The sequence below is a fragment of the Ornithodoros turicata genome, chromosome 3 (assembly GCF_037126465.1).
Source record: "Ornithodoros turicata isolate Travis chromosome 3, ASM3712646v1, whole genome shotgun sequence".
NCBI classification, from domain to species: domain Eukaryota; kingdom Metazoa; phylum Arthropoda; class Arachnida; order Ixodida; family Argasidae; genus Ornithodoros; species Ornithodoros turicata.
The window spans coordinates 56,674,461-56,797,616 of NC_088203.1; the positions used below are offsets into that span (position 1 = coordinate 56,674,461).

At 47.4% G+C, this 123,156-nt stretch overlaps 5 protein-coding genes, 1 long non-coding RNA gene and 56 other non-coding genes across 62 annotated transcripts; 57 read left to right on the forward strand and 5 right to left on the reverse strand.

Annotated features, from left to right (window-relative positions):
- Window positions 1-7,080: 7,080 nt before the first annotated feature.
- On the reverse strand, window positions 7,081-7,773 carry LOC135389498 (uncharacterized). The gene has a single exon (XM_064619539.1). The coding sequence runs from the start codon at window positions 7,771-7,773 to the stop codon at window positions 7,081-7,083; it is 693 nt and encodes a 230-aa protein (XP_064475609.1).
- A 258-nt stretch (window positions 7,774-8,031) lies between these two features.
- Window positions 8,032-9,195, reverse strand: LOC135389499 (uncharacterized). The gene has a single exon (XM_064619540.1). The coding sequence runs from the start codon at window positions 9,193-9,195 to the stop codon at window positions 8,032-8,034; it is 1,164 nt and encodes a 387-aa protein (XP_064475610.1).
- Window positions 9,196-9,671: 476 nt separating this feature from the next.
- On the reverse strand, window positions 9,672-10,157 carry LOC135389500 (uncharacterized). The gene has a single exon (XM_064619541.1). It carries the CDS (start codon window positions 10,155-10,157, stop codon window positions 9,672-9,674), a length of 486 nt encoding a protein of 161 aa, XP_064475611.1.
- Window positions 10,158-11,796: 1,639 nt separating this feature from the next.
- On the reverse strand, window positions 11,797-52,047 carry LOC135387124 (neprilysin-3-like). The gene is made up of 4 exons (XM_064616501.1): window positions 51,962-52,047; window positions 26,416-26,891; window positions 17,535-17,941; window positions 11,797-12,866 (listed from the first exon to the last, which is right to left on the reverse strand). The coding sequence occupies exons 1-4, from the start codon at window positions 51,995-51,997 to the stop codon at window positions 11,821-11,823; spliced, it is 1,965 nt and encodes a 654-aa protein (XP_064472571.1). The 5' UTR covers window positions 51,998-52,047; the 3' UTR covers window positions 11,797-11,820.
- Window positions 30,292-33,990, reverse strand: LOC135387123 (uncharacterized). Its single transcript, XR_010420874.1, has 4 exons — window positions 33,516-33,990; window positions 33,298-33,446; window positions 30,674-30,798; window positions 30,292-30,580 (listed from the first exon to the last, which is right to left on the reverse strand). It is a non-coding gene; the product is annotated as an uncharacterized LOC135387123 (long non-coding RNA).
- A 2,105-nt stretch (window positions 52,048-54,152) lies between the features above and the next one.
- On the forward strand, window positions 54,153-54,227 carry Trnat-agu (transfer RNA threonine (anticodon AGU)). Its single transcript has one exon. It is a non-coding gene; the product is annotated as a tRNA-Thr (tRNA).
- A 957-nt stretch (window positions 54,228-55,184) lies between these two features.
- On the forward strand, window positions 55,185-55,258 carry Trnat-agu (transfer RNA threonine (anticodon AGU)). The gene has a single exon. It is a non-coding gene; the product is annotated as a tRNA-Thr (tRNA).
- A 306-nt stretch (window positions 55,259-55,564) lies between these two features.
- Window positions 55,565-55,638, forward strand: Trnat-agu (transfer RNA threonine (anticodon AGU)). The gene has a single exon. It is a non-coding gene; the product is annotated as a tRNA-Thr (tRNA).
- Window positions 55,639-55,944: 306 nt separating this feature from the next.
- On the forward strand, window positions 55,945-56,018 carry Trnat-agu (transfer RNA threonine (anticodon AGU)). The gene has a single exon. It is a non-coding gene; the product is annotated as a tRNA-Thr (tRNA).
- Window positions 56,019-56,324: 306 nt separating this feature from the next.
- Trnat-agu (transfer RNA threonine (anticodon AGU)) lies at window positions 56,325-56,398 on the forward strand. Its single transcript has one exon. It is a non-coding gene; the product is annotated as a tRNA-Thr (tRNA).
- A 117-nt stretch (window positions 56,399-56,515) lies between these two features.
- Trnat-agu (transfer RNA threonine (anticodon AGU)) lies at window positions 56,516-56,589 on the forward strand. The gene has a single exon. It is a non-coding gene; the product is annotated as a tRNA-Thr (tRNA).
- A 3,653-nt stretch (window positions 56,590-60,242) lies between these two features.
- Window positions 60,243-60,316, forward strand: Trnat-agu (transfer RNA threonine (anticodon AGU)). The gene has a single exon. It is a non-coding gene; the product is annotated as a tRNA-Thr (tRNA).
- Window positions 60,317-63,479: 3,163 nt separating this feature from the next.
- Trnat-agu (transfer RNA threonine (anticodon AGU)) lies at window positions 63,480-63,553 on the forward strand. The gene has a single exon. It is a non-coding gene; the product is annotated as a tRNA-Thr (tRNA).
- A 109-nt stretch (window positions 63,554-63,662) lies between these two features.
- Window positions 63,663-63,736, forward strand: Trnat-agu (transfer RNA threonine (anticodon AGU)). Its single transcript has one exon. It is a non-coding gene; the product is annotated as a tRNA-Thr (tRNA).
- A 489-nt stretch (window positions 63,737-64,225) lies between these two features.
- On the forward strand, window positions 64,226-64,299 carry Trnat-agu (transfer RNA threonine (anticodon AGU)). Its single transcript has one exon. It is a non-coding gene; the product is annotated as a tRNA-Thr (tRNA).
- Window positions 64,300-64,408: 109 nt separating this feature from the next.
- Trnat-agu (transfer RNA threonine (anticodon AGU)) lies at window positions 64,409-64,482 on the forward strand. The gene has a single exon. It is a non-coding gene; the product is annotated as a tRNA-Thr (tRNA).
- A 109-nt stretch (window positions 64,483-64,591) lies between these two features.
- Window positions 64,592-64,665, forward strand: Trnat-agu (transfer RNA threonine (anticodon AGU)). The gene has a single exon. It is a non-coding gene; the product is annotated as a tRNA-Thr (tRNA).
- Window positions 64,666-64,774: 109 nt separating this feature from the next.
- Window positions 64,775-64,848, forward strand: Trnat-agu (transfer RNA threonine (anticodon AGU)). The gene has a single exon. It is a non-coding gene; the product is annotated as a tRNA-Thr (tRNA).
- A 300-nt stretch (window positions 64,849-65,148) lies between these two features.
- Trnat-ugu (transfer RNA threonine (anticodon UGU)) lies at window positions 65,149-65,222 on the forward strand. Its single transcript has one exon. It is a non-coding gene; the product is annotated as a tRNA-Thr (tRNA).
- Window positions 65,223-66,053: 831 nt separating this feature from the next.
- On the forward strand, window positions 66,054-66,127 carry Trnat-agu (transfer RNA threonine (anticodon AGU)). The gene has a single exon. It is a non-coding gene; the product is annotated as a tRNA-Thr (tRNA).
- A 109-nt stretch (window positions 66,128-66,236) lies between these two features.
- Trnat-agu (transfer RNA threonine (anticodon AGU)) lies at window positions 66,237-66,310 on the forward strand. The gene has a single exon. It is a non-coding gene; the product is annotated as a tRNA-Thr (tRNA).
- A 109-nt stretch (window positions 66,311-66,419) lies between these two features.
- On the forward strand, window positions 66,420-66,493 carry Trnat-agu (transfer RNA threonine (anticodon AGU)). Its single transcript has one exon. It is a non-coding gene; the product is annotated as a tRNA-Thr (tRNA).
- Window positions 66,494-66,602: 109 nt separating this feature from the next.
- On the forward strand, window positions 66,603-66,676 carry Trnat-agu (transfer RNA threonine (anticodon AGU)). Its single transcript has one exon. It is a non-coding gene; the product is annotated as a tRNA-Thr (tRNA).
- A 109-nt stretch (window positions 66,677-66,785) lies between these two features.
- On the forward strand, window positions 66,786-66,859 carry Trnat-agu (transfer RNA threonine (anticodon AGU)). Its single transcript has one exon. It is a non-coding gene; the product is annotated as a tRNA-Thr (tRNA).
- Window positions 66,860-66,968: 109 nt separating this feature from the next.
- Trnat-agu (transfer RNA threonine (anticodon AGU)) lies at window positions 66,969-67,042 on the forward strand. Its single transcript has one exon. It is a non-coding gene; the product is annotated as a tRNA-Thr (tRNA).
- A 109-nt stretch (window positions 67,043-67,151) lies between these two features.
- Trnat-agu (transfer RNA threonine (anticodon AGU)) lies at window positions 67,152-67,225 on the forward strand. Its single transcript has one exon. It is a non-coding gene; the product is annotated as a tRNA-Thr (tRNA).
- Window positions 67,226-67,334: 109 nt separating this feature from the next.
- Window positions 67,335-67,408, forward strand: Trnat-agu (transfer RNA threonine (anticodon AGU)). The gene has a single exon. It is a non-coding gene; the product is annotated as a tRNA-Thr (tRNA).
- Window positions 67,409-67,517: 109 nt separating this feature from the next.
- Trnat-agu (transfer RNA threonine (anticodon AGU)) lies at window positions 67,518-67,591 on the forward strand. Its single transcript has one exon. It is a non-coding gene; the product is annotated as a tRNA-Thr (tRNA).
- A 5,010-nt stretch (window positions 67,592-72,601) lies between these two features.
- Trnat-agu (transfer RNA threonine (anticodon AGU)) lies at window positions 72,602-72,675 on the forward strand. The gene has a single exon. It is a non-coding gene; the product is annotated as a tRNA-Thr (tRNA).
- A 109-nt stretch (window positions 72,676-72,784) lies between these two features.
- Window positions 72,785-72,858, forward strand: Trnat-agu (transfer RNA threonine (anticodon AGU)). Its single transcript has one exon. It is a non-coding gene; the product is annotated as a tRNA-Thr (tRNA).
- Window positions 72,859-72,967: 109 nt separating this feature from the next.
- Window positions 72,968-73,041, forward strand: Trnat-agu (transfer RNA threonine (anticodon AGU)). Its single transcript has one exon. It is a non-coding gene; the product is annotated as a tRNA-Thr (tRNA).
- Window positions 73,042-73,150: 109 nt separating this feature from the next.
- Trnat-agu (transfer RNA threonine (anticodon AGU)) lies at window positions 73,151-73,224 on the forward strand. The gene has a single exon. It is a non-coding gene; the product is annotated as a tRNA-Thr (tRNA).
- A 109-nt stretch (window positions 73,225-73,333) lies between these two features.
- On the forward strand, window positions 73,334-73,407 carry Trnat-agu (transfer RNA threonine (anticodon AGU)). Its single transcript has one exon. It is a non-coding gene; the product is annotated as a tRNA-Thr (tRNA).
- A 109-nt stretch (window positions 73,408-73,516) lies between these two features.
- Window positions 73,517-73,590, forward strand: Trnat-agu (transfer RNA threonine (anticodon AGU)). The gene has a single exon. It is a non-coding gene; the product is annotated as a tRNA-Thr (tRNA).
- A 109-nt stretch (window positions 73,591-73,699) lies between these two features.
- Trnat-agu (transfer RNA threonine (anticodon AGU)) lies at window positions 73,700-73,773 on the forward strand. Its single transcript has one exon. It is a non-coding gene; the product is annotated as a tRNA-Thr (tRNA).
- Window positions 73,774-73,882: 109 nt separating this feature from the next.
- Trnat-agu (transfer RNA threonine (anticodon AGU)) lies at window positions 73,883-73,956 on the forward strand. The gene has a single exon. It is a non-coding gene; the product is annotated as a tRNA-Thr (tRNA).
- A 109-nt stretch (window positions 73,957-74,065) lies between these two features.
- On the forward strand, window positions 74,066-74,139 carry Trnat-agu (transfer RNA threonine (anticodon AGU)). The gene has a single exon. It is a non-coding gene; the product is annotated as a tRNA-Thr (tRNA).
- Window positions 74,140-74,248: 109 nt separating this feature from the next.
- On the forward strand, window positions 74,249-74,322 carry Trnat-agu (transfer RNA threonine (anticodon AGU)). Its single transcript has one exon. It is a non-coding gene; the product is annotated as a tRNA-Thr (tRNA).
- A 109-nt stretch (window positions 74,323-74,431) lies between these two features.
- On the forward strand, window positions 74,432-74,505 carry Trnat-agu (transfer RNA threonine (anticodon AGU)). Its single transcript has one exon. It is a non-coding gene; the product is annotated as a tRNA-Thr (tRNA).
- A 109-nt stretch (window positions 74,506-74,614) lies between these two features.
- Trnat-agu (transfer RNA threonine (anticodon AGU)) lies at window positions 74,615-74,688 on the forward strand. The gene has a single exon. It is a non-coding gene; the product is annotated as a tRNA-Thr (tRNA).
- A 108-nt stretch (window positions 74,689-74,796) lies between these two features.
- On the forward strand, window positions 74,797-74,870 carry Trnat-agu (transfer RNA threonine (anticodon AGU)). The gene has a single exon. It is a non-coding gene; the product is annotated as a tRNA-Thr (tRNA).
- A 109-nt stretch (window positions 74,871-74,979) lies between these two features.
- On the forward strand, window positions 74,980-75,053 carry Trnat-agu (transfer RNA threonine (anticodon AGU)). Its single transcript has one exon. It is a non-coding gene; the product is annotated as a tRNA-Thr (tRNA).
- Window positions 75,054-75,162: 109 nt separating this feature from the next.
- On the forward strand, window positions 75,163-75,236 carry Trnat-agu (transfer RNA threonine (anticodon AGU)). The gene has a single exon. It is a non-coding gene; the product is annotated as a tRNA-Thr (tRNA).
- Window positions 75,237-75,345: 109 nt separating this feature from the next.
- On the forward strand, window positions 75,346-75,419 carry Trnat-agu (transfer RNA threonine (anticodon AGU)). Its single transcript has one exon. It is a non-coding gene; the product is annotated as a tRNA-Thr (tRNA).
- Window positions 75,420-75,528: 109 nt separating this feature from the next.
- Window positions 75,529-75,602, forward strand: Trnat-agu (transfer RNA threonine (anticodon AGU)). The gene has a single exon. It is a non-coding gene; the product is annotated as a tRNA-Thr (tRNA).
- A 109-nt stretch (window positions 75,603-75,711) lies between these two features.
- Window positions 75,712-75,785, forward strand: Trnat-agu (transfer RNA threonine (anticodon AGU)). The gene has a single exon. It is a non-coding gene; the product is annotated as a tRNA-Thr (tRNA).
- Window positions 75,786-75,894: 109 nt separating this feature from the next.
- Trnat-agu (transfer RNA threonine (anticodon AGU)) lies at window positions 75,895-75,968 on the forward strand. The gene has a single exon. It is a non-coding gene; the product is annotated as a tRNA-Thr (tRNA).
- A 109-nt stretch (window positions 75,969-76,077) lies between these two features.
- Trnat-agu (transfer RNA threonine (anticodon AGU)) lies at window positions 76,078-76,151 on the forward strand. Its single transcript has one exon. It is a non-coding gene; the product is annotated as a tRNA-Thr (tRNA).
- Window positions 76,152-76,260: 109 nt separating this feature from the next.
- On the forward strand, window positions 76,261-76,334 carry Trnat-agu (transfer RNA threonine (anticodon AGU)). The gene has a single exon. It is a non-coding gene; the product is annotated as a tRNA-Thr (tRNA).
- A 109-nt stretch (window positions 76,335-76,443) lies between these two features.
- On the forward strand, window positions 76,444-76,517 carry Trnat-agu (transfer RNA threonine (anticodon AGU)). The gene has a single exon. It is a non-coding gene; the product is annotated as a tRNA-Thr (tRNA).
- Window positions 76,518-76,626: 109 nt separating this feature from the next.
- On the forward strand, window positions 76,627-76,700 carry Trnat-agu (transfer RNA threonine (anticodon AGU)). The gene has a single exon. It is a non-coding gene; the product is annotated as a tRNA-Thr (tRNA).
- Window positions 76,701-76,809: 109 nt separating this feature from the next.
- On the forward strand, window positions 76,810-76,883 carry Trnat-agu (transfer RNA threonine (anticodon AGU)). Its single transcript has one exon. It is a non-coding gene; the product is annotated as a tRNA-Thr (tRNA).
- Window positions 76,884-76,992: 109 nt separating this feature from the next.
- On the forward strand, window positions 76,993-77,066 carry Trnat-agu (transfer RNA threonine (anticodon AGU)). The gene has a single exon. It is a non-coding gene; the product is annotated as a tRNA-Thr (tRNA).
- Window positions 77,067-82,735: 5,669 nt separating this feature from the next.
- On the forward strand, window positions 82,736-82,809 carry Trnat-agu (transfer RNA threonine (anticodon AGU)). Its single transcript has one exon. It is a non-coding gene; the product is annotated as a tRNA-Thr (tRNA).
- Window positions 82,810-104,177: 21,368 nt separating this feature from the next.
- Trnat-ugu (transfer RNA threonine (anticodon UGU)) lies at window positions 104,178-104,251 on the forward strand. The gene has a single exon. It is a non-coding gene; the product is annotated as a tRNA-Thr (tRNA).
- Window positions 104,252-105,624: 1,373 nt separating this feature from the next.
- Window positions 105,625-106,479, forward strand: LOC135389502 (uncharacterized). The gene has a single exon (XM_064619542.1). The coding sequence runs from the start codon at window positions 105,625-105,627 to the stop codon at window positions 106,477-106,479; it is 855 nt and encodes a 284-aa protein (XP_064475612.1).
- A 516-nt stretch (window positions 106,480-106,995) lies between these two features.
- Trnat-agu (transfer RNA threonine (anticodon AGU)) lies at window positions 106,996-107,069 on the forward strand. The gene has a single exon. It is a non-coding gene; the product is annotated as a tRNA-Thr (tRNA).
- Window positions 107,070-107,360: 291 nt separating this feature from the next.
- Trnat-agu (transfer RNA threonine (anticodon AGU)) lies at window positions 107,361-107,434 on the forward strand. The gene has a single exon. It is a non-coding gene; the product is annotated as a tRNA-Thr (tRNA).
- Window positions 107,435-108,272: 838 nt separating this feature from the next.
- Window positions 108,273-108,346, forward strand: Trnat-ugu (transfer RNA threonine (anticodon UGU)). The gene has a single exon. It is a non-coding gene; the product is annotated as a tRNA-Thr (tRNA).
- A 108-nt stretch (window positions 108,347-108,454) lies between these two features.
- Trnat-ugu (transfer RNA threonine (anticodon UGU)) lies at window positions 108,455-108,528 on the forward strand. The gene has a single exon. It is a non-coding gene; the product is annotated as a tRNA-Thr (tRNA).
- Window positions 108,529-113,586: 5,058 nt separating this feature from the next.
- On the forward strand, window positions 113,587-113,660 carry Trnat-agu (transfer RNA threonine (anticodon AGU)). The gene has a single exon. It is a non-coding gene; the product is annotated as a tRNA-Thr (tRNA).
- A 108-nt stretch (window positions 113,661-113,768) lies between these two features.
- Window positions 113,769-113,842, forward strand: Trnat-agu (transfer RNA threonine (anticodon AGU)). The gene has a single exon. It is a non-coding gene; the product is annotated as a tRNA-Thr (tRNA).
- Window positions 113,843-123,156: the final 9,314 nt, after the last annotated feature.

A 123,156-nucleotide genomic window follows, 5' to 3' on the forward strand; every position in this document is an offset into this window, starting at 1 on the left:
TATACCGCAGTTTAAACACAGCACCTAATGTCTTCCCATATTCCACTAACTTCCTGCGAGCAGTACGTGTGCCAAGAGAACAATCAGGAGCTACAGTTACGGTACTTGCATTTTGTTGCTTGGATTTGAAGATAAGGTCTCGACTTTTAAACGAGGTGAACTTGACAATAATCGGGCGACTGTTGCTTGGTTTATACATGCCTATTCTGTGAGTGCGTTCTATAGTACTACCTTCGCTTTTCAGCCCGAAATGCTCTTCTAGGATGGACAGAACTTTCTTTTCTGATTCCGCCCAGCTCTCATTATTAACATCCGGAACGCCACGAAAAACTAAATTGTTACGTCGGGACCTGTCCTCGAGGTCGGTAAGGCAAGCTTTAACGGAAACATTCTCTTCACGAAGCTTTGCTAATTCAGATTTCAAGCTGTCAACTTCAGATGTTCTAGCTGCTACTGTGTCTAATCGTAAACTGATACTTGAAAGTTTCTCTGCAATGTCCTTCTGTGAATCTTGAACTGATTTCACAGCAGCCAGTAGTTCAGACTGTCCGTCTTCTAGTACAGAAGATTGTGTATTTAGCTCTTGTAATAGTTCTACACTCTAAGAAAAAAAGGGAGCCGCGAGGCGTCAGATGCGCGCCTGACCCTCCAGTCGCCGTTTCTCTGGCAATGACTCCCCCCTTCCTTCTCGCACTCCTTCAAGCGGAATCTGCTGCGTGCGAGAACGTGAGGAGAGTGGAACCGCAGAGCCGCCAGCAGTGCCCTCAAAACGTGAGACTGCGTGAAATGGCTGCTCGCATGCAGTAAAACTTCGGTCCAGTAAAGGTTGACTGGCTAGGGGACGGGATAGAGGAACGGATGAACACATCGGCTGGAAGTCGAAGAGTTGTCCCGTAGACGAGCTCTGCTGAAGAGCAACCAAGGTCCGGCTTAACTGCTGCTCGGGTTCCAAGTACACAGTAAACTTTTTTACACTTTTTTGGTGTACGTGGCTTGTCCCATGGCGCACACCTTTTCGGTGTTGCCTTTACACTCAAATGGTGAGTGTTTTCTAATACACCCTTTAGTTAAGTGTATTCCTAATAAAACACTCTTATAATGGGTGTTTAAAAACAGAAACACCCTTAAAAGGGGAGTATTGTATTGAAAACACCTTTTATGATGGAATTGTTTGCTGGCAAATATTCCCTCGCAAATAGCTAGCGAGACCACTGGCAGAGACATACCGTTCGACGTTCTTGCTTCTATATGGCAAGCACACCGTGAACACGGCAGACTACCAGCCGTGGTTCCATTGTAGAACCTAAACCGGAGCGCAATGCGTCGCAGGCACGCCTCGTTAGCTTGGTAACACTGTGGGACCAACGTGAGTGCCGAGACTTGAAGAGACCTCGGGCACCCTCAGTAGCCTATATTGGCGTGTCGGATGGATCATATACTGAAATACAATTTGTTGGGGCACGTTCGTTACATGTGGTGGGGCGGGACACGTTTGTAACGGTGACGGGAATGCGTTTTTGCAATTAACACCCACGCTTGCAACGAGTAAAAGATATCAGCTAACATTCTTCCCTGTCAAATACTGTGTTTTTAACTCAGATTATCGTCTGTAATGTGATTACTTGCTGAGCGGAACTGTGAAACCAGCATATTTTTCCTCTCACGAAATAAAACACCATTGTTAACACCATATTCCCAATTCAAATGGGGTGTAAAGAAGGTGTATTAGACGATAAACGCCTGTTTGAACACCCCACTTTACACCCTTAATTATCGACACTGGATCAAACGTGGTGTATGTCGATATTACACCTTTAGTAATGCTCTTCTTGCACCCTTTGCGGAATAGAAAATGGTGTTTTTATAAGAATACACCTTTTTTGAGCAAATAAATGTGTAAAATGTTTTACTGTGTAGGACTAGTGGCAGCTGCTTTTTCCAGTCATGCCGCCGGCTGGTGTGAGCCGTGATGGCTTGCTTTATAGGTGACGGATGTCAGTCGAAAACTAAATGGAAGGAAAAAAATCAGTGGAAAACTAAAACTAAGGAAAGCTAAATGGCGGATCCCGGATCCCGCGTGGAGTGTAATTCGGGCTGGCTGAAGTGAAGGCAGAAACAAGAGGCTTGTGATCAGGCCCAGTGGCGTAGCCAGACCGCTAAGGTAGGGGGGGCTCGATAGGAAAACTCCCCCCCCCCCCCGCTGATCCTGGGTGCGACAACACACAATACTTGTGCGCACCTCAAAATGGGGTAATTGATTTGGGCGTTCACAATACGACGTGATGTCCAATGAGGCGGTGTCACGAGATCGGAAGGATTTTGAAAAGCTGATACTCTGAAAATCATTCAAGAGTGCCGATTAGATAGACGCCATGAACTGTAAGAACTTTCTCGATCGTCACACTGCCCCCCCCCCCCCCCCACACACCATATATTATTTTCTCCTCGGATTTGCGCGATTTGCGTGGGTCCGTCGTGGCAGGTAGGGGGGGCTCGAGCCCCCCCTAGCCCCCCCGTGGCTACGCCACTGATCAGACCAGGTAATGAAGTTTCGGTCTTCCAAAAGATGGCGGAAATGGCGAACGGCGCAGTACGCCGCCAAGAAGCCGCCTTCCTTCCTTCCTGAACGCCGCCTTCCTTCCTGAAGGCGCTGTATTTGGTCTAGGCCCGAGCAAACTTGTTGGAAAAGGCGAGGGGCACATGCGTGCCGTGGACTTCCTGTTGCAAGGATGCCCCAAGAGCATTATTCGAGGCGTCCACTACGAGGGATGTCGGGACGTCATGACGAGGATAGCTGAGCTTTTTTTCTAACGCGAGAGCATTCTTCACGGCATCCAATGCAGCTTGCGCGGAGTCGGACCATTGCAGAGACGCCGCACCGGAGGACGGGGCATTCTTGAGTAGGTCTTCGAGGGGGCGGACAAGCACTGCGCACGCAGGGAGGAAACGCCTGTAGAAGTTGACCAGTCCAAGGAAGCGGAATAGCTGCTTGACGGTATCAGGACGAGGGTAGTCCTGGACTGCCTGCACTTTATTCGGAAGCATCCCAGTAAACCATATATGTCTCAGAAACGTCCACACGATATCCCACTTGGGATTTTGGGATACCCCAGGGACTAGGCTGAATAGCCCGTTGACGTCTCTGGGACAGACAGAGGACCCGTATTTCTTCCGCATTTGCTGATCCAGGGTAGGTTCCAGGAATGTCTCTCAGGGATATTTGGACATATAGAGGACATATACAGGACGTATTATTATTATTGTATTTTGTTGCTTTTTTGCAATTTTTCCTTATTCGACGGAAAATACTACTCTGCAACAGAGAGCATTGTATCAACGAACTCTTGTTTATTGAACACAAACCAACTACACTGATGTTACATGCACTGTAGAAACAGCTGTTTCTAATAGTAGTACAAAATGTGATATTACAACATAAATAGGCTAATTATTAACAATATAGGGTGACACTGATAAGACGCATAATAAGACGATAGTGGTCATAATAATAATAATCACGTGATTGCTACGCCACTTCGGAACCGTTATCCCTGAAAGATAACCAATGACATAGTTAATTCCATCTATTGGGATAGCAGCTCAAACACTGCCATAAATAGGCATAAGAAACGGACGCTCTGCAAAAAGTGGGAACAAATGCAAGACAGTGACTTACCGCAGTTTCTTTCGGAGTATAGATGGTTACATGCGGAAGCAGCCTAATCACTGGCAGACCCAAGCGACGTCTTCCGACGTCTTGCCTGGCTCTTCTGTGTTTAAGATATATCGGGAACTTTACACATGTGTCAGGTTATCCATGGGTGTGTGTGGATACTGTAAAACAGTCATGTTTTATTAATCTAGAGTCACATCGCGTCTATGTGACATTCAAGCAAGATTAGAGGTCACGCAAAAAACAAGGAACTTTGAAAAACAGTGCAGTCAAACGTGAGAACATAACTGCTATCCTTTATGAAAGACAACTGTAGCTGAGCCAAGCTTATCTACTAGCAGGCTGCGCATAGTTCATAGATTTGCTTCACCATTGCTTTCATCATCCCCAATGCATGACATCACAGGGACCTATAAAATAGTACCTGAATCAAAGAGATGTGAAGAAATGTACTTGCACTTTGTACCTGTACACACACAATCTCACACAGTTCCACCATTCGCACGAATTCGTCAGTGATACGCACCAGACCCCGCAGGTAAAGCAAACTATAGCTGTTTACTCAGATTCAAAGCTGTCATTGCTCCACACCTCTACCACATGTGATTGTTCAAAAAACAACAACGCACAAATCTTAAGTGAGGCAAAAGGAAGAACGAACTCACCTTAACTCCAAAGCCGGAGAACAAAGGAACGCTAGCTCTCGCAAACACCACGGCAGTCACAACGCACAACGTAGTTGTTCGGCGTACTGGCCAGTACTGCCTCGATGCTCCTGAGATTCCAGTACAAAATGCGCATGATGCTGAAGTTCCAAAGACCCTTCCGTGTAACATGCCATATCCTACCGAACCGCTACGACGACGCGCCTCGCCTGTTTGAAACGGCGGTTGGAGAATGTCGATGGCGATCAGGCAGACGTCGTTACGCTTCGGCTCGCGCTTGTTGGGAACTTCATTCTTGTTATATCCTTCAACATACGTGAACTATCATTATAATTCCCATGGAAAGGGTAAAATATGTTTTTTTTTCTCTCTTTTGTTTATTGACTATGGTGCGATACGTGATGAGTCGTTACAAATATGATTAGAAAAGGTATGGCTATCAGGGTATAATATGAGGGTATTATTATGAGGAAAGAGTGAGATAAGTACCACATCAAACAGGCCTTCCTCTACATGCGAACGGCACATGAACAAATTGGGTGCGCAGTATGTTGAGCAAAGACGCAACGACTGTTCCGTTTGTGATAGAGGTTGACAATATGTTAAAGGCACAATGTAGAACCCACGCAAATATTTGCTGCGATAGCACTAACTATCTACATACAACATTGCTCAACATTAGACAACGTGCATTCTACGTTACACCAACAGTCGATGTTGACTCGCAGCTTATTCTGTGAGAGCTTTTTTATTTGTTCTGCTGTGCATGTCTGAAGTGGGAAGTTATTTATTTAAGGATAGTTTATAACATTGTTATGCAAAAAATGAAATCGTCACGCATTCTGAGAATGCTTGAAATGGCAGCTATCGACACAAGAAATGCTTGTAAAGAAATGTTATTGTTGTGATATTCAGAGTATATCCACAGAATATTCACTGGGGGATATTTGTGACGTCTCATGGTGGATATACAGCGGACGTTGTGAGGATACGCATGACATCTGTGACGTGTGAGACCAGTTTGGGAGGTCTGTGGGATATTGATGGTTTGCTGGGATGGATATTCGGGCGGCGGAGATGTGGTGCCCAAGGAATTCGAGAGAGTCCTTACCAAATTCGCATTTTTGCACGTTGACGACTATACCGTGCTCCTGCAACCAGGCAAAAAGTAGTAGTCTGAGGTGCTCCAAATGCTGTTCTTCAGCTTCGCTATCGACAAGAATATCGTCTATATAGGCGAAAGCGAAAGGAAGTCCTCGCAAAACCGTATCGATAAACCTCTGGAACGTTTGGGCGGCGTTCTTCAATCCAAACGGCATCTGGAGGAATTCGAAAAGTTCCTTTAACAGCGGTTCGTCAATATTAGGGGCACGATCCCCTAAACGGTTTTGAATATGGCGCAGGAACTGAGATGGCCGTCTGTCACCAAGGTCTTCGGCCGACAAAAGTTGTTGGGGTCGTCGCTGTTCGGAGGCTGTTATTCGTTAAATGATGGCGGACTTTAAGGCATCATACGGCGAAGGTGGAGTGGGCACGCAAAGAATGTCAGCTACTTCGGCAGCGATGTCCCGGGGTAAAACAAACTACGTGATAGTACATGGTAGTTTGGGAGGTGATTCCTGCGAGATGGAACTGGCAATCGACCTGGGAGAACCATACGTTGGAGTTTAGATAGGTAGAAATCCAGCGAACCGGTAGAGATGTAGGAAGGGAGTTGCCTCACTTCTGTCCTGGGGCAACTCTCTTCCTACATACGTTGGAGTTAGCGTTCTAAAATGGAGGAAGGCGGACAGCGACGTGTCCGACGCTGGGTCGTGAGGTAGGGTTGGCGCTGCCCCCGGTGTCTTGGTCGGTCATCGTCGTGAAATACGCGTGTTTGACGAGCGTGCACAAGGGGGGCTATGGACAAGGTTGCAGTTCGGGTCACCAGTTGTAGCGTATCGCTACAGAAGGACGACACGACTCGTGCGGCAGAGGAACGAAAAACTTAATGATTTAATTCACGCGCCGCCGCGCACTAGCGGTTGGCGCTTGTAGCTTTCAGCGTCGCCTTCGGACGCACCACAAACACGCACAACGTAAATCCGTAATGATAATGATCCATAGTGATAATAATCCATGATGGTAATAATTCATGGATATGTACTCCAATTATCCGAACAGCGCCGAAGGAAAAAAAATCTTGAAGCACTGATTTTCACGGCGAATCATGCTCTTCTGTGTTTTGTAGGTGATTGCGACGTCTCGTCCAGCTTGCCTTTCTTTCTTGAAAATGAACGTTATCCAACTTCGGTAACATTTCTAATCATATTATTAATTTCGGAGTGATTATGTACCGTTGGTCGCCATTACGATCGTTCCTTCAGCAACTGCCTTCTCACTTATTGCATTGGTGCCATGCAACATGTGTTTGTCTCAATTTCCGTTCGTTAGAGACCGGCGATAAGTGAAGATAAAAATGAGAGGATCAGTTGATCAGAAACAACGCAGTTTAATTAAACCAACCTGCTCCCAAGATATCCCAACGTAGAAAGCCCAATCAAAACGTTACAACGCTGGCACGTGCATTGTGCCTATAGCAAACCTCGTCTTCCTCATAGCGTCTTCCTTCTCCTCGTTCCTTGATATCCAACGCGAAATCCAACACATTCCCCCCAAAATGACGTAGACATTTTAATTCTCCTAACTCGACAGGGTATAATAGTTGAATTGGTCTCTTGAAAGTGATGCCGCTCGGAAGCTTCAGCATGCACGACCTGACCTTCCCATCTCTTCCGACGAAACACTTTTCGACTCTTGCCATCTTGCAGTCTCTTGCAGCAAAACGAGTTTTCTTTCCTCAATCGTTGCTTTCCGTCCTCTTGTTGACGGCCCTGTTTTCAACTCTGCAAGATAGTCTTTGGACCATCTTTTCCAGAATGCTGCCAAAACCATTTGGCGATCCGACCACGATTTGCGCAGCTGATTGTGTGCTATGTTAGTTACTTCCGGACCCGTTAAGTTCGGTAGCGTGGTCAGTCCTCTTCCTGCGAGAAAGTAAGCGGGGCAAAGTGGCACTGGCTCCTGAGGTTCGTCATAGAGGTGGGTTAGGGGCCTTGAGTTCAAGACTGCCTCTATTTCGCACAGGTACGTTGTCAGCTCGTCCGCAGACAAAAACTTTGTTCCTATAGTTTTCTTCAACGCCAGCTTCGTGGATCCCATCAGACGCTCGTAGAACCCACCCCACCAAGGGGCTCTTTCCACGATGAATTTCCACTGTACCTTCTGACCTGCGAAGTGATCTTGCACCGCGGGGTTCCGAATTCCGTTCCAAAGTTCTTCCAGGTGCTTCTTGGACCGCTTGAAAGTCAGAGCATTGTCAGTGTAGATGATCCGTGGTACTCCTCGTCGTGAGACGAATCGTCTGAATGCTCGTAGAAACGTGTCTGTAGACATATCTTCAACATACTCTAGGTGAATTGCCCTAGTTACACCGCATGTAAAAAGCGTGATGTACGACTTGTGGGTACTCCTCCTGCCTTTTACTAACAATGACCCACCGAAGTCGATTCCGGTGATTTCGAAAGGTAACGCCTCTGTCACTCGTTTCTTTGGTAGTGGTGGTACCGCTTCTTCCGCTCGTCTTGAATGGAATCGCTGACAGATGATGCACTGTTTGATGAGCTTCTTTATCAGTTGTCGTGCACCCACGATTCAGTGCCTTTCCCTTACTTGGACCAGTGTGTCTCGCACACCACTGTGAAGCACCTGTCGGTGACATCCTCGCACTACTAACGTTGACAGATGGTGCGTCTTCGGCAGAACAATGGCATGCTGTTCATCGTACCCTTTCCCACTGAACAGCAGTCGGCCGTTGATTCTGAGCAGGCCCTCCTTGTCGATGAACAGGGTCACTGTGCGTAGGGGAGGATTTGCTGGTAGCTTCCGGTTCTCCAGGGTGCACTTAATCTCTGTCGCAAAACATTGTCCCTGTACGTGTTTTGTCCAGTGCTTCTCTGCCTCGGCTAATTCCGTAACGGTGATGGGACCCGACGTTCTTCTCCCTGGCCTCGAATTTCTCACATAGCGCAGAATCCAGGCTGTCGCTTTCAGGAGTCGGTGAAGACTGCTATACGACTCTACGTCTAGCAAAGCGTTGCCTGCCGTTTCAGCGACTTGCGTCTGAATGACCCCTGTTTCCTTCACGGCCTTCTCTTCACTACTCTGATACTGCACACCATCCGTTTTTCCTCGAGGCCAGTTCTCCTTTGATTCCCTTATCCACTCCGGCCCGTTCCACCACAGGGTACTGTAAACCAGGTTCGTCGCGGATACTCCTCTCGTTACTAAGTCTGCCGGGTTCTCCTTCCCGGAACAATGTCGCCACTGAGTAGCATCCGTGTGTCGTTGAATATCTTCCACACGGTTTCGCACGAAGGTTTTCCACCTGCTTGGCTCGCCGTTGATCCAATGGATACCGATCGTCGAGTCTGACCAGAAGACCACTTCTTCTAGACGGACTTTCAGATGACGTTGCAAGTAGGTGTACAATCTCGCTGATAACACGCACGCCATTAGTTCCAGTCTTGCCAATGTTAACGTTTTGACAGGAGCAATTCGGGATTTACTGATGAGAATCGTCGAAGTGGTATTATCATGCTCGTCAGTGCCACTCAAGTACGCAACAGTTCCGTAAGCGATGGGGCTTGCATCCGCAAAGATGTGTAAGGTGAAGAAACAACTCTGGCTTGGGAGACTTTCGGTGTAACGGCGAGGAATTTGAATGTTCCGCAGCTTGTCAACTTCCGTACACCACTTTTTCCAATCAGTATGGATGCCATCCGTAATACGTCGTCCCAATCGACCTCCATGACTCATAGCTTCTGAAAAAGATGCTTGGCGCGTACAAGAAACGGTTCTACCCATCCAAGCGGGTCGTACACACTTGCCGTTGCTTTCAACATTGTTCTCTTTGTGTGTAGCTTTTCTTCATCGTAGCTGGGTACGTCGTCTACGGTGTAGCCCAACTTGTCTTCGACAGGGTTCCACACTAGTCCCAGTACTTTCAGCACTCCTGCAACGTAGCTGAGGTGCTTTGTGTCCCCCGCATCTGTCTCAAAACGTTCCCGAAGAAGTTTGCTGTTGGAAGCCCACTTGTGCAACTTCATCGATGCTTCTGTCATCATGTCGTTGGCATCTTCGTACAGCTTCAGCGCCGCTTCTTCATTTTCAGCCCCCGTGAGTAGGTCGTCTACATACATGCTTTCAGAAAACAACTTCGAAGACCCTGGAAACTTGCCACGCGCCATGTTCTCGAAGTGGTGCTGCAGCGTAGCTGCCAACAAAAACGGACTTCAAGTAGTCCCAAATGGGACCCTCTTCATTCTGAATGTGACAATGTTTGGCGTGTCCTCCTGAGGCCGTGGTATGCGATCGTACCACAAAAAACGCAGGGCGTCTCTGTCGCTCTCCTTCACTTGAATCTGGAGGAACGCCTTTTCCATGTCTGCGACAAGCGCAACGTTGTGCTGCCTGAAGTTAAGTAGGAGAGCAACGAGATCTGCTGTTAAGTTCGGTCCGCTTTGTAAATTGTCGTTGAGAGACAATAACCCTGGAGTGTGTGACGACGCGTCACACACTACCCGCAGTTTCGTCGTTCTGCTTGCCTCACGAACAACCGCCTGGTGCGGCATGTAATAAGTGAAATGCTCCGTCTGAACGTCTTCGCCCACCAGCTCCGCCATGTCGTCTCCGTAGTATTGTCGGATAGCTACGTCGTAGGCTTCCAGCAACACCGGTGCTTTCTGTAATTTTCTCGTCAGCTGCTGGAGCCGTCTCATGGCCACTTCTTTGTTTTTATTGAGGTTAACGTGGTCCCTCCACGGTAATGCTACTTCGTATCAGTCATTACTCTTGCTCACTGTTTGCTCGAAGTAGTTCACTACCGGGTCGTTCAATGCCTGAGATTCCATGTCGTCGATGCCAATTGTTTCGAGTGTCCAGAACTTCGTCAAGATGTCTGAAGTATCTCGGTGGCAAACTGCAGCAGACGTTAACCTCAGACTTTGGCAGACTTTAACGCAATAGCTTGTGAACACCGACCATCTCCTTGACATCCAACGCGAAATCCAACAACATGTTCGCATCGTACGTCCCGTATTCTAAATGACTGATGATGCGCGACGTCAAAATGACGTGCCGCTATTGTCGCCAGGACATCACACAGAGTGGCATGGGGGCTAAAAAGTGCAGTGGATATTCAGTCGGTTTGGAGCCATTATTTACTTTTTTTCGACAACAATTTTTTGAAAACTTTCACCGTCGCAACCTATAACAATGCATTTTCAAAAAGTGTGGCTTGTATACATGTTTATTGCCCCTTTAAATAGAACTCCTCAGAGCATGTGCACCGACCCCTTAATCTGAGGTATGCCGGGGATACCGGCGGCACCAAAGCGGTAAACAGTAATCAAAATTACATCAGTTTGTTGTGCTTCTGGCAGAAGTTAAATAGAATTCCTCAAGGCGTGTGCACGGAGCCTTTAATCTGCAATATGCCGGTGACACCAGTGGCACCAAAGCGGTAAACAGTAATCCAAATTACATTAGTGTATTCTGCTTCTGGTAGAAGTTAAATAAAATTCATGAAAGCGTGTGCACCGCCCTTTTAATGTGCAGTATGTCGGCGGCGACAGTGGCACAAAAAGCGGTAAACAGTAATTCAAATTACATTGCTCGGCTGGGCTTCTGGCTCAAGTTGAACAAAATCCCTAAATGGGTGTGCAATGCCCCTTTAAACTGCAATGTACTAGTGGTTGTACCACAGGCACCAGAGCAGTAAACAGTAATCCAAATGACATTGCTCGGTTGGGCTTCTTGCAGAAATTGAACAATATCCCTAAATGGGTGTGCAACGCCCCTTTAAACTGCAATATTCGAGAGGTTGAACCACTGGCACCAGAGTACCAAACAGTAATTCAAATTCCAAACACAGGAGTTCTTACAGAAGTTAAATACAATTAAACAAAATTGCTAAAATCGTTTACTGTCACGCCTCAAATGCATCATGCCCCTCACAGCCTCATCGGTGAGGCCTCAAGGCCTCATGTGAGCGAACTCATGGTAGGCCTCCTGAGGTTTAAGGGCTCATGAGTGCACTCACGGAAGGGCTTATGAGGGGCAAGGCCTCATGAGTGCACTTAAGGTAGGCCTCATCGATAGCTTCCCTTCACTCACCCTCACCTCATGGGCGTGAGGGTGAGGGTGAGGGCGCTCGTGACGCCCCTCATGAGTGGGTACGCCCAGCTATGGCCAGGGATCAGTGGGGAATGAAATACACACAGTGATTTGGGAATCGATCGGTATGAAGGCGACTGTACCTTTCCGTCTTTAAGGGACCGGGGACTTACCTGTACTTTTCAACCACCTGTGACGAGAATATTATGGTGAGGACGTGATATCGAAAACATAAGCAATACGTAACATTGTTCTGCTTTTAAGCACTCAGAATAGATAACACTTCCTTCTAGGATTCATGTTGGCGCCCTCTCTGCATTGGAACGCCGATGCGAAGGCATGTGAATTGCGAGCCAGTCCGTTGCATGTTTCTGACTGTAGAAGATCGACTCGTGTACGCACAGAACACGTCTTCAAACACGCAGACACAAAGAAAATTCGCTGAGGAGACAGTTCTAGTTGTGGCAGGATTACCGGTTCACGCGCACTTGCAAGCTCAAAGGCACTATGCGCTGCGTGAAGTCCGACGAGGTCATTTATATGTTCATGGGGGCAATTGACAGGTGCTGTTTTGTCAACAATGCTTGCCAGTGCTGTACCAAGAGAATAACCTATGCCAGCGTAATTAATAGAATTTATCGCACCGGATTCGAAGAAAATTCCGTCCAGCATCGATGCTGGAACAGTTAAGATAGATCTGTCAGAGTCACGAGTAATCCTGAGGTTTGTAATATCGAAGAGGTACGACAAGGGGTGATTCAGCTGCCATTCAATCCAACGTTTGTGCATCCGCAGCCAAAATGCCAGAAAGCGGTCACCGACATCCGGTATTTCGTTCCACAACTCTTCCATGTTAGATGTGGTATTCAAATAGTCAGGAAATCCCACCAGGATTTTAAAATTGCTGAGAGTTTTCAGTGTCGCTGGCCTGTCCATGACGACTGTTGATGCTGTTGCCCATTCCATGATGTTGTTCTTAACTTCCCTGATTAGTAGCACCGCGTGGAGAAGGGCCTTTCGCGGCAACAGATCCAGAAAATAGAAAAAGCCGACACTCACAACGTCCTTCATACGCTCCTCACATTTACCATAGAAAGAGGTACCGAATTTGTTTGACATTTGGTAGTGCACGAAGGGACCGAGTTGACGGACCACTTCCCAGGCTACCAGCTGATTCAACATCACGTTACCGAGTAGTTGGGATACTTGTGATGCGTACTGTAGTGCGGTGGTGCTCACTGAAATATCGTCCTGTTCTGTGTAGCCTGGTGACGCATACTTTTGTAAGAGTGGCAGCCACGTGCTGGAACCGACTGCGGAATGAAAACACTTGTAGTAGAATCACGGAATGTGCTCTGTCAAAGCCTTATTGTTCAGGAGCTCTAAAGTTTCGCGAATTTTAAGCGCACGCGGAAGCCGCCAGAGAGAACTGACCCCTCTAAAACTATGCTCGAATCAGTTGGTTGTTTAGGATACTCGGAAACATTTGAAGAACTTTGCACCGGAAGAATCTGTAATGCAGCTTTATTTCTAATTGCGATAGGCGCACTTTCAGGCAACCGATTATTAAGAGACAACGTTCAGCATCCAGCATTCGCGAAATTTTGTGGCAGTTGTTATATGCCCTGTGCCCCATTCTCGAAAAATTTGGGTGTTGACATTAAAGGGTTTTACAGTTTTACGATATTCCCCATACACGGTAAACCATAAACCCAAGCAGCACACAATATTGGGCCCATATTGGCTGGTCATTGGCGATACGGGTCCAATATGGGACCGGTTTCGCCAAGATTTCCCCCATATTGGCTGAAAATGGGCAATATGGGCCCCATATTGCCCACTTTGAGCCGGTGTCCCGTCAAATTCGCGAGTCAAAAATCGCGACCGTCAACACCACGAGTCAAAAATCGCGACACGTCAATATCGCGACAAGTCACAATCGCGGCAAGTCAATATCGCGACACGTCAAAATCGCGAGATGTCAAAATCGCGATACGTTAATATCGCGACACGTCAAACGATTTTGACTTTCTTATTCTTTTTGATTTTTGAAAATTGTTCATTTCTTCTTTTTTTTTTTTCTTTTTTGCGTGGAAGCTGCTCGCGCGGTGATTTGGACCGGACCTCTTAACGAAGAGGTCGCAAATTCGCGGAAACTGAAGTTCGCGACCTTGGAGGGCACTGCGAAAAATAATTCCGGAAGAAAAAAGCCTGTCTTTACCTCCCGACGGGCAGCACATCGCCCAACAGGGAGGTAATTACATGCTAATAATAATTCGGGGATTTACATAATCCCACCGAGAGAAGTTTGCCAAGGAGGCACTATCCTCACAGGCTGCATGACGGAGAAGAGAGATGTAATTAAATCACATTTATGGCCCAGGATGCACTAGAAAGACAAGAAAGAGTAAAGAAAAACACAAGAAAAAACTCAGATGTCCCAGCTGCCCATACACTGCCGCGTGTCACGATTCTGACGTGTCGCGATGTTCACGTATCGCGATTTTGACATCTCGCGATTTTGACGTGTAGCGATTTTGATGCATCGCGATATTGACTTGTCGCGATGTTGACGTGTCGCGATTTTTGACTCGCGGTTTTGACGTAGAACCCTTTGAGCCAATATTGGGAAAATCATGGCGATATGGGCCCCATATTACCCGCGTACACCCCATATTGACTCAAAATACAGAAAATGGTACGTACCCGTGTTGCACAAATGTCCAAGCAGCACGGCAAGATTGAACGTTGAACCGTGTGAAATACCCAATTCAGGACATCGTTACATCCAACAACTTCCCGCAGATGATACATATTGTTCGAAACAATCAACGTACTTGGCAATCCGAATGCGAGGTTCGCTAGAATTCGACAACTCAACATTCCACGTCTGGAAATAGATGTTCCTTCGCGATGCCAATGCCAATCGGTCGAGCCGACTGAGAGCGATCGGGTTGTTTGAGCGAAATCACGCGTCCTACAGCTAATGCGCATGCGCGACAGCTCGAACGGACGTTTCATAGGGCTAAAATGTAATGATAACGGAATTTCGGCAGGTGAAGTAAAAAACACAATGTCTGATAGGAAGGGATGGCTCTTCTGTAAAAGTAGGTGCTTTCAAGTTACTGCAAGCAGTGTGAGTTGCTCTGGCGTATGTCCGTCACCGTCACGAAAGTGTTTCGCTCCTTTGTAGTCTCGGAGCGGGTTGGAACTTTGTAGTTCGCAGAATATTGCGATCCCAATGAAGGCTTCTGAGGGATCTTTGGCATTGGCAGTTCCATGGGACTGCTTGTGGCCTTCGGCAAGGCGGGCGTAGTTCTTCGTTCTTTTTGGGCGATACCGTGTTTTTTTTCTGTTTTTTTTTCTCAGTCATGTGCAACGTGGATGAATTAGATCCGCAGAAATAAAAAAGCAAAAATCAGATGAAAGTATTATCAGTGGTGAATATTATTTAGGACAATGCTTTATTTGTACACGGACTCCCCGTTGGTGTTATCACAGAAATATTGGCAATATTGGCGCAAAATGGGCTTGCCAATATGGAGCCTGGTTGCACTCCCCAATTGGTCCAATATTGGCAGCCCACATTGGGCCAATATTGGCAATCTTGGCAACCCATATGGGTCCAATATTGGCGTGCTGCTTGGGAAGGACGAAAGATGGAAGTTACTGAAAAGGTTAGCCAGCTGGAGGACTCAAACCTACATATTCTGGATTGCCGGTCCAGGGCTCTACCAATTGAGCTAAGCTAACACACCTCCCCAGTGACCTCCAAGGGTGCGTCATCGGGAGAGACAAAATCAACCTTTCTATATGTTCCAGCCTCAGAACATCAACTGTCTCATAAAGGACGGCACGAGAAGATATTTTACCGCGAGCAGCGCGCAAGACATTTTGAGGAAAGGAGACTTTCTTTGCCCAAGCAACGTACGAAATAGTGTGAGTTTAAGTCATTACATGCATTAAGGTTTCAAAACAGCGCCATATGTGCTGGTCATCCATTAAAAAATGTTATTCTATAGGCAGATAATTGCAAGAAATGCTGCTCATAAACATTATGGTACAAAGCTACATCTCATGTCTAATGCTGTTCGGCCTTTGGAGTGCCTAAATGAGTCAGTGGGCGATAAACAATTGTTTCGATTTCAATTTTGATAAGTGTCGTAGTAGGCTGCTATAATTGCCCATCGGACCGTCACGCCGCCGTCAGTGTCAAGTATGTGCGGGGGAGCAGGGGTCATTGTATTGAGTTCCTTGGGCTTATGTCAAGCAACAGAACATAAAGTGAAATTTCTGCCTGTTATTGCGGTTTGCGGTTGGCTCTGGTGCAAGCAGCGTATGTATAGAGAGCATTGCGAACAGATACTCAGCAGCATCCTCGCAGTTCTATGATAACACATTCGGTCATGAAAGCAGACGAGCCGGGATCAAGCCGTGCTACAGAAACCTAGGCACCTGCAGCATGGATGTAGGCCTGTTGCGCTGGAGTTTTTTGCAGAGCCAGCTCGCGACAGACATGCAAACTAGTCCCTAGTTCAGCGGCCTCCTATGTGTACATTTTTTGCGTAATTTTCCTGCGAATGGGAAGAAGCGCACGAGAGCGAAAACATCCCAATATTAAACTTTAGTTGTTATTCTTGTTAGGTTGTAGCCACAGCTACAGAAATTCAGAAGATAAACATGTCTCTACAGCCTTACAAACAAACCATGCGAAAGGTGTCGCAGCCACCGTTGGATTAGTGCTGTTCGCCGTGTGATATCAATGTTTACAAGATTCTCAATGGAATGACTCCAGCTACGTTTATCTAGGACTCAGACAAGACGTCTCACATGTCATTTGGCACACAGCAGGTGTGATTAAGTTGGACAACAAATATGTGAAAGAACGTGATTCTAGCTTTGAATAACAGACGACGGAAACGAGTTTTCACGTTTTACAATGACACATACGTTGTGCATCTTTGAACAGACAAAAAGCACAGCAGCTGATTAAGATGATTTCACCAAGGGACCTCGTACTGATTGATAAAGGGCTTTCTGGAATTCAAGGCCGTAGTGGGAACAAATATCCAATTCTGCTGACGCCTCCAATTTGATGTCTAGTGCGCAGTTTTGAGAGTAGCAGATGCAAGATAATGGCTACATTGCTCAAGTTCGCAACCATCTCGAACGTGCCATTCAGTGCGTAAAAGTTTATGTTCTCCTGAACGGAAAAATACCTGTAACTTTAATCTCACGTGTGAATAGAGCACATAATCGCTGTCGTGTTCTAGCTAACTTACACTTCACATCATCAAACGAATGTTGTTGACTAACATACGATTTATTTTGCACAGTACTGCACATCAGTAAAAATGGCAGAAAGGTCCTACACGGAGAAATGACATCAGGCCTAGCACGACCGACCGCCGGAGAACTAGGAAGTTATTCATGACTGGGCGCCCGTGGCGCATGTGTCGGGAAATCGCTGCGCCGCCTGGTTAGTGCAACAGGCCTATTCCACAAATTCGTTCTCGCGATTTTAATGATAACTGAGAATAGATGTCTTTATGCCCCGAGACAACTCTGACCATGAGCAACACCCTATGAGCAGCTCCGAAATCTTAAAAAGCAATAAAAAACGGGCTGTTTGGTGGTACAGTTTAAAAGCCATAAAAAACTCAGTGCAGGGGACACTGCAGGAAAGTGCCCTGCAATGGGGTTTTTATCGCTTTCCGAAATCTTAGCCTAGGTACACCTTATTTAACGTCCCTCCTGGAAGACGGCGTGTCTAAGCAACCTCGTACCAAGTTGCTGGCGTGCTCATACGGGATCGCACCCGGAACCCCGGGATCAGCAGGTGGACATGCTACCATGTGATCCACCGAGGCTGGTTTCGATAGTTTAAATATGATCACTACCAACGTCTACGACGTAATACGTTTTCATCCACACAAAAAGCGCATTCAGGCATTACTGATAGCCGGTCCTTAACCACCTACCTATATCCTTCATAGTCATTAACTGGAAGCTGTTAAAGGCGCCAGTTAGTTTGCTCAGCACCCCATAGACAATATCTTCTGCTACCTCAATTATGCGAATTTGACCTGCATTCATGGCTTTCAGAAAATCGTTGTAATGTTTCCGCTTCCAGGTCGCCGAATTCTTCTTAGTTTCCCTTTCTGCGAGCCATTCATAATGGTCGATATTGAAGGTGATTAGTAAGAGACGTTTTTTGTACGAGTTCACTGCTGTCGGTGAGAGGCCGGTCCTGTAGAGGGTATGCACTGCATAGTGTAAGGAGAGCTCAAACAGTCGTTCCGTAGGATCACTCGTATCGTTGTCAGTCAGAGTAATGCTGTGATCCTTCATGAAGCCTTGTAGTTCATCTATCTGGTTCGTTGTACTCCTGTGTGTGAGACGAATGCAACAGATGAAAAAATGCAAAAATGCGCCCTAGTAGATGGATGAACTCGATAACGATGCATATACGCTATGTGATACCCGTGTAGGAAACAATAACATTTATAAGAACGAATGGCGCGATACACGCTATCAAACCTGACTTTTAAGAATGCCTTCAATAGCAACGAGGCTTGTAGCGGCCATAGGCACGGGAAAAGAAAAATGATTCGGGGTGCACATGTAGTCACTCGTACCATCAGTCTTAAAAAAAGTAGGATAGCGTTTAGCGAACTAGAAACATATAAACATTAAGCAAGGGAGCGAATTCCGAGTCTCCGAGTTCTTGTGAGGCGGGGTATGCAGCAGCGTAAATCTTTCGCTCATCTAGCCAGAAAGGATACAGATCCCACAGTGGATATCGGAAGTGTTACATGGTGTGTCTTCGTCAAGGGCATAGACAAAGCCATGTGGGTGCCAAGTACGTTAGCTACTTCAGTCTCCACAGGTCTCCATGTTTCCACAATTTCCATGTTCGGATAATATCAGCGCTGAGCTTATAAATCTGATTCGTGATCAATGAAGATCCGTGGTGGTCGAGCCACGCGATTGGATCGATTCGTATGGAATCACCCATATGGATTGCTGATGGTTGTCATGGTTCTTAGTTGGTCATCTGACAGAAGCTGAAGTATTTGAGCAGAATTTGTTTTCTGGACTCGTTCTCCTACCCCAATTGGTATTGCCCTCTTCGCCGCGCTTTCCATCGACTGTACATACCCCTACTACACATACCCCCTACTTTTAAGTGACACACGTGTGGTGTGCTTTATGTCCACAATAATATTTTGCAATTAAAAGCAAGCTTGTGTGCATACTGCAACAGTCTGGGGAGTCGCACACCTTCCACATGGTTCCCTAGGGCAATCAAATATCATTTAACATGGATTAAAACTATGTTTGGTACATGATGCAGACTGAGAGGAGCCACCATGCTCAATATTTCCGCTGTACGGCGTATTATCATCACTGCGCGATCAAACTTACATAATCGTTCGGATAAAGCATCCGTCGGCACGACAATGATTTGTTCCAGAGATGCTTCTCAATGTTGTAGTTATATGAATGTCCAGCTTTCTTGTATAGGTACTGGTTTGCCAGACAGGGGTATATTATATTCCGCAGTAAAGTTATCTAGTCCTAGATGGGAGCAGCTCAACCGACCTCAGTAGCTCAGTCGCTAACTTGATGGGCTCAAGATCGACAATTCAATCCCGGCCGAGGAAGATAACAATGTGGGGGAGGTAACCATTGCTTCCAAAACCGTGTGTCGGAGATTTCCGGCGCTTGTCAAAAGAATCCCAGGCGGTCGAATTAACCGCAACCCCCAGCGGAGCGTTCAGCAGGTATAGCCACACAAATATGTGGACAGACTCACCGTACGTATAAATCTACTTCCAATCATTGTTATTATTCAGTGTGGAAATCAGGAACCCAGGTAGACTTCAGTTCATGCATTTTAGCTTCATTTACCCGTGCTTCAGCTTCCGGATCCGGACAATAATTTCCAGGGAGCACTATAAGAAAATACCCAGCAGCTGGCTTCACTTATCCGGTCTTGGGTCAGAGTCAGTCTGTGTGTAGCGGGCCGCGAACAACGACGATGATGGCCACGCGCCTGGAGCACCGGCTTCAGTTCCACCGGCGCGGCCAAGGAGATAGGCCAACCGTCATCGCCTATCCGTGGCATACCATGACCGCCGGTCGGGACTCATGTAGAAGAACAACACCTCCTCTACATTTGCAACCTAGATTCTAGATAGACCAGATGTGTGCAACCCTAGATACAACCAGCGGGGTCGACAACCTTGATGGTGAAGGCAACTACCCTACATTCTACTTCAAGGATTTCCCCCTTTCCCATTGCACACATGCGTGGCTGAAGACCTGTCCAGTCATTTGAAGCTGTAGATGAGAGAACGTCCTTCTGTCCGAAAGACAGAACGTCAGTCCTCCAGCAGATGTCGAGTATCTCGATGGGGACGGACATCATGGAACGCGTGCCATCATTACGAATGAAGACGTTGTTGATATTGTCGGTTGCAACGACGACAGCCGTGAATCAGATGGCGACGCTGTGTCAAGAGGAACGAAATTTGAGGACAAATTAGATGGACAGTTCCATATCCATTACGAAATAAATATGGACCTCGTGGACACCTCAAAAGATTGTGTTTCACTTATCCTGGTGCCCCGCTATCCGGAACGGTCGAGGCCGAATAAACGGGGGTCGACTGTAATTCTAAAATATGCAAAACTGGTGTTTGCGCATATCTTTTTGCCTATCAATCAATAAAACACCGCGAAGCACGTTCGTACTTGCGACATAGTGATAGCTATGACATTAGACATTCTGTGCTGCTTGTTTCTGTTTAAGCTTAAAACTTTATACACATCTTCGACATCCATGCGTTTTCATAGATGCTGCTGTGATGCAGGATACATTTTGAGAGAATGCTAGCTGCTTCAGTTTACGATGTGCAAGCAAAAGGCAGTGCAAAATCAAAATACGAGTTCCAGGCTGATATATTAAGCTTATTCTTGGCATGAACACTGTGGCAACCACATCGCAGTGGTTCCACCGACTGATAGCGACACCGGAGGGAACCGGTCGGGACAGTGGGGGCGTTCCCCGATGGATTTAAAAGCGGGGCGAAAAGGGAAGAGTGGCAGTTGGTTTTGCTGGGCGCAAGCTGGTTCTGTCAAAGGGGAATAAACCATGTTGTTGCATTGAATTTCTGTGTGTGCTGCTTGTTCCTTTGCGCGCGGAACGGACGGGCTGACGCCCCGAGGTTGTGGGAACGTAGGTTTCCACAACTGGCGCCCAACGTTTGGGGTTCCAGCTCGTCCGTCCCGTGGTGGGAAACACGCGGCACTGTTCGTTTGCGTAATTACTAGCTGTAATCTGCAGTTTAGTTGTTTTAGTTTGTAGTTTATTGCTGTTGTTTTTGCGTGTGTTTTTTGTGTATCTGAGTTTTTACAGCTCCCGCCCAATACCTGTGTCCCGGAGCGGATGCAGCGTTCACCGCCGCTACACAGGTACGACCTCCGTAGCAGATCCGAGGTCCCTGGAGAGGAGCGGGCCCGTTCGGAAGAGAGGCTGGACTCCAACGCCTCGGCGCCATCGGAGCTGAAAGGACCAGCTGAGGGCAAGGAGGCACATGCTGTGCCTTCGTTCCAAGCTACGTCGACTGAGGTACCTGCAGTGCCGCAGTCTGACGCCATTGCAACGGCAGAACTTCTGTCACGCATGACGGAGTTGTGCTCGTTGGTGGTCCAACGCCTCGATGCCGGGTCGGTTTCGCCGCCGCAGGCACAAGCGCCTCTACGACTCAACTTACCGGTGCCTACCTTCTCAGGTTACACCGATAAGAAGTCTGTTGCCGATTTCCTGGATGACCTCACCGCCTATCAGACGGGTGTGGGAATTTCGGACGAAGTCCCAATCCAACGCATCCTGCAGGTTGCTTTGGTCGGAGACGCCGCCCGCTGGCTTCGGTTGCAATCGGAGTTTACGTCCTTTCAGGACTTCCAGGAGCGGTTCAAAAACGAATTTCTTCCCCCGGATTACGAATACCGTGTCCTAGAGGAATTGCATAAGCGTACTCACCATCCTGAGGAAAGCTTATCTGAATTCGTTCGGGCATTGCAGGATCTGTACAGCAGAGCGGATCCCACTGCTACGGAAGAGCAGCGCGTCGCACGGGCTATCCGTCAGTGCCACCCGCGCTTCCGGCCCTACTTAAGAGCCCATCGCTTTGAAACCCATGAGGCGTTGGCCCAGGAGGTTCGTTCAATACAAGGCAACCTCCTGGCAGAGCTGGAATACCGGCCCCCTCCACCCCCGGAGCTAGCGTTGGAACCGCGCTGCGCATGGTCGGGAGGAGCCGCCTCGGTCGAACGCCTGCATGCAACAGGTTTGGATGACAACCCCCGTAATTCATATAATGCAGAGTCATCCCACCGAGCCCTAGATCCGTTCCTCTATGACCAGAGGACGATCCCCGCAGGAACGAGCCTTGACAGACCCGTCCCGCCCCGAAGTCGCGGTCAACCTGGCCTTTCAGCTAGCGAAACCCCACGGCAGCGGGAGCGGCATCAACCTGCGCCCCCGCAGCCACGAGCGCCCAACGGCTGTTGGAATTGCGGCAGCCCTGACCATTTTCGTCGGGAATTCCTGCGACCAAACACCCGTAATGTGCCATTGGGAAACTGTCGCAGCCGGCGTCCATGAATGCTCGCTCAACGACGTCGGCAAGTGGCAAAGAAAGCGAGCGGACGGTAACTATCCGTGGCCATGATCGGTCAAAAACTAGCTTTGCAAGCGGTAAGATAACGCAAAGAGATGCTTTGGCTCCTCTTGCTTTTTCTGTCCGAGATTTCATCGAGGATAAGGAACCAAACATCGCCGTTCGAATTTTGGGTGAAGATTACATCGCCCTTATTGACACGGGAGCTACGCTTTCCCTTATCGGGGACAGTGTTTACGAACATTGCGTATCACGGCATGTGGAATTGCAATCCACAGATGTCACTCTTCGTCTTGCTTCCAATGACGCCGTTCCAGCACAGGCTGCAGTTGTGCTCTGGGTACGTTTGGATGGGAAACGGCGAAAGCAGCGCTTCGTGCACCTTCCTGGCCTAGCAGTTCCTGTTATCCTGGGCAGAGACTTCATCATCCGGCAGAAGTTAGTGCTGGGCCTGCCTAATAGAGGATATGTGTACCACGGCTCGTCGGGATTTTTCCGGTTCGCCGCAGCACGGAGCCACTGCACAGCACAGCACAGCAAGCTGTGGCAACGTCCGTTGAAACGTTTGGGCCGCCGACTGTCTTGGGGTCATTCCATGGTCCCGAGGAGGAGCGCCGTGAGCTTGAACAAGTACTGCGGTAGTTTGACGGTGTCTTCGCGGAAAAACCCGGTAAGTCGTCTGTGTTACAGCATGGCATAGACACGGGTAACGCTAGGCCCTGGCGTTGTAATCCGAGACCATTGAGTGTGCATAAACGTGCTTTGACGCTGCTCCTGATGAAATGCTCCAAACCGGTGCAGTTCAAAGGTCCCAGAGCCCTTGAGCATTGCCTGTCGTGCTGGCTCCGAAACGTGATGGTACGGCTAGGTTATGCGTCGATTACCGTCGACTTAACGCAGTAACTGTAAGGGGCTCTTACCCCTTTCCGTCCATCGAGTCTATTACGTATTCCGTGGGCAACGCTACAGTGTTTTCAACGCTTGATTGTAGTAGAGGGTTTTGGCAATTCCAAGTTGCCCCGGAGGATGTCCCGAAAACAGCCTTTATCTGTCATAGGGGTTTGTTTAATTTTGTACGGATGCCTTTCGGTCTATCAAACTCTCCCACCAGTTTCCAACGGCTAATGGATACCGTATTGGAAGATGCGAAGTATAACTTTGCGATGGCGTACATGGATGACGTCGGAGTGTTTTCCAGAAACTCTCAGGAACATTTGGAACACCTGTCAATCGGCCTTGCAAGGATGAAGCAGGCGGGGCTAACCATCAACCCCCGCAAGGTGCAGCTGGCATCGCCAAGGATCAGCCTTCTCGGCTTCATGGTGGACGGAGGAACCATCAGTCCTAGCGATGGCAAGCTAAAGGCCATCATGGAGTATCCGGTTCCCTGTAACGTAAAAGCCTTGCAGCGTTTCTTGGGTATGGTTGGTTTCTACAGACAATTCATTCCTAATTGCGCTGAGTTAACGCAGCCGCTTAACCTGTTGTTGCGCAACGATACACCCTGGCAGTGGTAAGAGGAGCACGATCGATCATTTCGAGCTCTTTCTCACACAATCGCTAATACAGCCAGGTTATATTTGCATTACCTGAACAAACCGTTTGTAGTGCAAACAGATGCTAGCGATTAGGGTGTTGGCGCAGTTCTCTTGCAGGAGCATGACGCTATTCTCTGTCCAGTGGCTTTTGCAAATCGCACGCTGAATCCGCCAGAACGGAATTACTCCGTCACGGAAAAGGAGTGCTTGGCGATCATCTTCGCTCTCAGAAAGTTTGATCTGTACCTGGACGGCACCACTTTCACCGTCAAGACTGACCACCAGGCACTTTTTTGGCTGCAGCGGCTCCGCAACCCATCTGGACGTCTTGCCAGGTGGGCCCTGACTCTACAAGGCTACTCCTTCAACGTGGAGTACAGGCGGAACTCGACGAACGTTGTAGCAGACGTGCTTTCCCGTGCGCCTCTACCGGAGGGGGGAGAGGAAGGCACCGAGGCGCCTTCCCAGCTCCTGGCAGCAGCACAAGTGGCACGAGTCGTATCTTCGTCTTGGAGCACGGTCGTGAGCAGAGAGCAGCTCCTAGACGCTCAGAGAGCGGGCGGCCTTTGTTGGCGGGTGTCTCAATGGTTAGCTGAGCAGGACTCGGCAGGCACCGGAACGACTGACGGACGGCACGACTCCTATCTGCTGGCCGAGGATGGCATCCTGTTCAGATACATACCCGAGGCGGATGACGATGACGGCTCATCCCCATTCAGAGTCGTGGTGCCACGGAAGTTGCGTAAGTCTTTCACACGTTACTTTCACGATTCGGCCTTGGCAGGTCACAGCAGTGGCAGGAAAACTTATGAAAAGTTATGTCGTGTTGCGACATGGCCAGGAATGAGGCAGGATGTTCGCACTTGTCCCGTATGCCAGAGAGCAAAACCTCGCGGTGGTTTACCCCCTGGGCGCTTACAGCCTATTCAGAGCAATAGGCCCAGGCAGATAGTTGCTTGTGATGTGATGGGACCGTTTCCACGTAGTCCTAGAGGTAACCAGTATTTGTTTGTGGCTACTGATCATTTCACGAAATGGGTTGAGCTGTTTCCTCTCAGGCCGCTCACTCCCCAGAGAGTGTGGGAAAGACTACTCGACACCTTTTGCCGGTTCGGTTTTCCTGCTCAGCTCATCACAGATAACGCTACCTACTTTACAAGTAAGGTGTTCTCAGATTCTTGCGCTGTCTTAGGCATTCAGCACAAGAAGACTTCCCCATATCACCTTCAGGCTAAAATTACCGAACGTGTTAATCGGAACCTGAAAGTGATGTTGGTTGCTTTTACTAGTCAGCATCACCGTGATTGGGATCTTCGCCTGGCTGAACTGGCGTTCGCTACACGGACCACAGTAAACAGATCTACAGGCTTCACCCCGGCGTTCCTGAACTTGGGACGAGAGGCAGCTTTCCCAGTGGAGAATGCTCTGCGCGTCCGGGATGGCAGTACCCAGCCTCCTTATTCAAGGTTTGCTGAGGACCTCCGGAGTCGACTTGGACGTTGCAGCTAGGACGGCTCGGGAGAACCTGGACGTCGCACGGTTGGACCAGGCTCGCCAGTACAACCGAGGACGACGGAACCTCACCTACAGCGTCGGTCACCTCGTCCTTCGACGGACCCACCCGCTAAGTGATGCCGCACGCGGCTTTGCAGCTTCACTAGCAGATAGGTGGGATGGCCCCTTCGAGGTAAGTGCATGCTCCTCCGGCTTAGTGTGATTTCTGTTTCGCAGTCTTCAGCTATAATCTTCTGGGGGAGAAGCTTTTCAGGTTCTCGCGGTTTGAAATTGCTTTCTCACCGGATTCCCCTTTTCTTTCCTAGCAGACTACGATGCCTCCCAAAAGGAGGCACCAGCGTACCCGGCCTCCTGGACAGCCCCCCGGAACAAGCAAGGGATCACGAGCTCGGTCTCCAGGCGGACCAGCGCCAGCAGCCCCAGCTAACTGGAGTGAAACTAAATAGTATGATAGTCATGATTCTATAGCGTGCCATCAGCAGTATTAGTCTTTCACACAGACATTCGGAGTTATTTAGCTGTTTTCCCGTTTCCCGTCTCGTCAAATGATTCTTTTCTTTTTGTTGTGTAGATTCACTTGTAGCACTGGGTAAACCATGTCTGGAGCCCTGGTGCTGTACCAAATTCTATGCCACTGTAAATTCCTAGCGCACCTGTGGCACGTCAGCAGCATCATGCAATAGCGAAGCAAAGTAAGTACAGAGTCCAAACCAGCAGTCCCAGCCTGAACTATTGATACCGGCCATTTAATGCGTCATACTCGTCGACACACAATTGAAATTTCTGTAGTATCAGGCAATAGCAGTCGGAATAGCACAGTGCTTTATCAGTATCAGTGCGAATATGAGTGCATTTCGTCACCGCGACATAGACTATCCTGTTTTGAAGAGACATTCATTTCGCAAAAGACAAACTCTGCCTCAGGGTCGCCATTCCCAGGCTTCAGCTTCGCGAGGTGATCATGTAAGCAATTAATCTACGAATGAATAATTGCTGAGTTGTGTTCTGGTGTTCGCAGCGATGTTTGGTACATGTCGAGCACAGAACTACAGTTTGCTTTTGGCGTATTTTCCCTCTACACGATCAGAAAAAATCTTGAATTCTGAACATGCACTCACTTTGCACGCACATTATGGCAAGCTTGCAAAAGACCCATGGCCTTTTGCACAGGTGTCTGGCCAGTTGACGGTACAGTAATTGTCGCCATCGCTTTCGTAACTAGTTGTTTGACGTGGGCCTCCATGACCTCTTGAATATTTCCTGTTGAAACGTCGTAGCGGCCACAAACATACCCGTAGAAGTTGTCACAAGGGTCAGCGTACTCGTTCATCGTCTGTTGGAGGATCCGGGACATAACTACACAACTGCTGGCAAAGCAAACATTGGTCGGAAACGACAACATAGAGATATCGTTAGGCGGCGTCGGCGTCACACCAAAGGCATCTAGAATCTCTTCTGGTGGGGCGAGGTGCATTACGAGGCCTGCAACAATAGCTCCGAGAGCTATACCTGTGGCCACTCCGCAAGTGCAGATGGGGAGCATCGCATTACTTGGATAATTCGTGGGTGGCGAACGTGTATCCGCTGCTCGAATCTGTGTGACAACAAACGGAATGAGTTGTGCGATAAACAAAGCTCAGCCAACGCCATCTAGATACAGAAGCTTGCTTAATACCTCCTCCCCTTCCTTCGCTACGTGGACACACATAGTCAGAGTTCGTCTCCTACAGCGATTCGCCGTTCTGCCACTTCAAGAACTCGCAAATGATTCCAGCTAGCTTCGCAAACTTATAATCATACAATAAAGGTGAAACATGCTTTCCGGAAAATCAGTCTGGAGAAAAATATGGGACCGTTTTGCCTTATTTTTTGTACGTGGGCACGGTGATTACTCGCACGCGACAATGGGTGTACCAAGTGGCTGACGGTGACTCGTCTCCGTGGCTACGACAGCTGGAAGCACGTTCCCGATTGGCTATGGCCGTTGAAAACACGATCCTCATTTGCCGACTCTTAGTTGTTACGTAACGGCGACGAGTAAGCAGGCTTTCTCTAGGTGGTGTTGGCTCAGCTCTTATTTCCTTTTCAGGTAAGATGACAAAAATAAAACGTATAACATAAATCATGTTCCATGCGCACCGATGTAGCACGAAAATCGTGCAAGAAACATTGGTGACTGCATTATGTCACTCTATTATGCCTGGTTCACAGTGTTGCATTTTCCTGCGTTACGGATGCGGCGCGGCACAGTTGTCATGGCAACGAAGCACGGCGAACCGGAAAGCAGACGCAGCGCATGAGTTGAGCTCGACCGAACTCCATGCGGTATGGGTTACCTCCAGCTATGCAGCTGACCAATGAGTGAAGGCGCACTGCGCAAGCGCATCACTGCTCATCTGCCGCGGTTGCTTTCCCAACACGGCTGCCTCCGTTGAAAGCACGTTGGCGAAACAAGAAGCTCTGATTGCTTCGTACGCCACATATACGCTTCAGTAGGTGGTTGCAACTTCCTGTCAGAATGACGTAGGGAAAGTTGCAATGCCACGTGGGTTTACGCTTCCGGTCCAAAGTTCTGCTGAAGTCTCATAGCGTTAGCAGGTTTTGGACCTTCTTGAGGAGAAAATGGGAGGATGTTCAGCACTTAACTGTGCTAATTCCGCGGAAAAAGGTAATAAAATGTATCGTATACCCGTGCGCGGAAGATGTGGACTGCCGCAATTCGCCGGAAGAAGAAGAACGGTGACCTATGGACATCCTGCGTCGGAGCTCGGATATGCTTCGCGCACTTCGTTGAAGGTAATAGGGAGTTTTAGTTGACCGTTCCGTAACGCACGGAACGTTAACGCAGAGTACGTAGTTCGCTACCGTCAAACGGATAGCAAGAGAGTTTTAGCAGATCGTCAGGCAACGCTATGAACGGTGCGGTAAGAACTGTGTTGCCATCCAACGGCGATAACAAGAACTACCGTTCCCAAGTTGTCGAGGTACCTATTTCCGAACGAATTGCCTTATATGACTAGGTTTTCGTGCTCTGTTCTTGTTTTCTTTGCGTTTGAAAACTAATTTGTTGTTCCACCAACAAACGAAAGGACAACGGACACCCCGTGCGGGTCAGTTCATCGCTATCACCCGCCGTTATGGCGGACGCTGTTGCTCACTCGGACTTGGTTGGCAGCATCCAGAGACCAGAAGTTCGTGTTTTCGAGTCGTACAAGGTATACTGCTTCTTATAAGAAGAAGATGTAGTCCCTCGTACTGAAGCGCAGTCTCGCAGCCTTCACTTCGAACACAGTCGACGAGGTGTTGCAGGCAGCCACGTAGTTTTGTGCAACGAAAACAACGTAGAGGACGGAACGCAAAAAGATGAGCCGATCGTTCCAACGTGAAACGCGGAAGCCACGTTTCCGTTCCTGCGCACGCGCTGTTGCTCACGTGGAGAATAGCGTTCCTTCCGTTCGCTGCGTAACGGTCTACTAAAACTCGCTAATAACATTCGTTGTGGTATATTTACAGTGTCTGTTTATTCATACGCAGGGTGTCCAAGCTAAGTCTGAACATATTTTTTAAATATATATACATATATATATATATATATATATATATAGCGCAGCTACCCAGGGCTGACGAGCCGCAAACACGGCGGAACACGTGTCCTCTGGTGCTGTCGCATCGTTCCATGAGTATCTGTTTCTCTACGTGCAGCCATAGAAGCCATCATTTTTTGTAAGTTTGAATTTCAAACACGTCTAGCGTCATTTACTTATTTCTTTAATGGCTTTTTTCCCCTCTTTATAATTCCCTGGCTTGCACTGTGGCATTGAGGAGTGCTCAGTCACCCTCCCAGGTGTATATCGCTCGCTGAGTGATCCCTGGTTTGCCAATCCCGAACGATGCGCAGCTACCCAGGGCTGACGAGCCGCATACACGGCAAAACACGTGTCCTCTGGTGCTGTCGCATCGTTCCATGAGTATCTGTTTCTCTACGTGCAGCCATAGAAGCCATCATTTTCTGTAAGTTTGGATTTCAAACACGTCTAGCGTCATTTACTTATTTCTTTAATGGCTTTTCCCCCCTCTTTATATATATCTATATATATATCACTTTTTCTGAGATGAAATCAATTTCAATATAGCATATGCTGAAGGGTACTCCTTAGGAGGGCATTAGCAAACTCCCAAGACAATACCTTAATTAACTTTTTTAATTATAAAAGCTACGAAGTTGTGCCAATGAGAACATCTGTTCCTTTCGGCCACCTGATATCGTAGCCGTTTCCAGAACAAAAATTCCTTCGGTAGATCGTCCGCCAAAAATTAGTGAAGGAACACCGTTTTTTTCTTTTATTTTGTTCATTACGCATCTTCGGAGACGCGTATTTCCTTCATCGCCAATGTGAGAGGAGGAGAGAGCACAGTGCCACCTCATACGTCGAAGATGAGCTTTGACTTGCGGAATTATAACAAAAACAAATGTCTCGGGTGACTCTCTCCGAACTGCCCTTATCTTGTGTTCCATTTTATGTGTTCTTTTAATCTTTTTCCAGGACACAAGAGGCGATAGTCTGCTCCTTCCCCATCTCACATTGGGGATGAAGGAAATACGCGTCTTCGAAGATGCGCAATGAAAAAAAATAAAGAATATATTATATATATAGATATATATATATAATATTATGTAATATAATATATATAGAATATATATATTTTATATATTATTGCATACTTTCCCCCCGTAGGAACACAGACGTCAGACTATCATGACCTCTGCTCGAACCTATAGCACACTTGCAAGTATGCGTGAAAAACTAAAAGAAAGTCCTGAGGCGTCAAGAAAGCAGTGCGGAAAGCTGAGGGACCCGTTTGCTGCTCAACAGAACACTGAGAAAATGAGTGAGAAGAAAGCAGCCTTTTGCACTGATATGTTGTGCTTTTATTTGCCCTTGTTAAGGGAAGTTGTAATTGCAGTTTTACATTACCTAGGTTTCACCATCACATTGCTGTCTGCTACTACTTACAGGACTCACAAAGTCAACTTTTCTAGCGCTGCTGACAACCGTTGCGACTGTTGTGCCATGCAAGCGCAAGAATCTGCCTTGTGAAAGCCAACTTCTGCTACTGCTGAGACTTGAGACTGAGGCTGAGACTTGAGCTACAGGCCTAGCCTACAGGTTCAACATTTCCATCAGCACTGCAAGCCGTATCTTCAAACTCTGGCTGGGGCTAGTGGCATCTGTGTGCCGCACTCTCATTTTTGTTCCCAAACAGGACGTTGCTGGAAGCTGGCTGACAGAAAGAGAGAAATTCCATTTCACAAATTTGAAGGGAATAATTGACTACAGTGAGGTACCCGTTTCCAGGTAGCATGATATAGCTTACGGTTATGATGGTAGTGCACCATGCTTCAAAGGCACCATGTGGTACCTGTGGAGTTGAGGTAGATGGGTAGAAATCTTGCGAACCGGTAGAGATGTAGGAAGGGAGTTGCCTGAGGTAGCTGCCTCCTGTGTAGTTGAGGTTGGTCAAAATACGCAAGTGTTAGTTGTATGATTTTAGGCCTTACAACCTGTCCACGCAACAACAGTTGTGGACAACCTCAACAAACAAGACTCAACGCTCAAGTTTTTGGCTTGAGTACATCCACACGGATGCATACATTCATCTCCAAAGCATTTGGTGGAAGGATATCTGATACAGAAATCGTAATAGAAAGTGGTAAGAACTCTATCCTAGCAATAACATAACATAACATAATAACATAACATATGTGTCAGGACGTTAGACCAGATCTGATCCTTTCACAGGCTTTCTGCAATTACTCCTGCCAGGGGACCAATTTTTTACCGACAGGGGGTTCCTGTTGCATGAACAGTTCTTCCTTCGGAACCTGCAACTCATCACGCCTGCATTTACAAAAGGAAGGACGCAGCTTCTTGCTTGCGAGGTGGAAAGTTCCAGAAGGATTTCGTCCTCACGCATCATTATAGAAAGAGCCATCGGACCCCTTAAGAAATAGCAGGTGGTATCAAACACTGTTCCATATACACTGGTGCAGCACTTCGACGACACCCTTACCATAAATGCAGGACTGACGAACACTGCTCCTTCTCTTTTAAGTGAATGTTAGTAGTTGCAAGAAGAACAAAAACAACAATGTGAAGCGACTGTATGATGAATTAGAAAGAACGTGTACCATTCACACAATTTATTTGTTATATAGAACGTGCAGGAGAGGAGGAATACACTAGTTTGCTAAACAGCAGCTACACAGAATTCATCACAAATTCAGTACAATAATATACCCAGTCATCATCACAAAATAAAGTTGTTGTTTTCAGAATAGTCCTCCTGTTCTGTCTGTTTGCTATATACAGTCAACCCTGAATTTATGAACGGTGAGTTCCTTCAAAAATTTTTCACCAATCGAGATTTGAAATGAGAAAGGAAATGTGTCTTTTTCAGGGCGCACCATTCATAAGTGAGGAAATTTGTACATTGAGTGGCGGTAAATCAAAGCTTCACTGTGTTATGGCTAGCACTCTTTTTGCACCCTGATGATGTGTAGACTGCTACACAAAAGTTTTGTTGTCTGAATTGCCTGAATGTTTATAACAGTTATAAGATCTTTCTAATTCATAAAAATTTGTAATTTATTTTTTGTTGTCTTAATGCATAGAACATAATCTTGGAAGCATAATCTTCATAAAAAAACTCTAGTTTTGGCCTGTTGTGCAACATGAACTGGGGGGGGGGTATTTTTAGTAAGAAAAAGAAAGGAAAGAACGCGTTGAGTCCTGGGCGGGACAGGACAACGTCCGTTCACTCCCAGACGCAATTGCTAATGCTGGACCATCGCAAGCGGCTATGGCGGCACCATCACCGCCCGTTCTACTCGTCTACTCGCGGTCTACTCGTCCACGACGACCAGTTGACCGGTATCAGCCGTAAAGACTTGACTGTTCATTGTTGGGTAGTTTCCATTTTGTGTTTGAACCTATCTATGTGTTGGGTATGGGGGGAAGGGATGTAATGTTGTCCGATGTGTTGCCACAGAAGAAATAAAAGAGGGCGCACGTGCGCAAGGCACGAGCGACGAAGTGATCCGGAGTTCGATGCCGGTAGCGCACGGTCCCAAGTTCTCTGAGCTGTTCTACGGTTCCTTACTCATTGTCCTCTTCAATAGGCAATAGTAGTGCACCCTTGTCAACGTGAATGTAAAGGTAGCAGATATTGCACCCAGCAGTGTATTTGAGCCTGCACTTGTTAGTAGTATTTGTGTGTGCGCTTCATTTGCCCGTGTGAGCCCAAGCAAAAGTGCGTATACTATTGCCCTTCTATTATAGAGGAAGGGTCAACAGACGTAAGTGAATATAGACTTTTCACTTCAAGCACAGCAGGTTTATGGCAGTCACAACGCTGTAGCGCATCTGGGCTACAGCCAAGGTAGGAGGTAACTGGGAGGAACCGTGAGCCCGCAATCCTGCATATGTGCGTTTTGGTGGCTCAACGAAAATATTTAATGGGCAGCCCGCTTGACATTTTATTCATTTTCAATATCATACTGCACAGCGGCAGTGTTAATGAACGTAGGCCGGAAGACTTTGTTGGTGAGGGAAGTGCACTTAGTCATTCTCGATGTACACACCTTATTAAATATCGAAGCGGATATACTGCCTTTCCTGTGCTCAAACCAGACGCTGCTATTCCGCTGCGGTCGCGTTGCTGCCTGAATAGCTTGTGAATCTTCATTCGTGATTTGTAAGATTTCTAGAGCAGAGGTGCAATCTGAGGGAGGCCTAAACTTGCTCAGGGGCTGACTGACAGTTGTACTGTAATGAAAACCATGCTCGGGTATTTGCACAGGTTCAGGCACATTGTTTTTCGCTGGATTTACATCCACCGCTGTAAAATACCGTGCAGTTGGTGCTACCTGATATAATTAATTACACAGGGCATGAGCATGAGTTGCATGATGGTATTCCACATGATCTTGCTGAGCTCACCTTTGTACACCGACCTTTCTTTGTGCTGCTGTGAATGAGCTTGAGCCAGGTTCAGGTGTCCGGTTAACAGCTGGGTGGAGCACAGGCTGTTTGTGCCCATCACGTGTGTTCCCGGTGCAATTCAGTTGGTTGGCAGCCTTGGCTTATACCTGCTTGAAGTTGTACTTGTTGTAAGTTGTAAACATATGGAGTTCACTCATGTTCATTAAACGGTTTACCCTTTTCAGCCGGCACGGAGCCACGGAACATGGAATGTTCGTAGGCACTGGCGTCTCCACCCTCTCCTTGTTCCAAGCCTCAAGTCGAAGCATACTGCGGCTGCATGAGTGCAGCATTCTCCAAGCCTTTGGAAAATCATCAGCGTTATGGAAACTCGAACTAAGGGGTTTAGGCACTTCTTAACAATTCCTGTGCTATGTACCTACCGTGTGAAGTTGTGCGTGGCTGTGACAACATTATAAACTCGAAATGTGAAAATATCACTAAAGTCACCAACTTTATCTGAAACTAAAAGGGAACGACTACACGTGTATGGTCCTCAGAGTGTGATACTGCCTGTATGCACCTGTGCACTCATGTGAGGATTTCAGTACTAAGGTTTTGCCACATGTCAAAGAACACTTAGGTGTACAAAAGTGATCCACAGATCAACCAGCATAGCCTTACCTCTGATCAGTTCTTTTGCAACGTAAAGCCCTGAATTAATATTAATGTTTGCTACTCATGAGAAGACCATGATGCTGTATAGTGCTCAAGCAACTATTCAATTAGTTACAAAGAATATGAATACACAATGCACAACTACGTATGTTGTATAACTACGTTTTCCTAACGGGAATAAAGTTTTATCCATATTCTTTGCTACGAAGAATAAACAAACAATAATAAAGGATGACTGCAGGGGGTCTGGCGCTTCCAGGCCACGTAGTCATTCTTTAGAGGCGTTTTGAGAGCTGGGTAACACAGGCAGCTGTTGTAGCCTTCCAGTAACTGCACAATATACAGGAGGTCCAGACTTATTTAAAGCTCAGCTACGCCGATTTTCGAGTGTTACAGAATGGAATGGTACTCACACGATGTGTTCATAAGGGAACGCTGATTATGTATGCAAAATAGTTATCCCAAACTCCTCGCGGTTTTCCGAAAAAGTGAATTTTTAGTTTCACTGACATCCCGTCTTGTGGCCCGCAAAACCTGTGTCCACGACACATTCGTGGTCTGCCCGCGCTCCGGCTTGGCATGACATTTGGCTTGGTTTCTTCCGCCAAGCCGGCCAGTTTCTTCTGCCGAGCCGTCTGCTGCGCAGATTCACATTGGGGAAGCGATAAACAGTTCGCTATTAGGGAGCCAGTACATTTCTGGACTTCACTAAACCCACGAGGAAAGTTTTGCTTCCTTCGACTGCAAAGCCTTTGCTATGCCAGTGCAGACTTCCTGGTGTGATTCGTGTTCTGTGCTGCGTGCCGAGAATGCGTGAGCGTTTTGCTCCCGTCTGCAAAAACACTTCAGCATGCAGTTCCAATGTTTCAAACCATAATTTTCCGAAAGGTGAAAGAGAAATCTATTGACTGCAACAATCGGTTACAACTCCGACTGGGTGCCACCTTCGAAAGCAGCGATTTGATCTGTTCATCTGGCTCATACGAATGTTACGGAAGCAATGCGCAACTTGTTTCACAAGAAGCCGAAGATGTCTCGTCCGGGATGGTGTGCCAACCTTATCTGCAGCAGGAGATTGCAGGGGCAGGACTGGGCAGCAGATAAAGGTAAGACGCGTAATGTTAGACAAGTCAGTCATGCGGTGCAAATTGCATCACATAGAAGAGAAAAATACGCTATCTGTCAGTTACTGCTTCATCCTTTAGAGATTAGGCCCCAGCGGGTGTATTCTCAGTACAGATTTGGAATTGCCTTATTTCTTAAATGATTTCGCAGGCATTCTGGCACCACCGAAAAGCTTGCCCTCCACGTCTCAACTATCACCGTCGGGGTTTCAAGCTGAAGGCTGTCACCAGTACCAACCAGACGCCCCTTCAAAGTTCATCTGTTTTTGTTGACGGAACAGTGACACCTGGTACTGAGACATTTCATTTTCTGATTAATCAAGTGCATTCCATCACTTGTGCTCGACTTCTTGTGTTCGTATACCCTTTTTTTTTTATATGGGATAAGAGATGTCAGCCTAGCAAAGCTGGCTTGCTGTTGCTCGCTAGCTTAGAGCAACCATGCCTGAGGTGTCAGCGCTTTCAGAGTACATTTAAGCAGTATCATCGTATCATATGCACGGCAGCACATCTTGTGTATTTTGAGTAAGGTATAAATTCAATGTTGGATCAGCTGTTGTATTTTGGTCACAAATAAGGTGTTCTTCCAGAGCGCTCAAGGGCAGTTCAAGCAGTTTCATGTGTGCAACAGCACATACTTCTTCTCAGGCGAAGTAAGGTAAATCTGTCCGCCGTGGTGTTCTGGCAGTGCAGCAGAAGCTTGTGTTGTATTCAAGTGGTATCATGTATACAAAAACTTGTTTTATGCCTTTCTATAGCTGCTGTACTAATATTGTGAGTACAGAAACATTCCTGCAGAACATACCGGAGCATCTTGTGTGCTATTGTTTGTATCATCTGCAGCAGTATAGTGATAATGTTAATTATTCAATGACTTCAGCTAACATTTACATTCTTACTTCCAGGTAAACCTGTCACGCAGATGCCCTACCCCTTGGTATGCCTAGTTCAAGATTGTACCGAAACAATCCACATGGAGCATTATTCTTCAATCGGCAGTGGCATTACTATCACACCACATACTGCATGTCTATGGTGCGTGTACAATGCATCAAACCTATTCTCAGGTACAGGCCAGCTGGTACGCAATTACAACATGAAACAACTGACACAGAGACCGTAAAGTCATGCCTTTTCCTCCGCGCCTCGGGTTTCATGTTATTATCCTCACATGCAGCTCAATTCGCCTGTGCTGTGCAGCATGAGCAAAAGCATATATTGTTTGTGGTCACATGACACGGAACATAAATACAGTGAAACCTTCCTATGTTGGACAGAGTACACCCCCGGTGCAGCCGAAGCGTTTCCTACTTATAGAGGTGTCCGAGTTACAGAATATGATGGCAACAAAAAATGGAAGAGATCACAGCTGTGACAAATGTCCCCCTTCTCCAATTTAAGGTCCTTAGTGGTACCTGGTGGTGGTGCCTGGTAGTGGTACCTCTACCCACTCTTCACTGATAATTATTACTGATTTTAGTATATTCAATTCCGTTCAGATTCTACTCAGTTACCTCTGGAGCTTTTCGAGCAGCAAGGACTTGTCTCTGAAGCGTCAGCCCACTTCTCATAGCTTTGGTGCAGTGCTCGTTCAAAGGCTCTAGACAAACTGAAGACAAGTGCTCACATAAAGAATTACAATGTAGACTGACAGCACTTGTTTTTGGACTCTAAAAACTAAAGCAACAAAATGCAGAGACCAGTATAGGGGAAAAAAGGGGCAAAAGTCAAGGCCACTGGCTCATTTTGGGTCTTTTTGGTGCAAAGATGGGATAACATTGAGGCAATTTGACCAGGGTTTTGTCCGACTTTGCAGGGAAAACCTTATCCTACTTCCAAGATAGGGAGGTGTCCGACATAGAGAATTTCGTCCCCATGTAGTTTCAATGGGAGCCTGCCCGTACAATGAAATCATGGGAAGTTGTCCGAGGTAGGGAGGTGTCCGACTTTGGAGGTTTTACTGTACTATAGAGCATTCTACATTATGTAATCTAACAGTTATTCACGTTTGGATATTTTAACCATGGAACTTACCCGGCATGCACCATACCATGTCCAAACACGAACAACTGCTAGAGAGCAGCATGTACTGTTTCCGTATAGCACTTATGGCTTGCGTCCTGTGATCGGAAACAGTGGTGTCTTTTTTCTGCTACAACCAGTAAACTACAGTAAAGATTTACAAAATACTGTGTCATACCATAAAGCACTATGGGAAATGGCAGTTTGAAAAACTGGAGAAGTCTATCATTAGAATGGGGGACATGTTCTATGGTGAATTTTTTTACAGTGTGTGCTGTACCACGTAATGCACTGCAGGCCTACCACAGTATGGTAACGCTCTGAATACTGATTTGCTCAAAAAAGGAATGTGTGCGTTTTTTGTACTAACTTCCCCTTATGCAAGGTTGTAGAAAAATGTTTTAAGCTAATGGGGAGGGAGAGGACATCATTCTGGAGTCTCGTTGACCTACAATGTGTCGTGTGTGAAGGTCATTTTGAAGAGTGTAGGTGGTACAAGACTGTGTTCCCACATTCTTGGCAGTGTTGACTAATAACCATATTAAAGTAGAGGGTACATTTGTTGCTTCATATATTTGTGTCATGGCAAAGTATTAAGAGATACATCTGTCTCAACATGCAGGTGACAAAACTGTTTTTTATGCCTAAACTATGACAAACAGTTCACAGTAAACTTTTTTACACCTTTTTGGTGTAAATGTCTTGTCCCATGGCGCACACCTTTTTGGTGTTGCCTTTACACTCAAATGATGGGTGTTTTCTTATACACCCTTTAGTTAAGTGTATTCCTAGTAAAACACTGTTATAATGGGTGTTTAAAAACAAAAACACCCTTAAAATGGGAGTATACTATTGAAAACACCTTTTATGATGGAATTACTTGCTAGCAAATATTCCCTCGCAAATAGTGTAATAGCAGCTTCCGCGCCAGCATACCGAGACCACTGACCGAGACATACAGTTCGACGTTCTTGCTTCTATGGCAAGCAGTACCGCGAACACGGCAGACTTCCAGTCATGGTTCCATCGTAGAACCTAAACCGGAGTGCAATGCGTCGCAGGCACGCCTCGTTAGCTTGGTAACACTGTGGGATCAACGTGAGTGCAGAGACATAAAGAGACCTGGGGCACCCTCAGTAGCCTATATTGGCGTATCGGATGGATCGTATACTGAAATAAAATTTGTTGGGGCACGTTCGTTACATATGGTGGGGCGTTAAACGTTTGTAACGGTGGCGGGAATGTGTTTTTGCAATTAACACCCGCGCTTGTAACGAGTCAAAGATATAAGCTAAATTTCCAACATCCCTCCCTGTCAAATACTGTGTTTTTAACTCAGGTTATCGTCTATAATGTGATTACTTGCTGAGCGGAGCTGCCAAACCAGCATAAGTTTTCTCTCACGAAATAAAACACCTTTTTAACACCATATTCCGAATTCAAATGGGGTGTAAAAAAGGTGTATTCGGCGGTAAACACCTGTTCCAACACCCCACTTTTCACCCTTAATGGTCGACATTGGATAAAACGTGGTGTATGTCGATATTACACCTTTAGTAATGCTCTTTTTGCACCCTTTGCGGAATAGAAAAGGGTGTTTTTACAAGAATACACCTTTTTTGAGCAAATAAAGGTGTAAAATGATTTACTGTGTTGTCTGTTCAGCACCACTAATCATGTGCCGGCCTCCATGACATGTCTGTGACATTCCGAAGTGATTAACATGTCCCATAGATGTGTGCAATGCTGAAGATGACTGTGTACCTTCTATGGATTCTTGATTCAAGAAAAGTACTATGTAATTTGCTAACAACGCCTGGCTGTACCTTCACAATTCTACATAAAAATACGTAAAGTTTGCCGAAGGAAACATCGTGAAGGTCCATAGCGAAAAACCCTGAGACGAGGGATAGGAAGGGACATACACAATGTCTCAACATAGCGTGTTTATGTCTCTTCTTGTATCTCCTCTTCAGGTCTCGCCATCATGGACTCTATCACCAGCTCGCTTGCTGTTGAACCGTTCTTTCAACGATAAGGGTCATTTTCATGGACTGGATGGCAGCCAACATGCTGTCAACAAAAAGAATAATGGAAGGAGCTCAATATGATCTTTAGGCTATGCGTGGTCATTGCTTTCTGACAAATGGTGACTTAGAATTTCAGGACAGTGCCTGCAGTGGTAGTATTCTTGTGTTCTCACCCTTGACGCCCATTGTGTGTCATCGGGCACCTGTAATCTGCTAATATGCACACAGCTAAAACAAAGTAGTTTTGTATTTCTTTGAATACAGTTGGTACAGGACATTGTTTTTTACATGTTCTTTGGAAAATATAAATAAAAAATTCTCTACTCTGCAAGTCTCCTGTCAGCTCTACAGAGCAGCTTCAAATTTCACTAGAAGCCACATGTGAAACCTAGACCAAACTAGTGGTGAAGGTCCATATAGGTCATAGATAGATAGTATTATTATTATTAGATCATAGGTCAGGCTTAGGTCCTGGTTGGTAGCAACGCATTTGAATCTTATTAAAAATTGGTGCAGGTGGTGACCAACATAACTAAATACACCAACTGACTCTCACAAATTTTGTGGTGTTATACTTTTGAAACAACATTAATACACTGCAGTGGTCTTTTCTCCTTTGTTCCTTTTAACCTATTAGAAATATTAGGTCTTCGGCATCACCAGCCTTAGTTGCTGAGCATGCCGTTATTTACGTTGAGCACTGTAGTTTCATATTTGTTTCTCTGGACAAGCAAGCCCGCTTCCCCATTTTGATAAGAGTCTTTCAGCTTTGACAGGGCATTTGTGGACAAGGAAAACATTTGGACTATTGTGTATTTTGCTATGAAGTGCACCGTACAAGGCACAGGACACCATCAACCATTTCCATCAAGGTTATTAAATTTGTGATAAAGTCCATTTACCTTTTGTCACTGACTAATTTGGTGGCAAAGTTACTTGAGTGACAGTTGTGCAATTTTAAGCACATGTTTAAAAAAAATAGGATATGGGAAGTGCTGACTGGTTGAACATGTGGAGTACCCAATATAATAATTGGGGGTTTACGTCGCGAGACAACTAAGTGTGGAATACACAGCACAGTGTAATGTTCCTTATTCTGGCAATGTTAGCATGATTCAAGAAGTGGGAAATGTTGCACTACCCTTAATAACATTTGTTGGGCCCAGCAAACAGGACACACATACCCTGATCTGAAGACACTATGCCTAACTCAAAAGCAATATGAGATCGACCCGTACGTGTTTATTTGCAAAACTATTATGAATGAAATATGGCCTGCGTGGTATAGAGCAATGCGCACACTCAAGTAAACATGCAAAAAATACGTATAAGGGCTCTCGATCTACATGCCGCGATGCGCTCTACGAGATAAACAACACACTACAAAACTACATCCAACACTTTTGTGTGGGGCAACTCTAATGAGCACTTTCATATAGCCGACGAATGGTTCAACGAATGCAGTTCGAGTGGTCACGATACATTCCTATACGTCGTTCATTGCAGTCGCGCTATGATGCTGCACAATACATGTACATGTATCTCGTGTAAAAAGCCTGGCAATCGCACGATGTGCATGGGCAGAAATACGTCCTTCTTTCTTTGAAGACCAGTCCTCTGCAGGTATATGCTCAAACGATCACCAAGTCTCACGTTGTTGCTCAATCGCTCCCATTCCTGCACTTGTAGTAAAAGCAGCAAACGGGTTGACGTGAATGGCAGCTGAACGGTTGAACTGCGAAGTTCTCGAGCACAGAATCACAATTTCACGCCGAAAATGATGTTAAGGTGAATTCGTGGTTGTTGTTTTCATCGTTCAATAGTTCTCGGGATTACCTCGAACGAAACGCTCATCGTAGCCGGCGGTCATAACTGGATTTCCTCGCAAACGGGAGAAGGCGCCAGGGAAGTCAGAGAAAGCCTCAGCTTTCATCCAATCAGACGCACGATTCTCTATCTACGTGGATGGAGCAGGTTTATCCCATCTACGTCACAAAAATGGCTGCGCCCATGGATTGTTTTGGTTTCTTTGATGAATTAATTTTCGTAATAGGAAGACAAAATTGAGAAGAGAAGGTGCGTTTCGGGGGCAGTTGGATGTGCTCGTTCTGAATATCACAATCGTTTCAACACATCGGGAAATCGGCGTAGCTGACCTTTAAATGTCGTGACAAGTCCACTTTGCTGTGACGACAAAGTACCACCCTGCAATGGATGTACATCCATGCCATGTATGCATCCCTTATTTTGCCACACGTTTCAATCACCACCCAGTGCTGATGACCTCTGGGAAGGGCTTACGGTTGCTTTGAGTATGGCGTACCCTGGCTCTGGCAGGGACACGAGTATGTTGTGCACCTACCCTATTTGTTGAGTGAACACAAAGTATGAAACTTTGAAAACAAACTTGCGAAAGTCACACAGGGTCGCTTACCTGACGTAACGTATAAAAATGCATTCAATGACTTATACGCCTTCACTCACTTCGCCGTCAAATCCGGGTCTCCCTACAAAATAATCGCAGATGTTGTCATATGTGACACTTGGCCACAGCTGTTGACATTCCCAATAATTTCTTTTTTCGTAGTGGTAAGTTTCCAGAAGCTTCCCACTAAAACGTCAAATTGACTTCGTTTTAACGTAACCGAACATTTCGCACTCTAGGTGAGAAAAGATCGCAACTTCAGAGCGCGCGCCACATGGAACCGGAACATATGCACCAACTGTAACGAAATCTAAACTTTGCCGAAAGAAAAGTGTCTACGAAGTATCTACATAAGTAACTTACCTGTTTGGGGGCAGGCGTTCCCTGAGGAACTCATTTTGGTTAGCGTTTAAGCCAGAGTTCATAGACTTATCCCTTGCAGCCTCGGGTATGCACAAGGTACCACAAAAAGTATCCTTACATTCTGCCTGTATGCACATGTGCTTCATCTGTCTACAGCGAGAAACGAGCGAAAAATGGCAGTTCAGCGTATTGGGAATTTCCGTTATACGATTACGATGAGTCTCCAATACTTGGATTATACTCCGCGGGGGTCACGTGACGCGAACGACCACGGCATCTCGGGTGGCTCTGCCTTTAACAGCTGACGCTGTGAAACAAAAGAAAGAAAGAAGAAAAAATTAAGGACGGTTACTCAATTTTAATGCGATTTTCAGCGTCAGCTGCGTGTGAATCAATGTTTGATGGTTCTTATAATGCAATGGTTGGAATGGTATAACACCACACTGTTTCGAAGTCACGGGGACGGCTTTGCTCTCCGAGAAATGGGTCGCTATATGGAAATGTCCACCTCAAGGTCCCCACCCTGAAGCTCCAGGTCGATGCACGATTTACGTTGTAGCGGGGTTCCTGAGGTTGGCGCTGAGGGTAAACATCGACTGTAGGGTCATATCATTGGCAAAGGTAGTATTTCATGGATCAATGCCGAAGGCCCATACGTGGAGAATGGGATTATGTTGGTGCACAGTCAGGGTGTGTACAAGGAAAGTGTGCAGGCGTGCAGAAGTCGCATTGGGAGAGAAGTGCAAGTCCACCTTCTAGTTGCACTGCTCACGCTGCCCGGAGATCGTCCCCGTAACCGCAGAGGTCGGTGGGAGAAGCCTTCATGTTTTGGTGGATGTAGATGGAGACTCCGGCTGCGCGATTTTGTTAAGCTAAGCCCCCAGCAGTACTCAAACACATTCACTTCTAGAAGGTCATTGGTCACATCGTTACTCACTCGGTGTGGAAGCACCTTCATCGCCATGTAAAGGCGTATGTGTAGGCGTATGTAATGGCGTTGCAGCGCCATCGACCGCCTCCGATCCGTTCTTCTAATCTCGCTAGGTGTCCATGTAAATGGAGTTGGTTTGGCCTCTGGTTTGATGGATCGACGTTCTCCCGGGTAAATTTGAGGGAACGACAATTACTCCGCATATTCATCATAGAGAATGCTCATCGGCAATGTCCCTTCACCTGCAGCCGATACGAGGTACTTGTCCTCACCTCACATCCAGACTCATTGCCGTTGCCAGTTGCATGGGGTCCGACATATCTCCGGACTCTGGCACTGAGGGAAGGTAAAACGGTTAGGAACACTTTATTACAATTAACATGAACAAGGCTTTCGTGCAGACCCTGCACTTCATCAGGGTAAAGAGTAGCCATACAACATGACGTATATGTACCAGTAGAAAGGGAGGGAGAAAAGGAAATAGAAAAGCAAAAACACAATCAGAGACACTTATCTAGCCAAGGGAGTTGGAAAAGTAACAAGTAAAGGGCCATGTGTCACAGACACATAACAGGGGAAGAGTTGACAGCGCGGACAGCCGAAAAACGCAAGGCAATCCCTCCGATCGGCCCTGTACTCGGGAGTTTCGGGGAAGGCTCAAGATCGCTCTTCGGTCCCCAGCCGGCCGCGCTGCCAGCCCCCCCCCCCCCCCCCCAGCCTGCAAACACATCCACCACCAACATCCACACTCCCTGGATAACGGAAGGCAATTTGTCAAAATCAGAGAGAATCGCAATAAAAAATCTTAAATCTCGGAATGATATCATTATTAGGCCCGCTGACAAAGGCGGCGGCATCGTTGTTATGAATACCCCAGACTACATTAGTGAACAACAACAACAACTTTTATTTTGAGATGGAGAGTGGGGAGGTTCATCGCCGGAGGCGACACTCTACCCCATTGCTGGTGGGGATGTGGGGCATAAAATAATGAGCCCCTTCACAATAACGATGGAAGTCCGATGGTGTCCAGAAATGTCAAAAGAGCTTTGAGCGCAGATCGTTGCTGGGCTGGATTGGGCCAGGGACCAAGCGATGTCGACATGGAGAAGGGGCGAGAGTCCAGCTGGAGACTCGGAGAGTGCGGTTCGGGAAGGTTGGTAGTGAGGGCAATGAAGAAGAATGTGCTCCAGATCCTCAAGAGCACCACAGTGGCAGCAGGTGGGAGAGTCAACTTGTCTCAAGCGGTAACGCCACTGAGCTGTAAAGGGCACATCGAGTCGCATTCGGTGGATTAATGCAGCATCTTGACGAGAGGTGTTTCGTAGTATGCGGAAAGCGAGCGTTGGATCAACTCTGTTCAACATAGATGGGGGTAGAATGTCAGTTGTCCATTGGCGGGAATCCAGGGGTGTCACGAGGCGTCGCAGAATGGGACGGCGGTCTCCTCTCAAGAGAGCAATACTGGTCCGTGTCCGATACGAGAGTGGTGCTTCTGCGGCGCTGTCGGCCTGCTTGTTCCCCACAACACCACAATGGGCAGGAACCCACTGGAGAACTAGCCTGTGGCCTGCTGCGTACACAGTGTGGTAAGCCATTAACACATCTGTGACTAGGGGTGCGTATGCCGGAATTTTGAATACCTTGAAGTGCAGATTTGGAGTCTGTGAAGACTGCCCATTCCCGTGGGGTAAAATGAGCGATGTGTTGTAGAAAGAAAAGGACGGCATAGAGTTTTGCAGCTGTTGAGGAGGTTGGATGTGAAAGGCGTCGTCCTTGCACTACGCCTTCGGATGGTATGGCGTGCAGACTACATTAGTGAGGCTAACAAGCACCTGGTTAACCCTTCGTTCTACAGAACCCTTGACCATGACCCTACGGCATCGTTCTGTAAAATTATCGACAAAGGTATTACCGAGCTCCTTGACAAAAACCTGATTCCACGCAACATTGCAGACTTCATCAAACCAAAGAACTCCACACCTGGTTCTTTCTACCTCCTCATCAATGGACAACAACCCTGGCCGACCGATAATTTCAGGCATCAACACACCGACGGAAAACATCTCTTCTTGTTGACCACTGCATAAAACACCATTCCGTTGCTTCTTCCATCATACGTCAATAATTTTCTAGTCAAAATTAACACGTTAAATGACACAATTTATGGATTTTAGTAACACGACTCTCGTTACCATGGACGTTGCATCACTATACGCCAATATACCTCATGACGAACGTCTTAGTGCCGTCGAATCTTATCTCTCTTCCTTCCCTTCTGATATCCCCCAAGATTCCGTCATTATTCACCTTCAACTCGTTCTCCAATATAATAACTCTACTTTTAATGACAACCATTTTGTCCAAGGTGCAACTATGGGATCACGTGTATCCCCGAACTATGCAAATATTTTTATGGGGCAATTCGAACAGAAAGCACTGGACGAAACCTCTAGTTTTTCTTAGATACATCGATGACATTTGTGTTATTTGGTCTAGCGATGAAGATTCACTGCGCTCGTTTTTTGAACATTTTATCTCATTCACGATACAATCAAATTCACTTGTAAGAATTCTTACACCTCGGTGAATTCCTCGACGTTAATGTATTTATACAATCGGGCCAACTCATTATCGACCTCTACAAGAAGCCAACCGATAAACGTCAGTACCTACACCTCCAGAGCCACCACCCAAATCTCCAAAAAAGGAATATACCGTACGGCCAGTTTATATGACTTAAGCGCATATGCTCAAACGAGAACGATTTCCTTGGACGTGCTAGAGAAATGTCAATTGACTTTCAGAAACGCAATTATCCGCCCAAACTGATAGAGAGCGCTCTATTAAAATGTAGTTTTTTTGCAGAGAGATACACAGCTCTCACATCAGCCTATTAAACAGCACGATCATATCGCTTTCGTCACCGTCTACAACAAAACCTTGAACAACGCTAGATCCATTTTTGAACGTCATCTCAACATACTGCACGGCGATGAAAAACTTATATTTTTCCAACTTCTCCAGTTTTAACTTTCCTCAGGTCTCGCAGTATTCCCAACATCCCCACCTCCTCGCGCTTAATGCTGCAGCAACCCGGTTGCTCTTCTTGCAATAAAACACGCTGTCAAACATGTCATTTCATAAACCCATGTACATCGATCTCTATAGTAACGCTAATTGCTTTACGTTCAAGATCCGACACTCTTTACACTGCAATTCATTTAATTTATGCTATTTGATTATGTGCAAAAAATGCAACGTCCAATATATTGGTGAAACATCAAACTCCATGCGAGAAAGATTTTATGGCCACAAATTCGACATAGTCAATAATCGCCCCATCCCTGTCTCTATACACCTTAATGCATCGGGACATGACTTTAACAACCGATCTATCAATTGTACTTCTTGAATCGGGATATACAAATAACATAAAACGAAAAAATCGCGAATCCTACCCGATCTCTATATTTTGCTCCCTTCAGTCACATGGGTTAAACATATACGCTGGCCCGTTACAGTTGTTCAACTTTTAATTACACTTGAAATGGGTCGTCCTTCCGTTATCCAGGAAGTGTGGATGTTGGGGGTGGATGTGTTTGCAGGCCGGGCTGTGTGTGTGTGTGTGTGTGTGTGGGAGGGGTCAGGCAGCGCGGCCGGCTGGGGACCGCAGAGCGACCTTGAGCCTTCCCCCGAAACTCCCGAGTACAGGGAGCATCGGAGGGATCACCTTGCGTTTTTCGGCTGTCCGCGCTGTGAACTTTCCCCTGTTAGGTGTCTCTGACACTTGGCCCAGGGTTGTGGTTTTTGGTCTTGTCCGGTCTGCTTCGCTTTTTACTTATTTTACTAATTGTTTTTCCAAACCCCTCGGCTTGATAAGTGTCCTTGATTGTGTTTTTGCTTTTCTATTCCCCTTTCTCCCTCCCTTTCTACTGGTATATATACGTAATATTGTATGGCTACCCTTTAGCCTGATGAAGTGTAGGCTCTGCACGAAAGCCTTGTTGATGTTAATTGTAGTAAAGTGTTTCTAACCGTTTTACCTTCTCTCAGTGTACTCACAGTTAATAGGACTTTTACGTTGCTTTTTTACTTTGTACTGTGTTGCACTCTGGCACTTGTTCTATGTGGCCCTCGTCGATGTCATTGGCGTCCTCTACGTAACCGTTCAACCCAGTCTCGCCAACGGTGACGCTGTAATACTCGCACAGAGTACTCTGAGTGAGAAACGTTAACCACAGTATGAGTTCATCCTTCTTAACCGCACCGGCGAGGTAAGTGGACTCTGCGATGAGGCGACTCTTCAAGTGCACGTTCAGTGCGTAATCATGGACAATGTTGCGGGGCAACGACGTGGCCATGGTGTCAACGTCGACGGAGACATTCACTACCGTTCCCTTAATGCCATATTGACCTCAGCCATACATCAGTCTTCTAACCTGCATAAACGGGATGCGCGGTGCAATCAACGTTTCACTTACTAGGTATAGCGGTGGCAAGTCCCGTAGCTTGGTAGTAGTATCTGTTCGAGGTAGGTAGGTGAGGAACATGGCTTTTGCGCACCAACGTGCTCCACAGTACAAACATCGAATGGTCGGCATGAGCTAAGGCATACAGTAAAGTGTAATGACATAATGCCACGCTGCGGGTAATACATTCAGGTCGTTGCGGAACCAGAAGCGATCACACACCGAGCAACTGTAACCAAATGGATTGTCCCGAAACTCCTCCTCAGAAGCATTTGCGGCTCCTTCGGCATTAGCTTGCCTCCGAAGCCTGGTTGGGCGCTGGTTGGGCTCTCATCATAGGGTCTTGACGTTAAAGTATCTTTGCCTCGGCTTCGTCGGCACGAACGCCGGGGTTCTGACGAGCACGCTGCTTCCTTTCCCGATCCCGGGCAGGGCGCATCTCTTCTGGGGCAGCCTGTTGCGAAGGTGATTACACGACTTTGGGTGTCCCATCATGACTAGACACGCTCTCTACCTCGCTCCAAATGCGGTCTCTCCGTTCTCGGTTCTTCATCGTTCAGGCCACCAAACGTAGAACAGGTGGTGTTCCCCCACACGAGTCCTGGTCGTCTATCATGGACTGTCGCAGCGGACAGAACCTGGTAGCACACCATGTTGCCGAAACCTTGCCCCGATGTTTTCGTTAAACGTCGCCTAAACGTCTCTAATGTCCTCTTCTGACCACATTCTGGCAACGCTGCTAGAAAACGTCTTGCAACGTTGCTGCTATGTTCCACCTGTTCCTTTTCATCATGGAAGTAATGTTATTGCAGCATTGTCATGAGCCGCTTTTCGGTTGGTACGTATTTGTTGATATTTTTTTATGGCATCGCCCGCAAGCCTGGCCAATGATATTACAAAACATGCATTAACATGTCGTCCCAAGCGAGATGTGCTTCAGCGTGGTACTCGAAAGCTGCGTGCGTGATAACCATGACATTTGTGTGTGCCTGACGCATGTGGACGAGGTGATTGTTGACAGCGTGTGCCTTCCTGTTGAACTCGTATAGCCATGAGTCCTGGTGTGTGTGTGCTCGGTATTTGTTTTGTCGTCGGGGAAGTATCGCTTTCGGCACTGTCTCAGCGCCTGGTCTGTTGTTTGTGATGGAGGAAATTAACGCTTCGAATTCCTGGATGACGTGTTGTGCTGTCGACCGTGCGATGTCCTTGGTTCCTACGTGGAGTATGAAGTGTGTGATGTTCGGTGGGGCGGCGGTTACGTGTGTCATGATGTCTCGTATTCTTGCGCCGCTTGAAAAATGTATGTGAGGTCCCTGCTGTCCGTGTGGGATGTGTTCGTGTATGTACTTGTAACTGTAACTGTACTTTCACTTCTGTCGAGCATGAAACAACGTTTGTGAAAAATAAGAAATACTGAAATACTCACCAGAATCATGACCCACACAATTAGGAGAAGTCATCTTGTGACAGTTGAAAAATGCCCCACGCAGTCGCACAGTATAGTCAGCACCGGCATGGCTATCAGTCACGTGCTCAGCTGTGTTCATCGTTTTCATTTTGGAGGCGGTTGGCCATGCTGACAGTCATCCCAATGGTACGCTGTCTTGAATGTTTCGGTTTCTATATTCGGAACTCTCGATGCTGCCGAATTGTTGGCAGACAACTTATTTTTTTAACAGTTGATTTAGAAAACCTGTCGTTGCAATCCATTCCTACTTTCTCGAACGGGTGCCTCAGTATGTATGCCATATATCATGACCCAAATAACATACCTTTTTTTGCATGCGGAATGAATAATATTCGGTGGCACTCATCGACAGGAAAGTATGACAGTCGCCCGCGACCACTGTCACACAGCCGCTACGTTCTGCAAGCTATGTTGCTGGAAAGCGAGTAAACAACGCTCAAGTACCGTGGGTGCCGCGACGTTCTTCGAATGTTGCACTGCCATGTTGCGTGAACATCATATCAAGTAACGTTGGTCCACTTCTGATAATATTGCAGGAATGTTGATCAATGTTGCTGAACATCGAGGTCACAATATGTGCTACTAAGGGATGTTCGTGGTGTCACGCTAGTGCGGTGCCGGTAAACTGATTGGCTGGCACGTCGTCATCGTCGTCGATGGCAGGAGCAGATAGGCCGCCACAGGCCTTTCACTCTGATGCTACCCATGTTATCTTTTCGCGTCTATCTTACGAGTATTGGTTAAATCACTTTGCGTTGCAACAAGAGTTACGAAACGCGTGCTTTCTGCAGACGAACACGAGATCTCGGCTGCGTCTGCCCTTAACAGCTGACGCTGTAAAAGCAAACCAGGTCAAGAGGAAAGGGAAGAACCATGCATCACAGTGAGGGCAGTTGGAGGCCCCTGGATGCAAGGTCCTCCCTTGATAGAAGAACCGAGGCACTTCTCTTCCATCTCACACATCCTCAAAGCTACGAAAAGTTCACACCCGTGTACATAGTTGTCAGACGATAAAAGGTGCCTGAATGTGCACTTCACACGCACAACCTGTATCCTGACTCCAGCAGCACCGAGCTGCCTAGGGAACTAGTGTGCCCAGGGGGGCTTTAGCACACTGCGCGATCTAACCGATTAGCGCAACGTTGCAGGACATCGGAAACTCATGCACAGCGTGTGTTGCACATTCTCAGAATTTCTTCGGATGGTTTATGTGCCAACGGACTATAGCCGACTCAACTTTTTTTCTTAGTCGGGCGCGCCAGTTTTCACACGCTTTGAAAGACCTCCATGTCATCAAATCTCGTACCAACCTTCTTTAGCCTTTGACTAAGGCCATGAACGTAAGGTAAAAAAATAGGACGGCATATCTGCTGTCGCTTGAGAGGGTTCATACGGGGGATGTAAGCACGCGTTTGTCGCAAACCCAAAGGGAGTTTGAAGCTCGACTTGTTGGTATGTTTCCATAACCTCAGTGGTAGTAGCGCACACAGAAGAACAAGGGCCCAAAACACAAATCAGACGAACCACAAGCGATTACGTTCAACAAGACCTAGTTGGGAGCTTAAAAGGAGAGGGTCAACGAAATAAAATCACTTGTTGAACACTCTTCTTCTGTGTGCGCTTCCATCACCGAGGTTATAGTCGCTAACCGACTTCACTAGAGCAATCCAGTGAAGCGCGGGACACTCGCGAGAGCTCCGCGCAAGCGGCAAGTGTGTCGCCACTGTATTATCGATTTGGGGGCGCACTTCGCAAGACTTCATCACCAAAACAAAACTCAACCTTGTATATGTATTTATTCTGCAAAAACTTAAGAAAGTGTGATGCTATGTATCCTTGAATAAACTAGTTTTCGCTTTAGAAACTGTCACGTGGTCACATTTAACCAGCACAAGAACTTTGCGCGCGTGCTTTTGAGCCTTTGGGTTGGTGCAGTAGAAGCGAGTACGTGAGTGCGCGCTTTTGTATCTACCTGTAGTTTTGAAAGCAATGAATTCTAGAAAAAATCGAGATTGGTGCGATGAGCTATGATGAACGGGCTTGGGTGGGATCGTGAACTGTTGTGCCATTTTGTAATATAAAGATATGACAGGCACCAGCTTCTGAAACGCCAAGCAAGAAAGCACTGGCAAGAATACTCATATTATTGTCGAGTTAGCTACATGAGCAAAAACTAATAACGGCATTCGGAAGCGACAGGGCCCGTGTGAACTCTCATCCATGTCAAAAGCAAGCCGCGAACAAAAATTGCCTGCAGCGTGCATATCAGTTGTTTTTTGTCCATCGTAGGACTGCATAGTCATAGAGTATCGGGGAAATGGACGGGGAACTAATTATAGGACCGATTATTTTGAAACTGATCGATCCTATAACGCTGCACCTCGGTGGACCTGGCATGTCCACCGAGGTACAGCGCATTGAAAGTTATTTCCCGGAAGCGTGTGTTCAGCGCACATACGGAAGGCCGCAGTGCAACGCTAGGAGACCAGCGACAAACATAGAAATCTCGATGATACTGGAAGCTGGTGGAAGCTGGGGAATGGTTGACTATATCATTATGCTTTTTGCCACAGCTGTGCAGTGATTTCCAGAAAGTATTGACATCGCATTTGTACATGTATGAACAAGCTTAATGAATACAGAGTTTCAATTCCAATATATGTGTGACTTCCTGACATCCACCTCGCAGACCGGTTGAGTAACGAACGATAGGCACTGAACCGCAGCGCGCTCCGCCATGGTGGATAAGCATGAAATACAGCGCTTTCGAACGAATACGATACCCTCATCCCTATCCAAAACCATAGCGAATGCGCATGCGTAGAATTTGTCTTGCAGACACTATGGTCCTGTTTGTCGCTGCAGCCGCCCGGAAAACACCACCATTGCGATGAGAACATCCTAGCTTTGAAGCTCCTCAGGCACGGAGCTTGTTCAGCCATTGGTCCTACGTTTTCGTTCGCGCATGAGTTGACTCACAATGCCCTGCACGTCTTTGACACATAATCAACTGAATCCTCAAATAGAATGGCAGCGATGAGCATGGTGCCCAGTAGGAGAACAGTCTAGGCTCCAAAAGTGGGCAGCTTCCAACATGAGGCTATTGCTTTGATTTATGATAACACAGGATACTCGCTGAAGAAACGCCAAGTGTTGTAGCTGTACTTACACCCCTATGCCGAGTATGTCGGGTATTGGCGACCATCCTAACAGTACATCTCGTGTAGCACAACTCCTCCAATGTACATCGGAACGACTTGCAAGAGTTGATCACTTCTTTCTCATCAGCGACAGCGATGGTCATGACGACCTTTGCACTCATGCCGCGGTACGGAAATATTCAGGTTAATACAGTCCTGTCTCACTTATCCACAGTTCACATATCCGGAGAACTCGTTATCCGGACTACATTATCGGGAACGAACCTGCTACCATTGCATTTTGTCTCAGTTATCCGTAATTTGTTATCCGTGTCCGGACATAGGTCCGGACGTATGGGGATCGACCTTCCAGCGCCTAGGTCATTCTTATTGGCTTATATGGAAAAGTGTCAACGTCCTCTCTCCCTGGCATGTGCTGTGTTCGCATTATTCCGGAAAAGGGTCACATCTCACATATCGAGGTATGACGTGTTAAAGGTTGATGCGAATTGTGGGTCAACAGCCCAGGGTGAAGAAAGGGTCCGTACAGCCTTTTACGGCCGGGGTGCATGGCCGCTTTTTTAGAGTGTGGAGGGGATTATGTGAATCATAGAAATCATAAGGTGATAGTCTAGAAGAAAAGCTAGGGGAGCGCGAACGAGGGAGAGCAATGCAGGTGAACGGAAGCGCTTTCCCCCTCAACGGCAACGTGAGGCGGCGGCCATATTGCAGCGGCTGTAGCCGGGAGAGCTCTCATGAAGTGTGTCGGATAGTGCTTTAGAAGCGCAATATCCAAGCCAATCCGTGAACGGCAATATGCTGATCAGGTACGTGATTCACTTCTTCTGCAAAGTGTATTTGTAGGAATCCTAGGCTTCATTAAAATGCCACTTTCATATACATACGCTTTGGTAACGCAGTTTCCGCTGCAATTTATCAGTGCACAGAAGCAAACATGCTACATCGCACGACGCGGGCTTTACGTCCAGAAGGTATTTATCCGCCAAGTGTGACCCTTATTTCAGCATATTATCCGAGTTTCTCTTTCCCAGGAAAAAAAAGGGGAAGGGCGCTAAGCTCCACTACAGCGGGGCCATTCTTTTTCCTGCTGTGTGGCTTACCGCACCGGCCTTTGAGAAGCGGGTACAAGTGGGCATGTAATGACTCAGCATGCTATTCTCGGTATTGGTCACGTCCTTGCAGTTCGGACTGTCCCGTCGATTCCCTCGGTTCCTGTGTGCGTGTTTGTTTCGAACATCTGGAAGCGTCTAAAGATATGTTTGGCGCAGGGACGAGCGGCGATGATGAGCTGAGCAACTGAAAATTCGGCACCCGCCAAAATAATGATGATAATAAATACTAGTGAAATAAGCACAACATCCCCATTGTCTTGCGGCCTCCCAAATAGAACAAACGCGTTTCTTTATTTGTTTATTTATTTATGCTGTTGTATGAGCCGTTCCAGTTGCGCTGGTTGTGTACTATGTGTTCTGCGTCTGCAGTTGATAAGCGAAGCTCTATGTTCTTAGTGTAATTTTGTTGTAATGGGCTCCGTGTACAGTATCGTTATAGCCCTATTTATTAAAGTCAGTTACCTGGCTATCTGAAGCCCAATCCATTCTCTTTCCCATAATATGCAGGTGCAAGTTCTCCAGGAAGCGCTTTTCTTTTGGGATGAGCTCAGCGTTAATTTAAAAAGGTACATTCGGTTGAACCCTTATACGATGAGGTTTTTACCAAATGAGGGAACAGAAAACACCCGTGATGATATTGTGTATGTCATTTCCATGTTTTGTATATGGAAGGTGAGATTACTAGACAGGAATGATGAGCCACTTAGCCCTCCAATGTGCCTTTTTAAACAGGAAATCAGTGAAATGTATGCGATTGCCCAACATAGGGGCCTTGTGCCCAAGTGGTTAAGTCCATGTGTGCAAAGGTTGCTCCCGAGCCGGGAGACCTCTCTTCTAGTGTAATCTAGCTCGTCGTCTAGCATAATATCATGTTTGCATATATCTCATAGCCATAATAAAAGAAATGCTGAAAAAAATAGGTGGGTAAAGCGCCTGTCTAGTAAACAGGAGATCGAGGGTTCGACTTCCTCCGGTGCCTACCTGTCCCATCTTTTGTGTTATTGTCAGGTACATTCTCTTCTCTACGCACCGCGTGGCCTCGTTTTTAGCTCCGCGACATCGCATTGCAATTAGCTTTTTCGCAAAAAGGCGCCGTGGCTTAGGTGGTTAAAGCGCCTGTCTAGTAAACAGGAGATCGAGGGTTCGACTCCCTCCGTGCCTGCCTGTCTCATCTTTTGTGTGATTGTGTTACTGTCTGGTAGATTCTCTTGTCTACACCCTGGTTGGGATCGTTTTTAGCTCCGCGACATCGCAGTGCAGTTTGCTTTCCACAGAAAGGTGCCGTGGCTTAGGAGTCACGTCGACTCAATACCTCACAATACCTCACAGCTCTGAAAAATAAAGGTGGAAAAGAAAAAGTGCCGTGGCTTAGGAGGTTAAAGCTCCTGTCTAGTTAACTGGAGATCAAGGGTTCAACTCCCTCCCGTGCCTACCTGTCCCATCTTTCGTGTCGTTGTGTTATTGTCAAGTAGATTATCTTGTCTACGCACGACGTGGCCTGGTTTTTAGCTCCGCGACATCGCATTGCAATTTGCTTTTTAACAAAAAGGCGCCGTGTCTTAGGTGGTTAAAGCGCTCGTCTAGTAAACAGGAGATCCAGGGTTCGGCTCCCTCTGGTGTCTACCTGTCCCATCTTTCGTGTGATTGTGTTATTGTCAGGTAGATTCTCTTGTCTACGCACGACGTGGCCTGGTTTTTAGCTCCGCGACATCGCATTGCAATTTGCTTTTTAACAAAAAGGCGCCGTGTCTTAGGTGGTTAAAGCGCTCGTCTAGTAAACAGGAGATCGAGGGTTCGGCTCCCTCTGGTGTCTACCTGTCCCATCTTTCGTGTGATTGTGTTATTGTCAGGTAGATTCTCTTGTCTACGCACGGCGTGGCATCCTTTTTAGCTCCGCGACATCGCAGTGCAGTTTGCTTTCCACAGGAAGGCCCCGTGGCTTAGGTTGTGAAAGCTCCTGTCTAGTAAACAGGAGATCGAGGGTTCGACTCCCTCTGGTGTCTGCCTGTCCCATCTTTCGTGCGATTGTGTTATTGTCAGGTAGATTATCTTGTCTATGCACTGGGTGGCCTCGTTTTTAGCTCCGCGACATCGCATTGCAATTTGCTTACCACAGAAAGGCGCCGTGGCTTAGGTGGTTAAAGCACTTGTCTAGTAAACAGGAGATCGAGGGTTCGACACCCTCTGGTGTCTACCTGTCCCATCTTTCGTGTGATTGTGTTATTGTCAGGTAGATTCTCTTGTCTACGCACGGCGTGGCATCCTTTTTAGCTCCGCGACATCGCAGTGCAGTTTGCTTTCCACAGGAAGGCCCCGTGGCTTAGGTTGTGAAAGCTCCTGTCTAGTAAACAGGAGATCGAGGGTTCGACTCCCTCTGGTGTCTACCTGTCCCATCTTTCGTGCGATTGTGTTATTGTCAGGTAGATTATCTTGTCTATGCACTGGGTGGCCTCGTTTTTAGCTCCGCGACATCGCATTGCAATTTGCTTACCACAGAAAGGCGCCGTGGCTTAGGTGGTTAAAGCACTTGTCTAGTAAACAGGAGATCGAGGGTTCGACACCCTCTGGTGTCTACCTGTCCCATCTTTCGTGTGATTGTGTTATTGTCAGGTAGATTCTCTTGTCTACGCACGGCGTGGCATCCTTTTTAGCTCCGCGACATCGCAGTGCAGTTTGCTTTCCACAGGAAGGCCCCGTGGCTTAGGTTGTGAAAGCTCCTGTCTAGTAAACAGGAGATCGAGGGTTCGACTCCCTCTGGTGTCTACCTGTCCCATCTTTCGTGCGATTGTGTTATTGTCAGGTAGATTATCTTGTCTATGCACTGGGTGGCCTCGTTTTTAGCTCCGCGACATCGCATTGCAATTTGCTTACCACAGAAAGGCGCCGTGGCTTAGGTGGTTAAAGCACTTGTCTAGTAAACAGGAGATCGAGGGTTCGACACCCTCTGGTGTCTACCTGTCCCATCTTTCGTGTGATTGTGTTATTGTCAGGTAGATTCTCTTGTCTACGCACGGCGTGGCATCCTTTTTAGCTCCGCGACATCGCAGTGCAGTTTGCTTTCCACAGGAAGGCCCCGTGGCTTAGGTTGTGAAAGCTCCTGTCTAGTAAACAGGAGATCGAGGGTTCGACTCCCTCTGGTGTCTACCTGTCCCATCTTTCGTGTGATTGTGTTATTGTCAGGTAGATTATCTTGTCTATGCACTGGGTGGCCTCGTTTTTAGCTCCGCGACATCGCATTGCAATTTGCTTACCACAGAAAGGCGCCGTGGCTTAGGTGGTTAAAGCACTTGTCTAGTAAACAGGAGATCGAGGGTTCGACTCCCTCTGGTGTCTACCTGTCCCATCTTTCGTGTGATTGTGTTATTGTCAGGTAGATTCTCTTGTCTACGCACGGCGTGGCCTCGTTTTTAGCTCCGCGACATCGCATTGCAATTTGCTTTTTCACAAAAAGGCGCCGTGGCTTAGGTGGTTAAAGCGCCTGTCTAGTAAACAGGAGATCGAGGGTTCGACTCCCTCCGGTGCCTACCTGTCCTGTCGTTGGTGTGATTGTTTTATAGTCAGGTAGATTCTCTTGTCTGCACACTGGTTGGCATCCTTTTTAGCTCCGCGACATCGCAGTGCAGTTTGCTTTCCACAGGAAGGCGCCGTGGCTTAGGTTGTGAAAGCTCCTGTCTAGTAAACAGGAGATCGAGGGTTCGACTCCCTCTGGTGTCTACCTGTCCCATCTTTCGTGTGATTGTGTTATTGTCAGGTAGATTCTCTTGTCTACGCACGGCGTGGCCTCGTTTTTAGCTCCGCGACATCGCATTACAATTTGCTTTCCCCAGAAAGGCGCTATGGCTTAGGTAAATTATTACTCTCTGTGTGGGACGTGTTTAACCTGTGCGTTGTGTACCATGTATTTTTTTCTATCCTGTGTATGTATGTAAATTTTTACTCTCTGTATGTGACCTGTGTAACCTGTGTGTTGTGTACCATGTATTTTTTTGTATCCTGTGTATTTGGATGCTACGGTGTGCATCATTCATTCATCATACATCACTCATTAACACTGTACAGTCATAGCTTATTTTAATGTTTGTAAATAAACGTTATTACCGGGTGAAAAAAAAAAAAAAAAAAAGCGCTATGGCTTAGGTGGTTAAAGCGCCTGTCTAGTAAACAGGAGATCGAGGGTTCGACTCCATCCGGTGCCTACCTGTCCTATCTTTTGTGTGATTGTTTTATAGTCAGGTAGATTCTCTTGTCTACACCCTGGTTGGCATCCTTTTTAGCTCCGCGACATCGCAGTGCAGTTTGCTTTCCCCAGAAAGGCGCCGTGGCTTAGGTCGTATTGTGTATGGTATTGTGAGTTATTGAGTCGTACGTGACTCAGAGTAGTAAGCTCTGAAAAATAAAGGTAGAAAAAAAAAGGCCGTGGCATAGGTGGTTAAATCGCCTGTCTAGTAAACAAGAGATCGAGGGTTCGACTCCCTCCGGTGCCTACCTGTCCCATCTTTTGTGTTTTTGTCAGGTAGATTCTCTTCTCTACGCACCGCGTGGCCTCGTTTTTAGCTCCGCGACATCGCATTGCAATTAGCTTTTTCACAAAAAGGCGCCGTGGCTTAGGTGGCTAAAGCGCCATTCAGCGAGGAGCTAAGCAGTATTCTGCAACTGGTTTTTGAAGATATTGCAAGAAGGGGATTGTTGCCACCCAGCATGAGACAGGCACTCACCGTCCTCATGCCGAAAAAGAAGAGAACCAACGAATATCCCTGTGTTACGGACTACAGGCCCATCAGCCTAATGTGCACAGATTATAAAATCCTTGCGAAGATCCTAGCCACGAGGTTGGAAACTGGACTGCAGATGGTAATTGGCATTCATCAACCATATGGTATACACGGCAGGTCGATTTCAAGGAATCTACATGTTATGAGAACTGTGTGTGAACTTGCTGAGGTCTCTTCTCAAGCCCTTGCTGTGCTGCAGACGGATCTTTCCCAGGCATTTGACAGAGTGTGCCACAGTTTCCTGTTCGCTGTAGTGGACAAATCTAAAGCAGGGGACTTCCTCGTCAAGTAGATTAAAATCTGCTATAACCAAGTTACTGCAAGACTTCTGGTGAACGGTCAGATCGGCAAAAGTATTCCAATACACTCATCCGTTAGACAGGGCTGCCCCGTGTCCCCGATACTTTTTGCTCTGTATCTGGAACCGATGTGCAAGAAGTTGGTGGAAAACCGTAACATCAGAGGCCTCCAGTTAGGCACGGAACACGTCAATCACCTAGCGTATGCGGATGACGAAAGATGAAAGTCACTGAAAAGGTTAGCCAGCTGTAGGGATCGAACCCACATTTTCTGGATTACCCGTCCAGGGCTCTACCAATTGAGCTAAGCTAACACGCCTCCCCAGCGACTTTCGGGGTGCGTCATCTGAAGGGACGACAGACCAGCCACTCACTCTCACTAACCTTCCTTTCACTCTTACATTTTTGCTCACTCATACACACATTCATACGACAGAAATCGACGCAAGCGGCACCTGTTGAACAAGAGAGAAACTGATGGATGGAAACATCAGTTTCTCTCTTGATATGCGGATGACGTAACCATCATCTGTTCTTCCAAGCTCCAAGTCTGTGAAGCCATCGCCATCATCAAGGAGTTCACGAGAGTATCGGGTGCAGCACTCAACTTGAACAAGTCATCAGGAGCCTGGGTAGGAAGCTGGAGACATGTACCGGAGAAGTTTATGCAAATAACGTGGACGACAACGGTGGGAAAGTATTTGGGAATCCACTTCAATGAAGACAGGGACGATATGTGGGCAAAGAAATTGAGTCTGGTATCGGCAAAACTGCTCGCATGGCACGGCAGATATCTGTCGCCCCTTCAGTAAAGCTTACGTATGTAATTCCGTCTTGTACACGGCACTTTTTTATGCAGCACAGTGCATCAGCATCGACAAGGGTGCCATGAACAGGTTTCACAGGAAATGCGCTATATTCATTTGGAAATCCCCAATGGAGAAGATGAGGCGGTCAAACTTGTTCGTAAGCCTGAAGAAAGGAGGCATCGGATTGGTCAACGTTATCATCAAACTACAAGTACACAGATTTATGTATTTCCGAGATCAGAAGGACCCGCTGCTAAGGTCTGCACTTCAGTTGGTCGGCAACCCTTATCTCAGCAGATGGACAGTCACAGGAAACTGTAGCTACCGTCGTTCCGCCGTCCTTTCCTTCTACAAAGAGGTAGCAGATGGTGTAGGTTTCTTTGAAGAACGGTTTTCGTGGGACTACCTCGCAACGGTAAAGAAGAAGACTCTGTACTGGGATACAGTATCTGCAATAGTACCGACTCCTCTGTACAGATAATGTAATCCTCCGAAAGGGGCAGAAGGCGTATTAAGAAAGGTCCGGAAAATGTTAATTCCCATTGGTTCGAAGGACTTCTTTTTTCTGTTCCACTGGGAAGTTTTACCAGTAAAAGCATGGCTAGAAAGAAAGGGCTTCTTAATACCTTGGGCACCAAATTGCACAGCATGTCCGCAAGAAGAGCAAACACTATTGCACGTCTTCCTGCACTGCAAGAGGGCAATCGAGTTTTGGGACATCTTCAAGGGCTTCATAGACCAAGCCTTGAAGCTTCGGTGGCAGAACCTTAAGTATCTCCGAGTTGCAAGCAAGCAGGAGGAACATATAGTCTCGTGCCTGGTAGTTCTCGGCCTTCATTCTCTATGGCCTTTCAGAACGGACGAAGTAGAGTGCCGGGAAAAACCAACGCCACCCTTAGTCAAGTTCAAACAGAAGTTGAAGTGGATGCTAAGTGTGATGCCAAAAGAGGAACTGGACGGACAGTGGCAGGGGATACGAAATAAGCTTGAGAGGGGGGACCTGGACTTGAGGACAGCACTGTATGGAAAAGGGGGGCTCTGCTGAACGGCATCTTCGGCTGACAGAAGACATGCCAGCTTTTTTACTGAGTGTTACTTTTAAACTATATGAATAAAATCGAAAAAATAGGTGGTTAAAGCGCCTGTCTAGTAAACAGGAGATCGAGGGTTCGACTCCCTCCGGTGCCTACCTGTCCCATCTTTTGTGTTATTGTCAGGTAGATTCTATTCTCTACGCACCGCGTGGCCTCGTTTTTAGCTTCGCGACATCGCATTGCAATTTGCTTTTCCACAAAAAGGCGCCGTGGCTTAGGTGGTTAAAGCGCCTGTCTAGTAAACAGGAGATCGAGGATTCGACTCCCTCTGGTGCCTACCTGTCCCATCTTTTGTGTTATTGTCAGGTAGATTCTATTCTCTACGCACCGCGTGGCCTCGTTTTTAGCTCCGCGACATCGCATTACAATTTGCTTTCCCCAGAAAGGCGCTATGGCTTAGGTGGTTAAAGCGCCTGTCTAGTAAACAGGAGATCGAGGGTTCGACTCCATCCGGTGCCTACCTGTCCTATCTTTTGTGTGATTGTTTTATAGTCAGGTAGATTCTCTTGTCTACACCCTGGTTGGCATCCTTTTTAGCTCCGCGACATCGCAGTGCAGTTTGCTTTCCCCAGAAAGGCGCCGTGGCTTAGGTCGTATTGTGTATGGTATTGTGAGTTATTGAGTCGTACGTGACTCAGAGTAGTAAGCTCTGAAAAATAAAGGTAGAAAAAAAAAGGCCGTGGCATAGGTGGTTAAATCGCCTGTCTAGTAAACAAGAGATCGAGGGTTCGACTCCCTCCGGTGCCTACCTGTCCCATCTTTTGTGTTTTTGTCAGGTAGATTCTCTTCTCTACGCACCGCGTGGCCTCGTTTTTAGCTCCGCGACATCGCATTGCAATTAGCTTTTTCACAAAAAGGCGCCGTGGCTTAGGTGGCTAAAGCGCCATTCAGCGAGGAGCTAAGCAGTATTCTGCAACTGGTTTTTGAAGATATTGCAAGAAGGGGATTGTTGCCACCCAGCATGAGACAGGCACTCACCGTCCTCATACCGAAAAAGAAGAGAACCAACGAATATCCCTGTGTTACGGACTACAGGCCCATCAGCCTAATGTGCACAGATTATAAAATCCTTGCGAAGATCCTAGCCACGAGGTTGGAAACTGGACTGCAGATGGTAATTGGCATTCATCAACCATATGGTATACACGGCAGGTCGATTTCAAGGAATCTACATGTTATGAGAACTGTGTGTGAACTTGCTGAGGTCTCTTCTCAAGCCCTTGCTGTGCTGCAGACGGATCTTTCCCAGGCATTTGACAGAGTGTGCCACAGTTTCTTGTTCGCTGTAGTGGACAAATCTAAAGCAGGGGACTTCCTCGTCAAGTAGATTAAAATCTGCTATAACCAAGTTACTGCAAGACTTCTGGTGAACGGTCAGATCGGCAAAAGTATTCCAATACACTCATCCGTTAGACAGGGCTGCCCCGTGTCCCCGATACTTTTTGCTCTGTATCTGGAACCGATGTGCAAGAAGTTGGTGGAAAACCGTAACATCAGAGGCCTCCAGTTAGGCACGGAACACGTCAATCACCTAGCATATGCGGATGACGAAAGATGAAAGTCACTGAAAAGGTTAGCCAGCTGTAGGGATCGAACCCACATTTTCTGGATTACCCGTCCAGGGCTCTACCAATTGAGCTAAGCTAACACGCCTCCGCAGCGACTTTCGGGGTGCGTCATCTGAAGGGACGACAGACCAGCCACTCACTCTCACTAACCCTCCTTTCACTCTTACATTTTTGCTCACTCATACACACATTCATACGACAGAAATCGACGCAAGCGGCACCTGTTGAACAAGAGAGAAACTGATGGATGGAAACATCAGTTTCTCTCTTGATATGCGGATGACGTAACCATCATCTGTTCTTCCAAGCTTCAAGTCTGTGAAGCCATCGCCATCATCAAGGAGTTCACGAGAGTATCGGGTGCAGCACTCAACTTGAACAAATCATCAGGAGCCTGGGTAGGAAGCTGGAGACATGTACCGGAGAAGTTTATGCAAATAACGTGGACGACAACGGTGGGAAAGTATTTGGGAATCCACTTCAATGAAGACAGGGACGATATGTGGGCAAAGAAATTGAGTCTGGTATCGGCAAAACTGCTCGCATGGCACGGCAGATATCTGTCGCCCCTTCAGTAAAGCTTACGTATGTAATTCCGTCTTGTACCCGGCACTTTTTTATGCAGCACAGTGCATCAGCATCGACAAGGGTGCCATGAACAGGTTTCACAGGAAATGCGCTATATTCATTTGGAAATCCCCAATGGAGAAGATGAGGCGGTCAAACTTGTTCGTAAGCCTGAAGAAAGGAGGCATTGGATTGGTCAACGTTATCATCAAACTACAAGTACACAGATTTATGTATTTCCGAGATCAGAAGGACCCGCTGCTAAGGTCTGCACTTCAGTTGGTCGGCAACCCTTATCTCAGCAGATGGACAGTCACAGGAAACTGTAGCTACCGTCGTTCCGCCGTCCTTTCCTTCTACAAAGAGGTAGCAGATGGTGTAGGTCTCTTTGAAGAACGGTTTTCGTGGGACTACCTCGCAACGGTAAAGAAGAAGACTCTGTACTGGGATACAGTATCTGCAATAGTACCGACTCCTCTGTACAGATAATGTAATCCTCCGAAAGGGGCAGAAGGCGTATTAAGAAAGGTCTGGAAAATGTTAATTCCCACTGGTTCGAAGGACTTCTTTTTTCTGTTCCACTGGGAAGTTTTACCAGTAAAAGCATGGCTAGAAAGAAAGGGCTTCTTAATACCTTGGGCACCAAATTGCACAGCATGTCCGCAAGAAGAGCAAACACTATTGCACGTCTTCCTGCACTGCAAGAGGGCAATCGAGTTTTGGGACATCTTCAAGGGCTTCATAGACCAAGCCTTGAAGCTTCGGTGGCAGAACCTTAAGTATCTCCGAGTTGCAAGCAAGCAGGAGGAACATATAGTCTCGTGCCTGGTAGTTCTCGGCCTTCATTCTCTGTGGCCTTTCAGAACGGACGAAGTAGAGTGCCGGGAAAAACCAACGCCACCCTTAGTCAAGTTCAAACAGAAGTTGAAGTGGATGCTAAGTGTGATGCCAAAAGAGGAACTGGACGGACAGTGGCAGGGGATACGAAATAAGCTTGAGAGGGGGGACCTGGACTTGAGGACAGCACTGTATGGAAAAGGGGGGCTCTGCTGAACGGCATCTTCGGCTGACAGAAGACATGCCAGCTTTTTTACTGAGTGTTACTTTTAAACTATATGAATAAAATCGAAAAAATAGGTGGTTAAAGCGCCTGTCTAGTAAACAGTAGATCGAGGGTTCGACTCCCTCCGGTGCCTACCTGTCCCATCTTTTGTGTTATTGTCAGGTAGATTCTATTCTCTACGCACCGCGTGGCCTCGTTTTTAGCTCCGCGACATCGCATTGCAATTTGCTTTTCCACAAAAAGGCGCCGTGGCTTAGGTGGTTAAAGCGCCTGTCTAGTAAACAGGAGATCGAGGGTTCGACGCCCTCCGGTGCCTACCTGTCCCATCTTTTGTGTTATTGTCAGGTAGATTCTATTCTCTACGCACCGCGTGGCCTCGTTTTTAGCTTCGCGACATCGCATTGCAATTCGCTTTTCCAGAAAAAGGCGCCGTGGCTTAGGTGGTTAAAGCGCCTGTGTAGTAAACAGGAGGTCGAGGGTTCGACTCCCTCTGGTGTCTACCTGTCCCATCTTTCGTGTGATTGAGTTATTGTCAGGTAGGTTTTTCTTGTCTACGTACGGAGTGGCCTCGTTTTTAGCTTCGCGACATCGCATTGCAATTTGCTTTCCACAGAAAGGCGCCGTGGCTTAGCTGGTTAAAGCGCTTGTCTACTAAACGGGAGATCGAGGGTTCCACTCCCTCTGGTGTCTACCTGTTCCATCTTTCGTGTGATTGTGATATTGTCACGTAGATTCTCTTGTCTACACCCTGGTTGGGATCGCTTTTAGCTCCGCGACATCGGATTGCAATTTGCTTTCTGCAGAAAGGCGCCGTGGCTTAGGTGGTTAAAGCGCTTGTCTAGTAAACAGCAGATCGATGGTTCGATTCCCTCTGGTGTATACCTGTCCCATCTTTCGTGTTATTGTCAGGTAGATTCTATTCTCTACGCACCGCGTGGCCTCGTTTTTAGCTCCGCGACATCGCATTGCAATTCGCTTTCCACAGAAAGGCGCCGTGGCTTAGGTGGTTAAAGCGCCTGTCTAGTAAACAGGAGATCGAGGGTTCGACTCCCTCCGGTGCCTACCTGTCCCATCTTTTGTGTTATTGTCAGGTAGATTCTATTCTCTACGCACCGCGTGGCCTCGTTTTTAGCTCCGCGACATCGCATTGCAATTTGCTTTTCCACAAAAAGGCGCCGTGGCTTAGGTGGTTAAAGCGCCTGTCTAGTAAACAGGAGATCGAGGGTTCGACTCCCTCCGGTGCCTACCTGTCCCATCTTTTGTGTTATTGTCAGGTAGATTCTAATCTCTACGCACTGCGTGGGCTCGTTTTTAGCTTCGCGACATCGCATTGCAATTTGCTTTTCCACAAAAAGGCGCCGTGGCTTAGGTGGTTAAAGCGCCTGTCTAGTAAACAGGAGGTCGAGGGTTCGACTCCCTCTGGTGCCTACCTGTCCCATCTTTTGTGTTATTGTCAGGTAGATTCTATTCTCTACGCACCGCGTGGCCTCGTTTTTAGCTCCGCGACATCGCATTGCAATTTGCTTTTCCACAAAAAGGCGCCGTGGCTTAGGTGGTTAAAGCGCCTGTCTAGTAAACAGGAGGTCGAGGGTTCGACTCCCTCTGGTGTCTACCTGTCCCATCTTTCGTGTGATTGAGTTATTGTCAGGTAGGTTTTTCTTGTCTACGTACGGAGTGGCCTCATTTTTAGCTTCGCGACATCGCATTGCAATTTGCTTTCCACAGAAAGGCGCCGTGGCTTAGGTGGTTAAAGCGCTTGTCTAGTAAACAGCAGATCGATGGTTCGATTCCCTCTGGTGCCTACCTGTCCCATCTTTTGTGTTATTGTCAGGTAGATTCTATTCTCTACGCACCGCGTGGCCTCGTTTTTAGCTTCGCGACATCGCATTGCAATTTGCTTTTCCACAAAAAGGCGCCGTGGCCTAGGTGGTTAAAGCGCCTGTCTTGTAAACAGGAGGTCGAGGGTTCGACTCCCTCTGGTGTCTACCTGTCCCATCTTTCGTGTGATTGAGTTATTGTCAGGTAGGTTTTTCTTGTCTACGTACGGAGTGGCCTCATTTTTAGCTTCGCGACATCGCATTGCAATTTGCTTTCCACAGAAAGGCGCCGTGGCTTAGGTGGTTAAAGCGCTTGTCTAGTAAACAGCAGATCGATGGTTCGATTCCCTCTGGTGTATACCTGTCCCATCTTTCGTGTTATTGTCAGGTAGATTCTCTTGTCTACGCACCGCGTGGCCTCGTTTTTAGCTTCGCGACATCGCATTGCAATTTGCTTTTCCACAGAAAGGCGCCGTGGCTTAGGTTTTTTCTTTTCCACCTTTTATTAACAATACACACAAGTGCACACAACTACAGGTACGTCACACGGTCGCAACGCCGTGGGCCATTACAAAACGTCTAAAGAGGAAACTGAAGACCTTTTGAATTTGTACATACGATTTTACAAGTACGTAAGGGCATCAGACAATGTTTCTAACCAATCTGGCAGCTCTAAACATCGCATAAGGCACAGCTTAAGTTGAGATATTTCTATCTTAAAGTATTTCATAGGAGGCATTAACGGTTCTTCGTTCCTGTCAGCCATACGAAGTTTCCACAGACAGTACAAGGCTATAAGCATGACAATATCGTACCTGACTGTTGGCTTAGGTGGTTAAAGCGCCTGTCTAGTAAACAGGAGATCGAGGGTTCGACTCCCTCCGGTGCCTACCTGTCGCATCTTTTGTGTTATTGTCAGGTAGATTCGAATCTCTACGCACCGCGTGGCCTCGTTTTTAGCTTCGCGACATCGCATTGCAATTTGTTTTTCCACAAAAAGGCGCCGTGGCTTAGGTGGTTAAAGCGCCTGTCTAGTAAACAGGAGGTCGAGGGTTCGACTCCCTCTGGTGCCTACCTGTCCCATCTTTTGTGTTATTGTCAGGTAGATTCTATTCTCTACGCACCGCGTGGCCTCGTTTTCAGCTTCGCGACATCGCATTGCAATTTGCTTTTCCACAAAAAGGCGCCGTGGCTTAGGTGGTTAAAGCGCCTGTCTAGTGAACAGGAGATCGAGGGTTCGACTCCCTCCGGTGCCTACCTGTCCCATCTTTTGTGTTATTGTCAGGTAGATTCTATTCTCTACGCACCGCGTGGCCTCGTTTTTAGCTTCGCGACATCGCATTGCAATTTGCTTTTCCACAAAAAGGCGCCGTGGCTTAGGTGGTTAAAGCGCCTGTCTAGTAAACAGGAGGTCGAGGGTTCGACTCCCTCTGGTGCCTACCTGTCCCATCTTTTGTGTTATTGTCAGGTAGATTCTATTCTCTACGCACCGCGTGGCCTCGTTTTTAGCTTCGCGACATCGCATTGCAATTTGCTTTTCCACAAAAAGGCGCCGTGGCTTAGGTGGTTAAAGCGCCTGTCTAGTAAACAGGAGATCGAGGGTTCGACTCCCTCCGGTGTCTACCTGGCCCACCTTTTGTGTTATTGTCAGGTAGATTCTATTCTCTACGCACCGCGTGGCCTCGTTTTTAGCTTCGCGACATCGCATTGCAATTTGCTTTTCCACAAAAAGGCGCCGTGGCTTAGGTGGTTAAAGCGCCTGTCTAGTAAACAGGAGGTCGAGGGTTCGACTCCCTCTGGTGCCTACCTGTCCCATCTTTTGCGTTATTGTCAGGTAGATTCTATTCTCTACGCACCGCGTGGCCTCGTTTTTAGCTTCGCGACATCGCATTGCAATTTGCTTTTCCACAAAAAGGCATCGTGGCTTAGGTGGTTAAAGCGCCTGTCTAGTAAACAGGAGATCGCGGGTTCGACTCCCTCCGGTGCCTACCTGTCCCATCTTTTGTGTTATTGTCAGGTAGATTATATTCTCTACGCACCGCGTGGCCTCGTTTTTAGCTTCGCGACATCGCATTGCAATTTGCTTTTCCACAAAAAGGCGCCGTGGCTTAGGTGGTTAAAGCGCCTGTCTAGTAAACAGGAGGTCGAGGGTTCAACTCCCTCTGGTGCCTACCTGTCCCATCTTTTGTGTTATTGTCAGGTAGATTCTATTCTCTACGCACCGCGTGGCCTCGTTTTTAGCTTCGCGACATCGCATTGCAATTTGCTTTTCCACAAAAAGGCGCCGTGGCTTAGGTGGTTAAAGCGCCTGTCTAGTAAACAGGAGGTCGAGGGTTCGACTCCCTCCGGTGCCTACCTGTCCCATCTTTTGTGTTATTGTCAGGTAGATTCTATTCTCTACGCACCGCGTGGCCTCGTTTTTAGCTTCGCGACATCGCATTGCAATTTGCTTTTCCACAAAAAGGCGCCGTGGCTTAGGTGGTTAAAGCGCCTGTCTAGTCAACAGGAGGTCGAGGGTTCGACTCCCTCTGGTGCCTACCTGTCCCATCTTTTGTGTTATTGTCAGGTAGATTCTATTCTCTACGCACCGCGTGGCCTCGTTTTTAGCTTCGCGACATCGCATTGCAATTTGCTTTTCCACAAAAAGACTTAGGTGCTACTTCCGGCAGCGTTAGCGATCGGTCGCAGAAACGATGAGCTCCGTTGGAGCGGCGAATACGGCTAGGCCTAGCCGGGGGAATGCAGTACATACAGGAACAAAGGACGCTCAAGCAACGGATTACAGGTTGATTCTGCCTTCCATACCTGCTGGGAGAATTTCCCACAACACTATTTTCCTTCATGCTGATCCTGCCGGAAAACCGTACAACGTGCATCACTTCGAGGAAGCGTTACAAGGGAAAGTGAACAAGGAGAACGTTGCGAACTTTGGTGTGTTTCAATATAACCACGTGTGGACTCTCAGCTTCCACGACGGTGTGGCGAAGGAAAATTTCCTTGCGTTAAAGGAACTGAAGGTGAAAGGTAGGAGTTGCAAAATCATCGACCCGAACGTTAAACAGGTGGTCGTCAAGTTGCACTGGATGCCGAGAAATATCCCGGACGTCTCAGTTGTTAGGGCGTTATCAGCGTTTGGTGCAGTAAAGGATATCGTTCGCCAGAAATGGAAGTCGTCATTCTTCGAGGGCGTGGAATCTACTACAAGAGAAATAGTTTTTGAAGTCAAAGATAAAGTGTCTGTGGACGATATCCCGCACCTGATGTTCATCGACGGTTGTCAGGTTCTGTTGGACGTACAAGGTCGCGCTCCGCTTTGCCTACGTTGCAAGATGGCGGGCCACATCAGGAAGTCCTGCAATACGCCCTGGTGTAAAAAATGTAAGAGATTCGGGCACGACGAAGAGGAGTGTGTATCGACGTATGCGTCACGTGTAAAGCGGACGGACGAGCCAGCCAGGGAGATGTTCGCCGACCGCACAGATGACGTCACAATGGTGGAAGCCTGCGAGAACGAAAGGGAAGGAACAAAGGAGGCCTTTCACAACGCTGATCGCCCAGAGGAGTCGACCGTTGGCAAAGGAGATGTGCACGGCCAGGACGCCCCCAAAGACTATGACCCGGCAGCAAGAAGGAAAGAGAGAAGTTCCTCAGTTGATGGCAGCGATGACGAACTTCTTAAACAGGATATGCGAATGACTACTTCTGCAGCAAAGAGACTCAGACAGACAGATCCAACAGGTTTTCCTCCATTAACGCCGCAGGAAACTGCGGGTTCCTGCCTCAACGACATCAATTTTGGAACTCTTTAATGTGACTTGGCATGCACTCAGCTGATCGTCCGCTATGGCAATGGAGATAAGTATGAACCACTCTTGGCTTTTATTAATTGACGCAGCCGTTCCATGAGAGGCACATCAATCACTGTAGGGACGATAAATGTGAGGGGACTCAACTCAAGAAAGAAACAGTACCAACTTAAACGTTATCTTCAAGACCACGACGATATTGATGTGCTAGCAGTTCAGGAAACTAAGATCTGCTCTGAAGAAAAGACGACGGAATTGATATCGTATGTGTTTGCATCTGACTTCGATGTTGTCGTTAGCCACGCGGTTGGGTGTTCGGCCGGAACTTTGCTGTGTTTAAGAAAGAGACAAAACATGCTTCCGCTGCAGTACTCAACTGATGATCAAGGTCGAATAGCGAAATTAGACGCCCTTGTAGACAACGAGATATGGCGCTTTATCGGTGTGTATGCGCCCAACGACATGTTAGAAAGGGTCGCTTTTTTCCACTCCGTGGGTGACATAGCAGAGGAAATGGACAACACAGTTCTGCTGGGCGACTTCAACTGTACGTTAAGCGATAACGATCGGAATAGAATAAAAAACACTGCCGACAAGAGCGAAGTAGCCTTGCAAGCTTTAATAACAAATTGCAGCATGACGGATGCATTTGAGTGCATGAAAGGAACGCCTCCCGTATTTACACACTTTCAAGGGGATTCCCACGCCAGATTAGATAGAGTATACATATCAACACTGTGCAAGAAGAAGGTCACGAGATACGGTGTGAGGCCTGCATATTTTAGTGACCACTGTTTAGTAAAGGCGACCCTCGGTCAAGACAGAAAGACGGCCAGAAGCGATGGATGGTCGTTGTGGAAGATGAATGTGAGGATACTTGATGATGAGAGCTTCGTTGGATTGGTAAAGGATGAGATTGCAGGACTCATAACAACTGACAGAACGTGGAGCTCAGCGTAGGATCTCTTTAAACAACGTGTACGTTTTATAGCAATCGAGAGGAGCAGTGTGCTGGCATACCGTGAAAAATGGCGAGAGGAAGAACTAAAGAAGAACCTGAGCGTTATTATCAAGGCTGAGTCCAAAAACCCGGGATCGTTAAGTAAAGAAATGGAGGACACAAAATATGAGCTGGAACTAATCAATCAAACGAGATATGAGGGGGCAAGAATACGGTCCAGATCCAGACAATATTTACCGGACGAGTTGCCCAGTAAGAGACACGTCCGACATGAGCTGGAACATGTTCGGGTGAAAGCTATAGAAGAGATTGAACAGGAGGGGGCAATAATTAGTGATGAAGGAATGATACAAAAATGTTTCTACGAGTACTTCGAAAATTTGATTGGGAAACCAAGGAAACCGCAACCGAACGTCGCTGAGATAACGCAGTGGGCGGATGTGGCCAAGTTGACAGAGGAGGAAAAAAGAACACTGGGTGCTCCGCTTGAGCTAGCTGAGATAAAGCATGCGATACAATCACTCGGGAAAAACAAGACGCCTGGTCCTGATGGCTTAGTGGGGGAGTTCTATCAGATGTTTCCTGACTTCATCGCTCCCGTTTTGTTAGAAGTGTACAAGGAGTCAGAAAGACAAGGCACCTTCCCTGCATCTTTTCGACGTTCTCACACAGTTTTCATCCCTAAGAAGATACCCGCGGGGATTGTCCCTCAAGTGACGGATTTTAGACCAATCACCCTATGCAACCTGGATTACAAGCTATTTGCGAAAGTACTCGCGGCTCGTCTACAGAAGGTGATTCCGATCCTGATAGGTCAGCATCAAACGTGCGCAATCAGAGGCAGGAGCATTCAGACCAACGTGCATGTGTTGCGAACAGTCGTCGACGTGTGTGCCCAAGAACGAGATCAGGCGGCAGTGCTTCAAGCAGACCTCTCGAAAGCTTTTGATAAGGTTTGCCACGACTTCTTATTTTCCATATTGAACTTGATGAACCTGGGCCAAGAGTTTATAGATCGTGTGCGTTTGTGTTATAGAGACGCGTCAACGAAGCTTGTTCTCAACAAAACCTGTTCAGAAAGCATTATTCTCCGTTCATCAGTGAGGCAGGGATGTCCGTTGTCGCCTCTCTTGTTCAATCTTTATATAGAACCACTGTGTAGAAGGATTATTAGCAACCCCAGCATAGAAGGGTTTCATCTCGGCACCTGCGAGGTGAAAGTGTTGGGCTATGCAGATGATCTAACTTTTGTTGTTTCGGAGAAAAAAAGTGTTGTTGGTGTCATAAACGAGATTGAACAATACTGCAAGTTATCGGGTGCTAGCCTCAACAGGAACAAATCTGTCGGAATGTGGGTAGGTCAATGGGGGACAACCCCCGAAGTATTTCAAGGCGTCAAGTGGCAGTGCGTACCAGGGAACTACTTAGGTGTCCCACTACAGGGGGGCAGAAGCATCAGTGGCACATGGACGAAACTTTGTGGGAAAGTGAGAACGCATGCCAACATATGGAAAGCACGGGAGCTTTCCATCTTCCAAAGAGCAGAAGTATGCAACACGTTCTTGGTCGCCAGGGTTGTATACTGGTTGCAAGTGCTACACTGCATGCGAAGCAATATACAACATTTTCATCGTGTGTTCGCTACGCTTATCTGGAAGTCGAGCTTCGAGGCAATGCGAAGAGATAATCTCTTCAGATCGGTCCGTAAAGGGGGCGTAGGCCTCCTACATTTGTTTGTGATGAAACTAAGTATGAGACTGTTCTTTTTTCGAAAATGCAATCATCCGGTGATTAGAACCATGCTACAGAACATTGGTCACGTCTATCTTCCTGATATTGTGGTGTCGAGTGTAGGTCGAATGTTTACTGTGTCCCCCTTCTATGTGGAAGTAATCCAGAGCATGCGATTTTTACTGGTAAGGTTTTCACGTGAATACATCTTCAATGTGTCCAAATCTAGGCTGAAGGCTGATCTTGTAGACGCGCTTTTTCCAGTGCCACTTTACCGAGGTATTCCGGAAGACTCAACAGGATCTGATATCCTGTGCAGAGTCAAAAAAATGCCCATCAAAGCCAGAATCAAAACATTTTTCTTCAAGCTGCACACAAATACTTTGCCAGTAAAGACGTGGTTAGCGGCTAAAGGGATATTTGTGCCCTGGTCTACTAACTGTAGATATTGTACGAGGCTGAAACGATTAACACGTGTTTATACATTGTACCGAGGCGCAGTTTTTATGGGATGACTTAAGCAGGGCTGTTGACAAGCGAATCCGTCTCAATCCGCATACCATAAGATATTTGCCACTTGCTGACAAGCATGGACCCAGGTATGATGTATTGTGTGTGTTGGCAATGTTCAGCTTATGGAAAGTTCTAATAGCTGGTAGGAACGAAGAACATAGGAATCCGCCAATGGTGTATTTAGCGGAGGAATTGCTGCAAACACAGCGGTTTGCTGAGCACGCAGGTGACGTGCCCGAGTGGCTGCAACTTTTCTGTTCTAAAGTGGCTCCGAGACGGGGTTCACTCTTTTAACTGTTTTAATACTGTTTGACATGTATATACTGTGATCAATAAAGAATATCTGAAAAAAAAAAAAAAAGACTTATGTGGTTAAAGCGCCTGTCTAGTAAACAGGAGATCGAGGGTTCGACTCCCTCCGGTGCCTACCTGTCCCATCTTTTGTGTTATTTTCAGGTAGATTCTATTCTCTACGCACCGCGTGGCCTCGTTTTTAGCTTCGCGACATCGCATTGCAATTTGCTTTTCCACAAAAAGGCGCCGTGGCTTAGGTGGTTAAAGCGCCTGTCTAGTAAACAGGAGGTCGAGGGTTCGACTCCCTCTGGTGCCTACCTGTCCCATCTTTTGTGTTATTGTCAGGTAGATTCTATTCTCTACGCACCGCGTGGCCTCGTTTTTAGCTTCGCGACATCGCATTGCAATTTGCTTTTCCACGAAAAGGCGCCGTGGCTTAGGTGGTTAAAGCGCCTGTCTAGTAAACAGGAGATCGAGGGTTCGACTCCCTCCGGTGCCTACCTGTCGCATCTTTTGTGTTATTGTCAGGTAGATTCGAATCTCTACGCACCGCGTGGCCTCGTTTTTAGCTTCGCGACATCGCATTGCAATTTGCTTTTCCACAAAAAGGCGCCATGGCTTAGGTGGTTAAAGCGCCTGTCTAGTAAACAGGAGATCGAGGGTTCGACTCCCTCCGGTGCCTACCTGTCCCATCTTTTGTGTTATTGTCAGGTAGATTCTATTCTCTACGCGCCGCGTGGCCTCGTTTTTAGCTTCGCGACATCGCATTGCAATTTGCTTTTCCACAAAAAGGCGCCGTGGCTTAGGTGGTTAAAGCGCCTGTCTAGTAAACAGGAGGTCGAGGGTTCGACTCCCTCTGGTGCCTACCTGTCCCATCTTTTGTGTTATTGTCAGGTAGATTCTATTCTCTACGCACCGCGTGGCCTCGTTTTTAGCTTCGCGACATCGCATTGCAATTTGCTTTTCCACAAAAAGGCGCCGTGGCTTAGGTGGTTAAAGCGCCTGTCTAGTAAACAGGAGATCGAGGGTTGGACTCCCTCCGGTGCCTACCTGTCCCATCTTTTGTGTTATTGTCAGGTAGATTCTATTCTCTACGCACCGCGTGGCCTCGTTTTTAGCTTCGCGACATCGCATTGCAATTTGCTTTTCCACAAAAAGGCGCCGTGGCTTAGGTGGTTAAAGCGCCTGTCTAGTAAACAGGAGATCGAGGGTTGGACTCCCTCCGGTGCCTACCTGTCCCATCTTTTGTGTTATTGTCAGGTAGATTCTATTCTCTACGCGCCGCGTGGCCTCGTTTTTAGCTTCGCGACATCGCATTGCAATTTGCTTTTCCACAAAAAGGCGCCGTGGCTTACGTGGTTAAAGCGCCTGTCTAGTAAACAGGAGATCGAGGGTTGGACTCCCTCCGGTGCCTACCTGTCGCATCTTTTGTGTTATTGTCAGGTAGATTCGAATCTCTACGCACCGCGTGGCCTCGTTTTTAGCTTCGCGACATCGCATTGCAATTTGCTTTTCCACAAAAAGGCGCCGTGGCTTAGGTGGTTAAAGCGCCTGTCTAGTAAACAGGAGGTCGAGGGTTCGACTGCCTCTGGTGCCTACCTGTCCCATCTTTTGTGTTATTGTCAGGTAGATTCTATTCTCTACGCACCGCGTGGCCTCGTTTTTAGCTTCGCGACATCGCATTGCAATTTACTTTTCCACAAAAAGGCGCCGTGGCTTAGGTGGTTAAAGCGCCTGTCTAGTGAACAGGAGATCGAGGGTTCGACTCCCTCCGGTGCCTACATGTCCCATCTTTTGTGTTATTGTCAGGTAGATTCTATTCTCTACGCGCCGCGTGGCCTCGTTTTTAGCTTCGCGACATCGCATTGCAATTTGCTTTTCCACAAAAAGGCGCTGTGGCTTAGGTGGTTAAAGCGCCTGTCTAGTAAACAGGAGGTCGAGGGTTCGACTCCCTCTGGTGCCTACCTGTCCCATCTTTTGTGTTATTGTCAGGTAGATTCTATTCTCTACGCGCCGCGTGGCCTCGTTTTTAGCTTCGCGACATCGCATTGCAATTTGCTTTTCCACAAAAAGGCGCCGTGGCTTAGGTGGTTAAAGCGCCTGTCTAGTAAACAGGAGGTCGAGGTTTCGACTCCCTCTGGTGCCTACCTGTCCCATCTTTTGTGTTATTGTCAGGTAGATTCTATTCTCTACGCACCGCGTGGCCTCGTTTTTAGCTTCGCGACATCGCATTGCAATTTGCTTTTCCACAAAAAGGCGCCGTGGCTTAGGTGGTTAAAGCGCCAGTCTAGTGAACAGGAGATCGAGGGTTCGACTCCCTCTGGTGCCTACCTGTCCCATCTTTTGTGTTATTGTCAGGTAGATTCTATTCTCTACGCGCCGCGTGGCCTCGTTTTTAGCTTCGCGACATCGCATTGCAATTTGCTTTTCCAAAAAAGGCGCCGTGGCTTAGGTGGTTAAAGCGCCTGTCTAGTAAACAGGAGGTCGAGGGTTCGACTCCCTCTGGTGCCTACCTGTCCCATCTTTTGTGTTATTGTCAGGTAGATTCTATTCTCTACGCGCCGCGTGGCCTCGTTTTTAGCTTCGCGACATCGCATTGCAATTTGCTTTTCCACAAAAAGGCGCCGTGGCTTAGGTGGTTAAAGCGCCTGTCTAGTAAACAGGAGGTCGAGGGTTCGACTCCCTCTGGTGCCTACCTGTCCCATCTTTTGTGTTATTGTCAGGTAGATTCTATTCTCTACGCACCGCGTGGCCTCGTTTTTAGCTCCGCGACATCGCATTGCAATTTGCTTTTCCACAAAAAGGCGCCGTGGCTTAGGTGGTTAAAGCGCCTGTCTAGTAAACAGGAGATCGAGGGTTGGACTCCCTCCGGTGCCTACCTGTCCCATCTTTTGTGTTATTGTCAGGTAGATTCTATTCTCTACGCACCGCGTGGCCTCGTTTTTAGCTTCGCGACATCGCATTGCAATTTGCTTTTCCACAAAAAGGCGCCGTGGCTTAGGTGGTTAAAGCGCCTGTCTAGTAAACAGGAGATCGAGGGTTGGACTCCCTCCGGTGCCTACCTGTCCCATCTTTTGTGTTATTGTCAGGTAGATTCTATTCTCTACGCGCCGCGTGGCCTCGTTTTTAGCTTCGCGACATCGCATTGCAATTTGCTTTTCCACAAAAAGGCGCCGTGGCTTAGGTGGTTAAAGCGCTTGTCTAGTAAACAGGAGGTCGAGGGTTCGACTCCCTCTGGTGCCTACCTGTCCCATCTTTTGTGTTATTGTCAGGTAGATTCTATTCTCTACGCACCGCGTGGCCTCGTTTTTAGCTTCGCGACATCGCATTGCAATTTACTTTTCCACAAAAAGGCGCCGTGGCTTAGGTGGTTAAAGCGCCTGTCTAGTGAACAGGAGATCGAGGGTTCGACTCCCTCCGGTGCCTACCTGTCCCATCTTTTGTGTTATTGTCAGGTAGATTCTATTCTCTACGCGCCGCGTGGCCTCGTTTTTAGCTTCGCGACATCGCATTGCAATTTGCTTTTCCACCAAAAGGCGCCGTGGCTTAGGTGGTTAAAGCGCCTGTCTAGTAAACAGGAGGTCGAGGGTTCGACTCCCTCTGGTGCCTACCTGTCCCATCTTTTGTGTTATTGTCAGGTAGATTCTATTCTCTACGCACCGCGTGGCCTCGTTTTTAGCTTCGCGACATCGCATTGCAATTTGCTTTTCCACAAAAAGGCGCCGTGGCTTAGGTGGTTAAAGCGCCTGTCTAGTAAACAGGAGGTCGAGGGTTCGACTCCCTCTGGTGCCTACCTGTCCCATCTTTTGTGTTATTGTCAGGTAGATTCTATTCTCTACGCACCGCGTGGCCTCGTTTTTAGCTTCGCGACATCGCATTGCAATTTGCTTTTCCACAAAAAGGCGCCGTGGCTTAGGTGGTTAAAGCGCCTGTCTAGTGAACAGGAGATCGAGGGTTCGACTCCCTCTGGTGCCTACCTGTCCCATCTTTTGTGTTATTGTCAGGTAGATTCTATTCTCTACGCGCCGCGTGGCCTCGTTTTTAGCTTCGCGACATCGCATTGCAATTTGCTTTTCCACAAAAAGGCGCCGTGGCTTAGGTGGTTAAAGCGCCTGTCTAGTAAACAGGAGGTCGAGGGTTCGATTCCCTCTGGTGCCTACCTGTCCCATCTTTTGTGTTATTGTCAGGTAGATTCTATTCTCTACGCGCCGCGTGGCCTCGTTTTTAGCTTCGCGACATCGCATTGCAATTTGCTTTTCCACAAAAAGGCGCCGTGGCTTAGGTGGTTAAAGCGCCTGTCTAGTAAACAGGAGGTCGAGGGTTCGACTCCCTCTGGTGCCTACCTGTCCCATCTTTTGTGTTATTGTCAGGTAGATTCTATTCTCTACGCACCGCGTGGCCTCGTTTTTAGCTCCGCGACATCGCATTGCAATTTGCTTTTCCACAAAAAGGCGCCGTGGCTTAGGTGGTTAAAGCGCCTGTCTAGTAAACAGGAGATCGAGGGTTCGACTCCCTCTGGTGCCTACCTGTCCCATCTTTTGTGTTATTGTCAGGTAGATTCTATTCTCTACGCACCGCGTGGCCTCGTTTTTAGCTCCGCGACATCGCATTGCAATTTGCTTTTCCACAAAAAGGCGCCGTGGCTTAGGTGGTTAAAGCGCCTGTCTAGTAAACAGGAGATCGAGGGTTCGACTCCCTCCGGTGCCTACCTGTCCCATCTTTTGTGTTATTGTCAGGTAGATTCTATTCTCTACGCACCGCGTGGCCTCGTTTTTAGCTTCGCGACATCGCATTGCAATTTGCTTTTCCACAAAAAGGCGCCGTGGCTTAGGTGGTTAAAGCGCCTGTGAGCATTCTGGTTCCGGGCACCGAGAGGTACGGACGCAGGATGAGCTCGCTCCGGGCGGTGACAACGGCTTCGGGCCGGGATGAACTTAGGCCTAGTGGTACCGAAAAAGACTACAGGATAATCATGCCCACCATAAACGCAGGTAATTTTTCTGCTACAACTCTTCTATTGCACGCAGACCCGTCTGCTAAGCCTTACAAGATATTGGATTTTGACGCACCGTTGAAGGAAGTGGTTCAACGGAAGACGATCCGTGCTATAGGAGCTTACAGATATAATCATGTGTGGGCTATCACGTTTGACAACGAGGCAGAGAAACAACGTCTTCTCAGAAAGAAAGAAATAACGGTAAAAGAGAAAAGGTGTATCGTCGTGGACCCACATTCGAAGGACGTATCAATAAAACTACATTGGATATCCACTCAGATACCGAACGAGGAAATCAACGTGGCTTTGTCGGACTACGGCGAGGTTATGGATATAGTTCGGGAGAAGTGGAAATGCGAGGAGTTTGCAGGAATAGAAACCATGACCAGAACTGTAAAGCTGCGCTTGAATGAAAACTACAGTGTTGACCGCATACCATACATGATCTATATACGAGGCGACCCTATTCTGCTAGCAGTGCCTGGAAAACCGCCACTCTGCCTGCGGTGCAAAGAAATCGGGCACAATCGCAGTCAGTGCAGGGCCACGTGGTGCAGAAAATGTAGGACTTTCGGACACGATGCAGATGACTGCGTGCAATCTTACGCAAGCAAGACAAAACCGAAGGTGAATGAAATCAATGTGGAACATTTGATGGACCATGAAGAAACAGGAAATAGCGAAGAGATTAATGCACAAGACAAGGAAGGGAAAAAGGACGTCACACAAGATAACACCCCAATCAGCACAGACACAGCGATAGTTCGCAAAGATGATGATAGCAGCCAGAAGGATGACAGCGATATGGATATAGTCGAAGTGGAGGGAAAAGTGGTGAAGCGTAAAAGACGCGACAAACAGAACACGATAGGAAAAGACTATTTAAAAGAACAGAGGCGAGACGCGGGATCAGAAAGCCGCTGGAAGAAGGCTGATGCTATGAGACCGCAATTTGCGCTGGAAGAGATCGGGGCATCCCAGCTTGACGATGTGCACTTTACCGACACATAACAGAACGCTTGCTGTCCTTTTGAAAGCCTTCAATGATGGAAAAAAAGCTTAAAGTAGGAACTTTAAACACATACAGCTTAATCCGGCGAAACAGGAAACAATGGCTGATGGAAACAGTAGATGAGCATAGGCTCGATATTGTATGCATTAAAGAAACAAAGATTTCGACAGTGGACCAGGAGTACGAACTTGTCAATTTTTTCAAGCAGAAGTTCTGGTGCTACCACTCTGGAGGCTGCGGGCGCAGTGCTGGAACGGCGATTTTAATAAGGAAGCGGCGAAGCTTTACCGTAGTTGATCTTGTTTTAGACCAAGGAGGACGGTTCACGTGTGTCGACCTTCTCATACACAGAAACCTAATTAGACTTCTATGCATCTACGCTTCAAATAGTAGCGAGGACCGTAAAATGTTCTTCCGTGACCTGAGAAGTTTTGTGGACATTCCAGCAAAGGTTATTCTTTGTGGGGACTTCAATGTCGTGACGGGCAAAAAGGACTGCAGCTATACTTTCCGGAGCGATCCCAGTGTTGCAGAGTTGAAGGGAATGTTGAGAGACTTCAGCCTTGTTGACGTAGCGGAAGAACAGTCCGACAATACTCTTTGTTATACTCATTGGCAAGGTGCATCATACGCGAGACTGGATAGGATCTACATGTCGGCAGATTGGATAGCAATGGCCGAAAACTATCTCGTCACCCCAGTTGCCTTTTCTGATCACGGACTGGTAAGCGTGGAGGTGAATTTCAACAGACGAAGAACCCCCTCAAAAGTTACAGGGTCAAGCACTTGGAAACTCAATGAGAGCATTTTAGAAGACGAAGACTTCACGCAACAACTAGACCAACTTATAGAAGAATATGGGACCACCAATGAAGTTAATGCTGTTACGTGGGAAATGTTTAAAGGAACCCTCAAGAAGAAGGCTATATCTTTCAGTGAAGTGAAAAAGCACAAAGAGCGGGCAGAAATCAGGTGCTTAATGCAGGATCTTCTCACACTTGTTTCAGAGGAGAGCATCAATCCTGGTGGTCACAAAGAAGATATACAGCTGGTGAAGAAAGATATACTTTGCATCATGGAAAGACGCTTCAAAGGAGCAGAGATTAGAAGCAGGCTGAATGCATTGTCGAGAGAGGAACAGCCTAGCAAGGTGTTCCTGTTGCGAGAAAAGGAAAGGGCATGCGAAAACCAGATAACGTCCGTGAAAGTGGGGGAGACAACCGTAGAAACCCAACAGGAAATCCAAGAATCGTTCCACAAGACGTACACCCAGCTCTTCACTTCCCAACCCCCAGCAGACTCGCTGGAAACGCTACGATACTTGGAAAACTTGCCTGCGGTCAAAGAGGACTTATCAGAGGCAATGAACTCACCAATATCGGTGGAAGAAATAGAAAAGGCAATCAAGAAACTGGGCCGGAACAAATCACCGGGGCCCGATGGTATTGGATCTCTCTTTTACAAGAAGTTCTCAACGCAGCTATCACCTATCCTGAAAAGAGTGTTCGACGATATTTCAGCCCGCAAGCTCTTGCCACCATCTATGCGACAAAGCTACACCGTGCTCATTCCGAAGAGGACTGTCAAGAAGGGTGAAGCGCCCACGGTGAATGACTTCCGACCGATCAGTCTGGTATGTACAGATTACAAAATCTTGGCGAAAACCCTAACGAATCGACTGGAAGCCTGCTTAACCACGGTTGTAGGATTACACCAAGCATACGGAATGAAAAGGAGATCAATTGCAAGCAACTTGCACATCATGAGGACAGCATGTGAAGCAGCGGAAGCTCTGGCTGTGAAACTTGGCATCCTCCAAGTGGACCTGAAACAGGCTTTCGATCGCGTCAATCATCAATTCCTCTGGGAAGTTTTAAAGAAGCTAAGGGTGGGAGAGTACCTAGGAAACTGGATAAGAGTGTGCTACACGGACATTTGCACCAGACTTGTCATAAATGGAAAGGTCAGCGCTCCGATAAACATTCATACTTCAGTACGTCAGGGTTGCCCACTCTCTCCCCTTCTGTTTGCAGCGTACCTGGAGCCGCTGTGCCGGAATATTTTGGCTAACAATCGCATCACAGGATTGCAGATTGGAGCAGAGACCGTCAAGCTGTTGGCTTATGCTGATGACGTTGCGGTGGTGTGCACATCGAGAGAGGGAATAGATGAGACTATGGAATCCATCAAGGAGTTCGCAACGTTATCCGGTGCAGAGGTAAACCTCAAGAAGACCATTGGAGCATGGCTGGGGCCGTGGAATGAAACACCCTCCGTGTTCCTCGGTATTCAGTGGACTACAAGATTAGACAAATACTTGGGTATCCCATTCGACCTACGAACGCCAACGGATCAGCTTTGGAGAACAAAAGTTAGCAGCCTCAGGGGAGCGTTGATACCTTGGCATGGCCGTTATCTCTCCTTATTCGACAGAGCTTACATCTGCAATTCAAGTTTCTATCCGGTTATACTGTACACAGCACAATGCAGTAGATATAACAACAGGATGATAAACAAGTTTCACAGAACCTGCGCCACCTTCGTCTGGAATTCCCCCATGGAGAAGATGCGAAGAACCAACCTCTTCTGGAGTTTGAAGAGAGGGGGACTTGGGCTAGTCAATCTGGAGATTAAGATGAAGGTCCAACGCTTCCTCTACTTTAGAGACAACTCCGACCCATTCTTAAGAAGTGGCTTACAAGCGCTCGGCGGAGATCACCTATCTAGGTGGACGGTGCTAGCGGGATGCTACCTAGGAAAGAAACATGTAAGAGCTTTCTACCGAGAGGTTGCTGCTGCAGTCAGATTCTTCGAGCAGCGTTTTCCTGGGAGTATCTCTGTACAGTGAAAAAGAAGAATCTCTACTGGGACACTATAGAGACTGTCCTACCAGACCCCCTGTACCGGCACCCCGGCCTTTCGCCACTGGCTGAGAACGTCCTTCGGAGGCTTCGAAGGTTCCCCGTTCCAACGGGCACCAAGGATATGTTCATCAGATTCCATTGCGAGGTACTGCCAGTCAAAGTGTGGCTTCGGAAAAAAGGGTTCTTCGTGCCGTGGTCTTTGAATTGCGACCTGTGCGGAGCAGAGGAGACTCTCTTCCATGTATTCGTAACGTGCAAACGAGCCAGGGACTTCTGGGATGATTTTCGACTGCATACGAAGCTCGATGTAAACATCGATTGGATGTCCCTGAAGTACTTGGTGTTCGACGCCTATTCTGAGAACGACGCTGCAGCTACCCTAGTGGTAAGTGGACTCCATGGAATATGGCGCTTTCGTATGGCCATCGCAGACTGCAAAGTGAATCCAAAAACGCCATGGAACTGCTTCATGGGTACCCTTGCTTGGATAGAGGCTACTTTGGTCGCTCGCACAGATGCTGCAGACACTCTCACAGACACTTTGAAGTTACTCTTCGAAACAATGAAGAAAGAGAAGACAACCCCAAGGAAAGCTGAGTGATGCGGATCCGCGCTCAGCGAACTAAAGGGTCACGAATAGCACAGCGGGGAAATACCGCCACCGGACAAACAACGCTGCACAAGTCTGAAGATTTCGGCCAAAGTGGACGGCCGGGTGCCTCCACGCTCTTAGTGCTTTTATTACAAAACTGTAAAAATACTAATAAAAAAAAGGTGGTTAAAGCGCCTGTCTAGTAAACAGGAGGTCGAGGGTTCGACTCCCTCTGGTGTCTACCTGTCCCATCTTTCGTGTGATTGAGTTATTGTCAGGTAGGTTTTTCTTGTCTACGTACGGAGTGGCCTCGTTTTTAGCTTCGCGACATCGCATTGCAATTTGCTTTCCACAGAAAGGCGCCGTGGCTTAGGTGGTTAAAGCGCTTGTCTACTAAACGGGAGATCGAGGGTTTCACTCCCTCTGGTGTCTACCTGTTCCATCTTTCGTGTGATTGTGATATTGTCAGGTAGATTCGCTTGTCTACACCCTGGTTGGGATCGTTTTTAGCTCCGCGACATCGGATTGCAATTTGCTTTCTGCACAAAGGCGCCGTGGCTTAGGTGGTTAAAGCGCTTGTCTAGTAAACAGCAGATCGATGGTTCGATTCCCTCTGATGTATACCTGTCCCATCTTTCGTGTTATTGTCAGGTAGATTCTCTTGTCTACGCACGGCGTGGCCTCGTTTTTAGCTCGGCGACATCGCATTGCAATTTGCTTTCCACAGGAAGGCGCCGTGGCTTAGGTGGTTAAAGCGCCTGTCTAGTAAACAGGAGATCGAGGGTTCGACTCCCTGCGGTTCCTACCTGTCCCATCTTTCGTGTTATTGTCAGGTAGATTCTCTTGTCTACGCACGGCGTGGCTTCGTTTTTAGCTCGGCGACATCGCATTGCAATTTGCTTTCCACAGAAAGGCGCCGTGGCTTAGGTGGTTAAAGCGCCTGTCTAGTAAACAGGAGATCGAGGGTTCGACTCCCTCCGGTTCCTACCTGTCCCATCTTTCGTGTTATTGTCAGGTAGATTCTCTTGTCTACGCACGGCGCGGCCTCGTTTTTAGCTCGGCGACATCGCATTGCAATTTGCTTTCCACAGAAAGGCGCCGTGGCTTAGGTGGTTAAAGCGCCTGTCTAGTAAACAGGAGATCGAGGGTTCGACTCCCTGCGGTTCCTACCTGTCCCATCTTTCGTGTTATTGTCAGGTAGATTCTCTTGTCTACGCACGGCGTGGCCTCGTTTTTAGCTCGGCGACATCGCATTGCAATTTGCTTTCCACAGAAAGGCGCCGTGGCTTAGGTGGTTAAAGCGCCTGTCTAGTAAACAGGAGATCGAGGGTTCGACTCCCTGCGGTTCCTACCTGTCCCATCTTTCGTGTTATTGTCAGGTAGATTCTCTTGTCAACGCACGGCGTGGCCTCGTTTTTAGCTCCGCGACATCGCATTGCAATTTGCTTTCCACAGAAAGGAGCCGTGGTTTAATTCCCAAGAAGATAACGGCAGGGAAGACACCGGGAGTAACAGACTACCGCCCAATAACACTTTGTAATGTTGATTACAAAGTGTACGCGAAAGTACTTGCTGCAAGGATTCAAACAGTGATAAAGACCGTTGTTGGAGAGCATCAGGTGTGTGCGATAAAGGGCCGGAACATCCAAACGAACATTCACGTGCTACGCACTATCCTAGATATTGCAAGGACAGATGGGGATCAAGTAGGTGTAGTTCAAATAGACTTATCTCAAGCGTTCGACAGAGTGGATCATACTTATCTGTTTTGTACATTGAAAGAAGTAGGGTTTGGTGAAATGTTTATGAGAAGACTAAAATTATGTTATCAGAACGTGTCAACTAAGCTAATTTTAAATGGTCATTGTTCAGGCCCAATACTCTTGAGATCCTCGGTAAGGCAGGGATGCCCCCTATCTCCATTACTGTTTGCCGTATACCTAGAACCCCTTTGCAAGGCTATTGAGGGTTGTAAAAATATTAGAGGATTTACAATGGACAATGCAGAAGTAAAAGTGCTAGCGTACGCGGACGATATTGCTGTTGTGGTGGAGAACAAGCAAAGTGTTAATGCATTGTTTAGCATTATTGAGGACTTCTGTCGCATATCTGGTGCGCGTATCAATAGGAAAAAATCCCTTGGGATATGGGGAGGTCAATGGGGCAGCACCCCAACTACGTACGCAGGCATATCGTGGGATACTGTGCCAGGAATGTACCTCGGAGCTTTACTGGGAGACAGTAAAAATACGAATTCTATGTGGTCTCAAGTTGCCGGCAAGCTCCGCAAGCAAACCTCTGTGTTGAAGCAAAGTGTGTTTTCTGTCTTCCAGCGTAGTAGTATATGCAGTGTTTTCATGTTGGCACGGATTGTGTACCTCTTGCATGTAATGCAGTGTTCGCGTGCCAATATTCAAAGAATCCACAGGATTTTTGCAACGTTTGTGTGGAATTCTTCTTTTGAATCGATGACGCGTGACAACTTGTTTAAAGCGGTGCAGGATGGTGGGTTAGGGCTACCACATATGTTTGTGAAGCAGCTTGTCATGAGAATCGTATTCTACAGAACAAAAACGCACGCGTTACTGGAGCATGTAAAGCAATGCATAGCATTAGAACACTTACCATACATAACAGTGGCAACAAAAACCAGACATGTTTCATTGAATGGTTTTTACAGAGAGGTTGTCGAGAGTGTTAAGTTTTGCTTAGTTCGATTCTCAATCGATTATGTATATTCAGTGCATAGATCACGCTTATATTGGGACCTTATTGACACTTTGTTCCCTGTTCCAATTTATCGAGTCTTATCGCAGGAATGGCCCGGAAAAGATATTTTATGTAGAGTTAAGAGAATGCCCATCAGACCCAATCTTAAAACCTTCTTCTTTAAACTGCATACAGGTACGCTGCCTGTCAAAACATGGCTTGAAAGAAAAGGTTTCTTTGTACCTTGGAGTACCAGTTGCAGGTTTTGCAAGGTGGCAGAAACTATTGATCATATTTTTATTGACTGCAATGAGGCGGCATTCCTGTGGGATGACATAAGTCAAGCATTGGGCGTTACCTTCACACTGAACCCACACACCATTCGGTTCCTGCCATTAATTGACCGTAACGGTCCTAGGTTTGATGTCCTCTGTGTTATAGCAATGTACTCTTTGTGGAAGGTGCGCATGTTGGACAGGCACGAAGAGCCGCTAAGTCCACCGATGGTCTTTCTCCGAAAAGAACTGTCGAACATGAAACTGGCCGCGAAGTATCGCGGATACACTCCACCGTGGCTCACGCTTTTCTGTGAAAAGCTTCTTCCCTGTGTTCATATCCCACGCCTTGTATAAATTCACATTGTCATCATCATAGAAGTGTTATTTTGAAATGAATGAAATAAAAGTTCAAAAAAAAAAAAAAAAAAAAAAAAAAAAAAAAAGCGCCGTGGCTCAGGTGGTTAAATCGCCTGTCTAGTAAACAGGAGATCGACGGTTCGACTCCCTGCGGTTCCTACCGGTCCTATCTTTTGTATTACTGTCAGGTAGATTCTCTTCTCTACGCACGGCGTGGCCTCGTTTGTAGCTCCGCGACATCGCATTGCAATTCGCTTTCTGCAGAACTGCGCCGTGGCTCAGTTGGTTAAATCGCCTGTCTAGTAAACAGGAGATCGACGGTTCGACTCCCTGCGGTTCCTACCGGTCCCATCTTTTGTATTACTGTCAGGTAGATTCTCTTCTCTACGCACGGCGTGGCCTCGTTTGTAGCTCCGCGACATCGCATTGCAATTCGCTTTCTGCAGAACTGCGCCGTGGCTCAGTTGGTTAAATCGCCTGTCTAGTAAACAGGAGATCGACGGCTCGACTCCCTGCGGTTCCTACCAGTCCCATCTTTTGTATTACTGTCAGGTAGATTCTCTTCTCTACGCACGGCGTGGCCTCGTTTGTAGCTCCGCGACATCGCATTGCAATTCGCTTTCCGCAGAACTGCGCCGTGGCTCAGGTGGTTAAATCGCCTGTCTAGTAAACAGGAGATCGACGGTTCGACTCCCTGCGGTTCCTACCGGTCCCATCTTTTGTATTACTGTCAGGTAGATTCTCTTCTCTACGCACGGCGTGGCCTCGTTTGTAGCTCCGCGACATCGCATTGCAATTCGCTTTCCGCAGAACTGCGCCGTGGCTCAGGTGGTTAAATCGCCTGTCTAGTAAACAGGAGATCGACGGTTCGACTCCCTGCGGTTCCTACCGGTCCCATCTTTTGTATTACTGTCAGGTAGATTCCCTTCTCTACGCACGGCGTGGCCTCGTTTGTAGCTCCGCGACATCGCATTGCAATTCGCTTTCCGCAGAACTGCGCCGTGGCTCAGGTGGTTAAATCGCCTGTCTAGTAAACAGGAGATCGACGGTTCGACTCCCTGCGGTTCCTACCGGTCCCATCTTTTGTATTACTGTCAGGTAGATTCCCTTCTCTACGCACGGCGTGGCCTCGTTTGTAGCTCCGCGACATCGCATTGCAATTCGCTTTCCGCAGAACTGCGCCGTGGCTCAGGTGGTTAAATCGCCTGTCTAGTAAACAGGAGATCGACGGTTCGACTCCCTGCGGTTCCTACCGGTCCCATCTTTTGTATTACTGTCAGGTAGATTCCCTTCTCTACGCACGGCGTGGCCTCGTTTGTAGCTCCGCGACATCGCATTGCAATTCGCTTTCCGCAGAACTGCGCCGTGGCTCAGGTGGTTAAATCGCCTGTCTAGTAAACAGGAGATCGACGGTTCGACTCCCTGCGGTTCCTACCGGTCCCATCTTTTGTATTACTGTCAGGTAGATTCCCTTCTCTACGCACGGCGTGGCCTCGTTTGTAGCTCCGCGACATCGCATTGCAATTCGCTTTCCGCAGAACTGCGCCGTGGCTCAGGTGGTTAAATCGCCTGTCTAGTAAACAGGAGATCGACGGTTCGACTCCCTGCGGTTCCTACCAGTCCGGTCCCATCTTTTGTATTACTGTCAGGTAGATTCTCTTCTCTACGCACGGCGTGGCCTCGTTTGTAGCTCCGCGACATCGCATTGCAATTCGCTTTCCGCAGAACTGCGCCGTGGCTCAGGTGGTTAAATCGCCTGTCTAGTAAACAGGAGATCGACGGTTCGACTCCCTGCGGTTCCTACCGGTCCCATCTTTTGTATTACTGTCAGGTAGATTCCCTTCTCTACGCACGGCGTGGCCTCGTTTGTAGCTCCGCGACATCGCATTGCAATTCGCTTTCCGCAGAACTGCGCCGTGGCTCAGGTGGTTAAATCGCCTGTCTAGTAAACAGGAGATCGACGGTTCGACTCCCTGCGGTTCCTACCGGTCCCATCTTTTGTATTACTGTCAGGTAGATTCTCTTCTCTACGCACGGCGTGGCCTCGTTTGTAGCTCCGCGACATCGCATTACAATTCGCTTTCCGCAGAACTGCGCCGTGGCTCAGGTGGTTAAATCGCCTGTCTAGTAAACAGGAGATCGACGGTTCGACTCCCTGCGGTTCCTACCGGTCCCATCTTTTGTATTACTGTCAGGTAGATTCTCTTCTCTACGCACGGCGTGGCCTCGTTTGTAGCTCCGCGACATCGCATTGCAATTCGCTTTCCACAGAACTGCGCCGCGGCTCAGGGGGAGTTCACTTCCGGTAGCGAAAGCGAACGGTTGTGGGCGGTATGAGCTCCGGCGGAGCGACGATGAGTGCTAACCCTAACAGGGTGGAAAACAGGAATGACAGAATTGCTGGGACTACAAAGGATTACAAGATGATCATGCCTACCGTACCTACAGGTAGTGTGTCTTTAAACACACTTTTCTTGCATGCTGACCCGACTGGAAGGCCATATAACCAACATCACTTTGCTGAAGTATTCAAGACCCTTGTAAATAAGGAAGATGTAGCCACGTTTGGGGTATATCAGTATAACCATGTGTGGAGCATCCGGTTTCATAGCAGCCTGGTGAAAGAAAGGATTTTAGCTCTCGGAGAACTAAGCGTAAAAGGGCACAAATGCGTCATCATCGACCCCAATAAAAAAGACGTTGAAGTGAAAATGCACTGGGTGCCGGGTGCCCTGCCCGACGAGGAAATACGACGAGGGTTGCAGCGTTTTGGTCAGGTTAAAGAGATCAACAGAGAAAAGTGGAAAGATTCCTTCTTCGATGGTGTAGAATCCACTACGAGACAATTCAATATTGAGTTAAAAGGAGGCATGACAGTTGACGACCTGCCACACCAAATGGCGCTCTGTGGGTGTCAAGTTCTACTGGCTGTTAAAGGAAGGGCACCGTTGTGCCTTCGGTGCAAGCAACTGGGACATATTCGCAAACAGTGTCAAACACCAAGGTGTGGGAAATGCAAGCGTTATGGTCACGACGATGTTGAGTGTGTAGTCACATACGCGTCGAAGACGAAGAAGGTCGTCCTGGACGAACCTGACTTATTCCTAGCAGACGATAATGAAATGGTAGATGATGACTCGGCCGCAAAACAAAATGCGCCGCTACTGGAAACTGTGCTTAGTGGAACAAGCAGTAGCCATGCAAACGATAACGGAAATGATAATAACACGGTGGCTGATCCTATTGTGATGATGACGACTAGGAAATGGGAAATGATAAACACAAGGGGTGAGAAGAGTGGGAAGGATGTCGAACGTGAAAGCATAACCGGAAAGAAAATGAAAGGAGATCCGTTACAAAGCTTAACACCGCCATTAAGAGAAAGGGGTGCGTCGATGCTGGAAGACATGGAATTTGTGTCCAACTAAGTTCCAGATAAAGAGCCTTCCTTATGTCAATCACTTCGGAGACGGGAGCAGAATCTGATAACCGTGTTTAACTGCAGCTAATACATACATAAAATGCGTAGCGTCGTCGTGGGCACACTTAACGTAAGAGGTCTCAGTTCGAGGAAGAAGCAATACCAAGTGCGAAGGTACTTGGAGAGGTTAACACACATAGATGTCCTCGGGATCCAAGAGACAAAAATCAGTGGAGAAGCTGAAACAACTGTCCTGGTTAAGGATTTGTTTGAAAAAAGCTACGACGTCGTGGTCAGCCACGCAGTGGGACAATCAGCCGGATGCTTGCTTTTGTTGAGGAAGGTCAACAGATTTGTCCCCATTTCACACGGAGTAGATAGCGAAGGGAGGCTTGCGTACATTGACGTCGTTATCGATAAATTGGAAGTATGGAGATTCATCAACATCTACGCTCCGAACGAGAAAACTAAAAGAAAAGACTTTTTCGAGTCATTGACGGAAGTTATCGGCAATGTAAAGAATTGCGTCTTATTAGGAGACTTTAACTGTACCATGCGGGAGGAAGACAGGTCTACAGACGGAAGTTCCCGGGACATAAGTCAACCGGTTCTAGAAGGAATTATTCGTAACCATAATCTACACGACGCTGCCGACAGCTGCCATGGAAATGTCCAAATGTACACACATTTTCAACGTAATTCCCACGCAAGACTGGATCGCATATACATATCTGAATGGTGCAATTTGAGAACGGCCAAGTATGAAGTTAAACCAGCCTATTTTAGTGACCATTGTCTTGTTACTGTAACTATCGGGGAAAAAGAAAATAAAATGCCAAGAGCAAACAAATGGAAGTACTGGAAATTAAATTTGAAGCTGCTGGAGGACGAGTCCTTCGTCGACAGAGTTAAGGAGGGAATCGTAGAAATGGCTACCAGCACAGACGAATGGTCTGTGGCATGGGATCTGTTCAAGCAGAAGATACGTGCAATCGCTATAGAAAAGAGCAGTGTTAGAAGCTTCCTTCAAAAACAACGTGAAAATGAACTAAACAGACAACTCTCTGAGGTACTCGAGATGGAATCCAAAGTGCCGGGATGCTGCAAGGACATCTTGGAGAAAACAAAAATGGAACTAGACATTATAAACGAAGAAAAATACAACGGTGCAAGAATTAGATCACGGGCTAAAATATTTCTTCCCGATGAGGCACCTGGTAAGAACTTCTGTTGGAAAGAGCGACAGCGGGGGAGACGGAAAAAGATTGATGAATTAATGTATAATGGAACTGTCATTTCAACGAGCAAAGAGATACTTGACATCTTCGAGAAGTACTATAAGGATTTGATCGGCACCAAGCGCAAGCCACGCAACGTTTCCCACTCGACGACAGATGAAATAGCGTTTCAAAAGTTAACAGAGCGGCAACGTGAAGAACTTGAAGCACCCATCACATTAGAGGAAATTCGACAAAGCATAGGATCACTTCCCCGAAATCGCACTGCGGGACCTGATGGACTAAGCGGTGAATTTTTTCAAACCTTCAAGGACTGGTTGCCTGTTGTGTTGTTAAACGTATACAGAGAATCCGAGACGAAAGAAGAATTTCCCCTGTCATTCAGACGAACGCACACGGTTCTTATTCCCAAAGTGAAGGAAGAAGGAAAAATCCCGCAAGTAACTGATTTCAGGCCGATAACACTCTGTAATGTAGATTATAAGATATACGCTAAAATCCTGGCATGCAGGCTACAAAAGGTCATTACAAACATCGTGGGTGAGCATCAAACCTGTGCTATCAAAGGAAGAAACATCCAATCAAACATACATGTGACAAGAACAGTCCTTGATCTGTGCAGACACGAGGGTGAACAGGTGGCAATGCTGCAGGCTGATTTATCAAAGGCCTTTGATAGAGTGGACCATGATTTCTTGTTTTGGGTAATGTCTGAAAGTGGGGTGGGACCCTCCTTTTTACAAAAAGTGAAACTGTGTTACCAGAATGTGGAAACTACAGTGCTAGTGAACAACCTGTGCACAGATGCAATACCGTTGATGTCATCTGTCAGACAAGGGTGTCCCTTGTCGCCTGCCTTATTCAACATATACGTGGAATACTTGTGTCAAAGTGTTATTCAGAATAATAGTATCACAGGAGTTGTGCTCGGCGACTCGCATGTGAAGGTATTAGCCTACGCTGACGATATTGCCTTTTTTGCTAGGGACAAACCGAGCGTGAAAAATGTGTTACAGTGTATAGGTCAGTTCTGTGAAATGTCTGGGGCGGATCTCAACAAGACTAAGTCGTTAGGGATATGGGTTGGTGAATGGGGGTCCACACCAGAACGGTTTGAAGGGATTAGGTGGCAGAAGATGCCTGCAGAGTATCTAGGAGTACCCTTGGATAAGACCCGGAACACAAATCAGGTGTGGGACGAACAACGAAGACAGATGGAGAAGAGGGTTCAAGGCTGGAAACAAAGAAGATTGTCAATTTTTCAAAGAGCTTCAGTGTGCAATGTGTTCCTTGTTTCTAAACTGCTGTACTTCCTTCAAGTGATACAACTTTCGCGCAAGAACATTCAGAAGTTTCATAGATTGTTTGCAACCTATGTATGGATGTCGGGGTTTGAGTGCATGCGAAGGGACAATCTGTTCCACAGTGTCATGAAAGGTGGACTCGGATTACGTCATCTATTTGTCACCAAACTAGTGATGCGATTGTTCTTCTATAAGAAATGCAATCACCCTTTGTTAAGAACAGTGTTGCAGTCTGTTGGAAGTGTGCACTTGGCCGATATAACGGTTGCCACAGTAAACTGCACGTATCCTGTCACGGAATTTTACGCCGAAGTTGTAGAAAGCATTCGATTTCTTCTTGTTAGATTTTCACCGGAATATGTTTTTAGTGTACACCGCAAGAAGCTGTATCATGATTTGATTGATACACTGTTTCCCGTGCCTCTTTATAGGCTAGTATCATGTGACAGTGGAGATCAGGACATATTGTGTCGCGTCCGAAAGATGCCAATCAGATCACAAATCAAGACTTTCTTCTTCAAAGTACACACAAGAACCCTACCCGTTAAAGTATGGCTGGATCAAAAAGGGATTTTTGTACCTTGGACAACGAACTGTAGGTTCTGTAATACGCCTGAAACAATCGAACACCTTTTCTTGGATTGTACGGAAGCGCTTTTCTTTTGGGATGAGCTCAGCGTTAACTTAAAACGGTACATTCGGTTGGACCCCTATACGATGAGGTTTTTACCAAATGAGCTAACAGAAAACAACCGTGATGATATTGTGTGTATCATTTCCATGTTTTGTATATGGAAGGTGAGATTACTAGACAGGAATGAGGAGCCACTTAGCCCACCAATGTGCCTTTTTAAACAGGAAATCAGTGAAATGTATGCGATGGCCCAACATAGGGGCGTTGTGCCCAAGTGGTTAAGTTCATGTGTGCAAAGGTTGCTTCCGAGCCGGGAGACCTTTCTGCAAGTGTAATCTAGCTTGTCGTCTAGCATAATATCATGTTTGTATATATCTCATAGCCATAATAAAAGAAATGTTGAAAAAAAAAAGCGCCGTGGCTCAGGTGGTTAAATCGCCTGTCTAGTAAACAGGAGATCGACGGTTCGACTCCCTGCGGTTCCTACCGGTCCCATCTTTTGTATTACTGTCAGGTAGATTCTCTTCTCTACGCACGGCGTGGCCTCGTTTGTAGCTCCGCGACATCGCATTGCAATTCGCTTTCCACAGAACTGCGCCGTGGCTCAGGTGGTTAAATCGCCTGTCTAGTAAACAGGAGATCGACGGTTCGACTCCCTGCGGTGCCTACCTGTCCCATCTTTTGTGTTATTGTCAGGTAGATTCTCTTCTCTACACACCGCGTGGCCTCGTTTTTAGCTCCTCGCATTGCAATTTGCTTCTCTTCAAAAAGGCGCCGTGGCTTAGGTGGTTAAAGCGCCTGGCGAGCGATTAACAGTTTAGGAAGAAACAAGTCACCAGGTATAGATGGGATTGGAGCCGGATTTTACAAAACATTCAGCGAGGAGCTAAGCAGTATTCTGAAACTAGTTTTTGAAGATATTTCAAGAAGGGGATTGTTGCCACCCAGCATGAGACAGGCACTCACCGTCCTCATACCGAAAAAGAAGAGAACCAACGAATATCCCTGTGTTACGGACTACAGGCCCATCAGCCTAATGTGCACAGATTATAAAATCCTTGCGAAGATCCTAGCCACGAGGTTGGAAACAGGACTGCAGATGGTAATTGGCATTCACCAACCATATGGTATACACGGCAGGTCGATTTCAAGGAATCTACATGTTATGAGAACTGTGTGTGAACTTGCTGACGTCTCTTCTCAGGCCTTTGCTGTGCTGCAGACAGATCTTTCACAGGCATTTGACAGAGTGTGCCACAGTTTCCTGTTCGCTGTATTGGACAAATGTAAAGCAGGGGACCTCCTCATCAAATGGATTAAAATCTGCTATAACCAAGTTACTGCAAGACTTCTGGTGAACGGTCAGATCGGCAAAAGTATTCCAATACACTCATCCGTTAGACAAGGCTGCTCCCTGTCCCCGATACTTTTTGCTCTGTATCTGGAACCGATGTGCAAGAAGTTGCTGGAAAACCGTAACATCAGAGGCCTCCAGTTAGGCACGGAACACGTCAATCTCCTAGCATATGCGGATGACGTAGCCATCATAGGCGCCGACTGCGGGGGGGCGCGGGGGCCCTTGCCCCCCCCCCCGGAACATGAACTAGGGGGGGGGCGCCGCCTCCCCCGGGAAGTCCCGCTAAGAGACTGACACCAACCTTTGGGGCTCGGAGCGCCCGGGTGAAAAGAGCGAAGAGGCACCAACCCCAAAAATGCATCTTGCAATTTGTAAAATATGTATCCGCCCACCATACTCATTATCACAGTAGAAGGTGAGGCGAAGAAACACAGAGGATGACACAACACATTGCCTGAATTTCGCCCAAAGCAATCAGATCAATGAAACGAAAGCAGTCGAAAAGGTACCTGCAGCTGCCAGTGAGGTGCAACGGTAGAATCTTCGGAACGCATATCCGTTGGGAGCTGGTTCAACTCCTGCTGGTCCATTTCATTGACCATATTCATAATATTGCGCGCATTTCGGGTCAAACACCGAGGATTCAATGCATTTTGTTTCTTTTGCACTCAGTTTTCAAAGGCGTAACGCCTTCAGTTGTGCACATGTTCACTGTTTACGTTCTCTGTTTTTCTTTTTTCTGTTCCTCCTTCCTCTTATTTCTTACCAGTTCTGCATACATCATAAGATCCCGCCAGGGTGTGTGATTAGTTTTGTGTTCTTCATTTTTCTTTTCTTTCCTTCTTTTTGTTTTCTTTTGCTGTGGCTTAGGTGGTTAAAGCGCTTGTCTAGTAAACAGCAGATCGAAGGTTCGACTCCTTTTGGTGTCTACCTGTCCCATCTTTCGTGTTATTGTCAGGTAGATTTTTCTTGTCTACGCACGGAGTGGCCTGGTTTTTAGCTCCGCGATATCGCATTGCAATTTGCTTTCCACAGAAAGGCGCCGTGGCTTAGGGTTTTCTGCTTCCGGCACTCGATGAGTGCAGACGCAGGTTCTTCGAGCTCCGTTGGAGCGACTAGTACGGCTAAGCCTAGCCGGGTGCAAGGACAGGGAACAGGCTCAAAGGATACAATGAACTACAAGATTATTATGCCAACGATTCCAACAGGGACCGTGACACGTAACACCCTGTTTTTGCATGGAAACCCCGAAGGAAGACCATATAACGTAGGTCATTTTGGGCAGGCGTTGGAAGGCTTAGTGAAGAAGGAAGACGTATCAAACTTCGGGGTTTATCAGTACAATCATGTTTGGGTTATCAGCTTCCGGAGTGCAATAGCAAAGGAAAAGTTGCTTGCTATGAAAGAGTTAGAGGTCAAAGGGCAAAGATGTATGGTTATCGACCCAAACCGCACGGAAATAGAAATTAAGATTCACTGGATCCCAGGAAATGTGTCGGACGAAGCACTTCAGAAGACGTTAGAAAAGTATGGAAATGTTAAAGAAATAAGACGAGAAAAATGGAAAGGCTCCTTCTTCGAAGGGATAGATACCACAACACGGCAGGTCACGATTCGGCTTCATGAGGGAGTCTCAGCTACGAACTTGCCGCACCAAACTTTCGTGGAGGGCTGTCGTGTGCTGTTTTCTGTGCCAGGCCGACCGCCAATGTGCCTCAGATGTAAACAAATAGGACACATCAGAAAACAGTGCCACACCCCTTGGTGTAAAACGTGTCGCAGCTATGGCCATTTAGACGAAGAGTGCGTTGGGACGTATGCCTCAAGAGTAAGAAAGAATAACGAACAAGAAAGTGAGTTTCACATAGCGGACCCGAATGAAGAAAATAAACAGCGCGGAACAGAGGCTGACAAAGATGACGTTGTAGGCCAAGATTTGCGAGAAAGGAATGCTCAGTTACAGGAGCAGGTAGGAGAGATTGATGAAAGTGGCACTGATGAGGAAATGAAAGAGGCAGAGGTAGCACAAAAGAGATAAGGTAGCACAAAAGAGGTTGTTGCTGAACTGGGCGAAAACAAAGACCAACAATGGTCTACAACGAAAGGAAAGAGACTAAAATCGAGCAGTAATTTGGGGTTGAGACTTCTTCCAACGCAAACTGACTTGTCCCAGTTGGAAGACGCAAATTTTTTGACAGCATAGGCTTCGTAACGCACAGCGGCAAAAGAGAGACACCCATAACACCGTTTAAAAGCAATGGGAAGAACAATATCAGTGGCAACTTTAAACGTGAGAGGTCTTAACTCTCGGAAGAAGCAGTACCAGCTAAGCCGCTATCTTGAAAAGTTCCCAGAAATAGACATGCTTGCGATACAAGAATCTAAAATCTGCACACAAGAAGAAACAGAGAGGTTAGTAGAAGAATGCTTTATCAAGAACTACGACGTCGTCGTAAGCCATGCTATGGGAAACTCGGGAGGCTGTCTGTTGCTGCTAAGGAAGTTGGATTGTTTTAAACCGATATCTCACATGGTCGACAATCGGGGCAGACTAGCAGTGATGGACGTACTCATTGACGGCGAAATATGGCGTTTTCTAAATGTCTACGCACCGAATGAACCGCAAGACTGAGCAGCCTTTTTTGAAACTGTGAGTAAACTCGTCAACAGTAGTTATAAAACGGTGCTACTAGGTGATTTCAATTGCACGTTGAAGAGAGAGGACCGAAGTAATCGCAAAGAGGATAAAGATAAAAGTACGGACGTACTGCAAGGTATACTAGAAGAACATGGATTGTGCGACGCAGCAGATGGAAACTCGGACAGGAAAACAATATTTACACACTTTCAGAACAACTCCCATGCTCGACTAGACCGAATTTATGTGGCGCAAACGAAAACTACGCATTGTGTAGAGTATAAAGTACACCCCGTCTACTTCAGTGACCACTGTCTGGTAATAGCGTCGCTAGGTCAGGTGCAAAGAGAAGGGAGGAAGCACACTGGATGGCAAATGTGGAAGCTCAACGTAAATCTACTTGAAGATGAAGAATTCTCGAACTTCGTAAAGGATAGCATAGTTGAAATAATGAATGAAAGAACCAGTTGAACGAGAGCATGGGAGGAGTTTAAACTCAAGTTACGGGCCTTCGCCATAGAACGAAGCAGCATTTTGACACTCCAGAAGAAACACCGAGGAACGAACTACAGAAGACGCTGGGAAAAGTAATGGAAATGGAATCAAGAAGGGCGGGAGAGTTCACAGAAGAGATGGCTCGGATAAAGTTGGAGCTGAATATAATTGACGAGCAAAAGTATGAGGGAGCGAAGATAAGAGCAAGGATGCAGTGTTGCGTAGCGGACGAAATGCCCAGCAAAAGGTTCATAAGAAAGGAGAAGGAATATAGTAAAAACAAGATGATTACTGACATACAGGAGAATGGAAAGATACTACCAAACTCAGAAGAAATACGAATGAGTTTCGAAAGATATTACACTGATTTGATAGGAAGGTCCAGAGGCAAAGTGGATCATCAGATAGAAGGACGCCTATCGGAAGTGGTAGAGCGGTTGACAGAGGCGGATCAAGATAATCTTGAAAAAAAAACGGTAACATTGGAAGAGGTCAGGCAAGCAATACGCAGTTTAAAAAAGAACCGAGCACCTGGACCGGATGGGATAGGACCCGATTTTTACATTAAATATGCTGATTACATATCTATGATACTGTTGCAAGTAATTCGGGAAGCCGAAACGGAAAGAATGCTTCCGCCGAGTTTCAGGAAGACCCACACAGTCATGATACGGAAAACAGTGCGCGATGATGCTGTGCCCAAAGTGACAGACTATAGGCCGATAACTTTATGCAACGTAGATTACAAGGTGTATGCAAAAGTGCTTGCAACGAGGTTGCAACAGTGTGTGGACAAGCTCGTCGGAGACCACCAATCCTGTGTCATCAGGGGGAGAACTATCCAGACAAATATTCATGTGCTGCGAACGATTTTTGAACTTAGTAGAATGGAAAACAAACAGATTGCTGTACTGCAAGTAGACCTTAAGAAAGCGATTGATAGGGATAGTCATTTGTTTTTGTTCGTGGTATTGAAAGCAATGAACTTTGGACCAGTGTTCATAGAGCGAATTAGAATGTGTTACTCTTGCGTAGCAACGAAGCTCGTGGTTAACAACCACCTCACAAACCCAGTACCATTGTGTTCTTCGGTGAGGCAAGGATGTCCCTTATCTCCGCTGTTATTTGACCTTTACCTGGAACCTCTGTGTCAAAGTGTCATACGTAACACTAACATCAACGGTTTCAAAATGTATGGTGTCGAAGTTAAAGTCCTAGCCTATCCGGATGACATAGTGTTTCTAGCGGAGGATAAGCCCAGTGTCAGTAAGATTCTGTGCGAGCTTGACCGGTTCAGCGAGGCATCTGGAGCGCAAATCAATAAGGAAAAATCAATTGGAATTTGGGGAGGAATGTGGGGTACAACACCGGCAGTCTTTGAAGGAATAACCTGGCAGACCATACCAGCCACATACTTAGGTGTACCTTTGGAACACAGCACAAATACAAACACGGTGTGGAGAGAACTAGCTACGAAAGTGCAGAAGCACGCCAACATCATGAAACAAGCAAGGCTCTCAATATTCCAACGTGCTGCGGTCTGTAATGTTTTCCTAGTTGCTAAACTAGTGTATCTGTTACATGTACTGCAATGCTCGCGGAAGAACATCCATGTATTCCATCGCATATTTGCCCGCTTTATATGGAATTCCCCATTTGAACGCATGAGAAGAGAAAACCTCTTCTGTAAGGTAGAGAGAGCGGGACTAAGTTTGTCTCACTAAGTTTGTCACAGCTGATCATGCGACTAAGCTTTTACAGAGAAAACAAACATCCTCTGCTCGAGTGTGTGAAGCAATGTGTCGGACATGACTTTTTGCCAGAGATAACCGTTGCTGTAAAAAAAGTGGACATTGTGCTACGTGGTTTCTATTTTGACCTCGTGCAAAGTATCAGGTTCTTGATGGTAAGGTTTTCCAGGGAGTATATTTTCACGGTCTCCAAGAAACAGTTAGCCAATGATTTAATAGATATGCTTTTCCCTATCCCGATATATCGGCGCGTACCACAAGGATCACATGGTGTGGACATATTGCAGAGGGTGAGAAGAATGCAGATTAAACCGGAAATGAAAACTTTCTTCTTCAAGTTACACACGAGAACCTTGCCAGTGAAAACCTGGTTGCACGAAAAGGGTATATTTGTACCTTGGACAACAAATTGCCGTTTGTGTAAGACACCCGAAACCATAGAGCATGTTTTTGTTTATTGTACCGAAGCTCAGTTCTTTTGGAGTGACCTCAGTAGGATGATTGGGAAAGATCTGGATTTGAACCCGCACACAATACGTTTTTTGCCTTTGCGTGAGACAAATGGTGTAAGGTATGATGTGCTATGTCTAGTTGCTCTCTTTTGTCTATGGAAGCTCAGGCTGAAAGACAGAAACGGAGAACCTTTGCTGCCACAGATACAGTTACTGAGAGAAGAATTGACGATGCTAAAAGAAGTAGCTACAGTGAATGGAGAAGTGCCTACATGGTTGAATGAGATTAGTGTGAAAGTCCTTGCGAGAGACAAGGTAGTTTATAGCACTGCAGGAAGTAGTGTATATGTATAGAAATATTTTAGCCTGAACATTGTTTTACAATAAATGAAAAAAAAGCGCCGTGGCTTAGGTGGTTAAAGCGCCTGTCTAGTAAACACGAGATCGAGGGTTCGACTCCCTACCTGAACCATCTTTCGTGTTATTGTCAGGTAGATTCTCTTCTCTACGCACCGCGTGGCCTCGTTTTTAGCTTCGCGACATCGCATTACAATTTCCTTTTCCACAAAAAGGCGCCGTGGCTTAGGTGGTTAAAGCGCCTGTCTTGTAAACAGGAGATCGAGTGCTCGACTCCCTCCAGTGCCTACCTGTCCCATCTTTTGTGTTATTGTCAGGTAGATTCTCTTCTCTACGCACGGCGTGGCCTCGTTTTTAGCTCCGCGACATCGCATTGCAATTTGCTTTCCACAGACAGGCGCCGTGGCTTGGGGAAAGTGGGATAGGTCCCTCCTTTTTACAAAAAGTGAAACTGTGTTACCAGAATGTGGAAACTACAGTGCTTGTGAACAACCTGTGCACAGATGCAATACCGTTGATGTCATCTGTCAGACAAGGGTGTCCCTTGTCGCCTGCCTTATTCAACATATACGTGGAATATTTGTGTCAAAGTGTTATTCAGAATAATAGTATCACAGGAGTTGTGCTCGGCGACTCGCATGTGAAGGTATTAGCCTACGCTGACGATATTGCCTTTTTTGCTAGGGACAAACCGAGCGTGAAAAATGTGTTACAGTGTATAGGTCAGTTCTGTGAAATGTCTGGGGCGGATCTCAACAAGACTAAGTCGTTAGGGATATGGGTTGGTGAATGGGGGTCTACACCAGAACGGTTTGAAGGGATCAGGTGGCAGAAGATGCCTGCAGAGTATCTAGGAGTACCCTTGGATAAGACCCGGAACACAAATCAGGTGTGGGACGAACAACGAAGACAGATGGAGAAGAGGGTTCAAGGCTGGAAGCAAAGAAGACTGTCAATTTTTCAAAGAGCTTCAGTGTGCAATGTGTTCCTTGTATCTAAACTGCTGTACTTGCTTCAAGTGATACAACTTTCGCGCAAGAACATTCAGAAGTTTCATAGATTGTTTGCAACCTATGTATGGATGTCGGGGTTTGAGTGCATGCGAAGGGACAATCTGTTCCACAGTGTCATGAAAGGTGGACTCGGATTACGTCATCTATTTGTCACCAAACTAGTGATGCGATTGTTCTTCTATAGGAAATGCAATCACCCTTTGTTAAGAACGGTGTTGCAGTCTGTTGGAAGTGTGCACTTGGCCGATATAACGGTTGCCACAGTAAACTGCACGTATCCTGTCACGGAATTTTACGCCGAAGTTGTAGAAAGCATTCGATTTCTTCTTGTTAGATTTTCACCGGAATATGTTTTTAGTGTACACCGCAAGAAACTGTATCATGATTTGATCGATACACTGTTTCCCGTGCCTCTTTATAGGCTAGTATCATGTGACAGTGGAGATCATGACATATTGTGTCGCGTCCGAAAGATGCCAATCAGGCCACAAATCAAGACTTTCTTCTTCAAAGTACACACAAGAACCCTCCCCGTTAAAGTATGGTTGGATCAAAAAGGGATTTTTGTACCTTGGACAACGAACTGTCGGTTCTGTAATACGCCTGAAACAATTGAACACCTTTTCTTGGATTGTACGGAAGCGCTTTTCTTTTGGGATGAGCTCAGCGTTAATTTAAAAAGGTACATTCGGTTGGACCCTTATACGATGAGGTTTTTGCCAAATGAGGGAACAGAAAACACTCGTGATGATATTGTGTGTGTCATTTCCATGTTTTGTACATGGAAGGTGAGATTACTAGACAGGAATGAGGAGCCACTTAGCCCTCCAATGTGCCTTTTTAAACAGGAAATCAGTGAAATGTATGCGATGGCCCAACATAGGGGCGTTGTGCCCAAGTGGTTAAGTTCATGTGTGCAAAGGCTGCTCCCGAGTCGGGAGACCTCTCTGCTAGTGTAATCTAGCGCGTCGTCTAGCATAATATCATGTTTGTATATATCTCATAGCCATAATAAAAGAAATGCGGAAAAAAAAAGCGCCGTGGCTTGGGTGGTTAAAGCGCGTGTCTAGTAAACACGAGGTCGAGGGTTCGACTCCCTCCAGTGCCTACCTGTCCCATCTTTTGTGTTATTGTCAGGTAGATTCTCTTCTCTACGCACGGCGTGGCCTCGTTTTTAGCTCCGCGACATCGCATTGCAATTTGCTGTCCACAGACAGGCGCCGTGGCTTAGGTGTTTAAAGCGCCTGTCTAGTAAACACGAGTTCGAGGGTTCGACTCCCTCCGGTGCCTACCCGAACCATCTTTCGTGTTATTGTCAGGTAGATTCTCTTCTCTACGCACCGCGTGGCCTCGTTTTTAGCTCCGCGACATCGCATTGCAATTTGCTTTTTCACAAAAAGGCAACGTGGCTTAGGTGGTTAAAGCGCCTTTCTTGTAAACAGGAGATCGAGTGTTCGACTCCCTGCAGTGCCTACCTGTCCCATCTTTTGTGTTATTGTCAGGTAGATTCTCTTCTCTACGCACGGCGTGGCCTCGTTTTTAGCTCCGCGACATCGCATTGCAATTTGCTTTCCACAGGCAAGCGCCGTGGCTTAGGACATCTCGAAGCTAAGGATAAGTGGTGTGGTAGTTGAAGGAACCGAAGCTGTGGAAGGCGCGCTGCATCAGCACTTTAGGACTTTGTTCGACAGTGCTGAGGACCTGCCACCGAGGAGTGCTGAAATATTTAAGCACATGCCGAGGGTCAACGAAGAAGAGAGGGAAAAAGTGCAAGGAAAGATAAGAGAGAAGGATATTGAATATGTCATCAGAAAGTTAAAAAGGAACAAGGCCCCAGGACCGGACGGTCTAGGTGCAGCTTTCTTCAAAACGTTTCAGCCAGAATTGAGCCCGGTGCTTGAAGTGGTCTTTGAGGACATCCGAAGACGAGGACTGTTGCCACCATCAATGCGGAAATGCTTCACAGTGCTAATTCCGAAGAAGTCGACCCTGGAAGAAATACCACCAGTGTCAGATCTGAGACCGATAAGTCTGCTATGTACTGATTATAAAATACTGGCAAAGGTGCTCACTCGACGACTGGAAAGTGTGTTATGGAAAATAATCGGCAGGCACCAGACTTACGGCATTAGAGGAATATCCATCGCTATAAATCTTCATATAATGCGGACAGTGTGCGAACTGGCTAGAGCAACAGGAGAACAACTAGCCATTCTCCAAGTAGATCTGAGGCAAGCTTTTGATAGAGTATCACACGGATACTTATTCGAGCTGTTACACTGGATCAACGCAGGCGAAGAACTAGAAAATTGGATCGGAATATGCTACAGAGACATATCTGCACAGCTTATTGTGAACGGAAGCGTCGGCCCAAAATATCCAGTTACCAAATCGGTGCGTCAAGGGTGCCCACTCTCCCCCGCATTGTTCTCACTATATCTGGAGCCGCTATGTCGTCTCATCGCAAACGATAACCAGATCAGCGGTTTGAAGATGTCAGGAGAAGAAATGAAAATCATGGCGTTTGCCGACGATGTAACCCTTATCTGCAAGAGCAAAGCACAGGTGAAAGCGGCGCTGGCAGACGTCCAGACCTTTTGTGAGGTTTCAGGAGCCGAAATAAACAAGAGTAAGTCGAAGGGATCTTGGCTGGGCGAGTGGGGAAGCAAGCCGTCCAATTTCATGGGCATCGAGTGGTCACAAGAACTTGATAAATATTTGGGAATCCATCCGGATCCAGAAACAACGGACACGGAGGTATGGAAGCGTAAGATAAATGCCCTGCAAGGAAGGCTTCAACCTTATCAAGGAAGAGAGCTATCGCTGTTACATCGCAGCCTAATATGCAACACGGTACTCTACCCGGCAGTGCTCTATGCCGCACAAGCAGTCCACATAGACAACATTGCAGTGCAACGCTTTCACAGAATATGTGCCACCTATCTGTGGAAGTCGAAATTTGAGCGCATGCGCAGAGCCAACATCTACTGGCCACTGGAATCGGGAGGGCTGAGCGTCGTCAACTTGGAACTGAAAATAATGGTGCAACGTTTTCTATATTTCCGGGACCAACGAACGCCAGAGCTGCGAGCGGCTATACAGTGGCTGGGAACACAACACCTCGGGGAGTGGATTGTCTCCACTGCGCACTGCGTCGTAGATTCAGGCATCCTATCCTTCTACAAGAGCACAGGACGCAGCATAAAGTTTTTTCAGGAACGCTTTTCGTGGGACTACCTGGAGACCGTAAAAAAGAAGGCTCTCTATTGGGACACAGTGACCAGTGTATTTCCGCCGCCATTATATCGGCAGCAGTTCGCAAGTGTAAAGCAACAGGACGTGCTGAAGAGGATCCGGAAGGCGCCCGTTCCCACCGCAACCAAAGACTTCTACGTCCGCTTCCACATTGAAGTACTGCCCACCAAGCAATGGCTAGAGGGCAAAGGCTTTTTCGCTCCACGAGCAGCTGTCTGTAACATATGCGGGGAAGCGGAAACTATACGCCACACTTTCTATGAATGCAGAAGGGCTGTACTCTTTTGGAGTGACCTGAGAGCTTCCTTTCACCTCAACGAGGAAATAGACTACGAGGCTCTAAAGTTTCTCACCTTTGGGGACAACAGCCGTGCAGAACTGCTAAGCGTCCTAGTGATGGCTGGACTACATGCTCTCTGGAAGGAAAGAACAGCTCGGGTGGAATGTGATGTCCGGGCGCAATCTGCGGTCACCTACCTGAGGGAGAAGCTAATGTGGACTCTATCTTTGAGGGGAAGTGGCAAACTCCACAACGAGGAGGACTGGGAGCGGCTGGCACCCGCAATTCCCCGCTTGAACCCGAAGACCTTCGGCACATCATCCAAAAAGTGGCTAGGACTTCCTGGAACGCGGCATGCTAAATAAGCAAAGATGATTTTAATTGGGAGGTACACAGGTAGTGTATGACTCCTGTATCACGGTTTTTACGGAAATAAAAAAAAAAAGAAAAGCGCCGTGGCTTAGGTGGTTAAAGCGCCTGTCTAGTAAACACGAGTTCGAGGGTTCGACTCCCTCCGGTGCCTACCCGAAGCATCTTTCGTGTTATTGTCAGGTAGATTCTCTTCTCTACGCACCGCGTGGCCTCGTTTTTAGCTCCGCGACATCGCATTGCAATTTGCTTTTTCACAAAAAGGCAACGTGGCTTAGGTGGTTAAAGCGCCTGTCTTGTAAACAGGAGATCGAGTGTTCGACTCCCTCCAGTGCCTACCTGTCCCATCTTTTGTGTTATTGTCAGGTAGATTCTCTTCTCTACGCACGGCGTGGCCTCGTTTTTAGCTCCGCGACATCGCATTGCAATTTGCTTTTTCACAAAAAGGCGCCGTGGCTTAGGTGGTTAAAGCGCCTGTCTTGTAAACAGGAGATCGAGTGTTCGACTCCCTCCAGTGCCTACCTGTCCCATCTTTTGTGTTATTGTCAGGTAGATTCTCTTCTCTACGCACGGCGTGGCCTCGTTTTTAGCTCCGCGACATCGCATTGCAATTTGCTTTCCACAGACAGGCGCCGTGGCTTCTCGTCGTTTCTCTCTCATATGCCCAAGTTAAACGAGCAAGAGAAAGATGTCCTGGACGCTGAAATTACAGAGGCGGAAATCCATTCTGCAATACAGAGTTTGAATTTTAACCGTTCTCCTGGACCTGATGGCTTGGGAGCTGAGTTCTACAACCGGTACGTGGACCTGCTGGTGCCCATTCTACAATGCGTCTACGCGGAAGCTGAGACTAACGGGATCTTCTCGCACAGATTTCGAAGGTCCCATACTGTGCTCATACCCAAAAAAGTGGCGGAGACACGGTTACCCAAGGTGACCGATTATCGGCCTATCACACTCTGTAATGTGGACTATAAGGTGTATGCCAAAGTACTTGCTGCCAGGCTCCAGCTTGTGGTGACACAACTTGTTGGCGATCATCAGACATGCGCAATCAGGAACAGGACCATACAAACAAACATCCATGTTGTCCGCTCAGTTCTAGACTGGTGTCGACTTGAAGGAAGTCATGTAGCCCTGCTGCAAGTGGACCTCTCTAAGGCTTTTGATCGGGTGTGTCACGATTATTTGTTTTCGCTCTTGCATTACGTCAACATGGGAGACAAGTTCGTAAGCCGAATCAAGTTGTGCTATGAACAGGTTGCAACGAGCCTGGTAATTAACGGCACTCTTACCGCGCCAGTGCCCCTTCGAGCTTCAGTACGACAAGGTTGTCCCATGTCGTCCCTACTATTTGATCTATACCTTGAGCCGTTATGCCAGCGTATCATCTCTCGTGATGACATACGTGGTTTCGAGCTTCGCGATGCTGTGGTGAAGGTCGTGGCGTACGCGGATGACCTTGCGTTTCTCGTGACAGACAAGCCAAGTGTCGTCAAAGTTATTCACGAACTTCATGTGTTTGGTCAAGTCTCTGGGGCACGTCTAAACAAGGACAAATCTCTGGGGATATGGTGTGGTCAATGGGGGACAGCCCCGGAATTCTTTTGTGGCGTTCAGTGGCAAACCCGTGGTCCTTGCTACCTTGGGGTCCCGTTAGACAAAAGTTGTAACACGACCTCCTTGTGGTCGGAGCGATTACAAAACATTAGGACACATGCTTCGACCTGGAAAAAACAAGATCTCTCAATGTTTCAACGAGCTTCTGTGTGCAATGTTTTTCTGGCCGCTAAGCTGATTTACCTCTTGCAAGTTCTGCAATGCTCCCGCAAAATTATACATCGTTGTCATCGCATATTTGCCACCACAATATGGTGTTCAACGTTCGAAAGGATGCGAAGACAAAACCTGTTCAAGAAAGTCAAAGACGGCGGACTAGGCTTACAGCATCTCTACATCAAGCAACTCGTCATGAGACTGGTTTTTTATAGGCAGAGTTCACACCCGATTCTGGAAACCATCAAGCGGGCCCTTGCGTACAACTACATTCCCGATATATATGTTGGGTTTCACGAAGAAAGTCTACGCTTAAGCGGGTTCTACAAAGAGGTTGTCGAGAGCCTAAACTTCTTGAAGGCTAGATTCAGCTTAGAGTACCTCTTTTCTGTCGCCAAGAAAACGTTGGTAGCTCATCTTCTCGATGTACTCTTTCCTGTGCCCATCTACCGTCAAATCCCCTCCGGATGGCACGGCACGGATGTATTGTGCAGAGTCAGGAAGATGCCGGTCAAGCCCAACATGAAGTCATTTTTCTTTAAATTACACACGTCCACACTGCCCGTGAAAGCTTGGCTTCAACAGAAGGGATTCTATGTTCCGTGGTCCGTGAATTGCAGATTTTGCAACACGCCCGAGACTGTCGATCACCTTTTTCTGGACTGCACAGAAGCTTTATTCTTTTGGGATGACTTACAGTTCAAAGTCCTTAAGCGCCGTCTTTCGCTTAATCCTCACACTATCCGCTTCCTCCCATTACGCCCCGGTGAAAATGTGAGATACGATATCGTTCTTCTTGTTGCCATGTACTGTTTGTGGAAGCTTCGTATGGCCGATAGGAACGAAGAGCCCTTGTGTCCTCCTATGAAATATTTCAAAGCCGAACTACTGCAGGTAAAGTTAGCTTGTACTCAGCTCTTAGAAGTGCCTGAGTGGTTAGATACAGTCTGCGAGAGGCTGAATGTTTTGTAGAAGTTGTGTTATTAACGTGTCCGGTATAGAGGAGAAACATCGTATTCTCTCTCTGTGATTTTGTCGTATTGTGTATGGTATTGTGAGGTATTGAGTCGACGTGACTCAGAGTAGTAAGCTCTGAAAAATAAAGGTGGAAAAGAAAAAAAAAAGCGCCGTGGCTTAGGTGGTTAAAGCGCCTGTCTAGTAAACACGAGTTCGAGGGTTCGACTCCCTCCGGTGCCTACCCGAAGCATCTTTTGTGTTATTGTCAGGTAGATTCTCTTCTCTACGCACCGCGTGGCCTCGTTTTTAGCTCCGCGACATCGCATTGCAATTTGCTTTTTCACAAAAAGGCAACGTGGCTTAGGTGGTTAAAGCGCCTGTCTTGTAAACAGGAGATCGAGTGTTCGACTCCCTCCAGTACCTACCTGTCCCATCTTTTGTGTTATTGTCAGGTAGATTCTCTTCTCTACGCACGGCGTGGCCTCGTTTTTAGCACCGCGACATCGCATTGCAATTTGCTTTCCACAGGCAGGCGCCGTGGCTTAGGTGGTTAAAGCGCCTGTCTAGTAAACACGAGTTCGAGGGTTCGACTCCCTCCGGTGCCTACCCGAACCATCTTTCGTGTTATTGTCAGGTAGATTCTCTTCTCTACGCACCGCGTGGCCTCGTTTTTAGCTCCGCGACATCGCATTGCAATTTGCTTTTTCACAAAAAGGCGCCGTGGCTTAGGTGGTTAAAGCGCCTGTCTTGTAAACAGGAGATCGAGTGTTCGACTCCCTGCAGTGCCTACCTGTCCCATCTTTTGTGTTATTGTCAGGTAGATTCTCTTCTCTACGCACGGCGTGGCCTCGTTTTTAGCACCGCGACATCGCATTGCAATTTGCTTTCCACAGGCAGGCGCCGTGGCTTAGGTGGTTAAAGCGCCTGTCTAGTAAACACGAGTTCGAGGGTTCGACTCCCTCCGGTGCCTACCCGAATCATCTTTCGTGTTATTGTCAGGTAGATTCTCTTCTCAACGCACCGCGTGGCCTCGTTTTTAGCTCCGCGATATCGCATTGCAATTTGCTTTTTCACAAAAAGGCGCCGTGGCTTAGGTGGTTAAAGCGCCTGTCTTGTAAACAGGAGATCGAGTGTTCGACTCCCTCCAGTTCCTACCTGTCCCATCTTTTGTGTTATTGTCAGGTAGATTCTCTTCTCTACGCAAGGCGTGGCCTCGTTTTTAGCTCCGCGACATCGCATTGCAATTTGCTTTCCACAGACAGGCTCCGTGGCTTAGGTGGTTAAAGCGTGTGTCTAGTAAACACGAGGTCGACGGTTCGACTCTCTCCGGTGCCTACCCGAACCATCTTTCGTGTTATTGTCAGGTAGATTCTCTTCTCTACGCACCGCGTGGCCTCGTTTTTAGCTCCGCGACATCGCATTGCAATTTGCTTTTTTACAAAAAGGCGCCGTGGCATAGGTGGTTAAAGCGCCTGTCTTGTAAACAGGAGATCGAGTGTTCGACTCCCTCCAGTGCCTACCTGTCCCATCTTTTGTGTTATTGTCAGGTAAATTCTCTTCTCTACGCACGGCGTGGCCTCGTTTTTAGCTCCGCGACATCGCATTGCAATTTGCTTTCCACAGACAGGCGCCGTGGCTTAGGTGGTTAAAGCGCCTGTCTAATAAACACGAGTTCGAGGGTTCGACTCCCTCCGGTGCCTACCCGAACCATCTTTCGTGTTATTGTCAGGTAGATTCTCTTCTCTACGCACCGCGTGGCCTCGTTTTTAGCTCCGCGACATCGCATTGCAATTTGCTTTTTCACAAAAGGCGCCATGGCTTAGGTGGTTAAAGCGCCTGTCTTGTAAACACGAGTTCGAGGGTTCGACTCCCTCCGGTGCCTACCCGAACCATCTTTCGTGTTATTGTCAGGTAGATTCTCTTCTCTACGCACCGCGTGGCCTCATTTTTAGCTCCGCGACATCGCATTGCAATTTGCTTTCCACAGACCGGCGCCGTGGCTTAGGTGGTTAAAGCGCCTGTCTTGTAAACAGGAGGTCGAGTGTTCGACTCCCTCCAGTGCCTACCTGTCCCATCTTTTGTGTTATTGTCAGGTAGATTCTCTTCTCTACGCAGCGCGTGGCCTCGTTTTTAGCTCCGCGACATCGCATTGCAATTTGCTTTTTCACAAAAAGGCGTCGTGGCTTAGGTGGATTCTACTTCCGGATGCGGTAGCATACGGACGTGGTTGTCATGAGCTCGTCGCGAGCGGTTTCAACGGCTAGGCCTAGCCGGGATGGACAAGGAACAACAACGGATCATGGATACAAGGTTATACTAACGACGATACCTCCAGGCAGCGTGCCACTTAACACGCTTTTGCTGCACGCTGACCCGATGGGAAGACCTTACAACGTGGACCACTTCGGTAACGCACTGAAAGACATTGTTTCTAAAGAAGAAGTCGCCGGGTTCGGGGCGTATCAGTTCAACCACGTATGGGCAATAACACTTCATACAACTGTTCAGAAGGAAAAACTGCTGGCTCGCCAAGAAGTCATCGTAAAAGGGCGTAAGTGTATGATATTTGACCCAAACAAGAAAGAAGTTAACATTCGGATACATTGGATACCGATTCATATCCCCAATGAAGATGTTGTACGCGCATTGCAGCCATTTTGCACCGTGAAGCAAGTCGAGCGCGTCAAGTGGAAAACCAGTTTTTTTGAGGGCATTGAAACAACAACGCGTGTTGCTGAGGTCGAAATGAAATCAGGAATCACAGCGGACGATGTTCCGCACCTGATGAACATTTCAGGTTGTCAAGTTCTGCTCGCCATATCTGGAAGACCGCCGCTTTGTCTGAAGTGTAAGAAGGTTGGCCATATTAGGAAGCAATGTCAAACGCCCTGGTGCAAAGCCTGTCGTACTTTTGGGCACGTGGAAGACGAATGTGTCAGCACCTATGCTTCAAAGCTACGGAGCTCCAGACATGGAACGACGGAGTATTTTACAGAGGACATAGCAGATGACCTGGAAACAGCATCAGAAAAGAAGGATGCAAAAGACATGGCACCTGTAGACGACGTGAATGAAGAAAGTACGGGAGATGTGACAGCAGAGAGTAATCAAGAACCGGAAAAAGACGCCAGTGAGGAAACAACGAAACGACGAAAGTCTAGATTCAATGTATCTGAAGGATGTGCAGAAAGTGGACAGCAACAGCGTGATATTACGGATACAAAAAAATGTGAGAGTGTCCCTGTTAGCAAAGCAAAGAGAATGAAGCCGGAAAGCAAGACCGTTGGTGGTCCAGGGCCCGTGGAGGTGGGGCAGTCAATGCTAGACAACATGGACTTTACTGATATTTGAATTGGACTATGTGCTGCAAAAGGATGCCTGACCTTCTGAAATATTTAGAGGTAAGATAAAACCCGTCATGGAAATATGGGAGATGTAACCAATTCCTCAGTGCAATGAAGGGAAGGCAATTAAGAGTTGCAACACTTAATGTCCGGGGACTTTCTGGGAGAAAGAAACAGTATCAGCTAAGAAGGTACCTAGATACGTGTCCTGTGATAGATGTGTTGGCGTTACAAGAAACGAAGATTAGTACTGATGAGGGGACCAAAGAACTACTGGAAAAATTTTTCCTGTCAGAGTACGAAGCTGTTGTTAGTCACTCCGTTGAACGGTCAGGAGGTTGTTTATTGTTGGTTAGAAAGTCAGTGGATTACGAACCAGTATTTTATGTTGCGGATAGCAATGGCCGTATGGCTTTACTGGATATTGCGTTTGATGACGAAGTGTGGCGACTAATGTGCATTTACGCACCAAACGATGATAAAGAGAGAGAGACATTTTTTTGTTCTTTACAAAAGTACATAGAAACAGATCGTACTACAGTCGTGCTTGGTGATTTCAACTGTGTTCTCAACGCGAAAGACAGAAGCCATGGGAGATCACATCATGATAGGAGTGTGGATGTACTGAGAAATATTGTGAGTTTGTGCAACATGGTGGATATAGCAGAATGTGTGAAAGAACCGATGAGGTATACGCACTACCAAAGGGGCAGCGACGCACGACTTGATCGTATATATGTGTCGGGGCAAAAGCGCAACGGAGTTAGTAGGTACAGTGTATTACCCGTCCATTTTAGTGATCACTGTATGGTTCTTGCAACGCTTGGTGATGTGGCAGATAAGATAAGAAACTGTGGGTGGCAACAGTGGAAGCTCAACAACGAACTGTTAGAAGATGAAAACTTTAACTACTTTGTAAGACAGCTCATTGTACAGATGAAACATTCGGAGCAAGCGTATGGTGTACAGTGGGAAATTGCGAAACAGAAAGTGCGCGAATCGGCCATTGAAAGATGCAGTATAACGTCATATAAAAAGAAGTATGATGAAAACATATTGAAGAAAAGATTGTGCACTCTGATCAAGATGGAATCTGAGATGCCAGGAGAATTCTTGGAAGATATTCAGGATACAAAGCTCGGGCTCAGTCTTATCGAAGAAAGCAAGTGTCAGGGCGCCATGATAAGAGCAAGGTCACATATTCTTGCCGGATGAGCGGCCAAGCAAATATTTTCACCAGAAAGAAAGAATGCATTCCGTTCGGAACAAGATTACTGAGATAAGTGACGGTGGACGGAAGGTTGATACGCAGAGGGACATAGAAGAATGTTTCTGGAATTATTATAATTCTCTGTTGGGAAATGCGCACCCAGCTGGGGATGGGATGACTCAGGAACGAATTAGGGAGTTGATGCCGCAACTAGATGACCAAGAGAAGGAAGAACTAGAGGCGCCGATTTCAGAAGACGAAGTTCGTCAAGCCATCAAAGCCCTGCAGAACAATCGGTCACCCGGGCCCGATGGTATCAGCGCTGAGTTCTACAAGAAACATGTTGACTTGCTGAGTGCGGTGCTAGTGAAGGTATTTAGTGAGGCTGAGACTAACAACATTCTACCGTACTCAATGGTACGTTCAAGTACAGTGCTTATCCCAAAGGAAATCCCTGACGGATCCGTTCCAAAAGTGACAGATTTCAGACCGATAGCCCTCACCAACGTCGACTACAAAATATTCGCCAAAGTCATTGCAGCAAGGATGCAGAAAGTGATGCCAAAACTAGTGGGCGAACATCAAACCTGTGCTATACAGGGACGTAGTATTCAAAGCAATATACATGTGGCAAGGACGGTACTGGACAGATGCAGACTAGAAGGAGACCAGGCAGCTATGATGCAGTTCGACCTGTCCAAAGCGTTCGATCGGGTGAATCACTCATTTCTGTTTTCCATCCTTGAAGCGGTGAATATGGGCCCTATCTTCATAAACAGGATACGCTTGTCTTACGCAATGGCTGAGACTCGCCTGGTCATCAACAAAATCGTGAGCAAACCCATTGCACTGCAGAATTCAGTACGTCAAGGCTGCCCCATGTCCCCACTTCTGTTTGACTTATACTTAGAACCCCTGTGCCGAAACATAAACAAGTGTACTGACGTGCACGGTTATACACTTGGCAGCACAGAGATAAAGACGCTTGCGTATGCTGATGACCTGGCCGTGTTCGTCGTCGATAAGAAAAGCGTTGCCAAAGTCATGGAAATTGTCGAAGGGTACTGTGAAGCATCAGGGGCACAACTAAACAAGGATAAATCTGTCGGTGTATGGGCAGGCGAGTGGGGATCCAAGCCGAAGGAATATGAGGGCATGACATGGCAGACAAGCCTACCAAAGTATTTGGGGGTGCCTTTGGAGGATAGTATCAATACGAACCATGTGTGGAAGACGGTAGCGGACAAGGTGCGTAAGCAGGCTTTCACGTGGAAACCAAGCGAATTGTCTATATTTCAGCGAGCAAAAGTCTGCAATATCTTTCTGGTTGCCAGGGTTGTGTATTTACTGCATGTTCTCCCGTGTGCTCGCAAGAACATTCATGTGCTTCACAGGATTTTTGCAACTTTGATATGGTGCTCCAAATTTGAGCCAACGCGACGAGAAAACCTGTTCAAAAGTGTTATAGATGGTGGACTCGGACTACATCATTTGTTTGTAAAACAGATTGTTATGAGACTGTTCTTTCTCAGGAACGCTTCCCATCCTGTCTTGAGAACCATGTTACAGTGTGTGATTGGAGAGCACCTGCCATGCATAGCGCTTTCTGTAGTGAAACTGAAGACTAAACTTCGTGGATTTTATAGTGAGGTTGTAGGATGTGTTAAGTTTTTGCTTTGTAGATATTCTGTGCAATATGTTTTTGAAGTCGACAGAAAACGACTGGCAAGTGATCTTATCGATTCCTTATTTCCAACACCTCTGTATCGCGCGGTATCGCAAGAAGGGAAAGGGAAAGATGTTTTGTGCCGTGTAACCAAGATGCCAATTAGAGCGGATTTGAAGACGTTCTTCTTCCGACTTCATGCAGGTATTCTTCCTGTTAAGGCGTGGCTTGCATCAAAAGGGATTTTTGTACCGTGGACTGTTAATTGTCGCTTCTGTAATGTGCCTGAGACGATTGACCACGTATTTCTGTACTGCAATGAGGCTATGTTTTTTTGGGACGACTTACAACAAAAGCTGAAAAAGACACTGTATTTAAATGAGCATACAATTAGGTTTTTGCCATTGGCTAGGGGGATAGATACCCGATATGATATGATCGTTATAATCGGCCTGCACGCACTGTGGAAGCTCAAGATGCTGGACCGGAATGAGGAACCCTTAAGACCCCCTTTTGAGTATTTCCAGCAAGAAATGCTGGAAACCTTCAAAGTAGCACGATACAGAGATGACGTACCCGAGTGGTTACGAGATGTTTTGCGCAAAATAAGTGACCGGGAGCGTATTCCCTGGATGTGACTGGGAGTCACATACAGTGTTCAACATAATTTTCCATTATGTGACGTGTACGAATGTATAAGACTTGTGGAATAAAAAAAAAAAAGTCGTGGCTTAGGTGGTTAAAGCGCCTGTTTAGTAAACAGGAGATCGAGGGTTCGGCTCCCTCCGGTGCCTACCTGTCCCATCTTTTGTGTTATTGTCAGGTAGATTCTCTTCTCTACGCACGGCGTGGCCTCGTTTTTAGCTCCGCGACATCGCATTGCAATTTGCTTTCCACAGACAGGCGCCGTGGCTTAGGTGGTTAAAGCGCCTGTCTAGTAAACACGAGGTCGAGGGTTCGACTCCCTCCGGTGCCTACCCGAACCATCTTTCGTGTTATTGTCAGGTAGATTCTCTTCTCTACGCACGGCGTGGCCTCGTTTTTAGCTCCGCGACATCGCATTGCAATTTGCTTTCCACAGACAGGCGCCGTGGCTTAGGTGGTTAAAGCGCCTGTCTAGTAAACACGAGGTCGAGGGTTCGACTCCCTCCGGTGCCTACCTGAACCATCTTTCGTGTTATTGTCAGGTAGATTCTCTTCTCTACGCACGGCGTGGCCTCGTTTTTAGCTCCGCGACATCGCATTGCAATTTGCTTTCCACAGACAGGCGCCGTGGCTTAGGTGGTTAAAGCCCCTGTCTAGTAAACACGAGATCGAGGGCTCGATTCCCTCCGGTGCCTACCTAAACCATCTTTCGTGTTATTGTCAGGTAGATTTTCTTCTCTACGCACCGCGTGGCCTCGTTTTTAGCTCCGCGACATCGCATTACAATTTCCTTTGCCACAAAAAGGCGCCGTGGCTGAGGTGGTTAAAGCGCCTGTCTTGTAAACAGGAGATCGAGTGTTCGACTCCCTACAGTGCCTACCTGTCCCATCTTTTGTGTTATTGTCAGGTAGATTCTCTTCTCTTCGCATGGCGTGGCCTCGTTTTTAGCTCCGCGACATCGCATTGCAATTTGCTTTCCACAGAAAGGCGCCGTGGCTTAGGTGGTTAAAGCCCCTCTCTAGTAAACACGAGATCGAGGGCTCGATTCCCTCCGGTGCCTACCTGAACCATCCTTCGTGTTATTGTCAGGTAGATTCTCTTCTCTACGCACGGCGTGGCCTCGTTTTTAGCTCCGCGACATCGCATTGCAATTTGCTTTCCACAGAAAGGCGCCGTGGCTTAGGTGGTTAAAGCCCCTGTCTAGTAAACACGAGATCGAGGGCTCGATTCCCTCCGGTGCCTACCTGAACCATCCTTCGTGTTATTGTCAGGTAGATTCTCTTCTCTTCGCACGGCGTGGCCTCGTTTTTAGCTCCGCGACATCGCATTGCAATTTGCTTTCCACAGAAAGGCGCCGTGGCTTAGGTGGTTAAAGCCCCTGTCTAGTAAACACGAGATCGAGGGCTCGATTCCCTCCGGTGCCTACCTGAACCATCCTTCGTGTTATTGTCAGGTAGATTCTCTTCTCTTCGCACGGCGTGGCCTCGTTTTTAGCTCCGCGACATCGCATTGCAATTTGCTTTCCACAGAAAGGCGCCGTGGCTTAGGTGGTTAAAGCCCCTGTCTAGTAAACACGAGATCGAGGGCTCGATTCCCTCCGGTGCCTACCTGAACCATCCTTCGTGTTATTGTCAGGTAGATTCTCTTCTCTTCGCACGGCGTGGCCTCGTTTTTAGCTCCGCGACATCGCATTGCAATTTGCTTTCCACAGACAGGCGCCGTGGCTTAGGTGGTTAAAGCGCCTGTCTAGTAAACACGAGATCGAGGGCTCGATTCCCTCCGGTGCCTACCTGAACCATCCTTCGTGTTATTGTCAGGTAGATTCTCTTCTCTTCGCACGGCGTGGCCTCGTTTTTAGCTCCGCGACATCGCATTGCAATTTGCTTTCCACAGAAAGGCGCCGTGGCTTAGGTGGTTAAAGCCCCTGTCTAGTAAACACGAGATCGAGGGCTCGATTCCCTCCGGTGCCTACCTGAACCATCCTTCGTGTTATTGTCAGGTAGATTCTCTTCTCTTCGCACGGCGTGGCCTCGTTTTTAGCTCCGCGACATCGCATTGCAATTTGCTTTCCACAGAAAGGCGCCGTGGCTTAGGTGGTTAAAGCCCCTGTCTAGTAAACACGAGATCGAGGGCTCGATTCCCTCCGGTGCCTACCTGAACCATCCTTCGTGTTATTGTCAGGTAGATTCTCTTCTCTTCGCACGGCGTGGCCTCGTATTTAGCTCCGCGACATCGCATTGCAATTTGCTTTCCACAGAAAGGCGCCGTGGCTTAGGTGGTTAAAGCCCCTGTCTAGTAAACACGAGATCGAGGGCTCGATTCCCTCCGGTGCCTACCTGAACCATCCTTCGTGTTATTGTCAGGTAGATTCTCTTCTCTTCGCACGGCGTGGCCTCGTTTTTAGCTCCGCGACATCGCATTGCAATTTGCTTTCCACAGAAAGGCGCCGTGGCTTAGGTGGTTAAAGCCCCTGTCTAGTAAACACGAGATCGAGGGCTCGATTCCCTCCGGTGCCTACCTGAACCATCCTTCGTGTTATTGTCAGGTAGATTCTCTTCTCTTCGCACGGCGTGGCCTCGTTTTTAGCTCCGCGACATCGCATTGCAATTTGCTTTCCACAGAAAGGCGCCGTGGCTTAGGTGGTTAAAGCCCCTGTCTAGTAAACACGAGATCGAGGGCTCTATTCCCTCCGGTGCCTACCTGAACCATCCTTCGTGTTATTGTCAGGTAGATTCTCTTCTCTTCGCACGGCGTGGCCTCGTTTTTAGCTCCGCGACATCGCATTGCAATTTGCTTTCCACAGAAAGGCGCCGTGGCTTAGGTGGTTAAAGCCCCTGTCTAGTAAACACGAGATCGAGGGCTCGATTCCCTCCGGTGCCTACCTGAACCATCCTTCGTGTTATTGTCAGGTAGATTCTCTTCTCTTCGCACGGCGTGGCCTCGTTTTTAGCTTCACGACATCGCATTGCAATTTGCTTTCCACAGAAAGGCGCCGTGGCTTAGGTGGTTAAAGCCCCTGTCTAGTAAACACGAGATCGAGGGCTCGATTCCCTCCGGTGCCTACCTGAACCATCCTTCGTGTTATTGTCAGGTAGATTCTCTTCTCTACGCACGGCGTGGCCTCGTTTTTAGCTCCGCGACATCGCATTGCAATTTGCTTTTCCTCAAAAAGGCGCCGTGGCTTAGGGATTCTACTTCCGGCTGCGAAGGCATACGGTCGTGGTTAGCATGAGCTCCTCGGGAGCGGTTTCAACGGCTAGGCCTAGCCGGGCTAATACAGTACAGGTAGAAACGAAGGATAAACCTGGATATCGTCTCATCATGCCACCATTACCTACAGGCAAGTTTGCTCAGAATACGCTTTTTTTGCACGCAGACCCGAGTGGAAGACCTTATAATGTGCACCATTTTGGCGAAGCCCTTGAAGGAAAAGTGACTAAGGAAGATGTGGCGAACTTCGGAGTGTACCAGTACAATCACGTTTGGACCATATGTTTTCACCATGGTGTAGCGAAGGACAAATTATTGGCAGTCGGCGAAATAGAAGTGAAAGGAAGAAAATGCAAAATAATTGATCCTAATGTGAAAGATGTCACCGTTAAAGTGCACTGGATACCGAGAAACATTCCGGATGAAGCAGTGATTGGAACCTTATCAGCCTTCGGAATGGTGAAAGAAGTGAACCGGCAAAAGTGGAGGACTTCATTCTTTGAAGGGGTGGAATCAACAACGCGGGAAGTGATCGTGGAATTGAAGGAAAATGTTTCTGTTGACGACATGCCCCACTTAACCTTCGTAGCGGGATGCCAAGTGCTATTAGACATACAGGGACGTGCCCCGCTATGTTTGATATGCAAGCAGGTAGGCCACATTAGAAAGGCTTGCAATACACCATGGTGTAAAAAATGTAGGAAATATGGGCATCAGGATGAAGAATGTGTGTCTACGTATGCATCGCGAACCAAACAGAGGGAAGATCCTGCAAGAGAAATGCATGTAGAGGACACGAACAGCGACATCCAGATAGATGAAAAAGAAGAGAAGAATGAACAAAGAAATGAATCCAATGGAAACTGAGATATAGCGACAAACATGGAAGTAGAGAATGAGAAGCAAGGCTCTGAATTGCAGCGTGACGACCAGCAACCAACGAGAAGATGGGTTAGTGGACTATTACAAGCAAGGAGTGTTTCTGCCGGTAATGAAAATGAACAACGTGGATCTACGTCCTGTGCGAAACTACTCAAGTAGGCCGATTTCAACGTAACTTCTCTCCTTACACCACAAGAAATCGGAGTGTCGTGTTTGGATAATGTGCCTTTTGGAAATATATAGCAGCGGTGCGTTCCTCCTTCAACCTCATAGCAGCTGAAAACACGTTAAATATGCACCACTTCAATTTTTGCAGACACACCATTGCATGAAAGAAAAAAACTATTACTGTGGCTACTTTAAACATAAGAGGTCTGAATTCACGGAAAAAGCAATATCAGCTGAAGCGTTATCTGGAAAATTTCCCAAACCTAGATCTGATAGCGATACAGGAGACAAAAATAAGTTCTCAAGAAACCACTGAAGATTTAATCACCAACGTGTTTCAACAGAGCTATGATGTTGTCGTCAGCCATGCAGATGGATACTCGGCGGGAACATTATTATGTTTAAATAAGAGAGAAGATATGATACCGCTGCAATATGCAACTGATGATCAAGGCAGGGCAGTTCGTCTCGATGTCCTCATAGATAACGACCTGTGACGGTTTATTGCTGTGTATGCACCTAATGAAGCTCAAGAAAGAGACGCTTTCTTCGAATCGCTGACAAAGATTATAACAGAAGTTGATAACACAGTGCTCGTGGGTGACTTCAACTGCACCTTGAAAGATAACGACAGAAGTAAGGTAAAAGGTACAACTGATAAAGGTACAGAAGCTTTACGAAGCATAATACGAAACTCAGGCATGATAGACGCATTTGAATATGCAGCGCCAAAGACACAGAGATTTACTCATTTCCAAAAGAGTGCCCATGCCAGGTTAGATAGTGTGTATGTTACGGCGTCAAGTACGAAGAAAGTCTACAAATACCGGGTGGAACCAGTGTACTTCAGTGATCATAGTCTCGTGGAAGTTACATTGGGAAAATCCGAGCCTTTAGAATCATACAAGCAAAGATTGGTGCTTTGGAAATTTAATGTGAAATTGTTGGAAGACCAGAAATTTGTGGATGATGTCAAGAAGGAAATCGCAAAGATCATACCAGGCAGTGGAACCCAGATTTTATTCTGGGAACAATTCAAGCAGCGAATACGATTCCTTGCTATCGAGAGAAGCAGCATAATAGCGTACCAAGCAAGATGGCGTGAAGACGAATTAAAGAAAAAACTGCACAGTGTCACGTTATTGGAATCGGAAAGTCCAGGAAGATACTATAAAGAAATGGAAGATATAAAATACGAGCTTGAATTGATAAATCACTCCAAATATGAAGGCGCAAAAATTAGGGCAAGATCACAGCAATTTCTTCCAGATGAGCTACCTGGTAAACGGCATTTCACTCAAGAAATGCAATATGCGAAGAAGAAAGTTATACAAGAAATCCAGCATGAAAGAAAAATAATCAGTGAACAGACAGAAATACACAGATGCTTCGAAGAATATGATGAAGAATTAATAGGTAAAGAAAGAAGAGCGAAACTGACGGACTGTGAAAACCAATGGAAGTTGACGCAGCTAACAATGGAAGACCAATAAATGTTAGACCAGCCATTACAACTACAAGAGATAAGAGTGGCAATGACATCATTGGGAAAGAACAAGACACCGGGACCTGACGGACTAGGGGCCGAATTCTATCAAAAGTTTGCCGATTTGTTATCACCGGTGTTATTAGAAGTATATCGGGAAGCCGAAAGAGAAGGATTGCTACCTGGATCGTTTCGACGATCACACACCGTCCTAATACTGCAGAAAAAGGTAGAAGGAAGAATACCATGTGTCGCAGACTACAGGCCTATCACACTCAGCAATGTAGATTATAAACTGTATGCCAAAGTCCTCGCAGCTAGGCTGCAGAAAGTCATGGGAACCCTCGTTGCAAATCATCAGACCTGTGCCATCAGGGGTAGAAGCATCCAAACGAACATTCATGTACTCCGTACTGTAATTGATGTATGCAGGCAAGAAGGTGATCAGGCGGCAGTCATTGAGGCCGACTTATCGAACGCCTTTGACCGTGTGAGTCATGATTTCTTATTTTCCACTCTCCAGCAGATGAATGTCGGAAAGGTGTTCATGGAACGTCTTCGTCTCTGTTACAACGCGGTGACGACGAAACTAGTAATTAATAATAAGTGCACACGTGCAATCCAACTGAAATCATCGGTACGACAGGGGTGCCCATTATCCCCACTACTCTTCGACCTCTATATAGAACCACTGTGCCAAAGTGTTTTAAGCAACATGGATATAAGAGGCTATCACCTGGGTGACAGCATAGTGAAGGTCTTGGCTTACGCTGATGACCTGACGTTTGTGGTTGCGGACAAAAAGAGTGTTGCGGGAGTGCTGAAGGAAATTGAAGAATTCTGTAAGTTGTCGGGTGCCAAGCTTAATAAGGAAAAATCAGTTAGTATATGGGCTGGACAATGGGGCTCTACACCAGCGATGTATGAGGGTGTCGCGACGTGAAGAAAAATCGTACCGGGCGCGCCGAAGCGGGCCACCCAAGTGTCGAGGAAAACGCGCACCATCGTGTCAGCAGTTATGTCGGCGATGGGAATGGCTTCTGGCCAGCGGGTGAAGCGGTCAATGCAGGTGAAAAGGTAGGCTTTGCCGGCAGATGGGGGAAGGGGACCCACCAGGTCCAGATGAACATGACGGAAACGAGCATCGGGTGTAGGAAACGGTGATTGAGGCGAAAGTGTGTGGCGCTGAACTCTTGAGCGCTGACAGGCCAAACATAGGCGGGCCTAATCGCGGACGTCTCGGTTCAGCGAGGGCCAGACAAAGCGAGCCGCAATGAGCTTTTGAGTGGCCTTGATTCCTGGGTGGTGCAGGGAGTGAAAAACGTCGAAGATATGTCGTCGAAAATCTTGCGGAATGAGGGGGCGTGGGCTGCCGGTGGAAACGTCGCATAGCAAATGATAAGGCGTTCCAGGGAAGGGAATTTTGTGGATGGACAGAGATTGTGGGCAGGCAATGAGGTCTTGGATGGCGGCATCGTGGTCTTGAGCTTGCGCAATTGAAGCGTAGTCGACAGTGGTCGGGAACGTGAGGGCGGAAATCCGTGCCCGTGAGAGAGCGTCCGCTGCGACGTTGCTGGTGCCAGGGAGGTGTCGAATATCTGTGGTGAATTCGGAGATGTACGCGAGATGGCGCAACTCCCGAGGCGAATGAGATGAGGAACCGGATGAGATGGCGTACGTAAGGGGCTTGTGGTCGGTGTAGACTGTGAAATTGCGTCCTTCGAGAAAGTGGTGGAAGTGCTTGATGGCGAGATATGTGGCAAGCAATTCACGGCCAAACGTACTATACCGGGCCTCCGCCTGCTTCAGAGGCTTTGAAAAGAAGGCGAGTGGCTGAAGCTGTTCGTCGGGGGTGACTTGATGGAGGGCACCACCAACAGCTTCAGAAGACGCGTCGACGGTAAGGATGATAGGGGCGTCAGGAATCGGGTGAGCGATGAGCGTAGCCTCGGCCGGGGCACGCTTGATGCTGTGGAAGGCTGTTTCGGCGGCAGTAGTCCACGCGAGCGGTTTGGAAGGTCCACCGGGCCCAGAAAGGAGGGAGCAGAGCGGGTGGATCAGCTGGGCACAATGGGGGACGAAACGGCGGTAAAAATTTATGAGTCCTAAAAATTCTCGGACCTTGCGTCTGGTGGCAGGACGCGGAAAATTGTCGATGGCTTCTACTTTGCGGCGGAGTGGGGTGATTCCTGCGGCGTCTATGCGATGGCCAAGAAACTCGATGGTAGAGACGCCCAGTTCACATTTTGCGGGGTTGACGACGACACCATACTCTCGTAAACGCTGGAAAAGCTGCCGGAGGTGACCTTCGTGCTCGGCGGGGCTGGAGCTAGCCACCAGGATGTCGTCGAGGTAGCAGAAGCAAAAGTGGAGGCCGCGTCAATAAATCTTTGAAAAGTCTGCGCCGCATTTCGCAAGCCGAAAGGCATCCGGATGTACTCGAATAATCCGAACGGGGTCGTGATGGCAGTTTTTGGTATGTCGGCGGGCTCCACAGGAATTTGATGGTATGCCTTTATGATATCAATTTTGGAGAAGGTAGTGGCTCTATGAAGGCGGGCGGCGAAGTCATCAATATGTGGCAATAGGTAGCGGTCGGGAATGGTCACAGCGTTGAGAGAGCGATAGTCCCCGATTGGGCGCCAGTCCCCTGGGTCTTTTTTGGGAACCATATGAAGCACAGACGCCCAGGGGCTGCTAGTGGGACGAATGTAGCCAAGCGCGAGAAGATGGTCAAATTCGCGTCGGGCGATGGCGAGACGCTCAGGTGGAAGGCGTCGCGGCTTGGCATGCACAGGGGGGCCCTTGGTAAGAATGTGGTGCGTGGTGGAGTGACGAGGTGGAGTGTCCGTTGGAGGCAACCGGTTGACATCGGGGTATTCGTCAAGAAGGGCGCGAAATTGCTCCGGAGGTGACGGGCGGGCAATGACAGGGCTGATCGGTGCATGTAAGGCACGTACTCCGTGGACAAACAGACCGGTACTGTTGTCGTGGAGCTTCCTTCTTTTGATGTCGACCAGCAAATCAAAATGGCGTAGAAAGTCGGCGCCCAAGATGGCATCGGAAACGTCTGCGATGATGAAAACCCATTGGAAGCTGCGTCGTAATCCAAGGTTCAATGTAAGTGAACGTTCGCCGAAACACTTGATGGGGGATGAGTTGACGGCGCGCAGGGAATGAGGGGAGGAACTATGGCGATCGGAGGGAAGTGGTGGGATGATGCTCACTTCAGCGCCAGTGTCGACGAGGAAGCGAAGATGATTGATGGAGTCGATGACGTAAAAGAGGCGGTTGCCGTTGCCTCCATCAGCATCTGCCGCCATCAGGTGCTGGGGGAAACGTTTTCCGCAAACGAGCATGGAGGTTTGCACTGGCGGGCGTGCGCACCAAAGGTGCGGTGATACCAGCAGAAGGGCGATGGCGGACTCTGTGCTGGTGACGGCGAGCGGTATCGACGTGGTGAGTAATGGCGAGTGCGGGATTGACGGCCACGAAAGCGAAAGGGAGATGGTGAGCGGTGACGTGTCGTGGTTGCGTTTACCACAAGGGTAGTCAGGCCGGTCACCAAGTCAGTCAGACGATTTACGCTGCACTGCAGGCTGTTGACTGTCGCCGTGAGGTCTGTGGCGATAGGCTGATAGGTCGGGTCTTCATGGGTAACGGCCGCGGCCGAAGTACCAGGCGAAGTGTTGGTGCCAGATCGAAGGGTAGGCATGCCTGGGTCGTCTGGATGCCGTATGTCGTATGGATGAAGAAAAGAGTCGAAGACAGGCAGCAGGAAGAATAGCCAGTTTACTGGGCAAGAGCGCGACTACAATGAACGCGGGTGAAGATGATGCGTGCCGACGAGCTTGGCTGGTCACGAGGGCGTGGCCTAGCATCGTCGTCAGCTACAAGGGTATAAGGTGGCAGTGTAATTCGACTGTATACTTAGGTATCCCCCTGCAGGAAACCAGAAACACTAATGGGATGTGGACAGAACTGTGTAAAAAGGTGCAAATTCGTGCAAACATGTGCAAAGGGAGAGAGCTGTCCATCTTCCAAAGGGCAAGTGTCTGCAATGTGTTCCTTGTTGCAAAAG

Excerpts from the sequence above, each read along its gene's own strand:
- LOC135389498 (XM_064619539.1), bottom strand. The coding sequence starts at position 7,773 with ATGTCTACAGACACGTTTCTACGAGCATTCAGACGATTCGTCTCACGA.
- LOC135389499 (XM_064619540.1), bottom strand. The coding sequence starts at position 9,195 with ATGAGTCATGGAGGTCGATTGGGACGACGTATTACGGATGGCATCCAT.
- LOC135389500 (XM_064619541.1), bottom strand. The coding sequence starts at position 10,157 with ATGAGACGGCTCCAGCAGCTGACGAGAAAATTACAGAAAGCACCGGTG.
- LOC135387124 (XM_064616501.1), bottom strand. The coding sequence starts at position 51,997 with ATGGTCGCCAATACCCGACATACTCGGCATAGGGGT. Across the intron at positions 26,892-51,961 it reads GACATACTCGGCATAGGGGT|ATTCGAGCAGCGGATACACG; the intron begins GTAAGTACAGCT and ends GTTGTCACACAG. Across the intron at positions 12,867-17,534 it reads AATGACTATGAAGGATATAG|TCGGTTCCAGCACGTGGCTG; the intron begins GTAGGTGGTTAA and ends TTCATTCCGCAG.
- LOC135389502 (XM_064619542.1), top strand. The coding sequence starts at position 105,625 with ATGCGAAGACAAAACCTGTTCAAGAAAGTCAAAGACGGCGGACTAGGC.